Source organism: Miniopterus natalensis, chromosome 10 (genome assembly GCF_054644295.1).
Source record: "Miniopterus natalensis isolate mMinNat1 chromosome 10, mMinNat1.hap1, whole genome shotgun sequence".
Taxonomy (NCBI): Eukaryota; Metazoa; Chordata; class Mammalia; order Chiroptera; family Miniopteridae; genus Miniopterus; species Miniopterus natalensis.
The window spans coordinates 83,980,677-84,119,882 of NC_142090.1; the positions used below are offsets into that span (position 1 = coordinate 83,980,677).

The 139,206-nt window shown below is 59.5% G+C and overlaps 1 protein-coding gene across 1 annotated transcript; it reads left to right on the plus strand.

Moving 5' to 3' along the window:
- Positions 1-2,999: 2,999 nt before the first annotated feature.
- TNS3 (tensin 3) lies at positions 3,000-105,623 on the plus strand. Its single transcript, XM_087821275.1, has 31 exons — positions 3,000-3,077; positions 8,284-8,392; positions 14,486-14,523; positions 22,483-22,521; positions 40,128-40,180; positions 41,610-41,778; positions 43,384-43,434; positions 44,190-44,312; positions 44,640-44,704; positions 47,769-47,852; positions 48,829-48,941; positions 49,447-49,507; positions 50,240-50,315; positions 57,984-58,113; positions 58,401-58,466; positions 59,656-59,760; positions 68,821-70,074; positions 74,493-74,665; positions 75,424-75,550; positions 75,637-75,720; positions 89,242-89,389; positions 89,510-90,153; positions 90,714-90,800; positions 93,994-94,125; positions 94,737-94,832; positions 95,445-95,522; positions 95,770-95,847; positions 101,385-101,553; positions 101,965-102,033; positions 102,135-102,161; positions 103,291-105,623. The coding sequence occupies exons 1-31, from the start codon at positions 3,000-3,002 to the stop codon at positions 103,433-103,435; spliced, it is 4,671 nt and encodes a 1,556-aa protein (XP_087677401.1). The 3' UTR covers positions 103,436-105,623.
- The last annotated feature ends 33,583 nt before the right edge of the window (positions 105,624-139,206 follow it).

The following is a 139,206-nucleotide window of genomic DNA, read 5'->3' on the forward strand; positions in this document are numbered from 1 at the left end:
TGGTTCCTACTTTATCCGCTGGTTATAATCCAGTGTTGTCACTGTCACCGGCCCTCGTATGTGCTGGCGGCCCCAGCGTGCCCAGGTTCCCAGCCCCAGGCGAGTGACTTGGCCTGAGGCCCGAGGCCAGAGCTTGTCCTCAGTCTGGGCCCCGAGACCCCTGAAGTCCATCTCATGCAGGAAGCGCCTCGATTTGCTCCTGGGGACCCAGGAGCTGGGGGTAGGCGTCAGGTTAGCGAGAAGCGTGGAGCGTTTGGCCTTGGGAGTTGCGGGCAGCTCCTTGCAGAGGGAGTCCCACGAGGCCAGGGCTATTTGGAGGGGTCATCTCCATACCTGCCTTGGCTCCTCCGGGACCCCAGACTGAGCTGCCCCTGAGCCCTCAGGGGTGATCTGGGACGAGCTGTTAGTAACAGCCTTGGGCAGCGTGGACATAGAGCAAAGTAGACGTCTTCCTTCCTGCCCCAGCATTTATTGCCCCCGCTCTGTTTCATGTGTGGAAAACCCCAGACAAAGGTTAGGACTTGAAGACTGGAGGCAGGAGGCAGATGACCACACTCTAGGGCTGGGCCCCAGGTACGAGGTCGGAGGGGGCCAGGGGGTGGAGGCGGGTCTGCTGAGCTCAGAAAGGCACTGGTTTTCAGGCAGGAAGGAGGGCGGAGAACCTGAGCCCAGGCCAGCAGTCTTGGGGCGCAGAGCAGGAGCCTGGGTGTAAGCAGGGCTGGGGGGAATGGTGCCCAGGGTAGCGGGGAAGGGGCTGGCAAAGTGGGGAGTCCTGGTAGGGTTCCCAGTTTTGCACTTGGGGAGGTTCACTTTGCAGACTGCGGGGTCTGGCCTGGCCCAGAGACCTTGTCCTGACTGCCATTCTCACCTGCCCGTGTGAGGATCCCACCTGTCGTCACAGTCTGTGAGGTGTATCTCGGGCACGTGATTTATTATTAATAGTGTGGTGGGTTTTCTGAATGTTGTGCCTTTTAAATAAGTGGTAGAAGATCGGGGAGTCCTCCACTCTGGGAGGCTGGATTTGGGTGCCAGGGCTCCGCACAGCTGTTACCATGTTGGGGGTCACTCACCGTTGGCTGGAATCAGGGTCCTTTGCTGGATCCACTGACTCCGGGAAGGGTGTTTGCTCTCTGTGTCCCCAGACAGCAGAACAGAGTGCTCCTGCCTTAGCTTGTCCCTCTGCTCTGCACTGGTCTTTCGTTAGATGTTGGGGGATCAGACATGAATGCAACTCAGCTGTGCTCTCAGGGCTCCTGCCGTCCCGGGGGTGGGGCTGTCTGCAGAACAGGCCTGAAATGTCTGCAAAACTGACGTCTGAGTAGCTATGAAAAAAGTGAGCAATGATGAAGGATCTAGAAAATGAATGAATGAATGAATGAATGAATGAATGAATGAATGGAGCGATGAATTAAGGTCTCATTTGAGGGGTGCAGGAAACCAAGAGGAACGGGTGTCCGCTGGGTGAGGGGTCAGACCAACAGGGGGTGCTCCTAGTCGGTCTGTGGCTGGAGGTTGAGGAGCAGCTCGGCTGTTCCACCCAGAAACAGGAAGGCGGGTGCTCTGAGCCAGAGCCGGAGAGGTTAATGTAGCCCGAGCCCAGGACTGGAATTCGCACATGTGTTAACCATAAAGGCCTGGGCCTGGCCCACCCAGACTGCGCTCCAGAGCTCAGGCATTGGAGTTGCAAGCAGAGTAGACGATCTGAAGTTGGGGTGTGAGACCCACACAGGCCTGAGCTGTGGGCACCTCACAGGTTGTTAGAACTGCACACGGCTGGGCACTGAGGCAGGTCAGGTCCCGGGGCCACAGCACCCCACAGAAGGGACGGGGTGGCCTCAGCCGGTGCATACACGGTCTAGGCAGCCCTTCCTTCCTCCCGTCCGTCCCAGACGCCAGAGCCTCTCCTGGCGGGAAGCGAAGCTCACTGCTTGTGGCGGCGCCCACCCCGGTGCCCATGACCACAGCCCATGAGGACAGTCCGAGACAGTTCAGCCCTTCGGGTCTGACAGGCCGTGGACAGGAGCTGTGCTCTGGGTGGATCACGCCCGCCCTCCCCTGGGGCTGTCCTTCAGGCAAGGTGACCCTTCCACTTTCCAGGTGCCTGTGTTCCTTGTCATGGTCATGTGACGCCCCGTCCCCACCATGCTGGTCACCTTCACCTCCCAAACCCCAGGCTTTAAATTTCCTTCTAAAATTGCAGACCCAGAGAGGAAAACAGGACTGAAAGTGGGATGTGATTTTCGGGGAGCTGTGTGGCACTGAAGATGGGGAGGGTGGAGAGGGGGCTGGGGGTCCGAATCCCCCAAGTGGAAGGTCCCCTAATCCCTTGCTTTGAGCTTGCTGGAGCCCCCACCTGGTCCTCACCCCTGGGGAGCAAGACTGAGCTGAAGAGGTAGATTGGAAAGGAAGTCTTCCTGCCCGAGGGTGTCCTTCTTTCCCTGCAAACCCACAACTGGCTGGCGGTGTGGCTCGCTGGCAACACTGGCAACACTGGCCGTTGCCCACGCAGGGTGACTGGACGTACTGGAGATTTAAAATCCCCCAGCCTCCGAGCCTGCGGGTTTTGACTTTAAGCCCCGGGGCCTGCTTCTCGGAGAGTCTGCAGTCCCGCCGGGCTGCCCCGTCGCCCAGGCGCGGGAATCCGGGCGGCGCAGGGAGGCTCGCCCCGCGCCCCCCCGGGGGCGTTTCTGCACCGCGCTCCCTGGGTTTGGCTGCGAAGCCTCTGCGTCCTCGCGGCGCGGGTCCGGGCGGGGGAGGGAGGCTAATTCGTGTCAGATGGAGGCTCGCCAGGGGACCCTGCGCTCGCTCGCTCGCCTGGCTTTTGTTCCCTGCCTCTGACTCCCGCCTGCGGAGGGAAAGTGGCGGCGGCGGCCGCGTCCTTTCGGGCCCCCGGCGTCCAGCTCTCCCTGGGACACCCAGACGCGGCGGCCCGGGCGGCACCGCCTCGAGGCTCCGCGCGCCGAGGTCCCCGCGGGTCCCCGCCGGCGCCGGGAGCGGCCATGCGGCTGCGCGCCCTGACCCGGGGGCCGCCCGGAGGATGCGCGCGCGGGGCGCGGGCGCGCCGGCACCGGCGCCAAGTGAGTGGGTGCGGGGCGCCCCGGGGAGGTGCGGCGCGGGGTTCTCCGAGCTCTTTCGGGCTGGGGCGCGCGTCGGGCGCTCATGCCCTTCCCTGCGCGTCCCCGGGTGTCCAGGGGCGTGCGGGTGACCTTGTCTGTGCCCCGTGTGCGCGCGGAGAGGGCGAGAGGGGGAAGGGGGCCTTGCCTGGGGGGCCCCGTGTAGCGGGAGACAGTTAAGGCTTAAGTTTCTAATCCAGCGGCCTCTCGAACAGGCTTCCTTGGACTCTGTTCCCAGAAGGGAAGCAGGACACTGGCCACTGTGGACGCGCTGTGCAGCCGGTTCCTTGCAAAGGGCGCCCAGCTCTGCCCAGCCTATTACAGGGGCGCAAGTTCCCGGGGCCACTACACTCCCTGGCCCAGGGGACCGACCCCCCAGGGTTCACTGAACCCCAGCAGATGCCGAGGGGCTCCCCACGAGGCTGGCAGCCCTTTCTCTGAGTCTGCAGGCCTTTACGGCACCCATTTCTCCGAAACTTCTGTAGGTGCTGAGGAGTTAGGAGTCTTCCCAGCCTCAGCCACTTCCCCTCGCTCTGAGTCCCGCTCTGTTCTGAGGGTCAGTGGAACAGCCAAATGCCGTTGCTGCGAAGCTGGGGACAGTGTTTGGTGTGGGGAGGGTGCCCCTCCGCTCTGGGTCCTGGGGCTGCCCGTGGGTGGACGCGGCTCCAGGCGGGATCACCCCAGAGGCCCGGGGTCCGCTCTGCCCTGGGGGAAGTTTCGGGCCGTTTAACTCCCCGGTTGATTTTGCTCAGTGTCTGCCTCCCTGGAATGCTGCCGAGGTTTCCCAGGTGCCAAAACGCAGGCCTGGATCCCCCTTCCTGAGGGGAGCTTGGCTTGTGCTGACATAGCCTTTGTGTGGGTAACTGTTTTGTCACTTCATTGTTCGCTTGGGGAGCCCAGCATGGTCTGTGCCCCTGTCCGCAGAGCAGAGCAAAAGGCTGGGGCTCTGTACCCAGGTCCAGCGCTTCCTTGCTCAGATTTGCAGAGATTTTTTTTTCTTTCTAAAAAAACCTCACCATCAAGACCGGCGCTAATTACCATGCACCCCTCGGGGAGTCCTTGTGGAACCAGCAGCCTTGCTCTCCCCTTCCCGACTGTCTGCTCCAAGCAATTAAATGCCATTTAGATTCCTGAGCTGAGCCAGCTAAATGCTTCAGCATGGCGGCCTCCCCTCCCTCGCCCGCCGGCCCCACCTCTTTGGCAGAAATGAAAGCGGATCTCAGGTGAGAACAAAGGCGGCCTAATCCGGTCTCCGCTCCTCTCTGGTTGGAGGTGTTTTGTGGGGATGCCAGGAGCAGCTGTGACTGCACCGTCCTCACTCAGTGGGTCCTCAGGCATCCAGCCACGGCAGTGGGTCAGGCTCCCAACAGCAGCGCCCCTGTTTCCGTCCTGGCCCCCTAGCTGGGGCCCGTCGGCAGGAAAACCTCAGGAACACAGAAAACGTCTTTCTCCCTGCGTGGAATAAAAGTATTTGTAAAGGAATGAAAGGTCACAGTGTCCCGGCTTGGCCCACGGACTATGGCCAATTCATTTGGTCAACAAATATTAATTGAGGCTCACGGTTCACTGTCTGCAGGCGCCGTGCGGGGCCTTGGGGGACAGAGGGACAAGGGCCCCGTGTCCTGAGTCTGGGAAGTGGTGGTGCAGATGGGAGAGAAGGCGCAGAAACAAATGCCCGAAATCTGAGGGGAAACTCGTGTGCCAACCAGGGGACCGATTACGACAGCGGGCTGTGTGTTTGCCTGAATGTTGCCTCCTGTCTGAGCGTGAGACGGGTGGGGACGGGTCCGAGCCCGTACCCCTCACCCCTTGGCTGTGTCGTCTCGGTCTCCCACGCTGCCACTCTGTCTGTGGAACGGCGAGGGCCATCGTGGCGGCACAGGAGGGCCCTGCTGATGTCGGGAGCTTCGCACACGGTCATCCCTCTGTGGCAGGCACTGGATACAAGAGCCCATGCTCAGAACCTGTACCATGTCCTGAAGAAACCAGAAACACACGTATGAAGACGCACGTAAAGGCGGTGCCTTACGCGTGTGTAGAGTAGATCTTTCTAGTGTCGTGTGTTACCTCATGGTGGCTCTCAGTCCAGGCTATGTATTAGAATCACAGGGAGGAGCTTTGAAAAAATTCATTTCCAGCCCCACATCCGGAGAATCTGCTCTATTTAGTCCAGGATGTGGCTTAGGCGGAGCTGTTTTAAAATCTCTGCCCAACCGATTCCCATAGGCTGCCAGCGTTCACAGTTGGCACCTGGGTTAGCATTTGGTCGCTTACCGTGGCTCTGTTGATAGGCAGGAAGAGGAGGGTATCCTTTGTGACTTGCCCGGGGCCACAGACCTTGTACTGCAGGTGCCTGAAGCTGTGTGAAGGTTTCTACTTGGTGCAGGACGGTCTCCCTCACTTGACAGACTTGGCAAGATCAAAAAACACACCAGGAGATACGTGGTTAAGTGACAGCACTGCTGAGGAGCTTGGAGTACTCAGAAGGGACCTGAGGGATGGTGGGATTAGAAGTGGTCACGATGGCAATTACACGTCACCAACGGAGAGCGGGAACAGCAGGGGAAACGCAGGGATGGCCAGTGAGAGTGGGAAGGTTGGAGTGGCTGAAGCTTTTGTTTATCTTAAGAACTTTTGACTTCACTTCCGCGTTTGAATGATGTTTTGGCTGGGTACAGAATTCTAGATTGGCAGTTTCTCTCAGTACTTTATGCTGATCCGCTGTCTTCTCACTGCCTTTTTTTTAAAAAATTGAGAAACCTGCTCTTCTGCTAATGGTTGGTTCATGTACATAAACCCCTCTCTGGACACTTTTACCATTTTCTCTCTGTTACTGGGTTCGAGCAATTTGATGATCATGTGTCTTGGTGTAGTTTCCGTAACATTTCTTGTACTTACATGGGATTTGTTGAGTTTCTTGGCTCAATGGGTTTATAGTTTGGAAGAGTTTGGGCCATTATTTCTTCAAATGCTCCCCCTCCCCCCTTTTCAGAGGCTCCAGTTACACGTGTGTTAGGCCGCTTAAAGCTGTCCCACAGCTCTGTCCCGTTGCTGTTTGTTTGGCTATCTGCCCATTGATTTAGGTGATCTCTTCTTTCTGTGCTTTATTTTGGGAAGTTTGTACTGTGATGTCTTAGAGTTTGCTAATTTGTCTTCCATCATGTCTGATCTACCAATAATCCCAGGAATCCAGTGTATGTTCACCTCCGATTTTTACATTTTTTTCTATAGATGTTTGATTTGGATTTTTTCATACCTTCAGGGTCCCTATTTACCTTTTGAACTTACAGAATACAGTTATAATCCCCCCTTAATATCTTCTCTGCTAATTCTGTCAGCTTGGGGTCACTCTCCATTGATTCATTCTCATCACAGGCTGTGTTTACCTGTTGCTGATCATTTTTTATTGGCTGCCTGGTGATTTTTTTGGTTGGATACCAGATATTGTGAATTTTACCTCATCGGGGGCTAGATATTTTTTCCTTCTTGCAGATATTCTAGCTTTGTTCTGGAATGCAGCTAAGTTGCTTGGAGACAGTTCGATCGTTTTGGACACTGCTTTTTAGAGATGGTTGGCTGAACAGGAGCAGTGCTCCGTCTAGAGTTAATTACCCCTGCAGCTAGGACAAGACCCTTCTGTGTTTTCTCAGCAATCCTGTGTGAACCCTCAGGCCTGGCTGTGGGGACAGGCACCCTTCCCAGCTCTGTGCTCTGTGTGGGCGCTGAGCACCGCTTCCTCCAACCCTTGGTGCTGCTTCTTGCCCCAGCCTTGGGTGGCTCCCTCAGACACGCATGTGCACACGCATGCACACATGCACACACATGTGCTTGTCAGTACTCTGCTGGATGCTTCAGAGGGGCCTCTCTGCATCCCGGAGACTTTCTCGTTGCGGGAATCTGGGGCGATTGCAGAGCTCACCTCATTTAGTTTCTGCCTCCAAAGAACCGGATAGATCCAGTTGCCTGCCCATCAGCATCTTATAAATAGCACCACTGTCCACGTGCTCCGATATCTCTCATTCAGCATCATCACGCTGATGTTTGCCCACGATGCTCTGCGTGTTGGTGGTTTGCTCCTGTGTATGCTGGAACCGCGTTCCATTGCAGGCAGGTCCGTGGCTGGTCCAGCCAGGCTCCTTTGGATGGACGTTTGGGTTATGCTCCGTCAGGACCATTCTTGCACAAGTCTTTCGTGGACATTTGCATTTATTTTATTTTTAGTGTCTGGAGGAGTAGAATTGTGGCATCACATGGTTGGTGTGGACTTAAAGGTATTTATGAGAAATTGTCTAACAGTTTTCCAGAGTAGTTGTACTGTTTGTTTCACATCCTTGATAACCATTCTCAGTGAGTTTTGACTTCTCTGGGGGCGAGCGATGGCCTCGGAGAATCCACGTGGGTGTGAATTACTGACGACACGCCGTCGCGGGTCAGGGAACGGGCACAGGGATTGGTGTCTAAGGCCAGTGGACCTTGCATAAGACCATCCCACTGCTGCGACCTCGAGTCCACAGACGTGAGCGCGGTGGGTGTGGCAGTGCATGTGGCGGACCCGATGTGTCCCCTACAGAGGAGCCTCCTATCTTATGATTATCACTCTGGTCTCATGGCTGCCTCTCCTTCACTGAGGTCAGCTCAGAGAGGCCGGGGGGCAGCCCAGGGAAGCCCGTGACGGAGCCTCTTCTGCACATAGCTGTGCTGTCGGTTCGTCGTTTCCTCCGGAAGAAAGAGCACTGAGGCTCTGGGGAGGCGCGCGGATCACTCTGTCATGGGCGTAGGTGGTTGTGAGCCTCACGTCTGAAGCTCACACAGGATTCCCGTAAGCGATATGGATTCCTGTGGCCCTCCTGACGCACTTCACGGGGGATTTGCCGGCCAGGCAAGTGTGCGCGTTCGCCAGGAAGCCGGCATCGAGAATGCCCACAGGGCACCCGAGGCCCCCCGGGGAGCCCAGTGTTGGCGGGGTGACCCCTTGTCTCCCTCTGTTTGCCCTGTGAAGTGGGGAGCCCGGCGTTGGTGGGGTGGCTTCTTGTCCCCCTGATTTTGCCTGGCGAAGCTCCTGTCCTAGCTCCTCCCAGTTCTGCTGGATTTATAATCCCCTGAAAGGGAGATGGAAAAGCAAACACGCTGGGCATTGAGGGGCTGACCGTCTCTCCCTTCGCTCTTTCAGCCGGAAGAATCAACGGGCCTGCACAGTTTTAAGAGCAAGGTCTTCAGAACAGCCAGAGTCTGTGGGGTCTGCAAGCAGGTTATCGACGGCCCGGGGGTCTCATGCCGAGGTGAGTCCCTGTTTATAGTTCTCTTGCCGACTGAACGAAAGCAGAGCAGGCAACAAACGCAACGCAGAAGGCAAACCTCTCGGGAGTTTCCAGAAGCTAAACCCTGGAATTCCCCTCCGCGGCCTGTCTGCCCCTCACCCTTGCGGGGCAGGGACCGGCCATATTTACACAGATACGAGTGCAAAAGGAATTTCCCAGAAGGAGCGACGCTGCCGCGGGGGAGGCGGGACAGCGGGCGGTGTCGTCTCGTGGTCTCAGGAACTCGGGGCTCCTTCTTACCAGCTGGTCTTTCCCCAGCGTTTACAAACGAAATGTGTCTGTTCATCGCTTCAGGGCGTAGGGCCCTTCGGGCCTTTTGTCAGCCTTTCTCCTGTCACCAAACAAAGCCACCGGCGTCACTAGACACCAGGTGATCCGAGGGACTTGCTATTTTTTTTTAAATATGCTTTTATTGATTTTTAGAGAGAGAGGAAGGGAGAGGGAGAGAGAGATGGAAACATCAGTGATGAGAGAGTCGTTGATCGGCTGCCCCCTGCCTGGGCCCTGACCTGGGAACTGAACTGCGACCTCCTGGTTCATAGGTCGACGCTCAACCACTGAGCCACGCCGGCCGGGCATGGACTTGCTATTTTTTACACTTGCACGTTAATATATGAGAGACAATGACGTCTCTTTTTCCCCTGTGGACCCTAGAATTGGGGCGGGGGCTGGGGTCTGCGTCACAGAGCAGAGGCCTGGGAGCAGGGTCCTGGAGACGCGTGGGGCTGTTCTGCGGCATCCTGTTCTTGACGGGTCTGGGATTTCCCAGCCAGAATGTTCGTAGGGTCTTGCTGGTGGACTTCTGCTGTGTTGGGACGGCCTCTCGACTCCCCTTTCTCCCCGTGGACCCTGGGCAGACGTCCCAGTGGCTGCTTTGAGGTTGGGTGGCCACTGGGGAAGATGCAGCATTGTCAGATGTCTGTGGGGTGACAGTGTGACCCGGGGCCTCTCGGGCTCTCTCAGAGGCCCATCAGTTCTCGCCATGTCACCCCCAGCGGCTGCCTCCTGGGAGCTGTGCGCCGTCTCCTCCCCACTTGAACCCCCAGGTGTCTCTATTGGAATTGATGCTTCTTGGGGCTTTCACCTGCTTCTCAGAGCACGTGGGCCCCTCTTACCCTCTCCCTGGAGGCAGCCTGTGTGAGGGAGCCTGGGGCTCCCCTTCACCTAGAATTGTCACCCTGTCCCCAGAGAGGTCACCCCGGTGGTGGCCTCTGGCAGCGATTTCTCTCCGTGGAAAAGCAGCCCCGAGCTGCGGGGAAGCAGGTGACACTGCTTGGCCACAGAGAATGAACCCAGGGCTCGAAGGACAGTGCGTCCGTGTCGTCCAGGCTGCGGGCTCAGAGCAGAGCATTGCTTCACGAGGGGACACGGGAGCAGTGAGGAGTGAACATGAGGGGACACGGGAGCGGTGAGGAGTGAACATGAGGGGACACGGGAGCGGTGAGGAGTGAGCAAGGAGTGTCTCGGACCTGCTAGTGTGCACACGTGTGCAAAGTGAGCTTGAGGCAAGAGCCTCTGCTGGACATGCTGTCCTCCCAGGGCTGGTGACCAGTGCACTCGGGGCCACTCGTCCCCTGGGGGAGCTGAACTAACCTCTCTGAAGGGCTGGCACCTTGCGGGTGACCCCGTGCACCAGCGGAGAATCAGGATGAGCCCAACTCCCGACCTCGTCCTGCTTCCAGTGTCCCTCCAGCCAACCAGCCATCACAGCCAAGCGTGGGGACATCACGCAGGGTGGGCGTCTCAGTGCCCCGTGGTCGCCCGCCTTCCTCTGAGCGAGGTGGGAACGCGTCCCCCACGGGAGAAATGAGACGTGGTGTTGAGATAGCTTGAGGGGGGTCCCTTGTGGAATAGCAGTGAGTGAATGATTGCCTCCAGGGGAAACAGCTGGGCACAAGGTTACCTGTTGGGGCTGGGACATGTTTCACGACGAGATGAGAGGGGTCTGGAGAGGCGGGTGGTGGGCAGAGAGGACCCCAGATCCTGCTACACCGGCCGCCGCTCCCGGCTTTGGTGCACCCCCCAGGAGCACACCCTAGTCCTAGGGCCGCAGTGGGCAACACGGCACATGGCGGGGTCCTGAGATGTCCCTGCCTTCTGGAGTCGGACCCCAGAGAGTTGTCTCAGAACATGGGGAGACACTGACCCCCACCTGTGCTCCCAACGGGAAGCCAGGAAACCTCACACTTCTGTCCGGTCAAAACCACAGTCTGTGGCCCGCACCCTTGCTGGATTACCCTTGGTGACACCTGGGGACACCCGCAGCAAGGTTAGCAGTGGGCATCGCCTGCGCCTTGAGCACTTGGAGCCAGTTCCTGGGCACACAGGGGAGCGGCAACCTTGGGAGTCAGAGGGAGAAGCGGAGGTGCCACCCAGGGCTCATCTCTCACTCGGTAACTATGTGCAGAGTGTTGAATAAAGGCTGTGGGATGGGGGCCGGGGTTCCCAGGGCTCCCGGGGACACAAAGAATAGAAGTTCCAGGACAACATGTAAAAATGTTGGCCGTGCCAGCGCCAGATGCCCCGGGCGTGGCGCCGGGATCCTTACCCACGACCGCAGAGCCCCGGTCGGAGCTGGGAGCCTCCATGTGCGGGGCAGTTGCTCAGCTGGGGGGTGAAAGGGGCGGGGGAGGCGCAGGCCCCTGGGGGGGTGCCCTTTGCAGCGGAGCCTGGACTGGCTCGGCAAATGCCACCCGCGCGCTCTCGACGCTGCCCAGCTCTTCACTTCTGCCAGGCGGTGGGGAGAAGTGGCCCCTCTGCTCTCCTGGCGTCCTCCTGGCTGTGATGGAGACTGAGCATCTAAAGGGCCGGGAAAGACGCCAGTGGTTTTTATCTGGTAAACTAGCCTTTCACACCCTCACTCGTTTAAAATACCAGATTTTTTCCTCTTGGATTTCCCAGAATTTGTTATATTATAAATATTAAACCTCTGCCTGGCCCGCGTGGCTCCGTGGTTGATCCAGGAGGTCAGGTTCGATTCCCGCTCAGGGCACAGGCCCGGGTTTCAGGCTGGATCCCCAGCAGGAGGCAGCCCGTCCGTGACTCTCATCGCTGACGTTTCTCTTTCTCTCCCCCTCTCCTGTCCTCTCTCTGAAATCAATAAAAACATATAAAAAAATTTAAAAAATATATTAAACTTCTGATGTGTTATCTTAGGCAGGGCCTGTGCCCATGTCCATGGATTTGGCCTCCGGGGGTCTCGTGTCTCGCCGCCCGCCGCCCCCGCCGTGAGCGGTGGGCAGCTGCTCATCTGACTCTGCTGGTGGGGGTCCGTCCCGGGACAGCTGTAAGGCTGGGTGGTTCCGACCCGCCCGGCCTTTCGCTGAATTTCCGTTCTGTGTCTTATCTGAGAACGCCTTCCCTCCTCCGCGTCCTCAGGATGCCCCATGCTGTTTTATGCCAACGTTTGGTTCTGCTTTTCCGGTTCCGACCCGGTTTCGTGGCGGATTCCCTGGGAATTCGGGTGGTTTCGGTTGCTTCTCGCGAGGGCGCTGGTCCTCCCGCCTGCCTTCCCGTGTGGCCCGTCCTTTCTCCCTTCAGTTCGCCTCAGCGCCGTGCCAGGCAGGGAAGCAGAACCGCCAGGGTGCACAGAAGGAAAGAGGCGCGTTCTCCGGAGTCTGCGCCCACGGGTGACGGAGGCTGAGCCGGCCCACACCTGCCGCCCGCAGGAGGAGCCCAGGGGGCCGCTGTGTAGCCCCAGCCCCGGTGCAGGCACAGGAAGAGCCCGATGGCCCAGCTTGAGCACAGCCAGGCCCAGAGAAGTTCTCTGTTCCTCCGCCTTTTGTTGTTAATTCTTACGCGAGGATATTTGTGTCCACTGATTTCTAGACTGAGTGGGGGGGGCAGCGAGAGAGACAGACACTGATGTGAGACGCGTCCATGGGTTGCCTCATGCACGTGCCCCAGCTGGGGGCGGGGATGGAACCCGCAACCCAGGTACATGCCTTTGCCTGGAAATTGAACCCGTGACCCTTTCCGCCTGTGGGCCGACGCTCTAACCGCTGAGCCTCCGGCCAGGACGCCCTCTGCCTGTGATGCTGTTCGGGCCCAGAGTGGCTCGGATGAGGCCACCTTCCTGGGGGGGGCGGACGGTCTCCCGCCGCCCACAGATGTAGATGTTAATCTGTGGGAGGTGACGGAGGCGTTAATTAACTCGATTGTGGTGGGCATCTGACAGCGTCTACATGTATCAAATCATCACGTTGTGCGCGTTAAACACACACGGTTTTGTTTGTCAATTACACCTCCGCGAGGCCGGGAGGAAACGCCGAGCGCGTGGAGCTGGGGTTGGCTTTGGGAAGGGGGGGTTGGAGGCTGACGGTCAGGGTCAGCGTGTTCGTCTCGTCCTCTGGGCCTGCGCGGTGCGGGGATGCAGGTTTTGGGGGGAAGTTCTGGTGCTGTGACGGCCTCCCTCCTTCTCAGGGACTGCGCTGTGCTGCGGGGCGGTCAGGGAAGGAGGCCCCTCGGTTTGCAGCCCCACTGGGCACCGGCTTCTGACAGCAGACCCGGAGAGGTGAGGGTCGGCTGCTTCGCGTCTGTGTCTCTTTATTGTATTTTAAATATTTTTATTGATTTTAGAGAGAGGAAGGACAGAGAGGGAGAGAGAAACATTGACGTGAGAGGGAAACACTGACCGGCCATGTCCTGCGCGCCCCCGACTGGGGATCGAGCCCACAACCCAGGCATGTGCCCTGACCGGGAATCGAACCTTCGACCTTTTGGTGCAGGGACCGAACCCACTGGGCCACCCGGCCAGGGGCTCGTCTGTGTCTTCAATCCGGCGTGAAGCCCCCTCACTCCAGCGACAAGCCCGTCTCAATTACAGGCTCTCTCATCACCTTTGTGGGGTGCGCCCCTTAGGAGTTACAGAATCAGTTAATTTCCCGAACCTCAGAGGCTCAGAGAGACAAGTCAGAAAGTAGATCCTGTGGAGGTGACCTGGCCATGCTCCCTCCGAGGTCGGGAGCCGCCGGCCCCTGGCCCAGTCACACCAGCGGCGTGAGGCCAGCGTTTCTGTGCTCAGCTCGCAGGGAGGAGAGGGGAGGTGGCAGATGAAAAGCTTGGGCCTGGACACGCCGAGCAGATTGGGGGCGCGTGTCTTGACCCCTGAGGCCTTGTCTTTCCAGGACCCCACGTGCTTCCTGTCATTTCAAAGCAGGTCCCATGAATGGTTCCCTTGTGTCATTGAAGTGACCCTGGGGGAGGAAACGGGCCCAGAGAGGTCACTGGCCCTGCCCAGGGCAGCCCAGCGGGAGGGGGCTGGGATGCTCCTGCTCACGTGTCCCCACACCCAGGGCCCTGTCCCACATCCCGTGGCTGCACCCAGGGGCTCATCTGGGGCTTGAGGGGTGCCGTGGAGTCCGTGTGGATCCTGCGATGGGCTGTGATGCATTTGCCTGCTTCCTCAGTGCGTCTCTGCTGGAGACGTTGGGGGTGGGGCAGACGTTGGGGGGGGGGTCAGCACAGCTGCAGCCCCGGAGGGCGGGGCTGTGAAATCACATTGGTTCTGGCTGGAAATCCGCACGGTCGGGGCCTCAGAGCTAACACCTGCCGCTCCGGGCTCGCACAGTGGCCCCGGGGAAGGGTCCCCCGTAGGAATTCAGACGTGGATTTAGTCTGACAGCCAGTTCTCAGTTGTCCGGAAGGGGCAGGAGCGTGGGACTCCCAACGTGTGGCTTTCTCACTAAGTTAAGGCGCCAGGCCCGATTCTCCGGGGCATTTCCAAGCCTCTCCCCCTCCTTCCGGGAGAGCTGTGACTTCCAGGCAAACATAGTGCTTTTTGCTGCTCAGACTCCCCCGCGCTGTGCGTCAGGGCTCTGGGTTGGCCGCACGCACCCCTGGACCGCCTGTGACTGTCCCCGGAATCCCCAGCGAGCCGTCTGAACGTGGCTGTGGCACAGAGGCGGTGGGTCCTGGTGCACGTGAGACCCAGTGCTGCCTCATGGGCGGAAACCTCCCCCGATTTGGCTTTTCCGGGGACTGAGAGGGTTTGGAGACGCAGAAGGTGTTGGTGCCGAGACACTGAGCGCACATATCCTCTCTCCTCTCTTCCAGCCTGCAAGTACTCCTGCCACAGGCAATGTGAAGCCAAGGTAAGCGGGGCGCCTCCCCTGGGCTGCCGCAAATGATACGCCTGGGAGGGGCCGGCCTGGACCTCGGCCACAGGAGGAGACTTCAGAAAGGGTCCTGGGTGCTTTCCGACGGGGTGTATCTGTTTCACCTCGAGAATTAACCGTAGAGCCATGGAATCCATGTGTTGAGTTATAGAAAATAGCTCTGAAGAATCTGGTTTCAGATGAGAGTTTTGTCCATAACACACAATCCCTTTTCTAGTTATGCCGACACCCTGCCTCTCAGGGCAGAAAGGGGTGGGATAGGGTCTCAGGCCCACTCCAGGCCTTGAGGAGTTGCTGGCTTCTTTTTAGGGTAGTTGTTAATAGATTGATTGGGGTTTTCAGGCTGTCACAGAAGTGAGGGGCCCTGAATTGGGGGAGTTGTCCTGCTTTTGCGCGTTCCCTGGAGGGTTAAGGTGCTGCTGGCCCTTGGGAAGCTCTGGGGCCTGGTGAGCGTGGGTGGGTCAGGACTCTGATTAGTGGGGAAATGGCGTGTGGGAAGTTGCCGGCCCTCCTGGATGGAGCCCTGGTTTTCTACCCAGTCTTTGTGTCTGCACCTCGCACATTTTCCAGACACACTGTTACCCACAGCAGGGCCCCGCTTTTGTGGGGCCATCAGATGTCTTTCAGGCTGCCCGGGCTGGAGGTCCAGGGAGGTGGGGTCTGGAGGGTCTTGGGACCTGGCTGAGTGGGAGGAACACATGCGGGAGGTGGCTTCATGTGCTGTGAGCTGGCTTCACAGGGTGCATCCTGCATGTGAGGACCTGGGACCTGGTTTCCTCTGCTTTCCCCACCACACATGCAGTTCACATTCACATGTTCACACATGCACAAACACAATGTATACACATGCATGCCTGCACACGCACACAATTCAGACTCACACACACATGCAGGCATGCACACATGCACAAACATATAATATATACACATGCAGGCACTTGCACACACAGGTGGATACATGCAGACACACACTTCCCACATGCACACACATGTACACATGTCACTTGAACACGTGCAGGTGTCACTTGCACACATTCACATGGTTGCATGCACATGTCACTTGCACACAAGCACACATGCATACATGTCACTTGCACACACATGCACCTGTGTCACTTGCACACATGCACACACATGTACATGTGTCCGTTGCACACACACAAAGTTGAAAGAACTACAAGCCAGTCCAGCACTATATTTTCCTTTCAGGAAAGAGGTTAAATGACTTCTTTTTAAACTTTTCGCTGTGGAGAATTGGGGACACATGGAAAGTAGAGAGAATAGTACAAACCTCTGCTGTACTGTTACCCACCCCCCAGCCGCAGCCCCTCCTGTCCTCTCTGGACCCATCCGGCCTCCTCTGAAATGCCACGTGATTTGTGTTTGGAGCTGTTTCCAGCACAGGCGTCTGTGGGGGCTTTGGACATTTCTGCTGTCACCTCCAATCTCGCTCTGGGGAAGGCTGGCCCTCTCCGCAGGGGCCAGGAGGTTCCTGCTCACACTCGTGGGCAGGACGGATGTCTGCCCAGCCTGGTTAGGTCTCTGTGCCCACACGAATGCTCCTCCGGTGTGTGCTCTGCACTTGTACCCTGCAGCTGGGTGGGGCAGAGGTTCTGCTTGTAGTGGGGCATGGGTGGGGTAAAATGCCACCTCGGGGACTGGTTTTGGATTTCACAGAGGGTTTTCCTAACCCTGTGAGGATTTAGATGAGCCCCCTGACTCCTGAGGGTCTTCTTCACAGGGAGCCTTGCCCGGCACAGCTTGTGACCCGTCACCACAGGGTGGGGGAGCCACCCAGAGGGGCTGTCTGTCCTGTGTCATTCCTGCATGTGTGCGTGAGTGTACCTCCTAGTGTGTGTGTGCACATGTGTGTGTGCATGTAGGTGTGCATGTGTGTGGGTGTGCATACATGTGAGTGTGCATACGTGTGAGTGTGCACACCTATGACAGTACTGCTGGCCCGCCCACCCTGACCTGCAGCTGCAGACCTGAGCCGCGGCCGTTGTCCCCTTTTCTTAAAGGCGGCCCGGCCAGCTACCTAGGGGATTGAATTCTTTGGTTCAAAGAATATTCCAGAAGTCTTAACTATCACTGATTGTGGCATTTCTTGCCGCAGAAGTTGGCAGTTGGCTGAGATAGATAAGCTTTTACTCTTATTATATCTCGGGGGGAACGTGTCGTATTCATTTTTTTCGATAACGCAGCTTTGAGCAGCGAGAGAGAAGGCCACCAGCAGTAACAAAGCCCCTTCTTATTCCCAAACCCTAACGCCATCTCAGGGGGAACAGAGGGCCATAGATTCCCAGCCGCGCCTGGAGACAGGCAGGGGTGCAGCCGGGTGCTCGGGGAGCTGAGACGTGGCTCTTCCCGACAGTGGGGCCATGGTTACCCCCTGTGCAGACTCCCTGGATGCAGGCACCTCAGATTTCTGGGGAGACAGCGAAGCTTTAGTTGAGAGCACAGGGAGAGGTCTTGGCCCCACATCTGACGTGGTCTGGCCCCTGCTGGCTTGGGCCCGCGTGGGCCTTGGGTCTCCTCTGATGGTCCACAGGCCGGGTGGGAACATCGAAGGAAAATGGGCCCGGGGTGAGCCAGCTCCCCAGCACGTGCTAGCATCAGTGACACGCTCCTGTCATCACCCTGTTGGCCCAGGGCCGGGATGCCCCCGGAGCATGAGTTTGGGGACAGTCATGCCACCTGGGTCAGAGGGCCAGCACTGAGGTCTGGACGGTGCCTGCATGCCCGGCCACTGCAGTGTGTGTCCGGAGTGTTTCACTGGAGTCTGTGTGGGCGGCTTCCTGTCTCCTCCTGAAACGCTCCCTGGGTCACAGCTAGCACGTTTGGGGTCAAGTTCCTGGTGTCATTCGAGGGTGGCTGCTTCTGAGGCCACACTGCACATCACATAGCCACTTCTCCCTCCGGCTGCATCTTCAGCAGTAGGTGAGCCCTGTTACCTGAGCGTCTGAGCCCCACCCCAGGTTTAATGTGTGAGGCGAGGCTTCGCTTGGACCTGTGCTCTGCTCTCTCTCCAGGGAAGCTGTTTCCTTTGAGCAGGAATTCAGGGACCACTGCCCCCCAGGCTCCTTCATGCACCGAAACTGCTCAGGGGGTGCCCTCCTGCTCCCCCCTCTCTGGGAGCCCCCACTCAGCTCGTCCGTGTGCGTTTCTGCCCATTCACTCCTAATTCCCGTAGAAACTCCCAGAGCCCCAAGCGCCCGCTGTTCTTAGCAGAGCCCATGCAGACTGTGGCCGGGAGCCTCCTGGCCCCGCCGAGACGTCTTCATGATGATAAACAGCCTGCGAGCGTCACTCCTGCTGCCTCTCAAAGTCCCCGTGGCCCTTGTCCACGTGACCCGCGTCATCGTGTGTGTGGCATCAGGTGTCAGTTTTTACACGGCTTCGTCCGCAGTAGGACTTAATAAGAAAAGACGACCACAAAAGCTGAGTTTGTCGGTAGGTGGTCAAGTCATCCCCCTAAACCACAGTTTCACTTTCTGAGGTTTCATTTCCCCTTGGTCAGCCGTGGTCCAAACATAATGAATAGAAAATTCCAGAAATAAACAATCCATAAGTTTTAAATTGCATGCTGCTCTGAGGAGCGTGATGAACTCTCTTGCTGTCCCACTGCATCCGCCCGGGCTGTGACTCGTCCGTTTGTCCAGTATCTCCAACACTGTAACACTCCCTCCCACTTGTGACTCAGTAGCCGTCTCAGGTGTCAGACCGACTGTCCCTGCATCACAGGGCTTGTGTCCGGTCACCCTGGTTTACTCCGCGATGCCCAGAGCATGAGCTCAGTGGAGCCGGCGCCGGGACTCCCCCCTCAAGTCAGAGGTTATGTCTGTTCAGGGGAAAAGTACCATATCCAGGGGTCGGTCCTCTCCGCAGTTTTAGGCATCCACTGGGATCCGGGAACGGGTCCGCCGTGGGAAAGGGGGCGACCATGGTAATAAAAAGAAGCCTCTTCTGTGGCGCCCGTGGAGCCTGAGCCGTGCTCTCTCCCCCAGGACTTGCCTCTCAGAAGGAAACGGGGCCGGGTCAGGCTGTGAGAGGCCATCTCGCTCCCGGTGAAAGAGCCGCACCCCAAAAACCCAGGTCAGCCCGGGGGTGTCTCCTGGGCAGTGAGGTGCAGGGCTGGGCACACATACACTCAGCGCATAGAGACACAGCCTACACGCACGCTCATAGCTCAGACTTGCAAGCTCACACAAGCTCGGCCCCATGGACACACAGGTGCACACACACGCGCGCACGCCCTCCCATTCCCGGGCACAGTCACTCCGGGGTGCAAGGCCCCCCTGTCCTGCCCCGTCCTGGCCGCCTGTCCACCTGCTCGTTTGGGGACAGGTTGCTGATACCAGTGGCAGCAGGTGCCACGTCGGCAGGTGCAGCTGGGTGCAGCCTGTTTGTTTATGTTCCTCCTTGGAAACGGTGACAGGGCCCCACATGGAGCCACGATAAAACCATAAAGTGGTTCCCACCAGGCCTCTCGGGCCTCGGGGCCTTTCCTGGTCCCTGCTGGGCCCTGCCTCTGCCTCCCTGCCTCTTCCCCTTCATCACCCCTCCTCACCCCTCTCCCGGGGCTCCTTCTGCAGAGGGGGAGCCGCTCCTATCAGGGGAGGTGCGTGGAGTTTGGACCCAGCAGAGTTCCCTCTCCTTCCTGGATCTGCCTGCGCGGTGGGTCCCTGTGGGACGCGGTGGTGGCTCTGTGGAGGTGACTGCGTGGTGGTCTTCAGCTCTGTCAGGAGCGGGACGAGCGCCTGCAGACCCCAAGTGCTGAAGGAGCATTGCTCATTCCTGCCTGGGAGGAAGGCTGAGCAGCCTGGACCTGACCCAGGGCACAGTGTTTCCTCTTGACCACTGAAGGCAGCAGATGACCAGGGGCGCTCTGAGCCTGTGAGCAGAGCCGGCTGGAGGAGAGAGAGCAGGTGAGCATGCTCCGCCGTTCCTGACCTGGCCTCACCCTAGACGCCACGCTCAGGGAATCACCTGGCGTCTCCTCACTGAAGAGGTGCCACTCCCAGGGGTGGGGCCGCAGTCTGAGGGGCAGCTGCATGGCCGGGGCAGAGATCTTGGGCCCACGTGGGTGCCAGCTGAGGCTAGGGTGTCCGCAGAAGCTGTGCATCTGCCCCTCAGATCAGCAGAGGGACACTGAACACCAGGACCTGCAGCTGGAGTCCCGGTGCCTGGCCGCCCATGTTCCTAATGGGCAGGGTGGCCCAGTGACAACGTGCATGTGTTCTGACCAACCATGGTTCCATCGCACTGCGGCAGCTGCCTTCCTCTTTCGAAGGGCAGAGACCGAACATGAAAACCTGACTATTCTCACGTGGTCCCTGTCCTGGGACTGGGTCGAGCCACGTGGAGGGAACACAGGCAGGTGTGTGCATTTGCTGGAGATCTTTACCAGTTAATCAGGTGTTTGCAGCTCTGGATGTAAGCATGGGTTTTCTTGTGGCTGGCAGGTGGCTTGTCCCCCAGACTGTCCCCTTCTCTCTGGGTGGCTCTTGTGTGTTTTCATGGGAAATCAGTTCTAAGCGGAGGTCTCTCCTCAGACATCAGTGCCTGTGTTTCATCATAGCGGGTATGGGGACAGACAGGACGACTGTCATCAAGTTTCTGGACAAGGATTTGCAGTCGCTGAGCTGGGGACCCGTGACCCACCCCAGGCCCTGCTCACTCTCTGATGAACCACAAGGTCCCTGCAGTTGGTGGTAGTGACTGTCCTTCCCTGAGCACACATGTGTTTTGTTTATCACTGTGAGGAACAGGGTGCCTGGCCAGGAGCGTGCTCAGCGTACACGTGTGGGCAGGTGAGGGGGTGGCCCAGGTTGGCATGAGGTGGTCAGCTCTGCTGGGATGTTGGCATGAATGGGACTGGTGATGACCAGGTGCCATGTGATTCTTGGCCCCACGGAGCACTCTTGTTCTTTGGGGTGCATCCTGGGGCCAGGCTGGGTGGGTGGTGTCATTACACCCTGCCTGGTCCCAGGGGGACATGTGGGGGGGGGTGTGCCGGACACATCTAGCTTCTGGCTGCACTCCTAGTGGCTGTGGTTTGTGTGACTCAAGTCCTGATATTTCATAAGGTTTCCATTTGTTCTCTCAACAAACGTGTTTCCAGACAATGAACTGAAAACATAACTGGTAGACTTTACTTTTAGGACAGTTTCAGGGTTACAGAAAAACCGAGCAGATAGCCCGGGGAGTCTCAGTGCCACGGCCCCCACAGTCAGCCTCACGTAATCGTGAGTGGGAGCGCTCCCCTCATTACGTTGTTGTGAGCCAGGATCGATACATTGTTACTAACCAGAGCCCATGGTCTGCTTTAGGGTTAGTCTTTGTGTTGTGTATTGTTTTTTAATTTTTACAGTTTTTAAGTTGGTTGATTTCACAGAGAGAGAGGAAGGGGGAGAGAGAGAGGGAGAGAGAAACATCGTTTGCTGTTCCACGTACTTATGCATCCATTGGTTGCTGCTTGTATGAGCCCTGACTGGATGTCGAATTTGCAATCTTGGCGTATGGGGATGACGCTCTAACCAGCTGAGCTACCTGGCCAGGGCTTTGGTGTTGTGCAGGCTGTTGATACCTTGTTATTAACAGAGCCCGTGGTTTACTTCAGCTTAGTCTTGGTGCTGTGCATCCTGTGTGTTTGGACAACTGTGTAATGACACCTACCCACCATTGTAGCATCGTGCGGTTCTTTCACTGCCCTGAAACCCCCCCGTGCTCACCTGTCACCCCCTCTAATCCCTGGTCCCCAGATCTTTTCTGTCTCCATAGTTCTGTCTTTTCCAAAACGTCATGTAGTTGGGACCATACGGTGCTCCGTTAACCACGGTGTCCCTGTCCACTGCCCTGTGTTTCCAAAGCCGTTTGTGGGTTTTTTTCAGTTTGTTTTGTTTTCGGTTTTTCATTCATTTGCCCACTTATTCTCTCACCAAATTTTACCATCCATGTGGATCTGAGGACACAGATGAGGAGGAGATGCCCTGCTCTCCGGGACATCTCAGTGGGGGGAGCAGCTGAAGCCAGTGGTTCTGGAGAGGGGGAGGGGCTGCGGTGTGCATGTGTGTGTGCATGTGTGTACATGTGTGTGCCTCTGTGTGTGTGTGTGTGTGCACGTGCACGTGTGCATGTGGGTGTGTTGGTGGAGAGGACGGGGTGCCAGCAGAGAGTGCCCCTGCCCCAGACGAGATCATGAGTCAGGATCCTGGAGCAGTAATAATAGGTCTCAGACAAATGAATGACCATGTGTCATGCTCCTTGAGGAACTTAGAAAAATAAGCGAGAGTTATAAATAGTCACTGCGGCCACAACCAAGGTCATGCTGCCACCCGCTGCAGCCCACAGGACGGTTAGTCGGCCCCCGGGGGTTTCCGTCCTGGGCACGCTGCGGAAAGCTCCGAGGATGGACCTGCAGGCGTCGTGGGAGGAGACCAGAGGGCCATGGTGGAGCCCGAGGGACCGCTTCCCACTGTCCCCCGCACAGAGCTCGGCCTGGAATAAAGGGACCACACTCACGTGGCCACATTGAGCCTCCGCCTCAGGCCCACGTGTGGAAGTAGCTCTGGAAGAGATGGTCCGTTGTGCGGAGAACGGAAGCCCGGGTGTGGCTGTGCGGCGGGTGGGGACCCCGGCAGGGCCCTTGCCTCCTCCGAGGGTGCAGTGGGAGGGGCCTGCCCTGGCTCCCACGGCCAAACTGGGTCCCCTGGTTCTTGGAAACCGAAGATGCCCTGAGTATGAGGGGCGGGCACTTCCCTCGAAGGCGGGGCCCCACGGTTTCATTACATTGTCTGAAGAGACGGGGACTTCACATGCTGATCCTTTGCAACCGTGACCGTGGTCAGGCTCAGTCTCGGCTTTGGGAGCCTCGCTCCCCCATGACGCCGAGTTTCCCTTGACCCCCTGCTGACCGCGTTTCTCTCCCCCCAGGTGGTGCTGCCCCGCTGCGCCCAAGTCCACCTGGAGCAGGTAAGTCCCGGCTTCTCCTTGGGCCGGCGCTCTCTGTGCTGTGCCCGCCTCGGGGAGCACCCAGCGCCCTCCGGGGTCTGTCCCCGTTTGTAGGGCCGCCTGTGGGTCAGTCCCCTTCAGGAACCCAGTCACTTGCGCCCAAGCTTCCTTCTCTGTGAAGAGGCCACACGCCCATTTTCTGAGTGATAAAAAGGCAACTGTGGGGAACACGCGGTGGCTTTGGAACAGGAAGCCGGACAAATGCCACCTTCCTATCAGGCTATAGGTGAACTCGGCGACCCCACTTTCTGTTTGGCTTGTTGGCTTTTTAAATAGAAATGTCATTTGAATGTCATGGGTCCCTCCAGGTGTTTTCTTTGCCGCCCCACCTGGAGATGACAGTTCAGCCTCAGGTTAGTGGCTTATTAGTGGCTGGGAGGACACCTGCTGGCTCAGCGCACTTTGGGGACAGCAGGACACCGATGGTCATCTTTTCCAGTTGTGGTGGGAAGTGACTCACTGTGGGTGTGTGTGCCCTTCCCTGCTCCGCCTGCGTGGGGAGGAAACGGGTGTGCCCGGCACCCCTTCCAGGGCATCTGCCAGGTGTGTCCCCACTTCCCAGAGTGACGAGGCGCCTGCCCTTGGCCCCGGTTTTGCTGTGCACAGAATCTAGGGTCTGGTGGGCATTTGCTGCCATCCTGCATCCCGTCTCTGTTGGCTGAGCCGTGGTGGCTGGGTGCTCCCTGCAGACGCCGTGGGTGCCTCCTGGGGCCTGGCTGCGTGGCATCTGTCCTGAGCCAGGGCTCTGCTGCCTCCCTTCTGGCTGCTGGAGGAATGAACAGTAGGACGAATGTGGGCAGCCAGCGGCGTCCCCTCCCCTCCTGGGGCTGCACCCCCTGTGCCCCAGGGAGCTTTGGTCCCAGGCCCCCCCACCCCCTCTCAGGGCAGAAAGCACAGGCCTGTTTCTCTCTGGGCCCTGCATCTGCCGAGAACCTGTCAGCACCCTGGGCCTAGCATGCTGGACACATGACACCCACGCTCCAGGTGTGACCTGGGCCTCACCGGTTTGGGTGGGTCTCGGCCAGGCCACCTGCGATCCCATTTCTGTCTTCCTTTGTTATCATCAGGGAACACCTGCTCTGTCAGACACTTGTTAGACATTTGCCCAGAAGGTCACCTTCGCTCATGCAGCTGAGACAAGAGGAGCCCGGGCTGAGACAGCCAGGTGACTCCCCGTCACCAGGCTCTGTGGCCGCAATAGGAGACGGCTTTGGTGGTGGTGCCTCTTGGGTTTCATTTGCCAAGTTTTAAAGTCAAGGGTCACCTGTGAGGACAGACCCTCTGGTTTGGTCCACAGAGCCGGAGAGGAAATTCGTGGGTATTTAGTGCCCGGTGTCCGGACCCCAGGTTGGTGTTCCTGGGCCTTGGTGCCTCGTTTATCCTGAGAACATCTTCATGAGGCGGCCAGCAGGGACACCTTCCCCAAGGTGGTGTTGCTCCTAGAGTGAGAAATGACCAGGGGATTCGTATTTCAGGTGTCCCTCGGCCCCCGCCCTGGCCCCAGCGCTGCCTGACCTGCACACACTGTCCGTCTGTCTGTCCTGCTCCCTCCCTTCCACTCTGCCCTTGTGCTATCCGTGGTCATGGGGACTCGTTTGCCTTCCAAGTTTGGGAGCAGGTGGCCTGCGTCTTTGCCCACCTGAGGCTGTGGGGGGGGCGCTCAGGGGGATGCCAGCACTTCCAAGTCCCGCCCTCTGACCCGAAGCTGCTCTGCTCGGTCCTGCAAGGGGACGCGTCCTCCACGTGGCGCTCACCTGCCCTGCCGATGTCACCGGAGAGCCGTGGGCCCTTCCAGCAGTTCCAGGGTGGCTCATCTCCCCCTCTAACCCAGAGCTGCGGGTCTGCCTGGATTCCTGGGGCGGCACTGTCTGCAGGCCAGGGCACCTTCATGCCCCTGGTGTGATGGGCGCCCCCAAGGGAAGGGCAGCTTTGTGTGGTGGCCGAGCGCCGAACCCCTGGCTGTGCCCGTGGTGCCGTTTCCTATGACTTTTCTGCAGCGGAACCGTTGTTTGCTTGTTGTGGTGACAAAACAGGGGTTGTGAGGTTTGATGAACCCACAGACTGAAGTGCCCCCGGAGGAGACAGCCGGCGGAAGGTGTGCCAGTGGGAAGCTGTGCGGGGTTGTGCGGCTGGGGACGGTGCTGAACCAAGCCCGTGCCCGTGGGGAGCCCCGCGGTTGTGTCCAGGGACTCAGACCTGAGCCCCAGTGTAGCCACATCTGGGCTTGTGGCTTCCTGTGGCTGTGGCGTGGATGCCGCGGTTAGAAAGTCGGGCCGGCTGGTGGCCAATCTCTTGTCTGTCACTCGTACAGCTCCTGTGGACCGTGGTCTGGGTGGCAGAGCGGCTACATCAGTGCTTCTAGGTGACTGATCTTTGGAGATAAGAAAGGTGGTCAGGCTCCTATGACTGAGTCACACGTGTTCCAGCCGTCTGTACACTTACATGTATGTGCATCACCCGTGTGTGCTCACACGCCATCTGGGGTGGGAGAACCGTCTGAGAAATTTTCAGAGGGGCTCCATCCGTGAAGGAGGCCGTGCCCCGGACTTCTGGGGGCCCCGGGCGGGAGTGGGCAGCTCTCGCCACCCAGCCTAAGGTGCGGGTGCCAGGCCTCACCCGGCGGCCGGCGCTCACGCTGGCTTTCCTGGGCCACTGTGGTTTCTCCCGCTGGAGGAGAGGTTGTCTAAGAATCGTTCCTGAAATGTGAGTCAGTGTTTCCTACACTCATGTGGCTTCACTCCTGTTGTTTAATGAGAGTGAGGACAATGGTGGTTTCTGTGAAAGGTGACACCAGGGCTCAGGTTACAGGGCCCACAGCCGGGGTGTCCCGACCGAGCTCTATGAGCTACACCTTTGTATTCGTGTACATGCATGGTGTGTGCATGTAGGCACAGTGTATGTACATGTATGCACCATGTGTGCATTTGTACACACATGTGGTGTATACCTGTATGCACAGTGTGTGCACATATGCATGGTGTGTGTCCATGTATGCACGGTGTGTGCACATATGCATGGTGTGTGTCCATGTATGCACAGTGTGTGCACATATGCATGGTGTGTGTACATGTATGCACAGTGTGTGCCTTTGTACACACGTGTGGTGTGTACATGTATGCATGGCTGGGTGGGTGTGTGGGTGTGTGTGCAGGTGCGCAGGTGCCCCATGGCCAGGATCCCCTGGAAGACCCTGCTTGAGGGGGACACGTGCTAAGGCTCGGTGGGGACGGGGCAGTGTAGAGAGCACACTGAGATACAGGAAGCAGGGACACACCAAAGGTCACACAGCTGGAAAGGTGGACGGGTGTGAGGCCAGAGCGGTGGTGCCAGCCCCACTGGAGAGCCTGCCTGCAAGCCCGTGGAGTCCCTGGAGGTCTGTTTGCTTGGGGACAGCCTCAGGCCCTGTTCCCCAGCTGCCGTGACCCAGTGGGCACTCATGCTGGCTGGTTGTGTGTCTTCTCAGCAAGTGTTTCCTGACACACGTGTCCTGGCTTCATATAGGGGGAAGGGGGGGCATTTAAGAAAAGCCGAGGGTTAGTAAAGATGTGGATGGGGCCCGCTGTTCCCAAGGTTCCCTCACACCGCAGTCAGAGCCCCTCGGGCCCCAAGGGCGCTCGAGCAGGCTGCACCCCCGCTGGGGAGACGGGCTTCGTTGCTTAGCTCCATTTCTCAACTTCTCGTTTGCTGTATTTTCGCCGGCTCCGAAGGATGGAGATCCCAGTGGAGTCACGGGTCCTGTGGAGGAGGAAACGTTAAGCCACATCCTGAACAAGCTCCGGCCTCTGAGTCCCACCCTCTGATTCCTCTTCTCGGTGTCCCTGCACCGTGACTTCCTCTCAAACGGGGCCGAGCGAGTGTGGAGGAAGGACAGGGGCTCGGCCACTTCCTCAGACTCACAGTTGGCCTCTCAGGTGAGAAAACGATGCTCACTGAGGAGGAACTGGGACGTGGGCGCAGGTCCGAGCCCCTCTCCTCACTGACCCCGCAGGTGCCCCAGCACATGGGTGGGGCTCCAAAGACCACACGGCTGTGACAGACCTGTGAACACGTGAGGACACGGGACAGTATTCTTGGGAAGTAGAAGAGCCTCTGGGAGTGAACCGGCAGGTGGACGGGGCAGGGCAGTGAGGGGCGGGGCAGTGAGGACTCCCTGGCCCCCGAGGAGAGGCCTGCAGAGCCCTCGGCGCCCACAGACAGGCCCTGGACTGGTGTGAGGTTAGGAACCCCCTCCCATTCCTCTAGGAATGAGCTGGACTCAGGCTGGACCCTGGTCAGAGCCCAGGCCGGTTCCCGGAGATGGCTGCTGGTTCCCGGGCTCCAGGAAGCGCCCCTGACCTTGGCCCCCAGCTGAGCCCAGGTTTCCCAGGAAATGGGGCACCTGCCCGCCCTTTCTAACTGCCAGCCAGGCCTCGGGCGCAGCCTGCTTGACTCCCCTCCCCCTCCCACACCTAAAACAACATCCGGCCTGGCCTTTGTCAGCATCGGTAGTAAAAGGCTAGTGAAAGGCGCCAGGATTCCTGGGAAAGGCGGCCGTTCAGAAGGCGCTGGCAGTGTTTGGTGTCCCTCCTCGGGAACTCTGGGTAGACTTCCCTCGCGTCTGATCTACCGAGAAGGGGAAAACCCTCCCCAGGTGGAGAGGAAAACCTCACCCTCACCGGGTCAAGCCGCCCACACCAGCCACCTCTCTGCAGCCTGCAGGTGGAGGGACACAAGGGGACACACTAGCCTGGTGTCGGCTGGTGCCAGGGGAGCTCGGAGCCTGGCTAATGGTTAACCTCAGGGCTGCAGGTGCTCGCCCGGCTAAATGGCTGCTCTGTTCCCGTCCTTGAGTCAGAGCTCGGTCTCCGGCACATCCATGGAGTAGAGTTCCCGCCGCCCCAGCCACGATCCTTGAGTGGCCTTGGGGCTGCTCTGGTCCCTGGCAGCCCTGGTCCCAGGGCCCCCATGCCCAGCCCTCTGTGGTGACCCAGGGTCAGCTTGTCTCCCAGGGAGGGGCCTTAGGAAGTGTTTTCCAGTGAGGGACTGTCCCAGGTTGCAGGTGGCAGTCTGAAGTGGTGCAGTGTGTGGCCCTGGGAGGCCACGGTCCCCTGTGCTCGGTAATGGAGACAGCAGTGAGTACTGATGGGGTGTCGAGGGCTTATTATTGATGCCCTGATCCGAGTGAAGTTGGGACAGGCCTCAGATCCACATGGCCTTCAAATTATGAGTGCCTTTTACCCACAACAGGAGCACTGGTTAAAAATGCTCACAGCAGCATGTCCCCCCACCAAAATATAAGTCTGCTGGTGAGGGTGGCGTGGGCAGGGGAGCCCAGGCTCTGGAATCGGATCCCTTCCAGGCTCCTCCTTGGTCTCAAACTGTCCGTGTTCTGATCTCTGAACGTGGATGTGGGCCAGTGTGAGGCCTGCGGTGTCCTAGCCTTGCTGGGGAAAGTCTGTGTTTCGAGAAGCGGGGGCCGAGGCTGTCGTTACATCTTGTTTACCCTCCTGGGCTTTTATAACAGGATCACCTATGACACTTACTTTCCTTAGAGCATGAGGAAACGGTTCCGTAAAAAAAAAGAGAGGAAGCTTTGGCCTTGGCGGGAACTGTGTCCCATTCGGGACTCAGCTGGACAGAAAGACAAGGATGGTTGTGTGGTTCCGGGCCTCGCGCGTTTCTGCCGGAGGCGTCTCCGCCCCACTGCCCGGTGCCCGGGTTGGGAGCAGGCTGGCCTGGCCCCTCCCTGGGTCCGGGGCCGAGCCTCGGAGGGTAGACATGGCCTGAATCTGGGCAGCAGCAGCAGCTTTGTGACTTTGGGCCGAGACGCCCTTTTCTGATCTAGACAACAGACTTTAAAAAGTACTTGAAAACAACAGCAAAACTTCCAGAGTCCCCTTTGGGGGGTGCCGGGAACCGGGTCGCTCTGGGAACTGGTGAGCAAAGAGAGGTAATCGAGCATTTAACCTTCTCTTGTACCCCGTGTCCCTCGGGGTTAAACATTGATGGGGGAGGTTTGCTGTAACGGGCTCCCGCCGACTAATGCTGAGAAAGTGACAGAGTGAGGACATGCCAAGTTTCGGATCCCTCTCGGCCGTGACCCTCTTTCCCCTCTGTGGTCACAAAAGGAAGCTGGCAGGGTCACGGGGGCCTCACGGGAGGGACCGGCTGCCCCTCGGCCGAGCCCGTGCCAGAGTCGGTGGAGGGCCCAAGCCCAGCCCCATCCACGGCTTACGGGAAACACGGGCCCAGAGTGGCCCGAAACTATTCCGAGGCTCAGCAGATTCCAGAAGTGGGGGCGGGCGGGGGGGGGGGGGGACTTCGGCTGGGCCAAAAGCGCCGTCGTTTTCAAATAAATGGCAAGAGTAGGAGGAGGAACCTGTCCTGTTAATGAACTGAAGAGACGTATTAAGTAAACACTATGACTTTATTTGGGTCCTGATTCAGATAATCGGACTGTAAGAAAACCAAACCAAAACAAAGCGTAGACGGGCCGAGGTCCGCCGTGGTCTCCCACGGCTCGGGCTCCAGGCTCGCCGAGTGCGGCTGCCAGACTGTTGACATCTGGGATGAAGTGATTCAGGAAAACCTGCTGAGCTCATCAGCACGGGAAGCAGACGTGATACATTGTTTTCTAAAACGGCAACATTTGCTTTAAAACAATCCTGAAAGCGTTGTTTCAAGCCGGCCAAGTACATTCCTACTGTCTTCCTTGGGAAACTCCTCCACTGTCCTCGCGGGCGGATTAACTTTAATATGATGGATTGCTCATGGGGAGGAATCCGGCCAAGGAGCCCACGTCTAGTGAGCGCAGATTTTATTCATTGTAACCAAGAACTTTGAAAAATTAGGAGCTAAAAATGGACTCGGATGTGTAGGAGTTGAAAAGTTAGGACCTAAACATGGACATCGATGTGTATTAGGTAGCGAGCTCCCCGTCCTGGGGGCTATTCGAGTAGAGGCTGACGTCGTCGCTGCAGTGGTGCTTCTGAAGGTGCCTGGGAGATTGGGGGGCTGAGGGAAACCGACAGCCTGGGCTGCTTCAATGGGGTTGCCGTCTGACGCGCTGGTAACGGGTTTCTAGTTCAAACCCAGCAGAGCACAAATAGTTTGGGTCAGTGGTTTTCAAAGTGTGGTCCTGGGCCAGCAGCCTTGGCCGTAAACTTTGGGAGTTGGAAACACGAATTCCCTGTCCCCACCCCAGACCTGCAGAATCAGAAATTCGGGAAGGGGGTCGGACCTCCCTTTTTATAAGCCTCCTGGGTGACTGATGCCAGCTGAAGTGTGGGCGCCCTGTTCTCGAAGGAGGTGTCCTGCAGGGTGGGGCCTCTGTGCCATCCTGGCGGTTGGTGGAGCCAGGCATGGGGACACTGCAGCCTCGTGGGTTTGGGGCGCTTCCCTCAGATCAGCTTCCTCTCGGAACAGCCTCTCATTTCCTGATTCCCCCCCCCCCCCCAGGAGGACTGACTGCATGGTCCTCTCGTCCCCGCCCCACAGTGCGGCCCCCGCCCCAGAGGAGTGTGGCCCCCGCCCCACAGTGCGGCCCCCGCTCCATGGTGAGTTTCTCATCCGGAATCTGTCCAGAAGACAGTCCTTGCTATCAGTGCCGGGCGCGGGCCGGTCGAGGGAATGGCGGGTGGAAACGCGTCTGTGGGGGACACGGCGTCCTTAGGAGGAGGTGGCACTGCCATCTCGGTTCCCGGGAGCCTAGCAGCCAGGCATCCTCGGTGTGAAGCGACGGAGCCGCGTGCTCCCTGGGAGGACCCACGAGGCTGGGGGGCCCTTCTTTCCGTGATGTCAGCTCAGAGCTTTACGTGGGGGCGTGAGAACCGGGAAATGTGGGTATTTCTCAGGTGAAGCGAAGATCGATCGGATGACCAGCTGACCTGTGCCGATCACGCACCAGCCGATTCTCTTGAGGGTGGATTTGTGTCCTCAGGTTTGCCGACTTGCCACAGCGTATCGGCGACGCCAGTCAGCACGCGCGCCCTTCGCGGCCCCTCGCGGGCATCGCCGGGCCGCGGCTGAGGCGGACAGGGAAGCTCTGCATCCCCGGGTCAGCTCTCGGACTAACCGGGGGCCCGCGTCCTTGGTGAGGTGTGTTTAGTGTGTTACTTTTGTGGTTTGGTCGGTGATGTCACTGTTGAAAATGCCCGACTGCAGTGTGGAGCCCAGTGTGCTGCTCGTAAGCACAAGACACTGTCCTGTCACAGGACTGATCAGAACAGGGTGACTATGGTTGATTAGGACTTGATTAGGTGTTGATGGATTAGGGATTGATTAGGGGTTGATGGATTAAGGATTGCTTAGGTGTTGATTGGTTAAGGATTGACTTGGTGTTGATTAGGCATTGATTAGGGATTGATTAGGGATTGATTGACTGATTGATTGATTGATTAATTAGGTGTTGATTAGGGATCTTCAGACCGCCCCATTGTTACCACCTAAAAACGGTCCTTCTCCCTGACCTGTCTGTCACCGAGGACAGACCCAGCCCACTTTCTGACCGTCTCCCTGAGGCTGGCAGTTCTTGCCCAAGCTCAAGGGTCAGGGCGCAGGCGAGGCCCAGCTGGGAGGGTCCTGGCTGCGGCTGACCGGTCCTGGCTCCTGGGCAGGAGAGGAGTTGGGGCATTGACAGGTCACGTGGTTGGGTAGGACCTCGGGTCCTGAGTCCCAGACCCGCCGCTCACCAGCTGTGTAATGTTGGGCACGTGGCCTCACCTTGCCAGGCCTGGGCCTCAGCTCCATTTTGGCAAAGTGGGGGTGGCGAGGGGCCCTGGCTCTGGCTGCTGCGAGACCCATGAGAGAGTGCGGGGAACACTCAGCGTTGCTGTGGCCATAGCGGCAGCGGGTGCATGTCATTCTTACGGTGACAACAGTGATGAGGGTGCTGGCTGCCTGCCTGTCACAGCCCCCTATTTGCTTTCACAGGCCGTCAAGCCTGACACGTAAACGATCAGAATTGGGAGCTGGTTATTGAACCGGAGTATCTGTTAACTCGCAGGATCCTAAAACACGCCTCTCACATGTGTGTGAAAGCAGACAGCAGCCACCGTCTGCCCGTGAGGCACCCCCGCCCTGAGTTCAGTCCAGGGTCTGGGGTTCCCCTGCCCAATTTTTGCATAACCGACACCCACACAAACCCTCTAGAATTCCCCGCCTGGGCTTCCTCAGGCTGTTAAGAAAGCTTAAGGAGGTTTACGAGATAATCTGGCCACATCCATCGTCTGGGTTCGCCCCGAACCCTGCCGTTGTCTCGGACCCTGATCTAGCCCAGAGCCCGGACGTGCGCTCCCGGGGCTCGGGTGCGGGGTCGGCGCTCGCAGCAACAATGCAGCTCTTTCTTTCCGGGCTCCCGCCTCGCGGGCCTGCACAGCGTCTCGGGCTCTGGCAGCAGCCGGCGCATCTGGCGTAAGCGGGTTCGGGAGGGACGCGGCTCCTGTCGACTCCCGGTGAAGGAGGAAGCCGGGGAGGCTGGTGGAGCGTGTCCGCGGCTCCCTGGAGGCTCCCAGGGCCCAGTGGGCCGAGCAGCAGCCCTGTTTTCCAGAACAAATGCTCTGACCAGCGAGGGGGGCCTGTCGGGCAGTTTCCCTGAGACCTTGTTTATTTGGTGAGAACCAAGGGCAGGACGGAGCTGAACCCCAGGCAGCATCGGTAAGGACTGGAGCTGTCACCCTTCCGTCGGCTTGTGTCCCTCTGTCTTTGAATGTGACCTTGCATTGGGCTGAATTCACGGCCACACTTGCTGTTCTTGCTCTCCCCCTCCCTATCTCTCTTCTGTCTCTGTCTCCCTCTGTCTCTGTCTCTCTGTGTGTCTCTGTCTCTCTCTGTCTCTGTCTCTCTGTGTGTCTCTGTCTCTCTCTCCCTCTCTGTCTGTTTCTGTCTCTCTGTGTGTCTCTGTCTCTCTGTGTGTCTCTGTCTCTCTCTGTCTCTGTCTCTCTGTGTGTCTCTGTCTCTGTCTCTGTCTCTCTGTGTGTCTCTGTCTCTCTCTGTCTCTCTGTGTGTCTCTGTCTCTCTCTGTCTCTGTCTCTCTGTGTGTCTCTGTCTCTCTCTCCCTCTCTGTCTGTTTCTGTCTCTCTGTCTCTCTCTCTCCCTCTCTGTCTCTCTGTCTCTCTGTCTCTCCCTCTGTCTTTGTGTCTCTCTCTCATTGCAAGTTTCCCAAATGTGAGAAATAGGCTTTTACAGCCACAGTGGGTCTGTGCTGGGGAAACAGCCGTCAAAGTTGATTGTCCAGTATGTCCGCTCCCTCAGGGAGGCCTCTGCAGACTCTGGTCTGGTCTGTAGATGGCACAACACCCCGGTTTATCCTGAGACGCCCTGTCCCCCGTCTCGTTCAGAGTCAGCCCTCGATCCCCTCAGTGGGACTGGAACTAGCCTGACGCAGGAGCTGCGCAGAGAGGTCAGATGTCCTGTGTCAGAAAGGACAGCCGACTTCTCACCTGGGGGCCCTTCTGCTCTGCACCCGGGAGCCTCCCCGCTGCGCCCCAGCTGCACAGCCAGCCCGTCCTCCCTGCAGGGAGAGAGCGGGGCCGGTGGGTGAGCACCTGTCTGCAGCAGGCACCCCGAGGCCTCTGGGGCAGGTGCGGGAAGACGTGTGGGGGTGGGGGCTGTGGTTTCTTTTTGTGGCTTTCACGTTTGGGTACATATTCTGTGCTGTCATTGGTCCAGCACGGCCCAGGGAGGGATGGGGGTGTAGGCAGAGATGAGGCACAGCCTCGCTCCCTGTCCCCACTCCTTGGGACATTGGTCCCATGGCCACCCACACCCTCAAATTCCGCTCTGACTTTGCCCAGACTATGCCTTCTTGGGGAAGGGGCTCAGACACCCTCATATGGGGGGCCCAGGAATCTCCCCGCCCTCGGGACCTCCCTCCAGCCTGAGCTCTGAGGTTCGGGGTCAGAAACGACGGACTCTTCTTCCTGAGAGGCGGGTGCGGGGGATCCTGGTGATGGGAATCCTGAAGCAGGCGACACGGGTCGGTGTTCCTCCCGAGGCAGCCCCTGAGGGTGCTGGCACCTGAGGAGCGTTCAGGTCCAGGGGAGATGGTGCCCCTGCTGGCCCCGGGCAGAGCCGTGCTGCTTAGAGTTAGTTTGTGAGGTGGACGTGCAGGGCCGGTCTGCTAAGTGAGTGTGTGCGGGACAGAGTCGGGAGAGGCCCCTCCCGTGTGGCGGGCGGTGGGTGTCCTGGGGTGAGGGAGGTGTGGGTGTGTGAGTCCATCTTCTTTCTGTGTGTCTCCACTTTCTAAATTTTCTACAATAAAATAATGTGCTGGTCTGCACTCGGCCAGATTGCGCTTGTGAAATTCAGGAGCTGGGCGGGAACCTTCGGTCCAGACGGGGCTGGTGGGGTGAAGGCTGCCGGCTCCGAGCAGGGCCCCTTGGCGAGCCTTGGGGCGGGTGCCTCCCATCCTCACAACTGTGGGGCTGCCACAGTCGGCCACTGCCCAGAGGCGAGCAGTGATGCTCAGAGGGATTTAAATGTCCTGTTTGGGCTCTCAGGCTGACATGACCATGACCTTGCGCCCCCTGGCCTGGTGGGAGCTGAGGGGGGACAGGGCTGGTTCTGGCGGCCCCTCCCGGCTGCTGTCCTTTCTCTCTTAGCTTGACCTCTGAGTGTCCAGTGACCGGTTTGCACAGCCTCACACAGGTGGGGGCACTGTGCAGCCACCGTTGTCCCCACAATCTGACAAGTGTCCAGCCGGCATCCCCCTTTCATTTTGGGCTCCGGGGTCTGGGAGCTGGAGAGCGCGTGGTTTGGGAGAGAGCAGAGGTTGGACGCCGGTCCCTGGTCCAGTCCTGCCCACTGTCCTTGGGTTTGTGTTTGTTTCCTGGTATTGGGCCAATTTAAAAGGACAGGAGGGAGGCGGGCAGGTGAGCGCCAGTTACCTGCCAGGCTTGGGGTACAGGCTGAGCACCTGCTTTCCTGGGAACCCAGCAGGTCCCTGTCCCAGGGGGATGGAGGACTCGGGGAGACCAGGAGCCCCCGTGCGTGCCCCCATCTCTGCACCTCGGGGAGGGCGGGCTTGGCAGGCAGGAAGACACAGCCGCTCAGCCCTGCCCTGCGCAGCCTTCCCGGTGTCCCAGCGCCTGCCTCCACCCTGGCGACTGTCCCTGCCTGCCCGCCTGCGGGCATGCGTGCTGTGTGTGGGCCAGCGCTCTGCTCCGAGACCTCCCCATGCGGGGCGGGGGCTCCCACCTGCTGCCCAGCTCCTCGGCCACGTCAGGCCAGTGCAGGGAGGGGGCGCTGGACCCAAGGCAGGGGCGGTGCCAGGTGGCAGGAGGCAGCTGCTTCGGAAGGACAAGCCCTCCACCCCGCGGCCCCTTCCTCCCTGGCACAGTGAGTTCCGCCCCCGGGATCGGAGGCCGCAGGCACCACGTGCACTTGGCCCTGGGTCCGTGGCGGCCGCCCTGCCTCGCGTGCTCCTGTCCTCGCTCTGCTGAAGGGGCCGTAAAAGTTCCACCGAGCACAGCCGGGCGCTGTCCCCTCCACCTGCGTCCTGGGGGCGGCTGCCGCCCCGCCAGCCTCTCCGGGGCGTAGACTTGAGAGCTCTGGGGACACGTCCCTCTGTCCCGGTTTGTTTGCTGTCTCAGCCTCCCTCCCACATGGCTCAGAATCTCCAGATTTGGGTGACAGATCGTCGCAGATACCATCTCAGTCTGAGCAAACCTGGCTTCCGGGTGAGCCTGGGGCAGGGTGACATCGACTCGGGTTCCTGACCTCAGTGGGAGTTTTCCTGGCGCTCACAGGCCCGTCGGTCGCAGTTGCTTTGAGAGCAGTTCAGGCGGGCGGGCCTGACGAGCAGCTTGTTACTGGCATTGTCGTTTGGGGAGGGAGAGACGTACTGGCCCGACGGCCTTGGGAAAGTGACCCTCCCTGCCCGTCTTCCTGCTCCGGCCGTGGGACGAGCCCCCTCGGCGGCTCACGCGTCCAGTAGGGGCTGTGGGGAAGTTCAAGTCCAGAGCCCATCCCCGCCTGGCACCCACATACAGTGATTCAATTCACAGCTGGTGTTTGTTTAGCGCTCGGGACTGGCCAGATGACGCTCTGAGCCCCGTGCACGGGCCTCCTTATTTAATCCCTGGACGGCCCCACTTCCCAGGTGGAGAAACTGAGTCACGGGGAGGTCATGTGAACCCCCAGAGTCAGACAGCTCGGAAAGGGGTGGCGGTGGCTTCGATCCCCGGCGCTGGGATTCCAGAGCTCGTGCTCGCGGTGCCCGCGCCACCGACGGGTGGGGGAGAGCCAGCGAACGAGTGGAGGAGCGAGCGAAGGCCTTGGGGTTGTCAGCTGACCGTGGCCGGCTGTCACCTTGGGGAAGCGTTTCGCATTCGTTTCCGCTGCACTGGCCTGGGGGCAGTCAGAGTGCGCGGAGGAATCTCGGCAGATCTGCCCCGAGTGCGCAGCCCGGCCCAGTGCCGCGGGCGGCCGGCTTCCTGGTCCGTCCGGCTCCGGTTACGCAACATCCCCTTTGTTTCTTCCCATGGAGCCGTTCACACCGCGGCCGGCGAGCCGGTCTGCACGCCGAGAGGGGCACGCGGCCTGGCGGCTCCGGAATGCTGGGGTCCTCGCCCCGGGCCCGGGCCCTGCCCCGGCGCCCTGCGTGGCATCTGCCAAAGGCCTTTTCTTGCTGCTTACCCAAAAGCTGGAGAGGGCGAGGGACGGCGGGTGGCAGGGGCCAGCCTTCCGTCTCCCCAGCCCAGGGACCCGGCACTGCCCTTCCCCAGGTGAGCGGGAGCGAGGGGGGCCTGGCAGGGATTGGGGGTGGCCACAGCTCCTTGGCAGAGGCCGGCTGTGCGCCTGGGGCTGCCCGGCTCCAGGTGCCCGTCTTTGGGAGGTGGGGACCCTAGGAGACAGTATTGCCGGAGCGTGTGGTGCCGTAGCCAGGACCCCGGGAGGCTCGGCTCAGCCGCTGAGCCCCACGCAGTCAGCGAGCGGGCTCCAGATGTCACGGGTGGGAGCCAGGCCGGGGCGGGGGAGCCGGGCCAGGGCGGGGGAGCCAGGCCGGGGCGGGGGAGCCAGGCCGGGGCGGGGGAGCCAGGCCGGGGCGGGGGAGCCAGGCCGGGGTGGCGTCCCCCGAGCTGTCGGCACTGATGCTGAGCACGTGGCTGCTTCGTGGACAGTTCTTCCTAAGTAAGCTCCTGTCCCCCCATCGCACGGATCCCACGTCCTACAGCCTCGGTTTTCATTCTGCTCCTGTGAGGCGACAAGTCTGCGTAAGCCATTCGGGCAGGTTTTTGTCATCCCCACGGCAGAGCTAACGAGGTATTTATTGCTGAAATGTACACACAGTGTCCCTGTGCCTTTTTTTTTTTTAAATCCTCACCTGAGTATATTTTTTCCATTGCTTTTCAGAGAGAGTGGAAGGGAGAGAGGGGGAGAGAGACACATCGATCGGTTGCCTCCCTCGCCCACCCCCACTGGGGCTGGGGATTGACCCTGCAACCGAGGTACGTGCCCTTGACTGGGATTTGAACCCGCGACCCTGGGGCGTGCGGGCCGAGGCTCTAACCACTGAGCGACACCAGCCAGGGTGCCACCCAGGTGCTCGTTTGTCACCCTAAAAGTAAAGCTGACGAGGTTACCTTTTACTGAAATGTATGAACAGCATCCCTGCGCCTCTTAAAACGGCCGGACCACCCGCCCACAGTGGGCGTCAGGGCTGGGTGGCTCCTGCCTTCGCCCTGCAGACCGCGTTCTGTGAGACACTGCCCGTGGGAGCCGGGCAGGCGGCGCCCTCCCGGGGAAGGCAGGGCGTGGACAGGAGCCCACACAGCCGGTCATGCCTGCGTCTGAAGGGGACCGTGGTGGGGGACGTGCAAACAGGGCGGAGTCAGGGTCCCTTCGCCGGGGAGGTGCTGCCGGAGCTGAGAGGCTGAGGATCTGTAGGAGTCAACCAGGTGAGGCTTGCCCGGGGGGGCATCCAGGCCCTGTGTGAACTGTGCAAAGACCCTGCGGTCGGGCCGGGGGAGCTAAAGGAGGGCTGTGGGCAGGGGCTGGCTCGCCCGGGCCTCGTGGGCCGGGCCGGGCCCCTGCGCTCACCCCGTCACGGCGGGCGTGGGCACACTGCCAGAGCATCGACTCCCGCACAGGCCCCGTTTGCTGCCTGTGACTGTGCTCTCCAGACTCCCTCTGCTGCAGGACGCACACGCATGCCAGGCCCGCTGTGCTTGTGTGTGCGTGCGTGTACGTGCCTGTGTACATGCATGTGAGTGTGTGCATGTGCGCGCACGTGTGCATGTTGTGTGGCGGCTGCAGGGCAGGACACCCCCAAGATCCCCAGGTGAACGGCAGCCCTCCCTGCCCGCCCTGTGTGGTCCCTAACCCCCGGTGATGTGGGGACTGTGACCCGGCCCTGGACAGACGAGGGCCCCGGAGTGCGGAGTGACCAAGTCTGGGTTGGGACCAGACGGTCTGAGGAGGAACCCGGTCTGAGGGCGAAGAGCTGAGCCAGGTTCCCTGAGCCATCCCGCCCCGCCCTGCTCTGTGGGTGGCGCCCTAGGAAGCGGGCGCTGGGCTCCGACTCTGTCCATGAAAGTGGTTTGTGTGGGACGCAGACCTCAAGGGTTCAGTGTCCTCTGTTGAAATGTGGCCACGTGGGCTTATAATCACAGCTGCAAAACAGCACTTAAGAAATCAAATGCAATAGAACATTCTGGAAGCAAACGGGCCCGTGGCCTGCAGCCCGTCAGGCGCCATCCAGATGTGGGCGTGTGCCCGTGAGCGCCTGTGTGGCCACATGCTCCTCTTGTGCCCACTTGCCCATCCCCAGTGCACAGCCACGCAGGTTCCTACGCACACCTTTACTGAACGCGATCAGGTGTGTGGCTGAGCTCTCGGCTGCTATTTTTGCTGTTATTAAATCACACAGTACAGCCCCGGCCGGTGTGGCTCAGTGCTTAGAGCGTCAGCCCTGGTACCGAAGGGTCAGGGGTTCAATTCCCTATCAAGGGCACGTACCCGGGGTTACGGTTTCGGCCCCTGCCCCAAGTCAGCACGTGTGGGAGGCAACCAGTTAATGTGTCTCTCTCACATCGATGTTTCTCTCTCTGAAAATTCAATGGAAAAATATCCTCGGGGGAGGGTTGGGAAAGAAAATCACAGAGAGCTCCTGTCCGTGTAGATTTGGGCACTTTCCTGGCGATCCCCTCAGGACACATTCCCGGCGTGGCTCAGGCACGCGTCAGACCTTCTCAGTGCCCTGCATTCGTACCGACCAGCTGCCCCCTGAACTGTCGAATCCTTCACTTCACCAGTACTGACAAAAGAACCTGTGTACGTTGTAATCTTTGCTCGCTGTTCGGAGTTGGTCTAGTCTGAACTGTTCAGGTTTGGGGGCAGGGCCTCGGGACACGTGGCCGGGTCGCTGTGGAGCCCCGGGCAACGGCACAGGCCTGGGCATGGAGCCTGTGGCTGCAGGGAGGGTGGTCTCTGTCGTCAGAGGGCGAGTGCTGGGCCCTGGGCTGTCCGGCTGGCAGAGAGCATGTCCTGTGTGGTCAGGGCTCCGGCCACCGATGGAATCACCTCACTCGGCTCCCGGACACCGAGCAGAGAGGACTTGAGGCAGCGTCTCGGGCAGGGAGGCCAGCTGGCCGACTCGGACGACCAGGGCCGGTGGGGAGGGTGCTGTTCAGGTCCTGCCTCGGTTCGGGGCTGGGACCAGACCCCTGTGGTTTGGAGCTGGCTTAGCAGCTGTGTTATCAAGATTTCAGGGAAATCTCGTGTCTTCTGGTCCCTGAAATAGCCTTGATGTTCATTCTCCGTCCCTCTGTGGGAGCCAAGGTGCCCCAGGCTCCCGAGGGGGACCCCAGGGGACGTTGGGGTCAGGTCCTGCCTGGGCCAGGGGCTCTGTCCACTGTGGCAGGCTCCGAGCATCCTGTTCACACGACCCAGTGTCACCCATCGGCTAGTCCACAGAGCAGGGCCCGGAGACGCAGCACCCACGGGTGGGAGGGATGCTCTTTGGGAGGCAGGAGAGAAAGGCGCTGAGAATCGCGAAGGGCATTCGGGGCAACTGGGGGGGCCTCTTCCCAGCTCTGCCGTCCTTGGCAGCACCACCCACCTCTCTGCCGTGGTTTCCCCGTGGGGGTAGCTCCCGAAAGTGTCGTGTAGCCTTAGCGTTAACATGCGTGCGCACACGCACGCGTGGGGCCGGGCTGCATAACCGGAAGTTGTCCTCCTGTCCAGCAGGCTCTAAAGAAGAAGTAGTTTAGGATTCTGTCCACGGTTTTTCAGGGAAATGCTAACGTAACAGTGTAATAACTGCTGAGCTCGACTGAAGCTCCATCCTCTGTGCAGAGTCGAGTGTTTGCTGTGCCGGGGGCCGGGCCCCGCTGGGGCTTTGCCCCCTGTCCCCACGTGGAGCCGGTCCCGCAGCCGGTTCATGGCATTGCGACACTTGTCCTAGGGCCAAGATGCCCCGAGAGCCGGGCCAGCCTCCCGGGCGATAGGATGAGCTGGCGGTTCCCGGGTGGGACTGTCTTTGATGAGTAAACGGAGGGGCCGCCAGCCCCCCTCCTTCCGCCTCTGGGGTTTGCGACGTGACGGACAGGACGGGAGGCCTTGGAGTGACCTCGTTTTGTCATTTGTAGGCTCCGGGGCGTGACTCGCTGTCCGCATCTCTCTGCTGCGACCGACCGTCCAGGTGAGTGTCCGTCTCGGTCCTCGGCAAGCGTCTCTGGTCGTGGGTCAGGCACCACGGGCGAGGCCTGGGCACGGTGCTCGTCTGCTCTGTGGTCACTTTTGTTTCTTTTCTGATTTTTGTTGTTAATTCTCACCTGAGGATATTTTTTCATTGATTTTTTTTTTTAAAAAATATGTCTTATTGATTTCAGAGAGAGGAAGGGAGAGGGAGAGAGAGATAGAAGCATCAATGATGAGAGTCATTAATCGGCTGCCTCCTGCACGCCCCCGACTGGGGATCGAGCCCGCAACCCGGGCCTGTGCCCTGACCGGGAATCGAACCCCGAGCGCCTGGGTCCTGGGTCGACGCTCAACCACTGAGCCACGCCAGCCGGGCTTTTTTCATTGATTTTTAGAGACAGTGGAAGGGAGGGGGAGAGACAGAGAGAAATATTGATGAGAGAGACACATCTATGGGTTGCCTCCCACAGGCGCCCCGACCGGGGGTTGAACCTTGACAGGGAGTCGACCCCGAGACCCCCTCAGGACTTGGGCCAGCGCTCTGACCCCTGAGAAACGCCAGCTGGGGCCCATTCTGTATGTTTTTTAGTTTTTCCAAAACCAAGAGAGAAACACAGATCACCAGCGTAGTAAACTCACCAACAGTAGCCGCGGTCCCCCAGCGCTGCCGGCAGTGGTCCTGACAGATCAGAACCGCCGTCCCCCGATGTCCCGCACCCCCGTGGCTGCGCTGTGGGCTGTCACCATCTGGGGGTGACCTCGCTACCTCCCTCTGGGTGCTTCCTCTCATCCCGGACACCCCTGCAGACCATGGTCCCCAAGCACAGTCCCCACGCGGGGGGTCCCGCCCTGCCCGCCCGCAGAGCCAGCCCTCACCCGCTGCCCGGAGGTGCCCGGCGTGCCCGTCCCTCCTCCACTCCCTGTCCCCTCACACCTGTGCCCTCGTCTCAGGTGACAGCCAGCCGCCAGCCTTCCCGCCTCCCGGGGCCAGCGTCCCCTCCACACGCGGCTGCTGAGAGTCCTTCCCAGCCTCCCTCAGCTGGGGGGGGCAGCGGGCCTCCTCCCTGCCTGGGGGCCCCCCATCCCCAGGGTGCCGCCTGCAGGCCCCCCAGCCTTGGCCTCTGCCCCGATGCCCCTGCCTGATTCGCTCGTTCTCAGCTGCCTTGAGACAGCGAGGACCCTGGTCCCGCAGGGCGAGGCTCCCTGGCCCACCAGGCCCCGTGCCCAGGGGTTCGCTGTGCGCAGCTTGCGGTCCCGGCCAAGCCTGGGAAGGACACTCAGGTAGCGCGTCTGTGACCAGGCCCCGCTCAGGATGCAGACGCAGAGGGTCCCCAGGCGCCCGCCCTGGGATCCGTGGGAGCCCCGAGCCACGTCCCCCCCACGTGGCTGCTCCCGCCCCCTGCCTGGTGCCAACCAGCCCTCTCTGCCAGGCCAGCGCTGAGCCCCACCATGGAGGACGGGCGGGAGCTGGACCTCACCTACGTCACCGAGCGCATCATCGCCGTGTCCTTCCCCGCGGGCTGCTCCGAGGAGTCCTACCTGCACAGCCTGCAGGAGGTGACTCGCATGCTGAGGTCCAAACACGGGGACAACTACCTGGTGAGCCAAGGGGCACAGGGGCAGTGAGGAAGCACTGAGCGAGGGGCGGCCAGGGTGCAGTGTGCCGGGACGGACGCGCCAGCGTCGGGGGCTTGTGCGCCGGGGTGAGCGGGCCGTCTGCCCGCAGGTCATGGCGGCCAGACCCCGGCTGCCAGGAGGAGGCGCCCGGAAGCGGGGACGGTGGCGCAGTGCCGCTTGTCCTGGCTGCACCCCTGGGTGCTGGAGAGGGTCCTGGTCTCCACAGGGGAACGGCCGCTGCCCCTGTGCCCCGAGGGTGGACGCTGGGATGGGGAGGGGTGTTCCCAGCTCGGGGATGGGCTGCCCTGGTCGCAAAAGCTTCTTCCCCTCTTGAAACTCACGAGGCAGGTCCGCCCGGATCACATGGCTTGTTTCAGCCGTGTCCTCGGCGAGCCCTCCTGTGCGGTGCTGCTCCAAGTCCCCGGGGTGACGCTGCTGAGTGCAGCCCCACCGCACCCCTCCCCCCGTAGGGCCTCCTTGTCGGCAGCCAAGCTGATCATCACCCTAAACAAGGCGCCGCTGTGGTCCCCATTAGCCTCCTCAGATGACGAAGCCGCTGAGCCCAGCCGGGAGGTGACCCCCTGACTCCAGCAGCTACAGCTGCAGTGAAGAAGGGCTCCCCCTGGCTCCCGGTCCCCCAGGACCCACAGCTGTCCCCCAGTTGTGGGCAGGGAGAGCTGTGTGGACGCCCCTGGGACCATCACACCCCCATCCTTGGTGTCTCGGGGTGTCTTCCTTTCTTGTAGGGCCCGTGGGCAGCTCTCCCAGGGAGGCCTGGGGCCTGGACTGCAGGGTCGGGTCTGGGTGGGGCTTCGCCACTGGGTCCAGGGATACTCCGCTCCCCTTCCCCCCAGCAGAGTGGCTGAGGTGCGGGTCCCTCCCTTTTTTGGGACAAAGGCCTTTTTGAAAAATCTAAGGAAAGACACATGTGTCACGTAAAATCCTGAGAACCTGGGAGCCTGTCACTTTCCCCTCGACATCTGAGTGGTGTCCGATGACAGCTCCACGTGGGGACAGAGCAGCTCCAGGACCCACAGACCACGCCCGAGGCTGTCTGGTGGGACGTGACCTGTCCAGGGCCCAGGAGGCAGCCTGTTCCGGGTGGAGGCACCCACCGTGGGTCGGAGCAGGCCCCCACCCCAGCAGGCAGGCCCTTTGCTCAGCTCCTCTGGTCTCTGTCCACTCCCTGTCCCCGCTGCTCCCCCAGCATTGTCATTTTCTGCCCGGGAGGCGAGGTCAGGGTCCACAGCCCTGCTTCCCTGTGACGCAGCGAGACTCCCGACTGATCCTGAATGATGGGACTTTTGGCGGGTCCTGGCCTGGCCTCGAGCCCGTGGCAGGGACGCCCTCCTGCACCCCCTACCCCCCGAGGAAGCCCGCGCTTCCTGGGGGCCAGGGCAGGCCCGCGGGGTTGTGTGCGCCAGCCTTTTATGTCTGTTTTATTTTGGTTTTATTTCGTGACAACGACCTGTCTGCACACTCCGTCCTTCGTAATCCACTTGATGCAAACTGTGAGTGAAAGGCTGTGGCTCCTCCCCCTCACCCAGGACAGCGACGCATCTGACAGCTTCTCATCTCCCCCTGCAGGTGTTAAACCTTTCGGAGAAGAGATACGACCTCGCAAAGCTGAACCCAAAGGTACACCCTCCGCCCCCCGCATTCCGAGTTTATAAAGCGTCCCAGGGGTGCTTCCCGCTGTTACCAGGCCGTCTGAACTCTTTCCTGCCGTGACTCGGTGGCAGGTGGCAGGATATGTCCGTGGGTTGCTTTTTAAAATTAAATTTATTTTATTTGAAACAATTACAGATACACAGGAAATTGCAGAGTAATGCAGAGCGATCCCCTCTGATCCTCTCTCTGCCCTCAGAGCATCTTGCATAATGAACAGTGAACTATCAGCCCCAGGAAACCGATGTTAGCACAGCCCACAGATATAGGCAGCTTCCAGCGGAGTTTGCACGCAGCCATGTGTGTGCTCACGTGTGTTTTCACATGTGTGCCTGTGTCCCTGAAGGCACCCCGGCCTCTCCCTGAGACATCTGTGTGTTGGTTCTGGGGGAGATGCTCGCCGCAGTTTCCCAGACGTGACTTCCGCTGGATGGAGGAACTGGGGCGGCCGTGGGGCCCAGAACCCGGGTCTCCGGCCTTGCTGGCTGCCCCTCCCCAGGGCTCACACCCTGGCGGCTCCTGGGAGCCCCTTCAGAATCTGCCACCAACGCAGGGGAGCAGATAAGACCCGGGAACAGGAGTCTCCTGGGGCAGAGTAGTCTGTTTTTTCTTTCCCGGCCCAGGCAGCCGGTTCTTTACCCTCGGGCGGAACGTGTCACGGGAGCAGCCTCCCTGGGGCAGCTCCGAGGGCCCTGACGGAGACTGAGGAAGCCCTGTCTTTGCAGATCCTGGACGTGGGCTGGCCCGAGCTGCACGCCCCACCCCTGGACAAGGTGTGCACCATCTGCAAGGCCCAGGAGTCCTGGCTCAACAGCGACCCGCAGCACGTGGTTGTCATCCACTGCAGGGTGAGCCTTTCCCTGGGCCAGCAGTTGCCCAGGGCCCTGGGGTGGGTGCTCCAAACCTGCCCTTCACAAAATGCCCCGCCGGGCCTCCCATCCGTTATGACCGAGGCCCCTGACTGTGGAGCAGGACGTTCTGAAACTAGCGGAGGGTTCGGTGAGCAAGTGCCCTTTCGTTTTTCATGCATCTCTGTGTCCCAAGAGAGCCCCTTTTTCAAACAGAGAAGGGCCCCCCGAGTGTGGTCATTGACTAAACATGGGCAGGATGCCGCTGTCCTGGCCTCAAGCCCTCTCAGCCCCGGGGGACACCAGCTCCTCTTTTGTCTCCTGCAGGGCGGAAAAGGGCGCATCGGAGTGGTGATCTCGTCCTACATGCACTTCACGAACGTCTCGGCCAGGTAGCGGGCATCGTGCTGACCGGGGCGGGGTGGGAGCTGGGCTGACCTGTGCCCTCTGAGACCCAGGCCGAGGAACCCAGCTCCGGGGAGGCTGTGCTCTTGGACAGACGGCGTCCGCGCGTGTGTGTGTGTGTGTGCACGCGTGTGACGCTCACCGATGGCCTCTGCGGGGCCTCAGGGACACCGCGAGCACACTGGCACCCTCACAGACTGCAGGGGACAGCGCCACCTGCAGTTAAAAGTGCAAGAGGCGCCGTCTCAGGGCAAACCCAGTGCCTCAGGGAGAGAAGTGGCCACAGGCTGGGCTGTGCACGCCCCGGGCAGGGCACCGAGAGGCACTTCGCTTCCTGTTCTCTTGTCCCTCAGTCCCCTGAGTCACAGGAAGTGATGGTCGGGGCTCCCGCTTCACAGATGAAACTGAAACTGGGCGGAGGTAGGCGGCTGGCTCGTGCTCTCGTGGTCCAGGGGTGGGAGCCTGGTCGGGCCCAGTGCCCGGGACATGGAAGAGCCCCTGGGACGAGCTGGCATCGTGGACTGTGGGTGCCACTGTGCACAGACACAAGGAAAGCGGACAGCGAGTCCGGGCCACGGGCCAGGCCCCCTGCTCTGAGCCAGCGTGCGGGGCCCCCGGAGACCCCCCCAGAGCCCACGCCGCTCGCCCAGAGCCCAGATGAGAAGCACCGTCCCCGAGGCCCGGCCCTCGCGGTGTCCGCTCGTCTCAATGGCCGCTTTGTGCTGCTCCATCTGAGGAAACACAAGCCCGTTCATGTGGCCGACAGACCCTTTCCTCACCAGCTCGGAGCACGAAACCCGACTTCCCGAGTGTTTTCTCTGGAAACGAACTGGGGAGCTGGCGCCTGCCAGGGAGGAAACCCAACCCCCCGGCGAGAGCCAGGCCCCTCGCGCTCGAGGATAATGAATCCTGTGTGCGCCGGGGTCCCGGCCACGGCGAGCCCCTCAGCCAGGCCAGAGGCATTTGGACAGGGACCAGGTTCCCGGCGGATTCTGGACAGAGCCCCCGTGTTCCTGAGCTGGTGCCGCCACAGCGTGGCCCTGTCTGGACCCTCGCCCGTGCTCGGGGGCCGGCCGGGGGGTGGCGGATGGGGAGCTCTCTCCCCCTCGTCACCAGCACTCGTGCTGAAAGTCAAGGCTCACATCTCGGCCGCACGGTCACGCGGTTCCCACGAACCCCCGGGGCGCCTCGTCTGCCCGCGACGTGGGTGCTGGCTGTGCTCGTGGGGGGTTGTGACGGTCGCTGTGCCGTTGGACGTGGGCACCTAGGATGGCACCAGAACTCGGGTCCCCGTGGGAGCAGCGTGACTGGGTGCCTCTCTGTGGACAAGGACCTCTCCGTGCGTTAGGGGTCTGCTCTTCTTTTTTTCTTTTAATTCTCACCTGATATATATATATTTTTTAGACTGAGTGGAAAGGAGGGGGCCGGACGAGAGAGAGGGAGAGAGAGAAACATGGATGTGAGAGAGACGCGTCGATTGGCTGCCTCCTGAATGCACCCGACTGGCTGGGGATCGAACCTGCAACCCAGGTGTGTGCCCTTGACCGGGAGTCAAACCCGCGACACTTCACGGGCCGACGCTCTGACCCCCGAGTCACACCGGCCGGGGCTGTGACCTGCATTCCCAGGTCAACGCTCCCTCCTCGCCGTCCCCGACGTCACGTGGTGGCTGCGCCGCTCTGTCCGTCCCACGAGCAGAGGCTGGCGTTTCAGCGTTTTCGGGGCTGCCCATCCAGGTGGCGCCCAGGTTTCCTCTAGAACGTCAGATGCTCCCCCGGATCCCTGCGCGGAGGTATCCTCGCCCACAACGGGCTGTGACAGCCTGTGATTGTTTTACGACTGTGCCCTCGGACGTCCCTCCCCGTGGCCCCTGGACCAGTGTTCCTCGGGCCTCGGTCACGAACTCCAGGATCACAGCAGAAAGGTCAAGTCCCGCGTAGGAAGCACATTCCTGCGCCGGCGCCGGGAAGATAAGCGTGGGAAAGATCGCGTCCCGCCAATAGTGCTGATGCTGATAAAGCGCCACCCCAAGCGTGAGCGCCCGCAGCGGCTTTACTGAAACGAGCGAATTCCAGACAAAGGAATGTGGCGGATGTGGAACTGTTTCTGCTTGAAAACGTGCCCCCAGCACCTTCAAGCCCTCGCTTCCCGTCGGCGCCCCGCAGCCCAGCCCCCCACGCAGACCCCGCAGGCTGGGCCGATTTCCTTTGTCCGGCCGTCCTGTGCTTTATTTCCCGCCTGGATGGTGCCCTCAGCCCATTTCTGCCATGTTTCTGGAGCGGCGACCACACATCTCTGCGGAGAGGCCCACACTTGGACTGATTGTCAGGGACGCTTTGGGCTGAGGTGACCCTCAGTGACGACGTATGACACTCACGTCCCGTGGGCTGAGCTGAAGTTGGATCCGGAAAACCCACCTGTGCCCTGTGAGGGATTTTCCGAGGACCCTGCTGAGCACAAACGATGGAGCCAGAGTTTAATGTCAGACAGGCTGTTGGAAAGTAGGTGACAGTCATGTCACAAACAATTGTGTCAGCTCTGCACCCGCTGGCCGTAGTGCTCTGACCCCTCTGAGTCTGGCCATAGACGCGACTCCCCTTGGCGGCACTCAGGCCGTCCCCCGTGAGTCCCAAATGCTCTTTTTGGGACTTGTTTGGGTGCCCACTGACTGCGGCTTCTGGGCGTGTCCCTTCCCCTGTGATGCTGACACTTGGGTCTGCCCGCTGGTCTTGCCCAGAGCCTCTGAGACCCACCCCCTCTGTTGGCAGTGGGACGTTTGGGGGGCCAGGCCGGTGACACCCGGGAGCCGCATATATGGACAGCTGAGGGCCACAGCCTCGGGTGGGTGGAGGCTGCTGTTTCCTACAGGATTTGGACCTGCTGCCTGGCATCCGCTGTGGCCTCAGCTGTATCTGTGGGGAGCCGGGGTCCAGGAAGAGACGCTAAAGCGGGTTGCACACGTGTAGCAAAAGATGGGGCCCAGCACCGCCACGGGACTTGCCGCCCTCGGCGTCCACGGAGTTGTAACGCTCTGTCTCTCTGCTCCCCCAGCGCCGACCAGGCCCTCGACAGGTTTGCGATGAAGAAGTATTATGACGATAAAGTGTCGGCACTGATGCAGCCGTCCCAGAAGCGGTACGTATGCCCTCGGGTCAGAGGGGAAGGCGAGTGAGGTTTTCCAGACAGATGGCCCCTGAACTGCAAGAACAGGAGAGGAGGGCTCCTTGGTGCAGCAACGAGCCCCTGCCCCGTATGGGAGGCAGGGCTGCCCCCGCTGGGCACCTGGGCACCTGGGGACCAATGGCACAGTGTAGCCAGTGGATGAGGGGAGGCGTGTGGAGCCCCCTGGCGGCCGGGCTGGGCTGCAGCTGCCGGCCGGCCTCCCTGGTTCCCACCAGGCCTCGGCCACCTTGGGGAGCTTCCTCCGTCTGTTCTGAAAGAGCAGAGGGGCCGCTTGCCGCCCGGACGGTGGACACACTAGGAGAGGGGCCTCCGTGGAAGCCCGTGTTCTTTGCAGCGTTTTCCTATAGAGGGTGGACTAAAAGTAGGGTTTTTAAACTCTGTTTTTAGTGTTTACCAGAAATATCTGGCTGTTCCGTTTGCTTTGTACACACATTCAGCAGCTTGTGTGAACTGCAGGCTTAAATTAGAGACTTTTTAAAATACAAGTGAGGCTGAGCCTGCTGGTAGTTCAGTCCAAGGGCAGCCCGGCCTTGGCCGGGGGCGTGGCCTGAGGCACAGTCACGGGGTTCAGTAAGCGCCGCCCCGTCCTGCTTCTGCTCCTCCCACTTAGGCCCTTGGAGACAAGGCCTCGGACACCCAGATATTGTGGGGGTTTCCTTTTGCTTGGAGTCAGGCTCCCCCGGAGGAGGGAGAGCACGAGAGAGCCCGATGGGCTGCGCCCCGTCTCCGGCCCTGCCGCCACCTCGTGCCCCAGGACCCAGCGAGGAGACGTCCCACTTAGAGCCTTCCCCCTGAGGGCCACGGCCGCGGGCAGGGCATCACCGGGACGCACGAGGCTGCCTGCGTCCGGGCTCATCCCCTTCTCGGCCCCCGCGGGCGTGGGCAGCGAGGGTCCGACCCAGAGCGTTCAGGTGCCTGTTCTCTGCAGGTACGTCCAGTTCCTCAGCGGGCTGCTGTCGGGGACGGTGAAGATGAACGCCTCGCCCCTGTTCCTGCATTTTGTCATCCTGCATGGCACCCCCAACTTTGACACAGGCGGGGGTGAGTGTCCCACAGGGCGGGGCTGAGATTCCCTGCCCCTGCCCTGGGCGGGTGTCCTGTCCATCCTGAGAGGCCCAGGCCCTCCTGGTCACTGACTGGACAAAGCCACCTGTGTGTGGTGAGACCACTTATCAGGGGAAGGACACACAGCCAGGGAGGCGACCCCAGTGTCCCTCACGCTGCTGCCTGACTCCGGCATTGTGTCCCCAACCTAGAAGGCAGCATGTGGGCTCCTGTCTCACGCACCTTTCTCTCTCTCTCTCACCCTCCACACGGTTCCATGTGGTTCCACGTGGTTTCTGTGTGGTCCCACGTGGTTCTGCGTGGCTCCACAGGGTTCCACGTGGTTCTGTGTGGTTCCACAGGTTCCACATGGTTCTGTGTGGTCCCACAGGGTTCCACGTGGTTTCTGTGTGGTTCCACGTGGTTCCACAGGGTCCACGTGGTTCCGTGTGGTTCCACGTGGTTCCCCACACTCACAGACCATTCGACCTCTCTCTCTCAGTGTGCCGGCCCTTCCTGAAGCTCTACCAGGCCATGCAGCCCGTCTACACATCAGGGATCTAGTAAGTGTGTCTGCTTCATGGACTCGAGCTGGGAAGTGGTGCAGCCTGGGCGGCTCTCCCGTGGGAGCGGCGAGGGGCCAAGCAGAGGATGCCCGTGGCCGGTGCTCCTCGGTGGCTCGTGCCTGCGTCCCAGCCCAGCTTTGCTGCCGCCACACCTGACTGGCCGTCACACTGTCACGGGAGCATGGACGCTGGGGCCCAGAGGGCGGGGCGCCACGTGCTGTCGGGAAGGGAGCAGGACAGTCCTTTCTGGTCGGGCTTTCTCTGCCTTTTGCATTTGAGAGAAGGGTAGATACATGTTCTTAGAACTTGTACGAGTTCCTGAGCTTTCTCGGGGCTGGGCTAGTAAGCATTTTATGAACATTAATGGGAAATGAGTAGAGGTAAGAAGTGTGCTCACCACTCAGAACTAGCCGCTGTCACGTTTCCAGACTCACGGTGGACGCACACGGTGGCATTGCCCCTCCGCTAATCGCAGAGGCTGGGGCACGCTCGCCCCGTATCCCTGCCCCATGGCCCCCAGCAGCCCCGGGTGGCCCTCAGCCCCTGCCTGGCCGGCAGCTTTCCACTCCTTCTGACTCCTTTCCACGAAGATTTTCAGGAGCTGGATCCAGGCCCCTCAGGATATTTTGTGCAACTTCCGAGTTTTCAGTTGTCTAGTTGCTTTTCTCAAATGCGCTCTTCCCGTGAAGTCCCGATGACCTAACGATCCGTCTCCTGTGTGTCCCACAGCAACGTCGGCCCCGAAAACCAGAGCCGGATCTACATCGCCATAGAGCCGGCCCAGCTCCTGAAAGGGGACATCATGGTGAGTGTTCCCCTCGTCCCTGCACCAGCCACCCCTCCACAGGGGAATGTCACCTTAAAACAGTGACATCAACCCCTTGCCCCCAAAACCTGTACAATGGGGGGGGGAGTAGCCTTTATTTTAAGGTCGTTGATTCATCTGAGGGAAGCTACTTTCACAAAAGGGGCAGAGCGCGCCACGGCCACTCGATGTGTGTCAGCCACTGCTCCCGGTGGGCCACGTCACTGCCACTTAGTCCATGTCAGCCACTGCGCTCGCCCTGGGCCACGTTCACAGCCATTCGACGCATGTCAGCTGCTCTGCTCCCAGGGGTCACATTCCCTGTCCCTGAGGTGAAGCCTCTAGTGACCAGAGACCTTTCCGGGAAGGTGTGGATGTAAAACGTGTACTGTCATTAGCAGCCGAGTGTGAAGCGCAGAGGTGTCGCTGCAGGCTGGCTGGTGACCAGATGCTGATTTCTCGAGAGAGTTCTGGTTCCTGGGCGCTGGTACCCGGGTGAGGTTAGCTGCACTGTCTTTGCCTTTTATGTCTCTTGACTGTAGAAAACTTCATATATTTACGGTAATTCTAGGAGACGTGTGCATAGCTTAACTTTCGTGGAGCCTTTGCGTGGCCCAGGACACGCTGTGGCAGGAAGGTGACACCCACACCCTGGGCACACCCACACCCTGGGCACATCCACACTCTGGGCACACTCACACAGTTGGCTTTTCATTTTATTACAAATGGTTCATTCAAAGTTTTTGAGGATTTTAAATAATTTCCCTAAAAATTTGGGTTTTAAAAACCTTTCCTAGCAGTTAGTGAACTCCCATCTCATCCCACCTGAATCCTCACGAAATCAAGTCAGTGGGGTTTAGGAAGACACAGATCTCTGGGCACACTGGGCACACCCACACCCTGGGCACACCCACACCCTGGGCACACTCACACTTTGGGGACACTGACACCTTGGGCACACCCACAGCCTGGGCACACCCACACCTTGGGCACACCTACACCCTGGGCACACGTATGCCCTGGGCATACCCATATGCTGAGCACACCCTGAGCACACACCCCGCAGGCACACCCACACCCTGGGCACAGTTGTTCAGGGAGCAGCCCTCCAGCTGCTCCCAGGGCCTTGGGTCTGTGTCCAGCCTCCCTGTCGCTGGGGGAGGGTCTGCAGGTCCCGAGGGTGCACAGGGAGAACGAGAGGCGGTGAGAGCAGCGAGGGGGTCCTGACCTTCTCAAGGCCTCACACTGAGCCCTCCCCATCCTCCCAACCGCCCTCCACAACAGCTCTGATGCCCCGTTTCACAGGTGGGACTCCTGAGGGGTGGTCCCATCTTCATAAACCCAGGTTCTCAGCCACCCACGGAGCGGGGACGGGAGGCGAGGCTGCTCGTGGCTGGTTTTCTTAGGAGCAGCCTGTGGGCCTTGTCCCCTTGGTCGTGGGGGGGGGATGGGCTCGTCCACCTGCCGCGTGCAGCCCGGGCCAGTCTCCCAGGGAGCCCCGGGATTGCTGGGCACCGGGCCCTGCGTTAACTGGGTACCTGCTGTGTTCCGGGCACCGACCAGACTGCATGTGGCGAGTCCAGCTCTAATCTGCCACCAGCCCCGTGCTGGCTCTGTGACTCCAGCTTTAAAAGGAGGCGAGGCCCGGAGAGGCTGGTGCAGCTGCTGTTTAGGACAGGGGTGCCGAGTGCCCCTCGCCTGGTCACCTGCAGGGAGAGGGCTTCCAGTCGGCCCCTCCGGACTGGGTGCCACAGTTAGCGGCACGTAGTTGTGGCAAAGACGTGGAGTGGACAATCACCCTGGTGTGTGCGGCTGGTGACTGCAGGGTCTTCGCAAGGTGGGGGGGTGTTCAGTCCACAGGTCGGGGCGCTTTGTCTGCCCCTCCACAGTCCCCTCCCTCCCTCTCTCCCGCCTTCCTCTCCTGTCACTTTATTTAACCAGTGGCCCTTGTGTGAATCTGTCAAGCGTCCGTAGTCTCTGTGAGGAGCTGGTAGGAAAGGGGGCCTTTATGGGAGGGGATCCCGGAGCTCTGAGCAGCCTCGTGGGTGGGTGGGTGGGTGGGTGAAGCCGGCAGGTCCAAGGGCTCGGGAGGAAGTGGCCTCTGAGTGGGGCAGGGCTCTGGGGCTGAGCAGCAGCTGTGCCCAGGCCCTGAGCCGCCACAGGGTTGGTGCCTATGAGGACAGGCTGGTGGGGATCTGTGTCCCAGAGGGGAGCCAGGTCCGAGGGCTCAGGCCTCTGCAGATTCTCCCGGGGACTGTGGCGTCACTGAGACTCTTTTCAGTGTCCTCCAAAGGCACCGAGAGACCCTGAGGGGAATCGAGACTGGCAGGAGGAAGGACTAGGCCTCCCGGGGGCAGGAAGGAAGCCCCACAGGTAGGCACAAGTGTCAGCAAGTCGGACCACAGTGCCAGGGTGTCACGCAGTCCTGACTGGCTCCCGGTCCCGCGTCTAGGCTCCGGCCGGGACTTACGGCTTAAAGGCCTGGGTGGCCTCAGACAGGCCCTTCTCCGTGGGAAGCCCCTCCGAGGACCCTGCGCGGGGTTTGGGGGATGAGAAGGGGGCAGTAGCCTCAGGTGCAGGCCCCGGCGATGGGAGCATGGGCAGGAACCCACGGGCGGCTCTGATCGGCCCTCCTGGGCGCTCGTCCCCCCGCCTCTGCTCCCGGGTCCAAGCTGCGTGTACCCGCCTCTGCCGCCCGCGCTCGGGCCCTAGGCACACGCAGTCCGGTGTCCCCAGACCCCCAGCACCCATCGGCTGGTTTCCAGCCCCCCCACAGCTCACGGGTCCCCACGGGGTGGCTTAGGGTGACATCACGACCCGGTTTCTGCTTCTGGTGGTGGCCGCTCGCTCTGCACAGAAATGATGACCCAAGAGGTTAGTTGTCTGTCTCTAAGGAGCCTGAACGTACTTCTAACCTTGTGTTAGTTCCCAGGGCTGACGTAACACAAACTCCGGTCAGCGTAAGACACACTCAGACCCGTGAAGAACTTACGTGAGTTTATTTGAGCCAAACTGTCAACAGTCGCTGGGAAGCAGAATCTCTAGGGATAGGGCTGGTGCTCCCGAGAGGGGCAGTTTCTATAGCTCACGGTCATAAGTGGGTTACAGGAAACCCACTGGTGACAGGTTAGGGAGGCGGGAGGAAGCCGAGCGGGAAACCTCTGGGATTGGATAAAAGGGGAAATGATGGAGACACGTCTTTTTTTTAGGTGGGGGCAGGACAGTTAACAGTCCGCAATTAACGTGATAAAACAATGAGAGGACTTACGGTCTCCGCCCTGGTGCATCGGTTGTGTCCTGAGGGGTCTGGGAAAAGGGGAGTTACCCTGACATTACAAGTTTATCTTAGATGCAGAAAAGACAATAGGTTCGGTGCAGGTAAAGACTGACCTTTGTCAGGGACCATACCTGCCTAGGACAGGACTAGTCACCATAACCTGCTTTTAGGTAAAAAAGTGTTTTCATTTCAGACCATTCTGTGTGGTTTCTTCAGGTCTCCGAGTTTGCGAGGCCGCCCGGCAGGCCGCCCCTGAGCTCCTCAGGTGAGCCCGTGGCCCCCTTTTGTCCACAGACAGGGCCTCCCGGGCGTGGAGGCGGGGTGTCCGGGGCCAGGTGTCACGGGCTGGTTCCTCCCGCGGCCGCTCTCCTGGGCAGGTAGACAGCCCCCTGCTGCAGGTCCTCGCCCGGTCCTCCCTCGGTGTGTCGGTGTCTCTTTCTGTGAGGACACCGGTCACATCGGATCAGGGTCCCCTGGTGACTTCATCACCACAGTCACCTCTTGAAAGACACTGACTCTAAGCAGAGTCACGTTCTCAGACACGGGGGTCACACTCCAGCATCTGAATTTGGGGACACAGTCAGCCTGTTAACCCTGGGCTCATCCGATAGACCCGTTCTGAAAGGTGCACAGTGAGGTCGGGCGCCCTCGGGCACCCGCATTGTGGCCGTGAGTCCTCACCAGGGTTTGCTGGGCGTGTGCTCACCAGGCAGCTGGGCCCCATGCAGACCCCGCTCCCGGGAGCTCAGATTCCAGTAGTTCGAGAAGTGGGGGGGTCTCCGGGGCAGGGGAACCTGGTATATTCCCCAGACCAATGAGCTGCAGGTTCCTGGGGGGCGGGGGGCCCGGGTGTTGCCCGGCAGTAACCCCTGGGATCCAGCAAGGCTGTGGTTCCCACTGAAAATGACCTGGGGGATCAACACCGGGAAGAAAAAATGCCAGGAATGCTCTTTGATGTTGGTGGATCTTCCCTGGAGAGTGGGGGGCGTGTCCCCTCGGAGGGGCCGGCCGGTTTGCCGAGTCTCTGAGAGAGAGCATGTGCCCAGTCCCCCCTCCGGCCTCTCCTGGTCCCTGCCCCGCAGCTCGGCGGCCGCCTGGCCCGCCTCCAGGAACCGGTGGGCGTTCTGCCGTGGAGAGGGCGGCCCGTGCGGTGAGGTTCGGGCCCTTCTCTGTGTAAAGGTTCAAATATGCAGCCTGTCATTTCTCATCGAGAACTTGGCAGCGGCCGTGCCTTGGACAGGATCCCGGGCTGCAGGGAAGGCTTCTCCGGCTGCGCCCGCCAGCTGCAGGGCTCCGTGGCCCTCCGCCTGGCGCTGGCCCAGGCGCCTCGCTCGGGAGGCAGGGGGGTGGCTCCCGGGGCTGTCCGCCATCCTCGGTCTCCCTCCCGCCCGGCCTCTTGTCCTCTGCGACGTCCCCTCCGTGATTCTGGTAAGTGTCCGCCTTGTGCGCAGATGTTTGCCTCTCCTGACGTCGGACTGCGGGCCGAGGTCACCGAGGTGCAACCCAGTCCACTGCAGCGGGGTGGGGGGAGTTACTGGGGAGAGTGGCGCTGTGCTTGTGGGTCCTTCAACCCGGGGGCCGTGGCGGAGCTGTGACTGGTGAGGCAAAGGGGATATCTGCCCACCGTGCCTACCGGATAAACTCGGGGCCCCCCCCACCCCCTGCACACGGGACCCGCCGTCTCCCGCGAGCCGCACTGAGGGTCAGCCTGGGGTCCACCCTTGGGAGGGGCAGGGCTCCGGTGCTCCGTAAACACGCCGGGTGTTATGTAACCTGGTGAGGAATGCGTGGGGCAGGCCCGTCGGAGCCTGGCGGGCATCCAGAGCCCGCTCGCCCGGTAAACACGTCCCATCCTGCGTGCCCGGTCCTGCCGCCTCTGCCGGGAGAGCCCGGTGGCCACTGCAGCTTGTGTGCAAGGTTGCGGGGCTCTGGGACCCCCGCCGCCTCCCCCGGGAGCCTCCGCAAACAAACAGCCCCATTGTGCATTGTCTCCTCGAGGGCCCTGAGAGATCCGGGAAGAGGGCGTCCTGTCTTTCGCTCGCACTTGGCTCCAAGGCAGGTTGTTAAGGGGCCTCCGCTGCTCCGCCGCCCCCGGCCAGAGCTGCTCTGCGCCTTGCTGTGCGTGTGGCCTTTTCCCTTCCTGTCCCCAGCGTCGTCCGAACCCGCCGGGTCTCCATCCCTGCTGGGCTCTCAGCACAGCGGACTCAGGTGTTTTCAGGGCAGCCAGCACCGTGAATTACGGGCGAGACCCTCTGAGTCATCTCCCCCGAGGGTGGGATCGTGGCTGCTGTGGGCCGCGTGAGGACCAGCCAGCTTCGTGCGGTGGGAGCTCTTTCCTGGAAGACACATTCCTGAAGCCTGTCTAGACAGCCACGGGGCCACCAGCTCAGTGAAATGGCTGCCTCTTCCTGCAGGGGGCGCACCGAGGGTCCCCCACTTTTGCCATCTGTGTGGCCTACTTGGAAGCTGAGAGGATTCCGGGGGTGCATCTGGGGCAGCTGGCCTTAGGGGGAGCAGAGCCGGGCTGACCTTGACCCGGGGCAGGTGCTCCAGGCTGGTCCTCACACGCTGACCCCTGGGCCCGAGTGCTTCACTGTCGTTGGTGCGGCCTGGGGATGAAGCAGGGCTGTTAGCAAGCCGGCCCCTCCAAACACCGGATCAGTACCCTGCGAGGCAGAATTCGGGCGCAAAGGGAAGTGCCAGCCGGAGGTGCCTGTTCACTGCGGGGAAACCGAGGCGCAGGTGGCACTCAGTCGGGCACCAGCCCCTCAGAGTTCACCCCGGGGCACGGGCAGGTTTCCTGTGGCTGTCGGGGTGTGTACCACCGACCGGGAGACCCGCATCTCCCCACAGCCACCGAGACCTAGAGGCTTCTCACCCCTCAAATGTGCGTGAATCTCAGACCGAGTGTCGGGGGGGTTACTCCCTGTGTTAACATACAGTCGGGTCCGGTCCCCGTAACTAAGCTGAGGTCGGAGGAAGCCACGCAGGCTGAGCGTGTCTCTCCCCAGACCTGAGGGTCCCCGAGGCTGCTGTGGCCACAGCCTGTGGCAGGCGTGTGTCACCGAGGCAGCCTCCCCGCTTCCTGGCTCATTTCCTGCACCAGTAGTGAGACCGTCCGAGTTGTTTCAAATGCAGATGTTCCCCAACCTGATAAAGGGGCCGACACTAGAGGGGTGGAGGGAGCTCATGGAAGGGGATCTGGAGTCATTACTTTATATCTTAAAGGGGGACCTGGCCCCTCTTGCCCAAAACGTGGCTGTTCTGTGGTGTCAGGAGCAGGGCTCAGGTCTTGTCCCGAGGCCGGCAGGCACGTGGCCAGCGTGAGCAGGGCTGCCCTGCGCAGGGCCCGGGGGCTCCTGCTGGCCAGTGAGTCTCGTCTCCTGGGAGCCGCAGGCAGACCAAGGGCAGGGGAGGAGCCTGGGCTTCGGGCCTGTAGGAGACAGGCTGTCACTGTGAGCCGGTCAGGAGGGTGGCGCCATGGCCAGTGGGGGCAGAAGCTGAGCTGAAACGCAGGAGGCGGCAGGCGGGGAGCTTCAGGTCCCAGCCAGCGTGGTTGCCTGGACCCCATGGAACCGACCCCTAGGAGCCGGCGTGGAGGGCGGTGGCCGGGTGACTGGCTAGGTCACTTGTCTGTCCGTTCTGAGCCCTGACTGTCCAAACCCTGGTCCTGTGAAACTCTGGGCATCTTCAAACACTAGAGCCACACTCGGCCTGGGGAGGGCGATCCCCACCTCTTGCCACCAGGCCCCTCCCGTTCCTACCAGGGAGGGAGCACCCACCGTGGACCCTGGGGACTGCAAAGGAGCCTGAGCTCAGGTCACATCCCTGGTGGTTCTGAGGCCGGTCTCAGGTGACCACTCCAGGAAGTGGGACCTCCCGGCCGGCCTCTCTGTCTCTCTGCCCCCCTCCCGTCTCCTGTCTTCCTCTCTCCCTGTGTCTCTGTCTCTCTCTGTCTCCCCCCCCAAATTACTGTGCACCCATAATTGTTCAGCGTATTACAGACGGTAATGACCACCTGCTGCTTTTGTGGAAACAGAAAGGCTTTAAGCTGAAACATGGAGAGTTTAGATGACAGAAAAACTCCCTCACAATCAATTGTTAAAATTTAGGAGAGAGAGGCCACGGATCTATCTCACTTGCCAGGTGTCCTCCACGGAGACCAGTTCTGTGGGGTCAGTGTGGCCGTCTGAGGACTGTGGCACTGCGCACTGTGGTTCCACTGGGGGACACCGGGCCCACAGTGACCTGTCCCGCCCGCCCGGCCCGGCCCTGCTCCTGGCACACAATCCCTGCCCTCCCTTCTCGGGGACCCGTCCCGTGCACACCCCTCGGCGGCGTCCTCAGAGGTGCTGTCTCCGCAGCCACCACGGTTTTTTTCTTGCCACCAGGTGAAGTGTTACCACAAGAAGTACCGTTCGGCCACCCGGGATGTCATTTTCCGCCTGCAGTTCCACACAGGGTCCGTGCAGGGCTGCGGCCTCGTGTTCGGCAAGGAGGACCTGGACAGCGCCTGCAAGGGTGAGGGCCCGCCCCCACGGACGGGGCCCCCCAGACGGCTGTGCGTTCCCCTGGTCTCCGTGCCCCCTCCCGCTGAAATCAGGACAAAATCATGACCGGTCTCAGGAAGGGCTGACAGTTGATCCCGCAGAGAGAACATTCTAGAGAAACTGAACCCCGACCCTGCTCTGCGGTGGGTGCCCAGGGGCGGGGCTCGGGCTCTGCTGTCCTGGTCGGCCCGGGACACAGCCGTCCGAGCTGGCCTGGCGCCCCTGCCCCTCGCTTGCTGAAATACGTCTCTGTTTCAGATGACCGCTTCCCTGCCCACGGGAAGGTCGAGCTAGTGTTCTCGGCCACCCCCGAGAGGATCCCAGGTGAGCGAGGGCAGGCGCTGGCCGGGCGGGCGGGTGGCTGCTGTGTCGGGGTCCCTGCGCTGGCTCCCACCTCTGCCCGGGCTTGGAAATGTCCATAGTATAGGGTTTTGTGTGTGTGCGTGTGTGTGTGTGAATCTTCACTCAAGGATATTTTTCCATTGATTTTCAGAGAGGGTGGAAGGGACAGAGTGGACAACCTAACCACTGAGCCACGCCAGCCGGGGCCATTATATAGTTTTTAACCGAGGATATTAGACAGCGAGAGGATGGGGCCCAGCCTTGTCCTTCCCAGGGAGATTATGCCGAATATTTACTCTCCTTAAAGAACAACCAGATATTTCTGGAGGAGAGTAGAAGTCCTGTAGTCGGCAAATATTAGGTTTAACGTAGATTCCCTTTCTTCTAAAAATGCATTGAAAGAGGCACCAGCCCCTTTATCACCAGGCTCACGATTCATTTCAATCCCCAAGATCCCCGTGTGCAAAATAATCCTCCCACCTCCTGTGCTCACCACCGACGAGGCGTGAGCTCAGTGCCAGGCTCCTGGGCTCCGAGTCCGCTGGGCGCCCTCAGCGCGACCGAAGGACGAGCGCTGGCCTGAGCCCTGAGCCAGGCGACACCTGCCTCTGTCCGTCGGCCCTGAGGCTGGTCCTGACCTGGGAGGGGCTCCGGGCGACCCTGTTGTGAGACGTCGCCCTCCGAGCCAGGGCCCCAAGTGCAGTGGGTGGAGGGAGGGCCGGTGTCCGCCTTTCCTTTCTGCCGAGCGGTTTTAACAACTGTTCAGTTTTTTGTTTTTGTGAATCCTCATTGAAGGATATTTTTTCCATTGATTTTTAAAGAGAGTGGAAGGGAGAAGGGGAAGCGAGAGAGAAACGTCGAGGTGAGAGAGACACGTCGATTGGTTGCCTCCTGCACGTGCCCCGACCGGGGCTGGGGATCGAACCTGCAACCCAGGTGTGTGCCCTTTACCAGGCATTGAACCCCTGACCCTTCAGTCTGAGGGCCGATGCTCTAACCACTGAGCCACACGGGCCAGGGCTATGACTGTTCAGTTTTCTGAGACAGTGCCTGCTTGCCTGGTGATGCCAGGTCTGGGGGCAGGGCTGACCCAGGTGCCCGCCCCATCGTCGGGCACGAGCAGGAGCTGCTGGCTGGGCTGGGCTGACCCGTGTCCCTGTCTCCCGCACAGGCTGTGAGCATCTGCGTAACGACCACGGGGTGAGCGTGGACTTCAACACAGCAGACCCACTGATCCGCTGGGACTCGTACGAGAACCTGAGTGCCGACGGGGAAGGTGCGTCTGGTTGTCTTGCGTCCGTTACGCGTTTGGGTCAGAACTGTCCCCCGGGTGCCGGGAGGTTGGGAATCCCGCCGTCCTTGTGGAGGGCCAGCACCCACGCCCTTGTGAGTTTGTGGGCACTGGTGAGGTCAGGCTTGGGGACTCAGGTCAGGCTCTTGGCAGAGCTGTCGTGGGCGGTGGCCGGTCGGTAACGTTACCGTCTAGGAGCTTCCCTGCCCGGCCTCATAGTTGCAGGTCTCCAGGGACAGGCTCCCACCTCTCCGGCCCCTTCCCATCGCGTACAGGGAGCCAGGGCTCTGATCAGGGCCCCCCGGGCTGCAGACGTTTGGCTTTATTTCTGTCCGCTCGACACCCTGCTCCTGGCCGAGCTCATGGCTGCGTCAGCGTCTGTGTTTGTGAGTCCCTCTCACCCAAACCTGCTCTCTGGTAGCTTCACACACATGAGAAGCCGCCAGAAGCCTGTATCTTGGGGAAAATGGCCCCGCCCGCCTCTGCAGGTCATGAGGTTGTGGGGGCCGGGAGGGGACGTCTGTGGCCTGAACTGGGGTCCCCGAGCCTGTGTTCCAGGTGGTACGTGGCTCCCTGTCCCTCTGGGCTTCTGGCAGACCTGTGTCAGGACAGAGCACTCATCCCGGGCACCTCGGGCACCTGGGTACCGTGTCCCAGCTTTTCCCTTTGACCCCCAAGCGAGCACCTGCCTGCCTCTTAGGTGGCAGATTCACTGCTCGCACCCCGTTCCATCGGAGGGTCCCCCCGTTCTGCATTCTCACTGTTACAACAAAACCTCCTTCATGGCCCTGCCTCCCACGCCCTGTGGTCCCCCAGCTTTGCTAATCTCTGGGCAGCCACCCTCCGGAAGGCTCACCCAGTGTCCCTCAATGGGAGACTCCTCCGCCCTGAACCCCCTCCGACTCCCCACACGCCCCGGCGCCTCTCGGGCATGAGGCTCCCCTGCTTGGTGAAGGCATTCCTGATGTCAGTGGCTGTCGCTGGGGCCAGCCGTCCGGTTCGGGTTCCTACACGGCACAGGGGCACCCTGCTCCCGGGAAGCCAGGCCCGGCAGGCAGGAAGCAGGCAGGGTCCTGGCTTCGTTGCCCAGGGCAGACGCTGTCGTTAGGTCCAGAACGTGACTTGTGGCTGCCCCTGTCCACCTCCACCTCCCCTCAGTCCCTACCAGCAAATAAAACCCAAGCGCCTGCACCCGAGGCTCACGTCTCTCCTGAGAGTCCTGCCATCCGGGCGGAGCCCTGCAGCTGCCTCAGTCAGGCCCCCGCCCTCTCCTCTCCCCCCGCAGGGACGCTGGCTGGGGACGCTGGCTGGGGACACTGGCTGGGGACACTGGCTGAGCTTCCTGTCGTCCTGAGGGTCCCCACGGGAGGCAGGCTGTGGGCTTCTCACCACAGGTGAACTTCCACCTGCCCGGCCTCAGGCGTCCTGACCATGTCACCAGCACAGGATAGAGCACAGACTTTCTTTTTTTATATATATATTTTTATTGATTTTAGAGACAGAGGAAGGGAGAGGGAGAGATAGAAACGTCAGTGATGAGAGTCATTGATCGGCTGCCTCCTGCCCGCCCCCTACTGGGGATGGAGCCTGCAGTCCCCCGCATGTGCCCCGATCGGGACTCGAACCTGTGACCTCTTGGTGCTTGGGATGACCTTCAACCACTGAGCAACACCCGCTGGGCAAACAGCACCAACTTTAAATATTTGATAGAACCAGGAGCCTGAGAGAGAAGGCCCGGGGTGCACAAGCTTGTGTGCCCTCCCCTCCCCCCCACATGGGTTCAAGGTCACCTGCCCCCCCCCCCTCGTCCCAGCAATGGTCTGGGGCCTCTCCTATCACCCGGAACCACCTTTATTCCTCACTCCTTCCTCTGAAGGTGGGCAGAGCAGAGCAGACCCGGGGCCCCTCCGGAGGAAAAGTCGCCCCGAGTTAAGGGGAAAGGAAGGTGGAAGGAAATTGTGCAAGAAATGCCAGGGGCAGTTCACCCCAATGACAGCCTCAGCCACGGGGATCTTGCAGGGCCCAGGAGCCGGAGCAAGCGGCAGAGTCCCGGCTGACGCTCTGAGAACACAGTGGGCGCAGAAGCCCCGGCCTGTGGACCCAGCAGGTTGGCTGGCGCTGGCTCCCAGGGCCGAGCGAGCGGGACGCCGGCCTGCCCAGCCTCCCGGCCGCCTGGCCCCGCCTCCTGGGCCTCCAGGGTTCAAATTTCGCCAAACCTGATTGCACTAAACCCCACCCTCGTGTTTACATTGCCTGGCCTTTTTGGTGGAATCAAAGTCCCCTGCTCAGCCAACAAGATCCTCCACCTTCGGCTACTGGGGAGGGAGGCCGGCCCGTCGAGGGGAGGCACGCCCAGCCCGGGATGCTGCTCCGGGCCGCAGCTCTCCTCCCGGAAAAGGGGGTCCCGCAGCCCTAGACTGAAGGAGCTGCTGGGCGGTGTGGGAGGAAGGTAAGCAGGAGCGCGCCTGTGTGTGTGTGTGTGGCTTCCGCAGGGCCACAAAGACCTGTGACACTGTGACAGCCCACCTGCCTGAGGCTGCACAGCAGACGGATGGGGGTGGGGGCCTGGAGGGAGGCTGGGCAGTGAGCCATCCGCACAACCTCAGTGTCCACGGCCAGGAGGGACGTGCGGGCCTCGGGGCGACTGTTGGTTCTCGGGTCAGAGGAATGCTGCTGCGGCTTCCCCAGGGCTGGAATGTTTGAGCTGGGCGTGTCCGAAAGGGACCCGGCTGCACCCCGAGGCTGCCAGGACGGTGCCCTAGGCATGTCAGGCGAGCTGGGGTGCAGGAGAGGAGCCGTGCTAGCCGCGGTCACGTTCGTGCGGGCTGTCTGGGCGCTCGCCCCATCCAGGACATGCCAGCCACAGCCCACTCTGAGTCTCTGCCGCATTCCCAAGCCGCACCCGGGCCGCCAGGAGCTGGGTCCCACGGCGGGCGCGTCCCTTCCCCGGGGAGGCATTGCTTCTGCTTGGAATGCCTCACTCCTCCGCTTGCTGTTGTTTTTTTCCCCCCTAATCTGTTTCTGCAAGAATGTAGGGCCTGCTCGTTTCTAGAAAACATTTGCAGAGCTCAGCTTGGCTCCAAAGACAGCAGTTCTCAGGGGCCCCCTTGGCAGGCACGGTGTCCTGGTGGCACTGCCCCAGGGGCCTCCCGCCTGGCAGCTGGGGGCGGGGGCTCTGAGTTGGGGGGCTGGGCGGGCGGGCGCCCGGGGGCAGAGAAGCTGTGTGCTGCGGGAGGCACGGCTGGAGCTCCGCCGGGAGAGCGGTGGAGTTTGTCCGGAGGTGCAGGCCACACTCCGCGCCCTTGGGGACTCGGCGGGCCATCACCATCTTTGGCTTTTCCTATTGAAAAAAAAAAAAAGAGGCGAAGGGCAGTTTCCGCTAACCCTGTACCGTGCCGGTCACCCCGGGATATTCTCAAAAGCCCGCGTGCTGGCAGCTGTGAGCCCTGGGTTTTCTCTGCAACGGGAAGTAATTCGACACAAATGCAGGGGAGTCTTTAATTAGCTCCGGGGCGGACTCAATAAAGTAAAAGCAGACCTGGTAGCGGCCGTGGAGCTGCAGCTGCAGACGGACGTGCAAGTGGCTAGGACAGACAGAGACTGCACGTTGCCTTGGGCCTCAGCGGTTTTGAGTCATGCCGATGACTAAAAAAAATCCGTTCCTCCGAGTATTCCCCAAGAATAAGGTCCGCTGTGTACTCAGTTAGTTGGACACGAGGGGACACTCCTGTTCTGCAGCCCCTGTGTCCCTGGATGGACACAGTGATCCCAGCCAGCCCTCAGGGAACAGTCCCTGGCCAGGCAACTTCTCTACAGATAAAGAACGTCAGGCACAGAGAGGTCCGGTAACTCAGCCAAGGTCACACAGCTGTGATGGTCAAGCCAGGATTCAAGCCCAGATGGATTACGCCAGAAAGTCTAGCAGGGGGGTGAAGACACGCAGCTAAATCACTAATGGAAAAGGCCAGCAAAGTTATGCCACAGGGAGGCGCAAGGGACCGAGCCAGGCATCCTGAGGAGGCAGGACCAGAGCTACGGGGCTGCCCATGGAGTGTGGGAAGGACCTGGAAGAAGAGGGGGGGGTGGAGGCGGCCCAGGCCGGGGGGCTTGTTCTGCTGTGAGTCTCATTTCTGTCTTGATACCAGGATCATTTTTAAATCCAGGTGGATTTACATGCCGTAAAATTCACTCCATTTAGTGCACAGTCCTCGGCGTTTGGCTCTCTGTCCTGAACCCACCAGGTCTAAGGTAGACCCCTTCCTTCTGCACATTTTATTCCCTGTGGGTTCCTGACCCCGCTCCCCCAGTGTCAGGTGGAGTTGGGGGCTGTGGAGCTGTGTCCACGCGGCACTGGACGCAGAGGCAGATACGGAGTCGTTTTTCTGTCCCGGACACTTCTGCTGGGAGGGCTGAGGCTGTGGGAACCCTCCATGGCCATGGGGACTTGTGGAGACCGTTACCGCCCGTTGCCTCCACATGTGGGGACATCTCGACGCACTGAATGGTTTAGCTTGGTGGCCAAGTGAGTGAGTCGCCTGGAGGGCCTGCTGGAGAGTGTCCACGTGGGGCAGCAGTGACCGGCAGTGGTCGGTGGGTCATGTCCAGAGGGGTGGCCTGTCCCATGGTGGGGCCTTCCCTCAGGGAGCTCCTATCCCCGGGCTGTGGGCACTAGAGGTGTAAGCTGAGCAGTGCGCAGGGAACGGGCCGGGGTGAGCTAGTAACGAGGCAGAAATGCACAGCCCAGGGCCCCTGCTTCAGCCCAGGGAAGGGACGTAAAACTGCCACCATCCACCCAGCAGCCACAAAGCACAGGACTCTGTCTGGGGCAAGGAGCCACCGAGCAAGGGAGGAAAACCAGGCGCTGAGTCGTCTCTAAGAAACGGCCCGTGTGTTTGTGTGTGTGCCTGTGAATTGCAGAGAAAACATTCAGGCAAATTCCTTTCCGAAATTCATGTCTAATTTCACGTAAAAGTGGTGGGTCGGGTTTGGAATTCCTGCCTTTTAAAGGAATGGAGAGCAGGGCCTGCATGTGGGGCGAGGCAGGTTCGAATTCCTGATGGTGTTTTCAGCCGCCTCTCCGTCCGGGACGCCGCTCCCTGCCCGGCTCTCATCTGTGACCCGGCTTCCCAATCCCTGCATCTCAGCGTCGCCGGGGAACTCTGTGGGACCCACCCGGGCGGCCCGGTGCCCTGGCTCCTGGGCGGTGCTGGGGCGGGGCCGCGGTCTCTAGAATGTTGGCCCGGTGGCAGGAGAGGGCATTTCAGACTTTCTCCCTCGGACTTGGAAACGCAGTGGAACCTCGGTTCTTGAACTTAATTCTTCCTGGAAGGCCGTGCGAGAAGCGATTTGTGCAAAAACGGAATCATTTCTTGCCCCCTTAGAAATAATATAAATTGAATTCATTCGTTCCAGACCCTGAAGGATTCTGTTTTAACCTTTCCTACTTACAGTGCACGTCTAATGTTGTTTAGTCTATAAGCAAACACTCCTTTTCCTAAATTTGTTGAGTCGTGTCCCCCCCCCCCCAGCCTTAAAGGAATCACTTTCAGCACTTGTCCCAGGGGTGTCTTTCACCTCTCACTGCCTCGGAAATGCTAACGGCTCTTCCCTTATCACACCTACCTCCTCAACTGCCTGTGGTCATTGTTTCCTTCACACCCTTAGCAACATTAGCACTCTTGATGGCCTCTTTATGTTTTAAAACTGTGCTAATCATCCATTTCCCCAGCAACAACAAAAAATATTCGCAGCACAATTCCCCGATGTGTTCACCAGGGGAGGGTTAGCTGGAAGCTGACTCACTCGCGAATTCTCTCCTTTGTTTGTGGCCTGAGAGACACTTTTTGTCCCGTTGATGTGTCAGCTGGAAAGGGTTGTCTGGTAGAGAATCTGGACATTTTTTCCACAAACAACTTGGTCGAGAACCGAGGTTTGACTGACTCACCTGAGAGCAGCCTTACCTGGCCACACCCCCCTCATCTTCTCCCTCTTTCTGCCTCTGATCCCCCGATGCCCTGGAAGTGCACAGGCCTCCCCTCCCTCTGCTCCCGTCCCTGCCCCCTGCCAGCTGCCCCACCTGGGAGGACTCCGTGAGAGCCCCCGGTCCACCTCTGTCCACCTCTGTCCACCTCTGTCCGCCTCTGTCGTCACCGGCAGCCCTGGCTGGTGCTGAGTAACCCTGGTGCCGGCTCCTGGAGGCGAGGTTTCCGTTTTCTCCATGGGAGGTTTGCAGGGAGTGCCGCCAGCTCCTTCAAAACAAAAAGTTGCTCTTTAAGCAAACCTGTCAACCAGCAGAACATAAGATCCCTAGAGGCGATGCACAGAGAAAAGATCCCTCGACACCTTTTCAGTAGCCCGGGGCTTGGCACTTGGAAGGAGTGCCTCTCTTTGGCTGGTCCTTAACACACCTGTGAGCACACATCTGGCTACACAACTGTGTGTGTATTCCTGAGCACACACCTGGGAACACACCTGTGTGCACCACCTGGGAACACACCTGAGTGCACAGGTGGGCATTGGTTACTTGGTGATCAGCCATGATGGACAGGAATATATTCATCTTTTGGGGGGGTCTTCCCCATTTTCTTATATTACTCTGGAAATATTTTCTGAGCCTCTTTCCTTCCTGCGAGCAAGCGCTTTTCAGAAGCCGGGTGGGTGGGGCCTGTCTCTGCCGCCAGCGCCCCTTGATGAGGCTGGACCGCCCTTTGATGAGGCTGGACTGTTCACTGCACTTCCTTCCTCCCAGTTCTTCCCCGCGTGTCGTGGGTGGGAGGGCCAGGCGTGTTTGGGTGTGATGGTCAACTAGGCCATGGCTCAGGGAAATCATTGCCAGATGGGCTGGGTCCTTTGAGAGGCCCTGTTCTTGCGCTGGGGCGGCCAGCGGGAAGGGAAAGGGCCACAGAGGGACTGCAGAGCTCTCGTCCTGCGTCACCTCCATAGCGTTCAAGTGCAAACTGCCCCCCAGACGTGAGTCACTGGGTCGAGACTAAAGACACTGTTGCTATGAAATGAGGGTGTGGTGGGCCTTGAAGTTGAGGGCCATCTTTCTGGGCGTCCTGGTGTTAACTCCCCAAGCTCTGTGCACCAGGCCTTTCTACAGCGCTGGTTCTGCCGGGCCCAGGGCCACACTGGTCCCGTTCAGAGCACAGTGACAATGCCACCCGGCTCGGGCAGGTCGCTGGCACAGACCTGGGCTGGGTGCGTCCTGGGCTCTCCCAGCAGGTGGACCGTGGGCAGCACGTAGGCTCTGAGCGTCCCAGCAGCTGCCTGACCTCGGGGAGTTACTGGTTGTCCCGGAGCCTCGGGCGTTTTCATCAGTAAAAAAGAGTAACAGCTAGTCACCAGGTAGGCACGCTGGGGAGGTCAGAGAAAATTGCCAGGTGCCTGCCCGTCTAGGTGCTCAGTAAACACTCTGTCGCCCTGAGGGCCTCCCAGGGCCGGAGCCGGCCCCTGCCCGGCACGGAGCAGCTCGTCCCTGGCTGCCTCTCCGGAGGTGTCTGTGTGCCATTTCCCCAGACCCTCCTTTAGGGTGGGCGTGGGGAGCTGTGGCTGACCCGTCCCCCGTGATTCTGTCCCCCATTGCTTCCCCTGCCACTTCCTGAGGCACGTTTCAAAATACTCACCTGAGGATATTTTTTCCATTGATTTTTAGAGAGAGTGGAAGGGAGAGACATCGACACGAGAGAGACATTTGATTGCCTCGATTGGTTGCCTCCCACACGTGCCCCAACCAGGGCCTGGCATCAAACCTGCAACCCAGGTATGTGCCCTTGACTGGGCCGGCGCTCTGACCACTGAGCAACTCCGGTGAGGGCAACCTGAGGCACATTTGAAATAGGGAAGCCCTGGGCCACGGGTGCTCTTGGCACAGCACCCAGACACCCTACAGGCCTCTGTGCTTCCAAATAAAGGTGAAAGCCGCTGACCGTGGCCATGCACCCAGCACACCAGGGCCGGAGCCAGGTGCCCAGGACAGGTCCCTGCGGAGTGGCTCTCCACCCAGGCTCTGCTGGGACGCACCCACAGCAGCCCCAGCGAGGTTGCCTGCAGTCCCCTGGGGAAGACGAGGGCAGGGAGGCGCTGGCAGCCAGCTCCCTGCACCATTGGGTGCCTCTCCCAGCTTTCAGGGACCCAGGCAGGAGCAGTTTGAGGCCCAGAGGCACTGAATTAATAACAGTGGCAGAGGGGTCCGCTCTTCCCCCCTGCACCCAAGACCTTGTTTTTCTCTCCTGACCATCGTATGGAGATCGGGGCTCTGAGATCGGCTTCCCTGTCTGAGTCCTGCCCCACCTGCCGCCATCGGGCCCCTTCCTGGCCAGAGACACTGCAGTAGCGGGAAGACCCGAGGCCAGTCCTGCCCTTTCTCTTTCCATCGGGTGACATAGTTAGATTTGAGCGGGTCTCAGAGTGTTGTTCTGCCTGTTCAGAGTCTGCCGCCCGGCTCCGTGGATGCTGACAGGTGTGGGGAGGGAAGCCTGCCCTGGTCTTACGGGCACTGTTCATTCTTGATCTTGGGGATTTACGAGCTGAGCTGAACTGAGTTCAACATTCCAACTGATGATGAAATTAACAGTGAGCCCTCCAGGCAGGTGACTTTGAACGACCATCTCTCCATAAAAGGTAGTTCCTGGCCAGTGTGGCTCAGTGGTTGGGTGTCAACCCATAAACCAAGAGGTCACGGGTTCGATTCCCGGTCAGGGCACATGCCTGGGTTTCGGGCTCGATCCCCAGTAGGGGGCTTGCAGGAGGCAGCCGATGGATGATGTTTCTATCTCTCCTTCTCCCTTCCTCTCGAAAAATAAATATATATATATATATTTAAAATTAAAAGGGGGGGGCCTGAAGCTGATCACTCGAGTTGCTTTTTGGTGGCATCCGGGCACACAGAGTTAGAGGGTCCTAGAGGAGCATTTGTCCCTGGTTACTGTGAGTCGTCTATTAGGAACTTATTTATTAATTTGTTTGGACACACGTCCACACCATTCCAGGGGCCCTCACCCCTCACCCTTGACTGACCGCCCTCTCCCGTTCTCTCCCCACCAGTGCTGCACACGCAGGGCCCCGTGGACGGCAGTCTCTACGCCAAGGTGAGGAAAAAAAGTGCCTCGGATCCCGGTGTCCCGGGAGGGGCCCCAGCTGTCCCCGCCACCAGCAGCCCAGACCACGGCGACCACACCCTGTCGGTCAGCAGCGACTCGGGCCACTCCACGGCCTCGGTGAGGACAGACAGGACCGAGGAGCACCTGGCTCCGGGATCCAAGAGGGGCCTGAGCCCCCAGGAGAAGGCTGAGTTGGATCAGCTGCTCAGTGGCTTTGGCCTAGAAGATTCCGGAAGCCCCCTCAAGGATATGACTGATGCCTGCAGCAAGTTTAGTGGGACGCGCCACGTCGTGCCGGCCCAGGTCCACGTGAACGGAGACGCCACGCCCAAGGACCGGGAGACGGACATCCTGGACGATGAGATGCCCAGCCACGACCTGCACAGCGTGGACAGCATCGGGACCCTGTCCTCCTCCGAGGGGCACCCGCCCGCCCACCTGGGCCCCTTCGCCTGCCACCAGAGCAGCCACAACTCGCTCCTGTCCGACGGGTTTGGGAGCAGCGCCGGGGACGACCAGCACGGCGCCCTCGTCCCCGACCTGGGCCTGGGCGTAGAGCCGCTGTATGAGCGGGAGGCTTTCGGGAGCCGGGAGCCTCCACAGCCGCAGCCCGAGCTTGGGGCGCCCTGCGTGTCCGCCCAGGCCCAGGCCTACGGGCAGAGCGGCTACTCCACGCAGACCTGGGTGCGCCAGCAGCAGATGGTGGCTGCCCGGCAGTACAGCTTCGCCTCGGACGGGGAGGCCCGGCTCGTGGGCCGCGGCCCAGCAGACGGTTCCTGCGCGGTGCAGGCCCAGCCCCGGGGCCCAGTCACCCCCGCCCGGGGGGCCAACAGCAGAGTGGCCGTGCAGAGGGGCGTCGGCCCCGGGCCACATCCCCCTGACACCCAGCGGCCCCCTCCCGGCAAAGGGTTCAAAGCCAGGTTCCCAGACAGCAACATCATGAACGGGACAGGCCCGGAGCCCAGCCCGGACCCCTCCCCGGGCTCGCCCACCCTGGACATCGACCAGTCCATTGAGCAGCTCAACAGGCTGATCTTGGAGCTGGACCCCACCTTCGAGCCCCTCCCCACCCACATGAACAAGCTGGGCAGCCCAGCCAACGGCCCCACTGCCCTGGATGGCATGGGGAACGGGCCCCGGGGCAGCGGCCGCCTGCAGGACAGAGGAGAGGACCCCAGCCGAGCCCCCGTGCAGCAAGGTGAGCTGGCGTTTCAGGGGTGCGCAGTTACTGCGTCCGTGTCGTGTGGCACAGCCTTACGGGGAGTGCGGTCCTCACTGGCCCGGTGGAGGAGTGGGGAGCACGGCCTGTGTCAGGGAGGCCACTGCACGGTCCTGGTGTGAGAGGCCCCTGAGCTGGCCACGCAGGGAGCCGTTGCTGAGCGTGGGGCAGACGGTCTTGCCAGCGGGTGGAGGGTGAGGAGTGTGGAGGCCGTGAGGCTCCAGGCCCAGCACGGGAGAGGTGCAGCCCGGTGGGTGCCTCGCGGACTCGGAGGCGGCCTGCGCGGGCCCGTGTCCCTGGGATGTGGTGGTGGGAGGACCGGTCGGGCCTCCTGCCCACCTGCCCGTCGTGGGAAGGGCGAGGTGGCTGTGGTGGGCAGGCAGTGACTTCCAGCCGTGGGACAGGTGGTGGTGACCTCGGGGTGTAGGGTGGCGTGAGTGTGGGGCGCGTGTTGGGATCGGGTCTGTGACATGCTCTGTCTCTGGGAGCCATGAGGCTGTGGGGCCTGGGGAGCTGGCCGGGTGGCCCTGGGCTGCTGTCCCGTGGGCAGCGGGTGCTGTGACGGGGCCTGCGGGGCAGGGGACGGTGTGTGAAGGCCGCAGGAAGAATGTGCTCCTGGAAGGTCCCACCCAGGGAGGCCGGGGCCAGGCCAGGTGTCCAGGCTGCTGAGGTCTGTGGCTGTGGAGCCCTTGTGCCTGATCAGTCAGGGACGGTACCAGGGGCCACCCTGGGGCTGAGAGTGTGGGGACGTTGGAGGCCAGCCCCCCCTTCGCCCCCCGCGTCGGTCTGAGCCTGTGTCCGGGCACAGCTGGCTCCCGGCTGCGTGAGCCCAAACACAGCCAGGAAATTAGGTGTTAAAAGAGGTTTCAATGGGAGCAAAACTCTCCTAGCACGTGGCCCGCGCACCTCACCAAGCCGACCTCAGAGAAACTGCTTGTAAACGTTACGATCGGCAGTGTTTCTGCTGGATGAGTTTGGGGGCAGTTGGAGGTGTCTGAGTGGATGTGAGGGGAAGGAGCTCAGGGCCCGGGGACCATCTGGTGGCTTCAGGTTTGTGTGTAGTCGGCTGATGGAGCTCGGTCCCTAGTGATTCCTAATTCTTGTGATAACAGACGGAGAGGTGCTGTAAGGCCACGTCCTGTGCTGCCCCCTCCAGGGATCGTGATTAAATTGTTTGGGAAACTCACAGCTTTAGTTTCTGGAATTTTTTTAAAGATTTTTTTTTTTAATTATTGATTTTTAGAAAGAGGAGGGGGCGGGGGGGAGAGAAACATTGATGTGAGAGAGAAACACTGATCGGCTGCCTCCTGCATGTGCCCCAACCAGGGATCGAACCCGAAACTCAGGCATGTGCCCTGACTGGGAATCGAACCTGCCACCGTTTGGTGCACAAGACAGTGCCCAACCAACTGGGCCACCTGCCAGGGCAGATACTGTAATTTTTTATTTTGCTTTGAGATGCTCTCCAGTTCCTTTTATCATGAAGGTAATTCAGTGGCATCTTGAAGTGAAAGGACTTGAATTTCGGCGGTGAACCGGCGTAGCTCACTGGTGGTTGTCATCCTGCAACTTAAAGTGCCTTTTAGTCCGTTGCTTTCATCTTTGGCAGGAACCTCAGGCCTTCGGTGGGGTTTTCCACGCTTTTAGAACCATAGTGATGTCAGCAGGTTCCGTGTTAGCAAAGTGGATACGAATCTTCAGAGACCCTTGTGAAATCTGGAGATGACCTTCTGGCCAGAAGCTGGTGCCACAGCTGACCCCAAGCGGCAAAAGGCTGGAAGGAAAAGCGTGGCTCTCGGCCTCGGTGTGGGCAGAGCCGGCCAGGTCTAAATCTGTCACTGGGCAGCGTGTGTGTTTTTTTTAAATATGCTTTTATTGATTTTAGAGAAAGAGGAAGAGAGAGGGAGAGAGAGAAACATCAACAGGAGAGACATCATTGACCGGCTGCCTCCTGCACGCCCCCTACTTGGGATCAAGCCGGCAACCCGGGCATGTGCCCTGACCGGGAATCAAACCGGCGACCTCTTGGTTCCCGGGACGATACTTAACCACGCTGGCTGGGCCGAGCGTCATGTTTTCCAGGCTTTCCCGCATCGTCTCATGTCAGAGCCTTGTGCTTGTTTAGGGCTGAGTAATATTCCACCGTGTGAATAGGCCACATTGAGGGGGTTGTCCGCTCCTTGTTGGCGGACAGTCGAGTTGTTTCCGTCTCCTGGTGACGGAATCGTGCTGCTGTGGACACTGGTGCACACTGTTTGTTTGGACACATGTTTTCAATGCTTTGGAGCGTAGACCCAGGAGCAGGGCTGCTGGGCCCCACAGCAGGTCTTTGTTAAAGTGGCCCAGGGCCCCCCCCGCCCCGGATGTGTGAGACTCTGCTTTGAGGACGCAGCCTCTGTGTGGGTGGCCTGTTTCCAGAAGCCATGTCCGGGGTGGACACCGGCTGGTCCGCACAGAGGAGCTCCTTTAGGGACCGTCGGGGGGCACTGCTCACTCATCTAATCGGGGGTGGGCAGTGGGCAGTGGGCAGTGGGCAGTGGGCAGTGGGCAGAGGTCAGGACAAGGGCGGCAGGGACAGGCCCGGGAACCACGACTCCCGGCTTCCATCCGAAAGCTGTGTGCACCCGCCTGCGTCACATGGGCCTGCGTGGCGGGTTCTGGAAACTCCCTCGCGTTCCTAGGCATGGAAACAAGCAGGAGGTGGCCCCAAAGGTGGACAGTCCTGGGGGCCATCCTGAGTCGCTTTGTGGAAACGCTGTAGTTCCTCAGAGATGACGTGTTCGAGGAGAAGGCCAGGAAGATCCAGTGATGGGGGTGCCAGGGGGTAATAATAAAAAGGAAAGACATTCAGAACCGGGAACCAGGCACCCGCCCCTGCCAGCGGTGTCCCAGCGGGAGTCACCTGTGTGGTTTTGTACGTCTACGCTCTGAATTACGGTTAATTTTGAGTAGAATTGGAGCATTGCTAAAACTTCTGCTGGGAGGCCAGACCGACCCCCTGGCCTTTCAGACCCATCCTGCCCCCACCACCTAGCGAAGCCCTTCGGTGTTTCTCGGGGAAGGAAGCTCTGTTTTGTGATCCAAGAGGTAGGCGTCCTCACCTGGGCTTTCCCCATCATGGTCCCGGACGCTGGGGTCAGGGACCGGGAGGCCCGGCTGCCACACACTGTCCCCTGAGGCCTTGGGTGTAGGTCGGCACTCGGATTAAGATTTTTTTTACGAAAGCCCCCCAGGTCTTGGAGAACACGGCCCGCAGGTGGGGGGGACAGAGATCCATCGTTTTGGAGGGAGAAGTGACTCTTAACTCGTCCTGGGAACACTGAGCCGGGAGAGCGGGCTGGTCACGTCCCTCTGGACTCCCCCCGTCTCCACTCTCTTTGGAGAAACGTGCGTTGGTCTGAATGTGCTGAGGTCAGGAGGCCTGGGGATCGGTGTGGAATAAACACTGTGGTGGTTTTTGCTGTGATTAGATTAAGCTCTTTACCTCCGGAACTTCTCCTTGTTAAGATGGAAGCTGTCGCTCGTAGTCCGTAACCTGGCCTGGGGCCTGGGCTGGGGTGACCGTCGGAGCCCCTGTCCCTGGGGTGACCGTCAGAGCCCCTGTCCCTGACCGGGGTGCCCAGGTCCTCGCACACAGCCCTGGGGCTCACGGTCCCTGGGGCTCCGCTGTGTCCGCCGCACCCGGGGCTGTGGACAGGGGCTGGCTGGGGGTGCGGCTGGTCTCCAGGTGGCTGCCCGGGCTCCCCACGAGTCCGAGGACGCCCCGGGCTCCCCGTCCCTCCGCGGCAGCCTCGCGTGTGCCCTGAGCGGCCAGCGCCCACCAGGGCTGACATAAGCAGCATCTCGGGCGCTGTGCGGTCAGCAGGTCTGCGTGGCCAGGAACCGGAGCGACCGGGCAGATTGGAAATCGGTGGGGGCGGCGGGATCAGGGCGGTGCAGTGAGAGGGGTGCAGAGGAAGGGCCCCTCGGTGTGGGGGCCGCTGTGTGCGTGGAGGCGTCTGGTGTCAGGAGGCGCGACTTCCTTGTGGTCAGAAAGCGGAACACAAGCCTCCGACCCCCACGTGGCCCCTGACGCCCTGATGGGAAAGGGGGCGACGGGCCTCCGAGCGTCGAGTCCCGGGCGCTTGCTCCCTCAGGGCAGCCCTGGCCTCTTTCCCGTGTGACCACCAGGAGTCTTTCCTGCCGCCTCGGTGGGAGGACCAGGGTCCACTGGGTCGCTGCCCCTTCTCCTCGGGTTTCCTGAGCACCTACTGTGTGCAGGCTGCATGGCCGACTCGGGGGGGGGCAGACGGACAGGCCCCTCCCGGCGCCGCCGGGGGAACAGGAGGCGACTGGAAATCGGGGGTGTCGGCCCCACTGTGAAGACAGCGCCTGCAGCCCCGTGTCTCTCCTCGCAGGCTCCTCGGGGGGTGAGCCGCTGGGCAGAAGGTTCCGGAAGCTGAGCGTCGGTCAGTACGACAGTGACGCCGGGGGGCAGCCGGCCTTCTCCAAGTGCGGGTGGGGGAAGCCCGCGGGTGCGGAGCAGGCTCCGAGCCTGGCGCCTTTCCTGGCTCCCGCAGACGCCAAAGAGGTACAGACACCGCCCCGCCCGGAGCCCCGGCCTGACCGCAGGTCCCCCCTTACCCGCCTGTCCCCCAGGCAGGGCTCCTCCTGAGTGTCAGGTGTGCAGAGGGGAGCCGGGGGGCCGGGCGTGCTGGCTGCCCGGGCGGGGGAGACTCCGGCCCCTCGGCCTCTGCTCTGGCCGCATGTGGGGCTGAGGAGTGACGCTGTGGACGGGCTGTGAGCTTGGGGGTCACCAGGAGGAGGTCAGTGGGTGGCTGGCAGCAGCGAAGGTGGACAGACTCCCCCGAAGTCATCGAGTGGCCCAGACCCCCTCCCCTGGTCTTCAGGAGCCACGGAGGGAAGCAGGACACAGGCGTCCACGTGGACGCAGGACCCGAGGGGTATCACAGAGCGCCTGCCGAGAGGCGTGGTTACGGATTTTAACCGGAGCAGAAGGAAGACAGGTCGTCAAAGCCCCAAACCAGTAACCCTTCAAACCAGGGTTTGACTTCTCGAGGTGGGGAAGGTGGGGCCCAGAATAGATCAGAAAGGAGTCACGTAGTCGTAACACGCCAGCTCCCCCGAGGCGAGCGTTGGGGTGCGCCCCCCGCCTTCTCTGCCCGTCTGAGTGGCGGGGCGGTTTTACCCACTTCTCACTGCAGCCTGCCGCGCCCACCGCGGGTCCCGTGCTGTGGGTGGGGAGCCCGGCCTTCCCATCCCCACGCTCAGCTGCGGCCGACCCCGGGGCGGCTGACCCCTGACCCCGCCCCGCCGTGTCGCTTCCAGACGGTGATTGCCGCGTATCCCCCAAACCTCGACGGGGTTGACGGCAGGGTCTTCTCTCCGAGTAAGAACGGCAGCGAGTCCGGGCCGCCCACGCCCTCCTTCCCCGTGTCTCCGCCGACGCCGTATGGTAAGGACGCAGCGAAGCTCGCCCCGCACGCCCCCGTCCCGCCTCCGGGGGACACGGGGGTAGCCGCTCGCTCTGCTCTTTTCCAGCGACCACGCCTCCGCATTACCCCGCGTTCAGCCCGACCGGGCCGCAGAGGAGCGGCGCCAGCCGTCTGTACAAAGCATCGCACGGTAAGGAACCCGCCCCCTCTCTGCTCCGGGCGCCGTCCTCGCCTGAGTCGCGTGTCCAGCCGCGGAAATGAGGGTGGCTGTGGCCGGGGAGGTGAGGGACGGCCGTGCAGCCCGCGGGGTTGGCATCGGCACAGCGTCTCCGCCTGCGTCGGGTGCGGCCGTGTGTCCCCCGAGCGAGCGTTCCTGGGAAGGCCCCCGTGGCCTCTGCCGGTGACTGTGAGTCATGGGCAGCCCTGGCCCCCAGCCTGGTCACCTGACCTGTCCTGGCTCCTCGTGTGCTGGACGCTGACCACTGTCCTGGAGCTTCCCCGGGGCCTGGCAACTTCTGCGGTGGGTCGGCCCTGGCAGTTTCTATCGGGCCCCGAGCCTGCGATGCCCGAGACCTGGGAGCCAGCCAGGTGCCCTGCAGCGGGCGGGTAGTTAAACGCAGACGGAGGCCCCGGGGATCCTACCAGACGCGTAGAGAGGAATCAACACGAGGTCTGCGCGGTCCCTCCCAGAAAACAGAGGAGGTCACAGCGCAGTCCGTTTTGTGAAGCTGATGTTTTCTTGAGTTCAAAACCAGACCCTCGGAGCTGCTTTCCAAGGTCAAAAACGGGCAGTGTCTGCCAGAGGGAGGACGCCAAGGAGAGAGCCCAGGGCGCCTCCTCGAGGGGGAGGGATCACCGTGAGGCGATGCTTTGTTTTGTTTATTTTTTTCCAGAGTTGTCACGCTCGGAAGCCTGACACGTGAACGTGTTTCTGCCAGGCCTCCACTTTCCTCCCTGAGCCCGACTCGCTTTTCTTTTGGAAGTTTTTGAACGTTAATGAGAATGTTGGCGACAGGAACAGAGGCCTGTGCGGGACGTGGCACGTGGTGTGGCATTTAGACGCCTTCGGTGGCTCTGCATTTGCAGAAGCTGAGGGGCAAGTCCACGTGGGTCACGTCACAGCGTGGGGCTTGTGTTCAGTCCACGTGTGTCCCTGGCGTGCGCGGGATGTTTGTGCCCGTGGCCCGCGTGCTGCTCTACCCCTGGGCTGTGCGCGAGAAAGCACGTGAGTGAGGGGGACCCCGAGCGGCTGGTGTCTGTTGCACCCCCTCCAGGTTAAACATGAGAAAGGAAAGTTGGCCGCTTGAAACTGTAGGTAAAATGAGCGGCAGGGGTGGGCGGGCGGGTCAGCGGGAGGCCTGGGTCCCTGCGTGTGTGGTCAGGCATCGGGGTGCGCGGATGCAGCTCAGAACGTCCAAGGGGGTGAGCGACGGCACGTGGCCTGAGGCCTCAGCCACAGCAGCCACACCTGGCCACGCCCGCACGCGAGTGGCCATTTCCTAGCGTGGCGAGGGCCGTCTTTTGTTTGCTTGCTCTTGGCTTATTAGAGGAATCTTTGCTCCTCTGAGTTTATTTACCAGCTTGTCTCGCCCCCTCTGGTGGACTGTTCTGGGATCTCAGCACCTGACCGTCCCTCGGACGGGCGGCCAGCGGGTGTCTGCTCTCGGCCCGGGAGGCAGCGTGCCCAGGGCCCTGGGTGACAGGCGCCCGTGGGCCTGGAGCTCTGGGGTCCTGCTCGTGTTGCGGAAGCTGCTGAGACGTCCTGTGACCTTGAGCCTAAGAGATCCCGGCTGTGCTCGCTCTGCTAGGGGCCAGCCTCAGAAGCGAAGGGAGACTTCTGCTTGGGCACCTGAAACGGGAGATTAGCTTTTGATTTCAGGGTCCCATCCTCAGGGAAGCAGTTCAGAGCCACATCATTTGTCAAAGTCACGCTCTCTCCTTGATCGGAGGAGTGGTTGGTCTGGGCCCCAGCATAGGTCCGGCCACGGGGGATCCGGGACCCACAGCCCAGGCCTCCGCTGTCTCTCTGGAGAGGAAGGTGGCAGTCAGGCTGCCTCTGGGAACTGGTACGATCTGAGGCTATGCCGGTGGCCCTGGCACGTACAATTGGGGGTGTTTCCCTTCGGGAGTTTTTCTTACCTTCCAAAGCCCTATGAGTCGTGGCCCCCGCGGACGGCACCTTCCCAGCCTGGCGGGAGGACAGTGACAGGTGACCTGTCCCCGTGGGCTGCATTCTTGGCCATGAAACGCCAGACTCTGCTGGACTCACCTGGGGAGAGCTTGGATGGCGAGACCTGAGGAGAGTCAGCTGCCCCAAGTCACTGAGGGACGGGATTTAAACCTGTCGCCTGGCTCTCGCCCTTTGTGACCGGCCGTGGCCCAGCCCCTTCAGAGCCTTCGGGGGTGTTCACAGTGGAACCTGATGGCCCCAGGTTAGGGTGCCTCCTTCAGAGAGGCCCTGACCAGGCATCCTGATTGCAGCTTCGTGTTTGGGTTAAATCCTGTTGCGTTTCGGTTCGTTCTGAGACATAGGGCGGCACATGCGTGTGTACCGTGTGTGTGTGTGTTCACACGGCTGTGCCTGGTCGAGGTATCTGTGGCTTTCCCCTCCCTGTCCCTGACCCCGCCCCCCGGCACACACGGGAGAGGCCCCTGGTTTTCTCCAGCTCGCACTGCGAGGCCTCCCAGCCCCCAGCCCCCATCACCCAGTAAGTGCTGAGAATACCCTGCAATGCCCCCCTGGTTTGGGATAACCTGGGTCCCCCTTCACGGACTGGCACCAGGCGGGCAGGGCGTGGAGAGGTGACAGGACACAGGTCCTCCAGGACCCCATAGGCCTGTGGACCCGCCAGGGGCAGAGAGGATGTCAGACTGTCCAGCTGGTGCCTTAGGATAGCTGAGCCAGGAGGGGGCACCCAGGGGACACTCCATGCCCCTTCCATGCACCCTCCCTGGGCATCTTAGCCAACAAGTCTGCCTCCTCGATCCTGCCCCCCCCCCCGACGAAGGCTCCCCACCCTCTCACACCCCAGACCACAGGCCTCCCTGAGGTCTCTTCCTAACCAGAAACTTACCTCTCCCCCTCGTCTCTCCTCTCTCCTTCCATCTTCCCTCCTCCCCCCGTTCCCCTCATGGCCGCGCAGCCCAGGCCTCAGCTCGGGCCCCAGGTTGCCTGTCCATCGGTGAGAGGGTCCCAGGTTGTCCCTGGAACAGCCCTCGGGCTCCCACCTGCAGTGGCTGTGCCCTTGGGTGGCAGGGGCCTGGGCCAGGGCCGTCCCCCTCTGTTGTCTGGACACTGTCGTCCGTCTGTTTCACTTTTCCTAAGGCCCCAGCGTCCCTGTGGAGAAGGCAGTGGGTAAAGTGTGTTTCATTTTCCAACAAGTCAGCAAGCGAGTGAGAGACGGGGAGAGATCCTGTGCCTCGAAGGGAGGCCGGTGCGGGGCCCCGCCCGAGGCAGGGTCCCTGCGGGAGGCATGCCTGGGAAGGGCTGGCCCGCCGGGCGCAGGCTGTGTCTGCTTGTCCGTGGCTACCACCCTGCCAGGGCCCAGCAAGGTGGGCACCCTGGGCGTCCGCCTCCTGCGACGCCCCTGGGCCGGGTGGGCCGTGCGTCTAGGGTGAGCTTCCTGAGGATGATTTTCACCAGCAAAAGCGCTGCCCCCCGGAGCACACCCAGGAAGTCACCTCCCCCTCTGGCTGCCGCCCAGCCGAGGGGAGACAGGACCCGCCCCAGGGAGTGCCATCCGTCTGTCTGCCCCAGCCCTTCCTGAGCCTGTCCATCTGTCTGTCCAGCCCTTCCTGGGCCTGGCTGCCCTGCGCGCGCCTTCCTCCCTGCTAAGGGCGAGGGGCCACGGGAAAGGCTGGGCTGCCCTCCGCTGAGCCTGCATTTCCGACCGAGCCTCTCCGCTCGGCTCTGAAGACACAGGGACGTAAACAACGCAGAGGAAGTGCCCTGCCGACCTTGGGAGGGCCCCGGGGGTCCTCCTGGCCCATAGCCTAGAGGGGGCCGAGGGTCCCAGGCTCCCCATGTCTCCTGTGAGGGGCACGAACCTCTCGGCCGAGCCCCGGTTGACGAGGGGGTCAGGGCTGCATGGGGGCTCCGCCTGTGCTTGCGCCCGGTCCCATGTTGAATGTAGTGGAGGTGGTGCTGCCTGTGAGCACGAGAGGGACATCCCAGCCCTGGCCGGCTTGGCTCAGTGGTTAGAGTGTCGGCCCGTGGACTGAAGGGTCCCGGGTTCGATTCCAGCCAAGGGCATGCACCTCAGTTGCAGGCTCGATCCGTGGCCCTGGTTGAGGCTCGTGCAGGAAGAACCATCAATGTTTCTCTGTCTCTCTCCCTTCCTCTCTATCTGAAAAACACTGGAAACAATATCCTTGGGTGAGGATTTAAAAAATAAAAAAGAAGGGACATCCCGGGAGGGACAGATGTGGGACCTTGTCCTGCAGGACACTAGGGGAAGTAGAGTCAGTGCTAGGAGCTGGTGGTCGAATAGGACTGTGCCCAACCCATGGGGCAAGAGAGGCGAGGGGTGGGTGCCCACACCATGCTGGGCTTGGACACGTGTGTCTCCTCAGGGAGCTTCCACTGGGAAGCCGCCCCCCACACACACACACAACAGCCCCTCTTCTCTGCTCCACAGACTTGTTCCTGTCGGATTTCAGGCCACAGAAATGGAGCACATACTTCTCTCTGACTGAGGGAGATCGTGTCCCAAGTCCTATTAAAATGTGGAGTCATTTGAAATGGGTTTTGATGAGTGTATAGGAGTTCTTCACCAGTTGGTTTGGGGAGGGTGGGCCTTTCAGTTAGAGGGAAGAAGGAAGAAAGCGGCTGAGTGTGTTTAGACCTGCCAGCAGCCTGTTGGTAGGAGGGGGTACCAGCCAGGAGCCCCCGCTAAGTGTTTGGAGATGAGAGTCTGCAGCCAGGGTCTGGGCAGGGTGTCAGGGCCCAGAGGAGCCTGCAGGGTTGAGCAGGGGAGTGACGAAGGTCTCCAGCACCTGAGGGCAGGGCTGGAGTGAGGGGCCTCGAGGCCGGTAGCTGGGGCCAGATGAGGGGAGATGCCCCACCCAGGGGCAGGGACGGGGTGTGGACCCAGCGGGCTCTGTGCAGAGCTGACCAGGGATTCTGGTGGTTGCTGGAAGCTTCTCTGCTGTGAGCATGGGATCCCAGGGAATCGGCCTGACTTTGGGGGAGGTGGTGGCTCTTGAGGGGCAGGTCCCAGGATGGGGGTCCTCTCTAGGCTGCTTTGGGTGTCCTCCCAGGGGTGGCCACCTCCCCTGTGCCAACTGCTTGTCCCTCGGCCGACGCCAGCCCTGGGACTGAAACAGCCGTCGGAGGGTTTCGGCTGGGAGTTTAAGGGAGAGGAAAAGGGGGAAAGAATCCAAAAGGAAGCGACCAGGCGGCGGAGCAGGCGGAGCCAGTGCGGCCGGAGGCACTGACTGGGCAGGCCCGCCCACCACAGCCCCAGGCGGCCGCGATCCGGGCTCCCTCCTCCTACCAGACCAGTTCTCCCCGCTGCCCTCTGAATGGGCCTCCTGGGAGGTGGCCGCCCAGTGTCCCGCCCCAGCTTCCCCGGGACACCGGAATCCAGAGTGGCCCTGCCCGAGTGGGTGTGGGACACCACGCACCGCACAGGGCCGCAGGGACAAGCCCTCAGAGCGCCTCCGCCCGGCCCCCGACTTCCCAGGCCCTTCCACGGACAGACCCGAGCCCGGGGTACCCAGGTGAGCAGCCCGCAGCCCCAGACCGGCACCTCGGGCCTTGTCCGGTTGCTGATACTGAAACCTGAGCTCCGCCGGTGGGGGAGGGGACCGGGGAGCGACTAGGTGGGCTGCGGGGTCTAGGAGCCCGGAAGCTGGGAGACCAACCAGATTGGGAGGATGGTGGCTCTTCCCAGCGTCCCTGTCACTTGGCGACAGCCCTGTGGTCCCTGAGACTCTGGAGCCAAACGCCCCAGCCCCGGAGCATGGGACTGGCTCCAGAAGAAAAGCCATGCTTTGTCTGCTGTGGCTCGTGGGCCGGGAGAGCCTGGTTTACAGATGTGCGGCTTTCCGGAGCTGCTGCTTCCCAGCACAGCACATTCTTTCGCTGAAACTGAGAAAATGCAGAAAAATGCGCCAGCCCCATTCAGGGGCCGAGCTGTCCACCCGGGGGAGCCGCCCCAGGACGGGGGCTGAGGCTGCCCCAGTGGAGAAGCCGTGTTTTCACCTGATGCTAAACCAGGCGCCAGGAGCCGAGCTGGGGTTTCAGAACGAGAGTTACTGCCGTCAGGTCCACTGGCGGAGCAGAGGGAGGGCTCCCAACAGGTCCCCGGCCAGCACTCAAGACCCACAGCCACCAGAATATCCTGACGTGGGTCGGCTGAGGTTCTGCTGGGAAGCGTGTCTGGGTCCTTCCCTGCCCCTCGCCTCTCATATCTCCTAGGGGAGCCCCCGCCCCGCCGGCAGGGCGCCCAGCTCTGAGGGTGGCCTGGGCAGGGCAAGTGCACGTGACGGTGGCCGCTCTGGGGCCCCTGTGTCCTTAGGTTCCACAGTCTTATCTGCAACCCGCTGACCCTGCGCCGACACAGCATGTGCATGATTTTGCTGGAAGGATTGGGGACAAATAATGGGGAGAGAGGGAGCCCCAAACACTGCACCGTGGAAAAGCAATGTGGACGCCCAGCGGCCCCCTTCTCGCTACGTCCGGCCCGAGTCTGTGTGCTCCCCTGCGGGCCGAGGGATTTCTCTGCGGTTGAGTGGAGATAATGTCTGTTCACGTTTTCCTGTGGTTTTAATGCCTTTTACGTGCAGCGGTAGTTTTCCGTGGATCCCACACATGTGGTTGTTATGTTAGAAATTGTCTGCTCAGGATGAAGATGTTTTTCTGACTCCAAAATGCGATTAAGAGGATTTGGGTTGGTTTACGTGAAGAGGGAGGTCATTCTCTGCCTCGTGGGCACGTGGCGATGGTTGTGGCCAGTGGGGGGGTCCAGGGCCTGAGCTGGTAGAGCTGCCTTTGGAGGTTCTGGGCGTTTTCTGAGCGGGAGCCACAGGCCCAGTGGCGATGATGCCCAGGGCACCCTCCCCATCCTGTCTCCAGTGGGTGGCAGGTTGGAGATGCGGGAGAGGGCAGTCCCTTCAGAGCAGGCCCCTGACCGTCAGATCCCCGATAGCGGCAGGGCCGTCTCGTGGGGAGAGTGTAGCTTCCCAAGTTGTAGGGGTGAGCGGCTCCGTGGAGCAGGGTTCATAACCGCCCCTTTCAGAGTAGGGGTCCCTGTGGGCACACGGACGCCTTCTGATGAGGATGATGCCAGGCGAGGCCTGCGTGTGGCTTGGTGCAATGCGGGGCACGGCCTGGGCACACAGCCAGAGGCAGCGGTTTCCCTAATTCTCATTATTCTCGTATAAAGTGGGCGCCTGTAACGGAACCAGGGCTTTCACCCACATGAGAGCCACCTGGGACTTCACGCCGCGACGCTGAGATCTGCCCCCTCCCCCCCACCGCGGAGCTGGGCCGAGAGCGTGAGGGCCGTGGGCCGTGGGCGGAGTGTGGGCGTGATGATGGGGTCATTCTGGATCCGCGGTCACATGTGAAGGGCCGTTTATGGACACTTCGCCTTCTCTGTTTACTGCCCTCAGTTTCTCCCTGTGTTTTAAGAAAACAGTAAGATGACAGTCGAAGGTGTGAAGCTGCCTGTGGCTTCGGAGCCAGGATGGGTGGGGTGCACTGTGGCTGAGGGTGTTGGTGCCGTGGGGAATCGGGCCGTGGCTGTCAGTGGCCCACCTGGAATCGACCCCACGTCCTAGGTCAGCTGTATTAATAGGACTTAAGTCCAAATACGAACAGGCTTTCTTTGCGTAACTGGATTAGTTGAATAAAGAATTTGAGCCCGACCGGGCGTGGCTCAGCGGTTGAGCGTCGACCTAGGATCCAGGCGATCGGGGTTCGATTCCCGGTCAGGGCACATGCCCGGGTTGCGGGCTCGGTCAGTGACTCTCTCGTCATTGATGTTTCTATCTCTCTCTCCCTCTCCTTTCCTCTCTCTGAAATCAATAAAGATATATTAAAAAAAAAAAAAAAAAAAAAAAGAATTTGAATAGTGAAGGACGGGGAACAGCCGGGATTCACCTGAGGCCACGCAGTCGCAGGTGTGGGCGGGACAGAGGCCGTGGTCCGTGGACACCGCACACGTGGACTTCCGGTGCAAGACCAGGGGGTGTGGGCAGCGGGGAAAGGGGCAGGAAGACTCCCCCGAGGACCCTTTGTGCCCCGTGCCGACCCCGGGTCTTGGTGGGTCAGGACCGGCCGTGGCACAGTCTGGGGGTGGCGTGGACGCACCCTTCTGATGCTCATTTCTGGCTCTTGCCTTTCACTTTTCTTGTCTCACTTTACTTACCTGGGTCGGGTAAGCGTTTCAGGAGCCTCCCTGGGGTGCTGGGGATGCGTCGCTGACTGGCCTGCGTGGCCATGGAGTGGGCGCTGCCCAAGAGGACAGTCGGGGTCCGGGGTTAGCAGGACCCTCCGTGGAACTAGCCCACCAGGTGGAAACAGTGTGGAGCCCCCAGGACAGGGTGTGGCAGAGGGTCCCCTCCTGGGGCTCTGCTCAGCCTTGTCGGGGACGAGACGACGCTGTGGGGACACAGGGAGGAGGTGATGTCTGCGCCGAGGGGAAAGGCCTCGGGGGGACCAGCTCTGCCCACACCTGGATCTCGGGTGCCCAGCCTCCAGGACATGAGAAGTTGAATGTCCGTCGTTTAAGCCCCACCTGTTTTCTGGGGCAGCTTAGCTGACCGAGGCCCCTAGTACTTGGGACCCAGCCTGCTGACCAAGGGGGCTGGACACAGAGCGAGCGGGACTGAGGTTCTGCTGGAGCCGGAGCCGGAGGCAGGGCTGCGCTGGAACCGTTCGGGCGCCAGGGAGAGCCCGGCGCCGTTTGTTAGCTTCCCGGCGGGTGTCGGCCGGGACACACACGCCTGACCGGGAGCCTCGCGGGTGGTAATGACTCGTGTGGACAGTTCACCACGAAAGCTTGTGAACTTTCCTGACAAAATGTATTCTGAGTCTCTGGGCTCCCGCTGGGATCGCAGCAGCCGCTGGTGGACGGCACCCAGGTGTCCATCCAGGGGTGAAGGGCGGACGGAGCGTGGTCCCTCCTCAAGTGGGGCATCACCAGCCTCAGAAAGGAAGGAAGTTCTGACTCGTGCCACAGCCGGATGGACCTCGAGGGCAGGGCGGATGGACCTTGGGGACAGGGCGGCCACCACAGGACAGATTCTGCTCGGTCCGGGACAGAGTCAGGTCACAGACAGACAGCAGGCGGTGGCCCAGGGGCAGGGGAAGGGTGGGGAGTGAGCGGGTGACGGGGACAGAAGCTCAGCTTTGCAGGGCGACAGGCTCTGTGCATGGACCTGGTGACCGCGCTCAGCCACCTGACGGTGGGCAACACCGCCGGGCTGTGCGGCCGAAGCGGCTCCCATGGGGTCTGTGTCGTGCGCATTTGACCACAGTTCGGAAGGAAATAGACACTCAGGTGAGCGCGGAGGGTGGGTCTGGACCACGTTTGGTGCCACGAGGCCTCTCCCCACCCGCAGCGCCCCAGCTCCGTGGGCGGCCCGTCCTCTGGGCACCCTCAGGGCCTCCAGCCCCTCCTGGTTCTTAACGTGCGGCAGGAAGGGAGCGTGTCTTCCCGGGAGCGCCCGCCGACGTGGCGCATGTGGGCCGCCGGCTCTCGCAGCTGCTGGGGCTTGGTCGCCGCCGGGAGGCTCGGCTCCCTCGGTGCATCTTCCTGTGGCCGGGAGGGAGGGGCCGTTTCCCTGGGTCCACATTAGAATTCCCCACACGGAGCCGTTCCGTGGGACGCGTGTTCTCCGTCCAGCACGTGTGAGTCCGACAGAGACACCGGACGTCTCCGGACAGGGTCCCGGCGCCACGAGCTGGCCTCTGGCTATTCTGTCGTTGGGGGAAAGGGAAATGGGGCCGTAGGTTTTCAAAGGGGGTTGATCGCAGTCGGCACGGGGACCTCACAGGAGGGACCCCGGGGCCTGCGCTGGCTCCACGCCCAGCCCTTCGGGGGGGTAGGGGCGTCAGGGTTGTGGGGGCATCGGGGGCGTCCAGAAGTAAGAGCTTTCCTGGTGCTCCCGGGAAATGGCCACCTCGGGCCATTGAAGACGTTCACGTATGTGTCCTGACGTGAGGGTTTATAGAAGAAAACGCACGACCAAGAAAGCCCGTGTTCATTCACCCGTCAGCCGCCCATCACGCCCTCTGCACTTGGGGGCATCGGCGGCTGGACTTCGGTTTTCATCAGAAGAGCAGGCGGGTGGCGTTTGCTCTCCCGTCTCCTGGGGTTTGGCTGATTAATTCTCGCTCTGCCTGGCCGCCAGCCCGTCGTCCCTCGCGCCCCACGAGGCTGGTTAAATGGCCCGTTGTCCGTGGACAGTTAACAGGGGAATTACAGAACGAGGGCTCCCTTTAAAAAAACTCTGCTCTGGAACCGCCGTGCACGGCCTCGCTTTTTAAAAAAAAAAAACGCTTTTTAATTTAGACTGAACGGCAGGAAAAGGACTGTTTTATCTGCGGAATGCTTTGTGTAAACCTCGTGGTAACCGTCAGGCAGAAATCGAGAGCAGAGAGAAACAGGAGAAAAGGAGGCAGCTCAAGTCGCCGTGGAAACCCGCGACTCAGGGGACGGGGACGGGGACGGGGGACGGGGGACGGGGGCGAAACAGAGAAGCTCCGAGCTGAGCGGGCCCTGGAGTCACCCCGAGCTACTCCGTGGGGACCCGTCGAAGAACATCCTGAAAGCCCCAGAGGTCGAGGCCGCGCCCTGCGTCCAGGGCTGTGGCGGAGCCCAGACCAGGACCTGAGACCGGAGCTCTCCCTCCCAGAGCCCCAGGCTCACCCCTAAAATACAGTGAAAGGAAGAGAGAACCGGCTCCATGTTCCAAGCTGCAGAGAAAGGACACTAGTGAGCTACACAGTCCTGGGTGTGGGCAGGAGGGAGGGGTGCGGGTCAGATAGTTGGGCCACGTGATGGATCGGTGATCGATCGATCGATGGGAGGGAGGGAGAGTCTTACTCCTTCAGGTTTATTGTGACCGTGCCTGTTGATTATGGATCAAAGGTCGACGCTGGCTTTTTAGGTAAATAACAAACCTGCAGAGCAAGTATCGTCTTGACCTCAGTTAAATTCATCTTATTTTTAATTAAAGGTCACAGGAGACATTTGATGGTCATCTGTAATTATTAACAGTGATCGATATGTGAGCAATTTTAATAGGGTTTGTAAGGTTCTTTATGTCACCGGGAAGATAAGGAAATTTTTATTTTTTTTAATGTCTCGCACCCTGACTTTTGTTAGTAAGTTGTGGGTCCTGCACCCAGGATATGAGCCGTGCCTGGGATAAACCTGATGTTGGGGTCCCTCCCCCCTCATTTTTTACTGTAGGGCTGGTCCCTCCTCATGGGTCTCGGGCCTCTGGTGGGGCAGCAGGCTCCGGGGGACAGCAGGCTCGGGGGACAGCAGGCTCTGGGGACAGCAGGCTCTGGGGGACAGCAGGCTCTGGGGGACAGCAGGCTCGGGGGACAGCAGGCTCTGGGGGACAGCAGGCTCTGGGGGACAGCAGGCTCGGGGGACAGCAGGCTCGGGGGACAGCAGGCTCTGGGGGACAGCAGGCTCGGGGGACAGCAGGCTCTGGGGGACAGCAGGCTCGGGGGACAGCAGGCTCGGGGGACAGCAGGCTCTGGCAGACATCGAGCTAGTGGTCCCTTCTTCCTGTTAACTTACACGTGATGTAAACAGTGGACGGCAGGGAGCCGGGTCATCCGGCCTCCCACGGACCTCCTCCAGCAAGAGCATAAAAATAGGCCCGTGACCCTCCCTCACCCTCCCTCCGGGTAAAGGAAGTGCAGGAAGGGGAAGGCAGGGGGGCGGCCACACCCCAGGCCGAGGGAGAGGGTGCCCCTGTCCCCAGGCCGGGACACCCGCTGGCACCGGGGACAACCAGGAAGTGATGGTCAGAGTCCCAAACACCGAGGGACCCAGCAGCCTCCTGGGTGTGGGCAGGGAAGGGAGACGGGCCTTTCGGGAGAGATGCAGGGACCTAAGGAGGCGTGTTGGGGCCCAGATCCGGTGGGGCACTGATGTGCAGGGCCCGTGGGGCACTTCGGGGGCTGGTCCCCATGGGGCCTCGCCTAGGAAGCTTGTGGCTGCCCCAGAGCCCCTCGCGGACCTGGTGAAGGACCCGTGTGTCCACAGTGGCGTCTGGAGCGGAGACGGGCGGCCTTGCACAGGTTCACGCAGAAGGCAGCTTCCGCGAGTGTCACCTCAAGACCCCCTTGCGGACAGGACACCCCATCTGCTGTGATCACCCCAGGCCTCCCGCCACTGGGTCGGAGCAGACAGTCGTCTGTTTAGAGATTCCGCCCGTAGTTTGACTGTGAACAGCAAGTGTGCAAGGCAGGCGCCCGCATCCTGCCTGCTCTGAGGCGGGCGCGTGTCAAGAAGCAGGTGGACCCACCGCAGGGCGTGTGGCCTGCAGGTCTAACCCATGGAACTGGGCATCTGTCCGTCCTTCTCTGGCCCGTGGGGGTCCAACCCCAGCTCCTCTTCTGGCCCCTCAGCAGCCCTCCTCCTGGTCACCCTCCTGGCTGCCCGTGTTTGGCTCTGCCCCTGAGCTTGGGAGTCGGGACGCCCGGCGGGAGACTGTGCCCCGAGTGCCCCTCTGCCCTCCGCAGCCCCCTCCTCTGAGCTCTTGGCCTGCACGTCCTGGCTGCTTCGGCAGCCCCGAGCCCCAACTTTATCTCCCCAGAACCTCAGGACCGCCACAGCCCCGACCATGGGCCTCTGCTCGGCCTCCCTCCCGCACGCTCGGAGTGGAACAGTCCGAGGCTGTGGGGGTCGGACTCGCCTCTGTGCCATCCCGTCTGGGCGCTGAGTTCCCTGAGTGACGTGACGTTTTCTCACTGTCGCTGCTCTGTCCCCAGTCCTTCCTGTTTCAGAGCAGAAAACAAAATGACTGCGTGTCCTTTGCTATTATTTTGCTGACCGTGGTAGGTTTGTCCGGGACTGAAAGCTTACTTAAAAAAAACAAAAGGCAAGGTTTTGCCCAGAAGTGACGGAGCCGGGCCACAGGTAGAAGAGCATCTCGTCGGTGGAGTGTGTGAGATTCCGTGGCGTGTGTGGGCTTGGTGTTCAGGGCTCTCAGCTTCTCATCTCTTGCCTGATGGGGGCTGGGCAGGGTGGGCTGCACCTCTTGGGGTGAGGACACTGCGGGGGGGACAGTGTTGGAGGCGGGAGGTGTGCCTGAAAACCTCGGGCCTGGGGGATGAGCTGAGTTTCTAGCCCCGGGGACCCTTGGGGGCCGTGTGCCCTCAGCCACGGCTGCACTTGATGAAACGTGGTCTTTCGCAGAGGGAAGGTCTCGCCTCCTCCAAAGTGAGAAATGTCCTGATGGCCACCACGGTCCATGAGCCTCTCAGGGTAAACTGGCCCTCGGGTGGTGACACTGGGCCCCCCCGGCTCGCACAGTGAGGACGGCAGCTCACGCTTCCCTGATGGAAGCTTCGAGCAAGGGCAGGTGCCAGGCGACCTGCGCGTGGGCCGAGCCAGCAGGCGTCACCCACCCCGGGTGGAGCCGGCACCTGCTTCAGCAGCAGGAAGCTCCGGAAGGGACACCGCTCCTCACAGACACAAGCAGTAACCAGGCCCCTCTGCTCTGTGTCCTGCTGCAGAACCTCGAGGCTGCCCCGAGGTCCTCGGTCACTCCGTGGGGATGTCAGAGAGCCCCGTGGGACCCAAACCCTCTGCACCGTCCTTCCCTCGGGCCTTTGGGTCCTCCTGCGCCATCGCCAGCAGCAGCCCCGGCTCTCGGAGGGACAGGTCAGCGGGGGGCCGCTCGCGGGCGGGGCCGTGGTGGGCGGGGCCGTGGTGGGTGGGGCTGCCCGTGGCTTAGCCCTGTGCTGTCTCGGATCCCCTCTGACCCGTGTGCCTCCTGAACAGCCCCTCGTCCGCCGAGCACCAGTGGGTGGACGCCAGCCCCAAACCCACGCAGGCCCTGCTGGGGAGCAGCCGGCCCCCAGGAAGCCTCCCCAGCACCAGCGAGTTCCCGGGCCCTGGCAAGGACAGCCCCAGCCCCGGGCGGCCGCATCTCCCGCCTGCCGAGCTCCAGGCCTCTTTCCACAGCCACGTGCTGTCGCTGGCGGAGCCACCGGAAGCTCTGGGCCCCCCGAGCAGCCAGGCCTTCCTGGGCTTTGGCACAGCCCCTGTGGGAAGCGGCCTGACCCCTGGAGAGGACCCCGGGGCCCTGCTGGCCGGTTCCCACGCGGCGTCCCAGCCCCTCGGCACCCCGCGGACAGCTGCAGCAGCTGTCGACAATGGCTTCCTGCCGCACAGCTTTCTCACGGTGGCTCCCGGCCACGGCGGCCACCACAGCCCCGTCCTGCAGGGGCCGGGCCTGTCGCTGCCCGGGCAGCCGCCCCTCCCCGAGAAGAAGCGGGCCTCGGAGGGGGACCACTCCCTGGGCTCAGTGTCGCCTTCCTCCAGCGGCTTCTCCAGCCCGCACAGCGGGAGCACCATGAGCATCCCTTTCCCCAACGTCCTGCCGGACTTTTCCAAGCCTCCCGAGGCAGCAGCTCCTTCTCCGGGTACGTGTGTCCCTCCAGTGGGCGGCACTCGGGAAGCACCCCTGGGTTCGCAGGGGGCCTGGGAGCCAGCATAACCTCTCGTACTGGGCTGGGCGCCTCAGAGGCACATCGGGGCGTCCAGGGCATTTCCCATCTTCTGGCCCAAGATGCCGTGGTCCCTCTAATTCCCCTCTGCCCCTGCGTCTGTCCACGTGGGTCCATCCCCGCAGCTGACGTGCAGGTGTCTGCCGTGGTTCCGTTTCTCTGTTCACCCCAAACCAGTGTCCTTGAGGGATCACTCTGTTTTTTAAATTAAACGAACGCCTCTGAAGTTAATCACGAACTACTGTGCATTGTAAGGTCCTGGCCCCGTTGTGCGTGACCGGCCTTGCCCTGCGCCCGTCCTTCTAACCACGCGCAGTCGGGTGTTTGCGGAGCCCAACCTCGGGGTCGCGCCGTCTGTCGCATCCCCCTGGAGTAGCCGCCCGCCCGTGCCCAGGGCGGGGCTGACCCTCAGTTCCCCGGGAGGTGAGAGCTTCAGTACTGCCCTTCACAGTTACCGCTTCAATTCTGTTTTGCAGACAACGCAGGCGAAAAGCAGATGTCGGTGAGCTTCGTGCAGGACACCTCCAAGTTCTGGTACAAGGCGGACATCTCCAGGGAGCAAGGTGCGTGGTGGAAGGGCGGGGTCAGCATCCCTCGGGAGGGGGGCCGGGGGGCACGTGCCCAGGACGGAGGGGTCAGAGCAGCAGTGACGGGAGACGAGGGTCAGGAGGAGGAACAGGTGTCTCTCCAGGGCGGCTGCACGTCACCTGCGTTTCCCCGCGTGGCAGAGCCGAGCGCTGAGTGACAGGTGGCCGGTGGGCTGCACAGACCGCCTCGCACACGCGCCACCTGGTCTGGCGCAGCTTCGGCAGCTCGGGACCTGAGGTCATCTGCAGTTCCGAGCAGCTCGGTCATGGGTCACTCTTTGCCGGAGCCTGAGTAGACGAGGTGTCCGCCTTGGAGCCGGGCGGGTCCCTCTGGGTGAACAGCAGTCGTTTCCTCAGGACTCATGGTCCCCGCGGCATGCTGGCCTCCACTCACCACGGGGCCTGAGTCCCCGGTAGAGGCCGTGACCCGGCCACCTGGGGGCGCTACTCCCAGGGCATCACTCAGAGAGGACGGTATGTGACCCGCCCAGGAGCCCGGGAGACGCCACCAAGGCTCTGGAAATGAAGGTCCCCGGGGGCTTCCTGGTGACGCTGAGAAGGGGGTGTCAGGCTTAGCCCGGGAAGGGGGGCACACAGGCCGGCTGCCCTGTGCTGCGGGCTCAGCCTCGGGGTTTCCCAGAGATGCCTGGACGAAGAATTAAGTGGCTGCAAACCACTGTCCAGCTTCCTCTCTGAATTCTCTGCTCAGTTCAGCAGATAGCCACAGTGTGAGAATGGGCTTTTCTTCACGAGCTCAATGACACTATTGTCCCTTAACATGGGGGAGCCGAGGCACAGAGACTCCTCACCCCCCGAATTGGCCTTTGTGGCCCAGCTGGGCACCAAGCACAGGTCAGGGCTCCATTCCCATCCCCATGATTGTGGCCGTCAGCTCCAGCGCCTCGGCCCTTGGCGAACTGGACAGACTGACCAGTGCTGGTCAAGCACCATGTTCTAGCATATTCCATGTGGACCTGGTCTTCCCATCAGAGCAGCCCTGTAGGCCAGGGGCTGGGCTGGGCTGGCCGGGCTGCCCTCCCCTGACCCGACAGCCGGGGTCTAGCAGGTGGGTGTGGCTGCAGGTGACAGAGCCTGCCTGGGGGAGTCTAATCTTAGCCACATGTTTAAAAGGTTCCCTTGGGTGGAGCTCATCTCAAAATAGCTGCCACATGCCCTGGGCAGGGATGTTAGAGCTGAGCTCTGAAATGTAACTTCTAGGCATTTTATAAGGACGACAACCTCACCAAGGAGTGTCCCGTGGGTGTGCCAGGTTCCCCACGTGGCGGAGCTGCCAGGGGCTTTGTTTGGTTTTAACTGTCGGATGTGCCTGCCTTTTATCAAAGCCACAGTGAAATTTCCAAAAGAAAATCCCGCCAGCCTGTTTTGGAGCCTCATGGGTCCCCTGTTGCTGTGGGGACATTAATTCCCTGGGGTGTTTCTGAGGCGAACATAAAAATACCTCAGGAGGGAACCAGCTGCAGCAAAAGGGGATTGGACACAGCTGTCCCGGCCGCAGTCTCTGGGACTTTGCCTCTCCCTGTCCCTGGAGGCGCTGGTTGCTGGGAGAGGGGGGCCGAGGATGGCTTGTCCTCTTCCACAGGACAGGGAGAGACCCAGGCCCGTGGCCCTCGGGACGGGACACGCTCAGTCCTACACCCTCAGCGGCTGGGCTCGCCGGCTCATTCCTGTTTCAGTGCAGAGCCTGACGTCCCCAAGCTCCCTCCCCAGGCAGAGCGGGCGGCCTTGCTTTCGGGCGGACGCCTCCCCTGTGCTGCTCCCAAGCCCAGGCCCCGGGAGGAGCACCTCTCTCCACCAAAGTGGAATAAAGTTGTGACTTAACGCCCTGGCGATGTGCGTCACAATGCAAAAACATAATTAACGTGAGTGATCTTTTCACTACTTTAAAAAGTAATGCCCGTGCAGCCCCCACATTTAGAAAATATGCTAGAGGTGTGCGACTGGCCCACGGCCCTGCCTGGCCTCCCCGCCGTTGTCACACTGGGTAGGTGGGGGCAGCGGGGGTGAGGCTGGCCGCCCCCCAGGGTCTGGCCTGTGCCCTCGTGGGGCCACGCCAAACCAGCTCCCCTTGGAGAGTGCGTGTTTTCTGTCCCTCTGTCCTGCCAGCTCCTGCCTAGTGGCCTTGTCCTGCCAGGGGCAGGGGCAGGGCCAGCCTCCAGCTGGAGTAGGGGCCTCAGACAGGACGCTGACGTCACTGAGCGTGACACAGTTCCTGCCGCTCACTGGTTTACTTCCTTGGGTCTCACAGAATGATGACGTTTTCAGGGCTGGGATTCTGTTTTACTTTATGTTTGAAATCCCAAGTTTTCTCTTTTTTTTCTTATAAACATATAAGTCTATGAGAGAAATTATGAGATGTGTCAGTTTACCAGACGAGCTTCTGGCCGACGTCTGGGCAGCATGAACCCTGAGGTTGCCGTCACCCCAATGCACCCCTCTTCCTCTCTTGTGAGCAGAGGACCCTGGGTGCCAGATTCCCAGCAGGGAGGGGAGGGTATTTTTTTAGGGAACAGTTATGAGCTAGATGACCCCAGGGCCACCTAGGAAAAACAGCATAGATACGCCAGGCTCAGCGGTCAGCCCTGCGCCATTGATGATGGTCATGTGGAGAAAGACTCCCCGGCCCCGTCAGACTGGGCACAGCTGGCCGCAGTGGCCACGGAGCCATGGGACGATAGCCTACAGCCACTTTTTTGCCATCCCCTTGGGCAGATCTTGGAATTTGTATGAAATACTGAATTTTGAGCAACTTTGGGGGGCATCTCTTTATGTGATTGGAAACTTCTTTCCTTCTATTGAAAGTTGGCAGCCTCTGCCCCACGTCCCACCCGCCACACTGTGTGTACTGGGACCTGGGCTGTCAGGTGGGGTCTGCATTTGGGCTTCATGGGTGCTGCGGGATTAGTGGGGTCGTGTGACCCAGTGGGAGGTGCCACCCTGTGTGTCTAAATCCTCACCAGGCTCCCACAAAAAAACATCTCATTGCAAAGCCCTCCCTGAGGGCCCGAGTGCATGTGTTCCTCCCAAGAGGGGACCCTGGCCCACTCCCACTGGCCCAGTTTGCAAAAGGAGGGGCAGAGAGCCTTCTCGGGGCATCATGGTGGAAACACGTGTGCCCAGCAGACCCTCATGTCTCTCTGCCCCCCTCTAGCCATCGCCATGCTGAAGGACAAGGAGCCTGGGTCCTTCATCGTCCGGGACAGCCACTCCTTCCGAGGCGCCTACGGCCTGGCCATGAAGGTGGCCACACCCCCGCCTTCTGTCCTGCAGCTGAACAAGAAAGGTGGGTGCCCCAGGACCGACCCCTCCTTTCCCTCTCTCTCATTCTGTGTCTGCTCATGAGACGTAGGTGACTTAGACCGGCGCCCACAGGTGTTCTCCTTAGTATTTTTTTTTCGGGTGCATTTTGTTAAGCACGATTTTTGTTCAGAAAAGGTTAATTATTTGTAAATTTCGTTTCTTTATTGCTTTGAATGGGTGATCCTCCCATTGTCCAGAGGTGGGCGCAGCAGTCCAAGGCCTCTGCCAGGTGTCACGCTCTCCCCTCGGTCCCCGCGGTGACTGTCCCCTCCTGCAGGTGGCGCTCACCCCCATTTTCTTATATAAAGGACACACTGTGTGCATGATGCTGTCCCAGCACCAGGGTTACGTGAGCCTGGAGGGCTGCTGTCCTTACGTTGTCCCTCCTCACAGCAGGGACAGCACCTCCCTCCCGTCTGGCTCTGCGCACCCTGCCCAGGGGACCGAGACCAGCGGGTCGTGTGTGGATGTGTCGGATCTGTCACAGGCGGCCTCTCTGGGCAGCCCTCCCTGTGACTGCTGTGCCCGCTCCCGCCTTCCCACGCTCTCGGTTTCTGAAAACTCTGTTTCTTTCTGTTACACCTCCTACCACAGCTGGAGACCTGGCCAACGAGCTGGTTCGGCACTTTTTGATCGAGTGCACCTCGAAGGGGGTGCGGTTGAAAGGCTGCTCGAATGAGCCCTACTTTGGTAAGTGGCTGGAGCGGCTGGAACACGGGGCCCCGAGAGCTGGCCGTCGCTCTGGTGAGCGTCACTCACAGCGTTTCCTTAAGCCCCGGTTCTGAGGTTCCTCTCACCTACTACCACCTGTAAGATAAACCGGGTAGTAATTGTTCTGGAACGTTTCTCGGCACCCAGAAGACAACAAGCAGGGGCTGGGGCTGGGAGAGCCGGCGGGGCAGGGAGTGTGGCCGAGCTTGGAGCCTGAGCACGGCCCATCCCACGGTTGCAGGAGAGACGCGGGCCTTCCTCTCCGAGAGGTGAAGCCGCCCACCCGCAGGCTTGTGGGAAAGGCCCTGAGCGGCCGGGGGAGGCCTGGGTGCACTCACCCAGAGCCCTGGGAGCCCCGTCCAGAGACGGGGAGAGGTTGCCACCATCTGACTCACAGGCTGCCGTTTATTCTTACAAATTGGCGACGATGTGCTTCTGCCAGGAATCTTTGTGAAGTTTTTGCATAAAGTCCCTCCAATGCAGTGTGTTAGCTGCTGAAATTCCCGGGCGCTCCTTCTGCAGCGGGGAGATCTGCTGGTGAGTGAAGCCCTCTCAGGATCCTGTTAATGCTCCTCTGCTCTCCGTTCGCAGGGAGCCTGACAGCCTTGGTGTGTCAGCACTCCATCACCCCCTTGGCACTGCCCTGCAAGCTGCTCATCCCAGACCGAGGTACGTGGCCGGGCCCTGCCCTGGCGCTCCGAGAGGCGTCACCTGGGACCCGGCAGCCACCCGGGTGTCGGAATCCGCGAAGGTCCAGTGGGAAAGACGGGCCAGGCGGCTTTTCCTCACTGTGCTCCGTGGGTGAACCCTACGGATGCTGAGTGGTTGACCCAGGTCAAGGACAGGAGAGGTGGCCTCGCTGCACCCACATCTCAGCTGTGCTGTTCACCCGGGCTTTTCTTGTTCCTTCCCGCAGATCCACTGGAGGAAATAGCAGAAAGTTCTCCCCAAACGGCAGCCAACTCCGCGGCCGAGCTGCTGAAGCAGGGGGCAGGTCAGTCTCGCGGGTCCCTGTCCTCGCCCTGGTCACTGGGGCAGCGGGATTCAGGGTCACAGCCTCCGCCCTCGCCCTGGTCTCTGGGTTTCCTGTCCTTCTGTGTGTTCGAAGGTTCCTTTCCCATTACGGCCAGAATATCCCTCTGACTGGAGCACGGTTAGATTCAGTGGGATTAGTGCCATGTCCCACGTTTAGTGTGGGGGAGACGTTTTGAGATAGGACGGGGTGAACTGCCCCTCCAGCTGTCATCCGAAGGAGCCAACGGTGCTGCCCACCACCCAGGATGACACAACCCCCCCTCTGGCAGCCTCCCCAGGGCACCTTTTTTTTTTCTTCTATTAATAGACTTTATTTTTTTAGAGCATTTTTAGGTTTACAGCAAAATGGGGCGGAAATTACTGAGAGTTGCCTGTATCACCCTGCCCCACGTGCGCACTTGTAAACACCCCCCACCAGGTGGGACAGGTGTCACAGCTGATGCACCTGCATTGACACGTCACCACCCAGAGCCCCCGGTTTCCTTCAGGGGTCACTCTTGGTGTGCGTTCTAGGGGCCTGGACGAATGTATAGTGACAGGTAACCCACCGTTGTAGTATCAGACAGTCGTTTCTCTGCTCTGCCTGTTCATCCCTCCCCTCCACCCGAGGCAGCCCCTGAGCTTTTCCTGTCCCCATAGCTTTGCCTTTTCCAGAGTGTCATATGGTTGGAATCACACATTATGTAGCCTTTTCAAACGGTTTCTTTCACTTAATCCTACGCATTTAAAGCTCCTCCATGTCATTCTGGCTTCATAGCTCATCTCTTTTTATTTTATTTTTTAATTTTTTTATTTTTATTTTTTTAATATATCTTTATTGATTTCAGAGAGAGGAAAGGAGAGGGAGAGAGAGAGACAGAAACATCAATGATGAGAGAGTCATTGATCGAGCCCGCAACCAGGGCATCTGCCCTGACCGGGAATCGAACCCCAGTCTCCTGGATCCCAGGTTGACGTTCAACCGCTGAGCCACGCCCAGCTGGGCAGCTCATCTCTTTTTAGTGCTAAATGATATTCTGTTGTCTGGATGGACCACAGTTTGCTCACCCATCACCTACTGCAGGGCATCTCGGTTGCTTTCTAGTTTTGGCAACTATGAATAAAGCTGCTGTAAACATCGTCCCTGTGAACGCTTTGTGTGAACACAAGTTTTCAGCTCATTTGGGTAAATACCAGGGAGCGAGACTGCTGGATCTCATGGCAAAAGTATGTTTAATTTTGTAAGAAACCACCAGACTGTCTTCCATAGTGGCTGCGCCACCTGCGTCCCCACCAGCAGCGGGTGAGACCCCTGCCGCTCCTTGTCCTCCCGGCATCAGAAGTTGTCAGTGCTCAGGGCCTGGCCGCTCTGACGTGTGCTTAGCAGTGTCTGGTTGTTGTTTGGATCTGCATTTTCTCAGTGCGTGTGATACTGAACATCTTGTCATAAACTTATTCACTTTCTGTCTTCTGCGGTGAGATGTCTATTAAGGTCGTTGGGCCATTTTTTTAAGAATGAGGTGATTGCCTGGCTGTTAAGTTTTAAGATTCTTTGCATGTTCTGGATCACGGTCCTTTATCACTTTCTCAATCTCCTGACAGCACCTCTTACAGAGCAGAAATCTTTAATTTCAATGAAATCCAGTTTACCGATTCTTTCTTTGGTGTTGTATCTAAAAAGTTATCACTAAGCCCGGCTGGTGTGGCTCAGCGGTTGAGCATTGACCTAGGATCCAGGAGATCGTAGTTCAATTCCCGATTGGGGCACATACCCGGGTTGCAGGCTCAATCCTCAGTAGGGAGCATGCAGGAGGCAGCCGATCAATGACTCTCTCATTATTGATGTTTCTCTCTCCCCGCTCACTCTCTCTGAAATCAATAAAGACATATTTTTTTTAAAAAAAAGTTATCGCTAAGCCCAGGGTCCTCTAGGTTTTCTCCTATGTTATCTTTTAGGAGTTTTATAGTGTTGCATTTTATATGTAAATCTGTGATCCATTTTGAGCTAATTTTGGGGAAGGGTGTGAAATCTGTGTGTAGATTCATTGTTTTAAATAGATAGATGATAGATAGATGTCCAGTTGTTCCAGCATCATTTGCTGAAAAGCGTGTCTTCGCTTCAGTTGCCTGTAGTCCTTTGTGAAAGATCAGTTGACTATATTTGTGGGGCCTGGTTCTGGGCTCTCTTTTGCCCCATTGACCTGTGTGTCTGTTCTCTCATTGAGACCACACGGCCTCGATCACTGTAGCTTTGTAGTCGGTCTTGAAGTTGGATAGTGTCTGTCCTCCATCTTCTGCTTCCACACAGTGTCGGCTGTCCTGGGTCGCCTGCCTCCATATAAACTTTAGAATCAGTTTGTCGACGTCTATAAAATAACCTGCTGGGATTTTTATGGGGATTGCGCTGAATCTGCAAATCCAGTTGGGAAAAAATGACCATATTGAGTCACCCTGTCCATGAACATGGGTTACCTCCCCATGTATTCACGTCTTTGATATTTTTATCAGACTTTGTAGTTTCCCTCATATAAATCGTGTACATATTTTATTAGATTTATACCTAGGTATTTTGGGGGGTGTTGGTGTAAATGTTGTTGTGTTTTTAACTTCAAATACCACCTGCTCTCTATTGATATGTAGGAAAGCCAGGGACGAGCTCACTGTCCCCGTGTTCCTGTCAGGTGGTCCCTGGAATCACCAGGGCTTGTAGTAGCTTTTATTTTAATTTTTTTAAATGTGTTTTTTTATTGATTTCAGAAAGAGAGAGAGAGAGAGAGAGAAACATCAATGATGAGAGTCATTAATCGGCTGCCTCCTGCATGCCCCCTACTGGGGATCGAGCCTGCAACCTGGGCATGTGCCCTGACCGAGAATTGAACCATGACCTTCTGGTTCATAGGTTGACATTCAACTACTGAGAAACGCTGGCCCGGCAGTAGCCTTTATCTTTAGATACTAAAGTTTTTGGTTCTATTCTGTCTTATAATTTTTAAGTCTGTTTACCATCTTTTTGAATAATATGTAGCACATATCAATACCTTTAAATGTTTTGTTTTCTTACAAAGTTGGCCTTTCAGGGGACAAGATTTCAGTCAGACCCTGAGGTCTTATTTAATTACCTGAGTTGGGCATTTACAGAGGGGGGTTAGCTTATGACTGTCACGTTTGTGTCCTTTTAAAATCTCTTGGCTCTAAAACACATCAAGAGGCACCAGTTTCTGTCCAGGTGCCTTCATGGCTGACCAGACAGGTAATCAAATCAGGACGCAGAGCAGCCGCACCTGTCCCCTGGGAGGCCCAAGAGGTGGCTCAGACAGGTGCAGAGCGACCCCGGTAGGGAGGTGTTCCGTGGTCCGACCTCTGATGGCCGCAGGAAATGGAGTGGGGCTTTTTCTTAAACTGAATTTCATCTGTTGTCCTAATTCACATAGAATCCTCAACTCCTGGACTCGCAGCGGCCCTCTGGGATTATCTCGTGCAGTTTCCTCACTGTAAGAATCAGCGGGGCTGGGCGGCTCGTAGCACGGGGCATAAACTTTCAAATCTCTTCAGCTTAACCCTTTTTGTTGGACACCGAGTGCGAGTCTGTTCCATCTCTGAGATATTTCTGTTTACATTTGTAGCCTTGGTTCTTAATTGGTTTGTGTCGAAGCATCGGAATGTAGTCTAAGCCTGGAGAGGCATTTTACCAGACTCCTGGCACACTTCCCATGAGCCTCAGGGTTGTGATTTTAACTCAGTGGACTGTAAAGTATGTTTTCTGTATGAAGTAATATGTGTTCTTTAAGCTAAAAAGGGAAGGTGCAGAAAAGAAAGGAGACTGAGTTATTCCTGGGCCCATTACCCACACACAGACCCTGGACGTGCCCCCTCTCGTTAGCATGGCAAGCTCTCCCGTGGTTTTGCAGACACGTGGTGGGTCCCCTTGTTAGTGGCTGGGTAGCAGTCGGTCATGTGGCCCAGCTCCCTGTGGTCGCTCATTTGGCTGTTTCTAGCGTCTCGGGACCTCGGGCGCTGCGTGAAAGGCCACATTTCCTGCATTACCTCTTTTCTCTGCATTGCTGCCTTAGGACCCACGTTCCCAGGTCGCAGGGCTGGGCGAGAGCCTGTGCACAGGTTGTCAAATCGCATTCAGAGCAACCCAGCCATTCGCACAGAGTACTCCACACTGGGCTGTGGCTCTTTGTCCGGTGTCACACTGGGCATCGCAGCTCTGCTTCCCTGGACAAGGGCACTTGCCACATGGAGCTGGATGTCGTGGCCAGGCCCATGGGACAGACACAGCCTGGCTCTGCAGGCCCACCTGTCCGGGGCAGGAGAGGAGGGGCTCAGGCTGCCCGGATGCTCACCGGAGGCCAAGCTCCATCTCTGCTCCAGTGGTCACACGTGGCCCCACCTGTGGGGAGAGAGGCCCCCAAATGCAGTCTCCTTCTGCTGCGTATCAGAGGCCACGGGCGCCTCTGCCAGGGAGCTGGGGTTTGGGCAGCCCCGCCTGTGGCTGCCAGTGTGCCCCCGATTCGGGTTGTGCTAACTCCGTGGGATCTCATTGTCGTTAGACTAGAATTTTCTTTTTTCTTGTCTCACTGCCGGGTTAGCGTTACAGGGGCCGTAATGAAATCAAGGGCAGAATATCCACTCTCCTGAAAGCAAACCGCCCTCAGCGTTCCCGGCAGCCTTCCAGCCCCGTCCACCCGCACACATGCTTCTCATTTCCCAGCTCCCTCGGCACAGAGACGCTTTCATTCTGCTTCTCCCGTTAACCACCAATGCTTTCCACGCCGCCCGTTTCCATGGTGACCGTTTGCTGGTTGCTGGGTGTTCCACTGAGGGGGAATTTAACCACCCCCCTCGTTTCTAACGTTTCCCTCTACAATGCAGCGTGGCCAGGTGTCCACACCTCCAGGTTGGCTGCCTCACGGGCCACAGATGTGTCCTTTGTCTCCTATCGGAAGTGAGACCTCTAGGTGACCCATCGGGGGCGGGTGGTTCTTTTGATCCGATAAATGTGGCCAAGTCATTGTCCAGATTGGCCTCCCTGTTTGATTCAGATTTTCCAAAATCACCCACATTGTCGCAGCTCTGCAGGCAGCGAGCTTGGGGCAGCTCCCGGCAACCGAGTCACGGCCATCGGCCGTCCCTGCACAGCTGCTCCCAGGCGCCCGCCTCACACGGAGCTCCCCACAGGGCCGTGATTGGGGGTCCAGGCTGCACATCCCCCTCTCGGATGTGTCCTTCACTCCCACTGTGGTCAGGCTCCTGTCCCACCCGGGCCACAGTGACGCTGAGGAGGTGCCCCAGCCTCACGGGGACACCAGGCACAAATAGTGTGGCGGGAGCGTCCCTGTGGCCCCCGTGATGTGTTTCATCTCTGTGTCCCTGGGCCCCTCACTCTCTGCACCTCGGAATCAGGGGCAGAGGGCGTCTGCCTTGGGTGCACCTGGCAGAGGCCACGGGTCGAGTTGTCCATGAGCCCAGGGCACCGTCCCTGGTGCACTGACACTCTGCCCCATCCTGTAGCCTGCAATGTGTGGTACCTGAACTCTGTGGAGATGGAGTCGCTCACAGGCCACCAGGCCATCCAGAAGGCCCTGAGCATCACCCTGGTCCAGCAGCCGCCACCCCTGTCCACGGTCGTGCACTTCAAGGTGTCGGCCCAGGGCATCACGCTGACCGACAACCAGAGGAAGTGAGTGCAGACGGGCTGTGGGGCAGGGCTGCGGGGCGGGGGCGCTGCTCACACCTGGATGTGTCCAGGGTCATCGCCATACAAGGTCGTCCCAGCAACGCTCAGCGTCAGCAGGACTCCCGGGGAATCCAGTGCGAACAGCCCTTTAGAGTTTACAACACGCCGTGGGATCCGTCATGTCTGACGGGACCCGTCTGGGGAGTGGTGGGCAGTTCCTGGGGACATTTTCTGTCTCGTGCCACCTCTCCTGCACGCCCCCCCCCCGCCTGTGTCACACACCTGCCAACCCCGATGAGCACAGGCTCTGCCCTTCCCCACCCCCCGGCCCCCGGGGAAGCCTGAACTGAGCTCCTGCCCCATGTCCCCGTGGGGCCTGCACGGTGCGTCACCATCCCTCCCGTGTCCCCGCAGGCTCTTCTTCCGGAGGCACTACCCCGTGAGCAGCGTCATCTTCTGCGCGCTGGACCCGCAGGACAGGAAGTAAGGACCGTGTGTGCCCAGTGTGGGGCCCCCCCCCCCCCCCGCCTGTTCAGGTTCAGCCCTTAGAGAAACTGACGTAACTCTGTTCTCTAACTCTCCAGGTGGATCACCGATGGCCTAGAGTCCAGGTGAGCTGCCAGCCTGACTGCACCTGTCCCAGGCTTCCCTCAGAGAGGGTCCTCGGGCAGAAGTGACGGACAGATGCCAGTGGGCATGGGTTTGCATTCAGGGCAGGTGTGCAGCCCTCGAGGTCGGGCGTGAGCAGGCAGAGCCGGGCATGACCGGGAGACACGGGGCTCAGTGTCAGCAGGTGCAGAGGGACCAGAGTTCATGCCCGCGCCCTGGGGCGGGGTGGCCTGGGGATATGTTTCTCCTTCCCCCCCCCCCCCCCCCCCCCCCCGTCACCTGAGGTTGATTTCAGCAAGATCCAACCACAGGTGTCCTTCCTTGGGTTCCTGTTTCACGGTCCCCCTTTGTTTCGGGGTCTGACAAAGTCCCCAGAGGCCTGCCCGGGTCCCCGGTGGGGCCGAGCCCCAGCTCTGGCCACAAGGCTGGCTGCGCTCCCAGCCCCGTGGAATGCACGACCCCATCGGGTGACTTGAGTGCCCTCGGCTGATGCCTCCCATGGTGTGGGGGCTGCTGAACTTAAACAAAAAGCCCTTCATTCCTCTAAGGAGGAGGGCAACTGCCAGGGGCCAGGCCACGGACAATGGCGCCGTTGTGTTGGGTCCGAGCCCCTGGAAGCTGCTCAGACCGTGGCTTTGCTCCTTCTGAGAAATCTCTACCCCGCTGCCTTCTGGTTCCTTAGTGGGGGGGCTGGTGCAGGCATGCGGACCCAAGGAGGAGCCCTGGCCGTGGGTGGGGGTCAGCGTGTAGGTGGCTGGCGTGCCCCTCATGATCTCAGGAACCATCGCTGGGGTGTTAGCACCCACGTGGCCTATGCTCCCATCAATGTAACTGCCCAAGGACAGTGGGGACATGGCTCAGGAACCCGCCCTGACAAGTGGAGAAGCCACTGTGATTCAGGTCTCAGACCCGGGCTGGGCAGCCCTCACCTGCAAAGGTGGAGCAGTGGCATCCTGCCGCAGGGTTTGCAAAGGTGCAAAGGGTGGGCGGGTGCCTGGCAGGGTGGCAGGTGTCCACTGGGCCCTGGCTGGTTTCTGAGGAGGGAGGTGGAGGAGGTGAGGAAGCAGAGGTTTTCTCCCGCTCAGCTTTGCGGGACGGGACATGACGCTCTGGCCTTGCCTCTCTTTTCAGGGTCTTTGGTTTTGTGGCCCGGAAGCAGGGCAGTGCCACGGACAACATATGCCACCTCTTTGCAGAGCACGACCCTGAGCAGCCTGCCAGCGCCATCGTCAACTTCGTGTCAAAGGTCATGATTGGCTCCCCTAAGAAAATCTGAGCCCCTCAGGCTGAGATGCCAGAAGGGCCAGGGCCGCCCTGCCGTGTCCCCATGGTGACCCAGACATTCTGGCTCCTCCAGCTTCCCAAGGACCAACACCCACACCCTTCCTGAGACGGACACGCCCATATGCCCCTTTCTGGGCAGAATTGGGCACCAGGCCACCCACCTAGCTCCGCACCCAGAACCCTGTGAGGAAATGCAGGGTCCCCGTCGCCTTGCCCGCCAGCATTTGTGGGAAGGGGACACCCAGCCTGCTCTGCCATGGCCTGAGTGGCCACTGCGTGTGGTCCCCACAATGGCAGAGGGCTGCTGTCCAACTGATGCCCTGGGGCCTCTGCCCCCCCAGGACAAGGCGCCATTAACCTCAGAAGGGGACATACCTGTGGTGAAGGTCGTGCAGGTCAGGCCCTTCCTGACACTGGGGGCACGAATGAGGGAACCACGTGATGGACTTTGAGGACAAGGGCGTCACCCTGGGCTGAGAGCCCCACCCCAGCCTGGTGATGGGCGGCTCCAGCCTTGTCACATCGGGTCAGAAGGTGCGCCAGGCCGTGAGAGGAGAAAGGGGGAAGACAGAAGTGAACGCCATTTCCATGTAACTTACAGTTTTTATGCCAAATTGTTGACCGCGGTTTGTTGCTGCTGGTCTGTGCCGGTGTCTCTGCTGCGCCTGCCACACCCGCCGTTTAAGAGGCACCAGGAGAGAGGCGACGTCCTTTCTGGGCGGGAGGTTCTAGGAGGGTGGGGCATGCTGAGCTCCGGAAGCTCCTGTCCATCCGTCTATGTGCCTGTGCCTCCTGGAGGGGGCGGAGGGGGACCTCAGTCTCACGAGTGTTTGGGGGTCTCCGCCCCCTCGCCTCAGCCACTGTGTCCATCCCATATGGTGACGTGATGTGGCCGTGCCGTGGCCTGTCACCTGATCTGTCAGTGGCCACGGGTTCAGGAGAAGCTGGTGGCCCTGCAGGTGCCGCTTCCTTCCTCAAGCCGCTGCTCTGTGGGCTCCGCCCTGAACTGCCCATTCTCTGCCCTGGAAACCAAGCACCAGCTCCTCCGTCCCCAGAATCACCAGCGAGGGTCCCCACCTGGGGCTGTGCCTTGTGGACTCTGTTTTAGTGGGTCAGAGGCTTGGGCGAGGAGCTGGGACCGTGGAGGGTGGAAGACCAGCTGCTCAGCTCCCACTGAAGCACCAAACACAAGTGCCTCATTTCTGTGCCAAATGTCCGCCTCAGTCCTCCAGGGCGGACCCTCCTTCCACGTGCCGTGTGGCTGCAGGGACTGCTGGCCTCTCCCAGCCCGAGGCCCTGGTCCCCAAGGAGGCATCTAGCTGTCCCTGTGGGAATCAGGGCTGATGCTGTTCCCAGGAGGCGCCTTGTCGCCAAATGGCTCACACCCAAGTCTGACCCAGATTGCGGGCCAGGCCCCTCACCTTTCGGACGGAGGAAGAGGGGCATGTACGAAAGAGCCAGACAGGTGTGGGGCTGAGACGCATAACCCACGGGAATCAGAGACCCAGGCCTCCCGCGTGGCACAGCCTGTTTCCAGGATGCCCGAGAAACTGGGCACCTCTGCTTTTCAAACTGACGGGCCAGTGGTGATGTGCCCTCCCAGTGGTCAAGGGCACCCGGAGGTTTGCTCCAAGCCATAGGCTCCTGAGGAACCCAAGGATGCCGGCCCCTGGTCTCTGATGAGCTGGTACGACAGGTCTCTTTACGTGTTACATGTGCATTAAACGGGACCAGATGCACCCATGACCTTGGCGTCAGGCCGTAGGTGAGCCCCACTGCCCGCTGGCTCAGCACGGGGAGGACCCTTCCCCCCCGGCTTCTGGTCTCTGGGCCACTGGTGGGCACAGGGCACTGCCCTGGGCACTCACCAGAAGTGTGTTCCCTCCAGCGTCACAGCCAGGGCCCCTCTAACCCTCCATTAACTGTGCGCTGTGTCCCTCAGTGTTAACCTGTAACCCAGTTAAGTCACCCGTGTAAGGGTCTCTTATGTTTCCTTGGCATCGAAGACCTCGTATGTCTCCTTCTCTGCCTTAACTCCTAGTGGGATTCTTCCTTTTCTCATATTGTAAAGAGTATATCCAGTGTGTAAATGAATGTTCTATAAGTCCTTTGTATAGTCGCATTCTCTGCTCTTAAATATCATCTCTATTCAGAGTATAATAAAATATTAACCTTGGTAAGCTGTGAGGCATCTGCTTCCTGTGTTGGGTGGAAGGGCCTGAGGGTGTGTGCAGGTGTGTGCAGGTGTAGGTGTGTACATGACATGTGCATGTGTGTGTATATGTCTGTGTGGGCCTGTGTGTGTTTCTTTGGGAGTGAGTAGGGGATTGCTTATGGGTTCAGGTATAAATTGATGGGTCATTGGCCTTCAGGAATAAATCTTTAAGATTTCTTCCCGGAGACTTTTGAACAGGTGTATCCAGGGTGTTAAGAATGTAATTCCATGCAGGTGGTGTGGGTGCCGGGAGGTTTGTGCTGTTCAGCCCCCGATGGGACTTGCCAGGTGTCACTGGTTGGGCCCTAACTGAATATGGAAAGTCGGGTACATCCCCCCCATTTTTTGGCAGGTGCTGGTGACAGGCGGTGTCCCTGTTTGCCAAGAGCATGCCAGCACCTGCCCCTGAGCTAAGCTTGAGATGCACGCAGTTCTTGGCTGCGGAGCCCAGGTCTCCCCAGCACCCGGTGGGCCTCGGTGGGGGGTGCCTCCTGCCACCTGGGCCAGGACACGCCCACGCGAGCCCCCCGATGGCACAGGTGGAGTCTGCAGACCATCAGCCTGCGCAGCGCCCTGGGAGCTGGCCCCGGTCGCCCTGAGCTGCAGCGGCAGCTCCTACAGTTCAGGGCGGACGCCGACGGGCGAGGCGACCTTAGCTGCTGGCACGTGGGCACCTGCGGCGGCGATGCGGGTGGCCCGTGCCCACTTCCTCAGAATGACCCTCCGGGACGCAGGCCTGGAAAACCACGAAAAATCAGTTCTTTACAGTTGCCCTCAGTTTGGTTTTAACATCTTTCCAGGTGGACAGTCCAGACCTGTGTCCCGGTGGCCCTGGAGGCCGGCCCTCCCTCCCCAGGGCTGCACTTTGCCCGGAGAGCGTCCAGGCCCCGGGCCGCGCGGTCCCGGCCGAGAGCGTGGGCAGCACCGCCCCCTGGCGGCCGGGCGGGCTTACTGCGCAGGGCGCCGAGCCGCGGACCGCGAGGGGCGCGGGGGCCGCGGCGCTGCTTCGATGCTTTAATGCGGGAGCCGGAGCCGCGTGGTGCGCGCTCCTGGGGCGCCCCACGTTACCCTGGCCGCACCCGCCCAGCTGTTCCCCGGGGTGGGGGGCTGGGGGGCGGTCCTGTCCCACCGGGTCCTCGCTCTGTCACTACGCGGAAGACAGACGCAGTGGAGGGAGACGAGAGAGGAACATGAAAAGGCAGCAAAGTGCAGCTTTCCCCGCAGGTCGGACTCGTCCCCTTCGCGAATTTTCAGAACCGGCCCCGACGCTAAGGCCGTTTGTCGAAGGACCGCCCCTAAGTCCGCCCGCCCGGCGGGAGTGCGCGCCGGGCCGCCAGGGGGCGCTCGGGGCGCGGGGACAACAGCCTGGGCGCAGCGGCCGCCGGAGCGAGCTGACCGCGGGCCCCCTGCCCCTCCCGCGTCCTCCGTGGAGCCCACAGGCCCGCGACCGGACCCACGGGGGGCACGGGGGGGGACCCCAGCTGCCCCGGTGGTCGCTGGAGGTACGACACGCCCCACGGGGACTTGTGCTGAGCTCCTAGCTGCCCCTGACCTATTCTGCCCCCAAGAGCCCAGCCGCTTGCCTAGGGTGTCACCCCCTCTGTGATTTTTGGTGTAAACATGCCGGCAACACCTGAGACCGTTCCTGTGGGACAATAAAGACGTCAATTGCGGTGACATCACGTCGGGGGGGCTGTTTTCCCCTCTGTTTGCTTTAGGCGTGTGCTCCCCGGATGGTCTGATCTCTGACCCCGGCTTTTCCAGGAACTCAGGAGAAATGCTGCGTCCCCTCCTTTTATTTTCATAGTTTTCAAAACAACTTCGTTCCTTAGACTCCTCGGAAGGAGACCAGGCCCGGCTTTGCTGGTTTGTCTCGCACCTTCCGGAGCCCGTCGGTCTTTAACTGGGGGGGGGGGTCCCAACCCTGCAGGGGGCTGCTCGACCTCCGCCGGGTGACCTTGAGCCCAGCATGTTGGAGGACAGGCTGCGAGAGCCAGGCGGCGGGCAGTGGGTGTCGCAGGGTCTCTCCTGGGAACCCAGCCTAAAGGAAGCACCGGGAACACAGGCCTGGGCGCCAGGTCTAGGAACAAAGAATTTGGCTCAAGCATTTGAAAAAGCGAACATTTGTCATCCTGTCCAGTAGCTCTTAGGAAAGCAGGCACATCCCTGTGATGAAATCATTCTCAAAAGATGTAACGGTCTTTTATATCTTAACCACTTTTAATATCCATGCTATAAAATTCAATTTAAATGTGTATTCAATGACTTAAATTTTTAAAATATGTTTTTATTGATTCTTAGAGAGAGGAAGGGAGATGGAGAGAATCATCTAGGAGAGAGAAACACGGATCGGCTGCCTCCTGCACGCCCCCTACTGGGGATGGAGCCTGCAACCCCAGCACATGCCCTGAATAGGAACCGAACCAGTGACCTCTTGGCTCCTGGGTTGATGCTCAACCCCTGAGCCCCACTGGCCAGGCCGCGTTCGATGACTTTTAATAAACTTACACTGTTGTGCAACCGTCACCATGACCCAGTTTGACAAGATCATCCTGGACTTGCCTCGAGACCCAGCTGTTCCAATCCCGGGTCTTTGCTCCAAGGAACCGAGCACAGGTGTCCAAACAAGCCCTGTCCCGTGGACGTTCGTAGCCGTGCTCACCACAGTTGCCAGAAGGTGGAAACAGCTCAACTGTCCATCAGCTGGTGAATGGATAAAAACGTCACGAGTTCATGCAGTGGAATATTATTTGGCCCTGAAAAGGAACCGCCCATGTGTGCTACAGTGTGGTGAGCTTCAAAAGCGTTGTTAGTAAAAGACATGAAGCATTTTGCCGGGTATCTCTTAGGCCATCATTAAAGAAACAATGCCAACAAAAATTAAACCCTGCTTTAAAAATATTGATGCTTTTCAAGGAATTCTCCTCTTTCTTTTCCACCCACGGCCTGTTTCCATCGAAGCCATGTACGTGTTCGCTCAGTAAGGAACTGGTGAGCCTCTGACCGCACCCCGGCTTCCACAGCCTTCGATGAATAACCGGATGCCCCTCGGCTCGATGCCAGGAGTTGCTGCTGAGGTCAGGTTCTCTGGCAGCGAGGACTTTCCGCCAGCTCAGGCTATGAAACAGCTTTGGGCGAGTCAGCCCGGCTTGGCGCCGCCTAGAGGGCGGGCGCTGCAACACGCCTTTCCCCACCCAAGGTGGCGAAGAGCTTGGTGAGTCCAAGGGAAGGGAAGGAAACCGGTCGACCAGAGCATTCTGGACAAAGGGGATCATTGCATCTCAAAAACCAATCGGCGAATGCGCAGCTCTGCGGCCGTTTCTCTGATCCTGTGACCCCCCAAGGACGGCCGCCGCAGAAAAGCCGCCAGCCAAAAAAGGTCAAAGGAAGTGACTGGTTACACAGCTGCAGCGAAGCAGGAAACCCACCTGTCAAAATACCCCGAACAGGTTTAAGCGGCAAATAATAAAATAAAATATTTGCAGCGTATGTGACTAAGAACTGCCACTTTGCTATATGAAAAAAAAAAAAAAAAAGCCAGACACAGAAGATCACGTCCTGTAGTATCCACTTATGTGACAGGAGCCGACGAGGCCCATCTTGGAGACCGGACTCGGGGGGGGGGGGGCTGGGGGAGGGTCTTAGGGGTGACTGCTTAGTGGGGACGGGATTTCCTTTCCCAGTGACGAAAGGCTCTGGAACCAGGGAGAGGTCCAGTCACACAGCACGGCGAATGTTAAGGTTGTTGATTGCAGGTGACGCATATTTCGCCGCAATATAAAAATCAGCTGATCAGGAGTGAGTGGGTCCGGGAGTCTTTTGGGAGGTAATGCGACCCTGTGGGCAGACCGCAGACTGCAGATGGGGGACAGTTTGACGGTTGTGCTACCACTTTCCTGCTCTGTGACCTTGGCCGAACCTCCCCTCACGGTTCTAGAGGCTGGACGTCCGAAACCAGGCTGGTTCCCGAGGCCTCTCTCCCGAGGGTGTAGACGAGGTCCCCCCCCCCATGTCCTCACGTGGTCAGTCGTTCCTGTGTGTCTGTGTCCTGTCTCCTCACAGGACACCAGTCCTGTTCGATCAGGGCCTTACCCTAGTGACCCCGCTTTACCTAATCACCTCTCTAAAGACCCATCTCCAAACACAGCCGCCCTGGAGGCTGACTTTGCCCTATGGATTCGGCTGGGCGGGCACAATCCCTCCATCACAGTTATCAAGCCACGGGGTGCCCGTCTTCGAGGAGGAGCGCGGGGCCCCCAGCTGACCCAGGGAGGTGACCTCAGGGAAGACCAGTGACCCTCAGTGGAAAGGAAGAGGGGCCATGGGCATTAGGGCTCAGGACCGGCCAGGGCTGCAGGACACAGCCTGGGCGAGAAGGTCCACCTGCGCAGCCTGGGACGCCCAGCCACGTGACCGGAGGAGACACTCGGTGGGTGCTGCCCCCAGGTCTCTCCAGGGCCTGACCCCCCCCGTGCTCCCTGCAGGCAGCACCCCGGCCATCTCGGGGCATCTCGGGAAACCCACCAGGGTCTTCACGGGGCACCGGGACCCCAACTCCGCTCCCATCGCCAACTGGAGGGGAGGCCTCGGTTCCTAGCAGCTTCTCCACGAAGTTACAAAACACTCTCCTTCCCTTTTTTGTAAACAAAGAAACTGCCAGCGCGGAGCCTCTCTCCCCCCGTCCTTCCTCGGAGGGTGATAACAGGACCCATCCATCACTTTTATTTCCGCGCGGTCCCCGCAGGGCGGGCGCTTCTCCCCGCGCCCCATGCACTCTTGTCCCCACCGACCATTGGGCCTGGCAGCTCCTGATGTTTATTCCAGCTTCGTAATTAAAGGCGAATGTTGAGTGTGCAGCTCAGCTCCCTCCAAAGGCCAGGAAGGTCTGGAACAGGGTGACCCCTTGAGAAAACCCCAGGAAGGGAAAAAAACACGTGTACAAATAACAAGCTTGGAAATAACAGCTCGTTTTAGTTTGGGACACGCGCAACTTTCCTAGACTGTTCTATTTTTTAATTTTTTTTTAATGAAGATTCTCTGAAAAATCAACAAAAATAGGTCGATTGTCATAACAACTTCAGGACAACCGTTGGAAACCAAACAAAGGCGAGCGTTGGGGACAGCGAGGAGGACTGACTGTCTGTCCTGGGATTTCCTGAAAGCGATGACACAGCAGCGGCCGTGCGGCCCCCCCGCCCCCCTCCCACCTGGCCGTCAGGGTGCCAGCGTGGTGCCCGCTGGAGGCCGGACGCTGCTGTGAGGGGACGTCTCGCTGAGCCACAGCGTGGAGGGCGAAGTGTGTGCCCTGAAGGTTCTCCGGGCAGTTCAGCCTCTCACAGCTCCATCAAAAAACCAAAGCAGCTTTTCCTTAAATGAAAGTCAAGTTTTCTAAAACCTTCACCCGAGGATATTTTTTTTTATTGCTTTTCAGAGAGTGGAAGGGGGGGAGGGAGAGAAAGAGAGAGAGACACATCGAGGTGAGAGAGGCACATGGGGTGGTTGCCTCCCGCACATGCCCTCACTGGGGCCGGAGATACAACCTGCAACCCGGGTACATGCCCTTGACTGGGAATCGAACCCCAGGCCCTTTGGTGCTCAGGCCGATGGTCGTTCTAACCACTGAACCACACCCGCCAGGCTGAGAGTCAAGTTTTAACAAGCAGAGGGGATCCTGGTCGGCCTGGGCCTGCTGGTGGCCAGTGCCCACAGTGCCCCTCCCCTGCAGCTGATGCTCGTGGAGGGTTCCCATGGGGACAAAGCCCAGCACCCCCTGCACCCCAGGCAGCTCCCCCTCTTCTGTTTCAGGGCTGGAGGCGGGAGGAGCTGCCCACTCGGCCGCCCTGCTCCGTGGGCGCCCGGGGCTCAGTCTGGGCCATCAGGTGTAGAGAAAGCTCCAGGTGGGGCCTCCCGTGGCCTTGACCCACCTGCCCCTCCACCTGAATGCTGTAAATTTCCCCGTAAGCACTGCTTTAGTCACACACGGCATTTATATGTTGTATTTTTATTTTCATTCAATTCAAATTGTTTCCCTGCAGACTTCTGATTTGACCCATGTGTGGTTCAGAAGAAGGATTTCATTTCATTTCTAAATATTTGGGGATTTTCCACGTGTGTCTTTGTTTTCTGTTTCTGGGCTAATTCCATCTTTGTTAGAGATGCAGTTTGTTATTGGGCTGCCTGTGTTCTGTCTCAGTGAAATAAATTGTCCTGCGAATGCCAATTAAATCAGTTGTTCACAGTGTCGTCCAAACCTCTTATCCCCTCGCTGATTTGCTGTCTCCTTTTTTATGGGTAACTGAGTGGAGCGCTGACTCCTCCAAGTATAATCGTGGATTCTTCTCAGAATGTGGCCCGAGAACCAGTGGCACCGGCATCTCCTGGGAGCTTGTGAGAGGCGAGCGGTCAGGCCTGGGCGCCCGACGCCGGACGAGCTGGGTCAGGAGCTCCCCGGCCGCGGCTCCCCGGGGGATTCGCCTGCGCAGCACGCGTGGGGATCTCGGCCTCCTGCGGCTGCCGCGGGTGCTGAACGAGACGGCGTGGGCGAAGCCCCAGCAGCACCCGGCACCTTTGCTCAGCTCACGGCCGGAAGGCAAAGCACAGGCACTTCCCTCCTTGTGTCTCCCCCGTGAGCAGATTCACATCCGTGTCACCAGGACTCTCAGTTCTTTTTTTTTTTTTTTAATGTATTTTTATTGATTTCAGAAAGAGGAAGGGAGAGGGAGAGAGAGAGAAACATCAATGATGAGAGTCATTGATCGGCTGCCTCCTGCACGCCCCCGACTGGAGATGAGTCTGCAACCCCGGGCACGTGCCCTGACCGGGACTCGAACCTGTGACCTCCCGGATCCTAGGTCAACACTCAACCGCTGAGCCACGCCGGCCGGGCTGGGACACTCAGTTCTTGTTTGTGGGTCGTCGCCCCCAGTTACAAGTGTATCTGAAAAATGATAAAGGGCCTCCCAGGGAATGTCCGCCCCCAGCCTGTGGCTGACCTCACATGCGCAGGTGTGTCCCCGAGCGGGCGTGGCACCCAAACACCCCTCGTGCGCCCAAGGTCACCCCGACTCTGAGGAACAGGCCGGGACCTGCTCCGAGTTCCCTGTTTCTCAAGAGCTGGCACTTGCTGTTCTGCAGGGAAATGCGACAAATATAGCTTCTTGTGAAATTTCGACTCCTCGGGTCACAGAATCCCTCGGTTTGTGGAAAAGCGAAGTCTTCCAGTTCCCTTGACGGCTCTTGGCTTCATTCCTGGGACCCCGAGAGGAGCAGGCGAGCAGGGAGCAAGGTCACATGACCACGCTGTTCTTTCCCGGGGCCCGGGGTCCCGGCCGGCACAGCGGGTGTGACCTCCTGAGAGGGGGCACGCGGGCTCTCGCGGCCGCCGTGGGGTCCCCGCTCGCCCTGGAGTGTGGGTTCTAGCAATTTCTCGTTCCCTCGACGGGCCGCTCCTCAGAACGTCGTTGTTTCCCCCCCCGGAGCCGTCTCCAGGGGTCACATGGGGTGTCTGGGCTCATCGATGTAAATACTGTGGGGAAACAAAACCATACATTTATCAAGTGTCGCAGCCGAGGGAAAGGGGAAGGTTTTGCAGAGAGTTGCAGAGCTCGCTCGTTCCGGGTGAGTGGGGGCCAGACAGGGTTTCCGGCTCTGAGTCAGGCTCAGAGCTTCAGATACTTTGTATCGTAGGCCTGGCTGGGGGGACACAGCGGTCGGGGCATCGGCCTGCTCCCCGCAGGGCCTGGCGTTTGACTCCCAGTCAAGGGCACGTAGCTCGGTACCTCGGTGGCAGGTTCGCTCCCGCCCCGGTCAGGGCAAGTGCAGGAGGCAAACAGTCGGTGTTTCTCTCTCTCTCCCTCCCTCCCTTCTACTCTCTCTGAAAAGCAATGGAAAAAATATCCTCGAGTGAGGATTTTAAAAAAAAAAGTTAATTTGTATCTTAACCCTCCGCCTCCTCTCTCCCACCTCCTGTGACCTGCAGCAACAAGCAGCGATTGGACGGTAATTGCTGTGAATCCACGTGCCGCCTTCCGTGACCTTCCACGACCTTCCACGACCTTCCACGTGCAGGTATTTCCCGGTCTTTGCCCAGGTCAGGTTTAACATCAGACAGATGTCGCCCGGCAGGTGTGGCTCCGTGGTCATCCCAGGCACCGAGAGGTCCCCAGTTTAATTCCCAGTCAGGGCACATGCCCGGGTTTCGGGTTCGATCCCCAGCCGGGGGCATGCAGGGGGCAGCCCATCACTGACTCTCATTATTGATGTTTCTATCTCTCTTCCTCTCTCTCTCTGAAAAAAACAATAAAAATATACTTTTTAAGAAACATCAGACAGATGTCAGCATTACGTGATCCATGTCATCTAGGAAATTTATTGCTTGATTTATTTATTCAACATGTTTACTAATCACCTGGCGCCGGGTTCTCTGCTCGTGGCGTCCCTCGTGATGTCCACAAATGTCATTCTTGGAATCAAGACCGAGGATCCTAGAAACCCGGGGCCGGGGGTGGGCTTCCTTCTTGCTGTGAAAACCACGCACTGTAGCTGCCGGGGGTCAAGCTGCCCTTGGAAGTCAGGGCTGGGCGGGGGGCCGAGGGCAAGGGGCCCCAGCCTCGTCCTGGCTGCGCACTGTCACCTGGGGACCGCGGCGGGCTCTGCGACGGCAGGCTGGGTGGGCAGCGGGCTGGAACTGGGTCAGGCGTGGCGCTGGGCCTGCTGGGATGTTGGCAACACAGGGAACGGGGAACAGAGTGGGAGGAGGCAGGAGACTGACCTACTTAGAGAGGGGGTCCCGGGAGACGGGGCCGAGACGGAGACAACACCGGCGCTCGCTCTCTCCCTCCTAAATTCTATTTTATTGTAAGAACACTCGCTGGGAGGCCCCCGCCCTCCGTGTCCATGTGCAAAGCGCACGCTGTTGGCCGTGGCTCGGCGCCGCTGTGCAGCAGGTCTTGGCTGCTCGTCTTGTTTGACAAGCTCTATGCCTGATGGTTAACCGGCCCCATTTCCCTCCCCAGCCCCCGGTCCCCCCGGCCACCAGCACCCCACTCTCTGATCCTGAGTCTGACCATTTGAGACCCTCATGGGAGAGGGTCATCCTGCATTCGTGTCCCTGTGACCAGCTTATCTCAGCGAAACGTGCTCAGGGTCCCCCACGTGGTCACAGATGACAGGGCTGGCTTCTGCTGAAGGCTGAAGGGATCCCTGTGTGCACAGACCAGGTCTTCTTTTTCCCAAACCGTCTCCCTTTTGAAATTGGTGGCGGGATGAGGGGCTGCCTTGTGAAGATTCGGGGCTGGACACTGTCCACGGGCAGCCCCACGGCTGGAAACCACGGGACACAGGTTACTGTGAGTATATGGTGGGGACACTGAGGCCCAGAGAGGCTAATGAGGCAACACACCAGGGAGGGGAGGAGGGGTGTCTGTCCAGGCATCTGTCCCCAGGCGTCTGCCCCAGAGCGGAAGGGAGGCCACCTTCGCTGGACCACGCGCCTCCACCAGGTAGGTCCTGGGGATTTCTGCGTTTTCCTGATCCACGTGGCTCCCCCACTCCCCTCCCACCAGTGGAGTAGAAAAGTGGAATCGTGGAAATCAATGATAAAAAGGAAGAATAGTTAAAATAACACAATTAAAATCAGGATCAGCTAAATAAACATCCCACGAAAGCAAGGGAAGGCGACCGCAGCTACCAAAATGGAAACTTGACCAAAAACCCAATCACGAAAGAGGAGAATTTGGAGACGAGAAAAACCTCCGTGGAGCCGAAAAAGAGCTAACTGAATATAAGATAATTAGGGACAAAAGTCCAGCAGGTACGACTAGGTAATGGACAGAAGTGGAAACAGGAGCTGGAAGGGGGGGGGGGGAGGCGGCATGAATCAGAAGCCCGGGAGAGAGAACGCAGGGCGGAGTTAAAGGGTTAAGTGTTTTGAAAACAAAATAAATATATCCTCAAAGATTGTGAAACAAAAACACACTGAAGCAAAAAACCCCAGAGTTGAGAGCCAGCAAGTGGAGCGAGTCCTCAGGGGCCTCTGAGCGGGGACAGCTGGCCGGAGCCTGGAGCGGGGCCAGGGCCGGGCCGGTCTGACGGGGTCTCCAGGCCTCACCTGGCACCGGGGGCTGCGCTGATATGCCAGGCGGTGCCCGCATTTGTCGGGGGGAGGCTGCCTGGAGTAGAAAACCCCTTTTAACCCCAATTGCTCTGTCCTCTGAGCACAGGGACCATGATGTTGAACTTCTGTGTCGGCCTGGGCAGCCCCCGGTGCCCAGTTGTTTGTGCCAACTCCCCTCTCGATGATGCTGTGGTGTCTTTCAGGGCGAGCCTCATCTAATCAGGTGAAACACCTTCAGAGCAGAGAGGGATGGGTGTGTCCCCAAGAAGCATCTGGGCCTCCAGGCTGCAGGGCAAGCGCCTGCCTTCCCTTCCCACCTGCCCCACAGACTTCAGACTCGATACCAAAACCTCAGCTCTTCCCTGAGTTTCCAGCCTGCCACCTGCCCTGCAGATTTCAGGCTTGCCAGGTCCCCCAGCCGCATGGGCCAGTTCCCCAAAATACACCTCCCTCTCTATTTATATATATACACCCCATTGGTTCTATGTCTCCACAGAGCCCGACTAACATAAGGGTTATTCTCTGCATTTATGTGTAAAGAAAGTGAGTCTCGGAGAACTCCAGGGGTATTGGGGCCCATTGTCATGTGGGTGCGGGCGGCCTGTGGGTCCCGGTGTCGGGGCTGAGGGCCCCTCGTAGGGCTGTGAGACCTGGGCGGTGGGGAAGCCCCTGGGGTTCCTGGACCAGCCGCTCTTTTCCCGTCTGCAGATTGGGAAGGGACACATTTCTGGCTTCAAGGCAGCCGCAAAGACTCCAGCCGCCGTGCCTGACAAATGTGTTCACAGAAGGCCCTCGAGGAAAGACGCTCCGTCTCATCAGTTTGCGTCTTTTCCAACACCCGGTGAGGCGGTGAGGTGGTGCAGAGTAAGGGTGCAAACCATGGGTCTCTGCGCAGAGCCAGAGGAGTCTGGAGGCTGGAACCCGGGGCCCACACCACGTGGCAACCTCTCCCATGGAACGTGCTAATGTTCTTATTTAACAGCCTGGCTGCTAAATCAATGTGAGGGGGGGGTCAAGGAGTAAAATGAAAAAATAATAAAAAGAGGCATTACTAGGCAACAACAAAAAAAAAAACAAAAAAGACCAGAGATTTATGAGGGCGACAAAAATATAGATAAATAGAAAAAAATGAATTAAGTAAAAATATGCCTTTTCTTCCAAGTGAATATTAAGTGAAGGCCGCTCTCCAGCCCCAATGACTAAATTGCAAAATAGACAAGAAGCAGAATTTGTTCAGAAACCAAAACCACAAATTAAAGTGAGGCAGGAAGACGTGTTGGAGAAACGCTGGACCCACAGTGCAGGCCTGTCAGCGTGGCCCAGCCCAACGAGGCCCGCCCTCCTCCGGGCTGCTCTGAGCTGGCTCAGCTCCCTCGCATCCCGCCCACTGACTAGATAATTGAGACCCACTGTTCATATTCTCTATTTTTTTAAAAAATATATTTTTATAGATTTAAGAGAGGGAGAGAGAGAGAGAGAAACATCAATGATGAGAATCATTGATTGGCTGCCCCCTGCTCGCCCCCTGCTGGGGACCAAGGAGCCTGCACCCCAGGCCTGTGCCCCGACCGGGAATCGAACCGCGATCTCCTGGATCCTAGGTCGATGCTCAACCCCTGAGCAACACCAGCCAGGCCCATCCCCTCTTTATGGAATAAACTCCTTGAAACAACAATGGGGACACGTCTTATTCTGCTCCTAGCTGGTTTTTCCCTTTGCCTCTTGGACATGCACACGTCCCCACCATGGGCCACACTCTGTCCCTTACTTATTTAAAATATGTTTTTATTGATTTCAGAGACAGGGAAGGAGAGGGAGAGAGAGAGAGAAACATCAATGATGAGAGAGAGCCATCGGCCGGCTGTCGCCCGCACCTGGGGCAGGTGACCTTCTTGTTGCACAGGGAGGAGGCTGCCAGTCATCAGACTCGATGACACTTCAAAGACAGAATTTTTTGCCAAATCAAAGTGCTACATACACAGTGAAAATAACTCGATGCCTTCAAAAGCAGGACAAAAGTTCGGTGTTGTTTCTCGCTCACCCACTTCTATCTGGTGGGGTGATGTGAACTATGTCCTATTTCCAGCAGGAGTCCAGAGGACACAATGGGAAGGGACTTTCCACCAAGCGGAAGCCTGGGGGTCCTGGGGGGAAGCAAAGAAGCAGGAAAATGCACTTACTGGCCCCACAGGGTGGCACTGTGGGGACCTGGAGCCTGAGCCCCAGCTCAGATCGTAAGTCTCAGGGTCACCACTCAGTGCCTCGGTGAAGCCACCACACTCCACGGGGAGCTGGTGGGAGATAAGCGTTGATCTGGACAACTTACACCCCTCACACCAGAGTTTTCCAGGCTCTTATCTCATCACGCAGGATGGCCTTGGTGTTTTCAGTTCCCACCTACTGGCCCTCAGCTCTGCAGAGATGGTACCGGCCCTGAGGACAAGGCCAGACCCGCCTGCAGTCTATGTCACCCACCAGGCCTTGGCCCTCTGTCTCAGTATAGTCCTCTGGTTTTAACACCATGAGCCACGTGGAGCTCGGGGCACCTGTGTCCCCAGGAGCCAGACGCCTGTGGACACACTGCTGGTCCAGGCCCAGTGGCCCTCAGAGCCCTCACTGCCCGAGCTCGCTTCCAACGTGAGTGTCCAGATCTTAACATGTCCACTGTGAAGGAAATCACGCCCAAGGGAGCAGAGAGGCACATGTCTCCCCAGGGTTAGAAATAACTAGGTCTGCTCCTCGCACCTCAGACGACCTACAACCACCTTCAAAATTCCACAGCAGAGTCTTCCTGCCACTTTTAATAAACAGGTGGTGCAGTCAGGGGGAGGCAAGGTCTGCTCCAGCCATGGCCGCAACCAACAGAGAAAGCTCTGGTTCTGTCTTTTGTTGGCCTTCGTGATGGGGTCTCCGAGCCCCCCTCAGATCCATTAATACGGTGCAAGCAGGAGACACAGAGCACCCCTCCCCCGCCTCCCACCCTCCAGCCCCGTCCCACGTCCCACGTTCTGCTCACATCCTCTCAGTGCTCTGGGGGCTGGGAGGTGTAGCAAACAAGGGCCTGTCCTTTAGGGGGTGTGGAGTTAGATCCCCCCAAACTGTCCCCTCTGTCCACAGACACTGACACCCTTCCAGGCGGGACGCCTGTGGTTGTGGTTGAAGACACTGCCGGCATCATCTCTGAGTCCCCAGTTCCCCCTCGGAGAAGTTCTGGTGGACTCAGAGCAGCCTGGGGTGAGGGTGGGAGATAGAGAGAGACAGAGAGAGACAGAGAGAGACAGAGACAGAGAGACAGAGAGAGACAGAGACAGAGAGAGACAGAGACAGAGACAGAGACAGGCAGAGACAGAGACAGACAGAGACAGACAGAGACAGAGACAGGCAGAGACAGAGACAGGCAGAGACAGAGACAGAGAGAGACAGAGACAGAGACAGAGACAGACAGAGACAGACAGAGACAGACAGAGACAGGCAGAGACAGACAGAGAGAGACAGAGAGAACCCACTGACCTGTGTTTTGTCTCAGAAAGTACCTGGCAAGTGGCAGGCGGCCGGGGCCAGTATCTGAAGCTATGAATAGGGGCGTGTAGAGAGGCTCCCGTGAGTCACAGACACGGTGCTGGGCGAGCTGTGGGGAGAGGACACCAAGCTGCTCCCGGGGCAGGTGCCGGGGCGGAGAGCTCTCCGGGGAAGAGGGCTCAGGTGAACAGCCAGGTCGGATGTGTGGTGGTTTGCGCGTGTGGTTCAGCCTCTCTGAGCCTTAGTCTCCTCGTGGTCCCGTGAGGAGACGTAACCCGAGGGAGAGCTGATGTGGGGGGAGCGAGGGCCTCACCGACCCGTCCCCGCAGTGCAGGTGATGCCAGCGCCGTCGCCGTCAACGCCAAGGCCACATCTCTCTGCAGCAACGGAACCTACCGCCCAGGACAGAGACGGAGAGACAGAGAGACCGTCACCTCCCAAACACTGACATCCACACGACAAACTACAGCCAGAGAGAAGGTCCCACCTTCATGTTCCTGTCGTGTTTGTTCCGTGAGTCCCACACAGTCACCCGGACACGCGTGCGGTCCCTCCCCCATGAACCGCTGTCGGGTGTGACATAGCGTGGGTGCCCCCCATCGCTGGAGAGGGCTTTCTTGGGGGGGGGATGCCAGGAAAGCAATGTCACTGCATCAGCTGCCACTCAGGGGCCACAAGGACCTTCCACAGACCTTGCGAACGTCTTGGGTGGAGGCCGGCTGCTGAGGGGACAGCAGGCAGGGGACAGGCCATCCCCCAGCATCTGGTTCCTCCCAGTGCAAATGCTGAGGGGAAACGGGGGAGGCGTCTGGAGAGGGGCCCTTGGCGTGAACAGCGTGAGGGGGACGGGCCGGAGGAGCCCACGTGTCCCACTGAGGGGACGGAAGGCAGAGGGTCATGGGATTGGGTCTCGCCCTTGTCTTGGGGGGTCCAGCTCGTCCAAGTCCTGGAGCAGGGGCTGGAGTCCCGGGGGCACCGAGCCCGCAGCCCCTGTCCCGTCACGACCCCTCTGTCTTGGGCCCCAGCAGCCCCCTAAAGGGACCGTCCGGGGGGGGGGTGTCTTTGGTCTAACGCTGGGCTCGCGGTTGGGCTTGTGGTGAAGGCGGCATCCCCACAGCAGCCACGGGCGGCTCTGGCGCTTTCTATGCTCTCTGCTGGCACCAGGTAGCGGCCGAGCCTCAGCCGTCAGTCTGTCCAACCCTCCTCAAGGCCTGTCTGTGATGTTTTCTGCTGCGAATTCTTAGAATTCAAATCAAAGCGGAGAGAAAAGGAAGCGCCGGCCTCCATCCCGCCCTCCGTCCAGCAGGTGGCGGTGTCTGGCCAGGAATGTCCTGGGCCGGCCCTGAGCCGGCTCCCCTGCGGACACAGGGCTTTTCCGCAGGACGCCCTCTGCGTGGTCTTTCCTGAGGACGCCGTGTCTCGTGAAGAGGAAATGCCTTCTCTCGCGCGGCCGACTGTGGGCTTCTCCGTTTCTGCAAAACGAACACCCTGCTGTGAGGTCAAATCCCTCCCGTTCTCTTTGCTGTGCCTCCGGCTCAGGGCTCATGTCCCTGCTGGCAGTGACCTTGGGGAAATTTTACTCAAGGTCATCTAAGTCATGGCCTCCCCTCGTTCGCCCCGATTTTTATCTTTTTCTCCTTAGAAAGTGACACGGGCCTGTGTCTGGTGGGGCGGCTCTGACCGGGTCCAGGTGGGGGACGGGTCCGGCTACTACCCAGAGAGGAAACAAAGACCTCTGAGCACGTCGGGGTGACAGCCGCGAGGACAGACGCCTGGCTGCGGACGGTCCCGTTCCCGCTCTTTCCTGTTCTGTGTCATAGACATCGGGCAGTTGAAAAATGTCTCTATTTAGACTCTGAAAATACAACCTAGGAATTGTATCTCATCAGTAAAGTGCTTGTAAATACCCGTTACTATCAGCGTTGCCAGTTTCCCTGCATGATCTCACTTCTGAGAGGTTTGCTAAGGACACTCTGTGCGAATGTGCGAATTTGAACATGGAAAATTGTTCTGGGTATCGCCGAGAATAGCATCAAACTGGATCCAACCTCAATATCTAGCAAAGAGGATTCTTCAAATAACACATGGCACAGCCAGACAGTAAGACAATGCACAGCTGAACATCATTTTTTATAGAAATCTCTCTGCTTTAGCTCAGCGGCTGAGCCTCGATCCAGGATCCAGAAGATCGCAGGTTAGACTCGGGGTCGGGGCACCTGCCGGGGTTTCAGGCTCCATCCCCAGTCGGGGGCGTGCGGGAGGCAGCCGACAGGCTGTGCTTCTCTCTCATAGACGTTTCTCTCTCTCATCCCTCTCAATAAAATCAATAAAAACATATATATATGAAAGAGAAAGTTCTCTGCTTTCTGTCCTCTCCTGCCTTTTTCTTGTGCATCAACCAGCAACTGCACCGCCATCGACAGTGAGACGTGCGTTTCCGGGCTGCGGGGATCCTGAGTCATTTTAATGCGTTTATTACGTCACAGAAATGAACCTGGAGCAGCTCTCGCCCGACACAGGGCTGCCCGAACCCTGATGTCGGCTCCTGACTCCGAGGAATCAATGCCCCGTTCATGAGCCCCCCGGTCTGTGGTCTTTCATTGCAGATGCCCAGACGGACTACATTCTCGCAGCCTCTCTCTCGACGTCAGCTGCTACTTTCATCTCATAACAAGCAAATGCTCGTCGGTCGCCCACATGCTCTGGGAGCAGCAGGTGAGAGGCTTCACCTGCCCACAGGACAGGGCACAGTTGTCCCACCACAGCTCCACGTGGGCTGTCGAGTCTCGTCAGGGGGTCCCCGTCCTGAGGGTCCGTCCTGCTGCAAACACCCCTCTCCTCACTCAGCACAACCTTCCCTCCGCCTCCCCACCTCATTGCCAACTCTGCCACGGCTCCTGTTTCATCCGCATCTGGTCATCACCACCCGCTCTTTCTAACCCCCGTCTCCTTTCAGCTGCTTTCTCCCAAAGCCTGGGACCTGGTCTTTCTGCCGGTCGGATGCTCCCGCCTCAGGCCAGGAGCTCAGCTGCTGCGTGTCAGCTGCCCAGGTATCGCTCATCACGCCCCATCTCGTAGGCTGACTCAGCTGCGGGTCATGAGGCCTGACTCAGCTTCGGTCACGTGGCCTGACTCAGCTGCGGGTCATGAGGCCTGACTCAGCTTCGGGTCATGAGGCCTGATGTCTGCGGGTTGTGTGCGGTGGAAATGGGCCGATCCGAGCACCCCTCCCTCGCCCGCAGTGCCAACCCTGTCTGGGCAGCTCGGCCTCCCCTTCCCACGGCCACGTCCTCCCCGACCTGAATGGCATTTCCCGTTTCCTCCCCCTGCTCGCTCTGGTCCAGTTCTAGTTCAGTTCACCCTTTGTGACCTCACATTGTCAGCCAAGGACCAGACACGCTGGGACCGGGCGGGGTCTGCGTCCGTTTCACACATTGATCCAGGACGTTTGGAAATTCCTGGAATCGCAAAACTACTTTCTTAAGGGAAACTATCCCGTGATACCTTTCAGCTGCTCGTGCGGGGGAGCAGGAAACACCACCGGAGAACACGGAAACTGCAGGCAAGTCCGCGAGGAGGTGAGGCCTGAGGGCCACTAATGAGCCTCAACGCGACCACGTGAAACAAAGTATCCCGGGGGATACCGGGAGTGTGAAGCACGGTCATGGGGTTACTGTTGCCAATAGAATTCTACACAGAAATGATTAGACACAATGTTTCTAAGAGTTTCCAGACGGCGACTCAGGTTTAAAAGAACTCTCAGAGCCCTGGCCGGTGCGGCCCAGTGGTTAGAGCGTCGGCCTGCAGACTGAAGGTTCTCGGGTTCGATTCTGGCCAAGGGCACTTACCTCGGTTGCAGGCTCCGATCCCCGGCCCGGCCAGGGTGCGTGCAGGAGGCAACCCATCGATGTGTCTCTCTCACATCGACGTTTCTCACTTTTCCTCCCTTCCCCTCTCTCCGAAAAGCAATGGGAAAAATATCCTTGGATGAGCATAAAAATAAATAACTCGCAGAATCAGGCAAAGGGGAATAAAAGAGAAGCTTATCATCCCCAAACAGATGGAAAACCAGCAAATTCGTAAGAACAGTGAGCTGAACCCAGAGCAGAGCCGTCTGCTGAGTCTGAGTGAGGCGTAGAAATTGGGGCTGGGCGGCCAGAGCAGTTCCGAGAGCACCGGCCTGTGGCCCCGGCGCCTGCGTCTCCGGGAGGCTCGGGCCCTCTCCCCAGGGCCCTGCTGCTTGCACCACATATAATTTTAATCAGTGGCTTTAATAGGGCCAATGGCTGGATGCTGAAGGGACAGTAAGTACAGGGAAAGATGTTACGCAGTGTATCCGCCTGTTAGGGCTGCCGTCTGTTAAAGTACCACAGACTGGGCGGCTTAGACGGCAGAAACCTACCTTCTCCCGGTTCTAGAGGCTGGACGGCCAAGATCCTGCGTCACTGGGCTGGTTCCTCTCGAGGCCTCTCTCCTGGGCCCGAAGCCAGCCGTCGGCTCCCTGTGTCCTCACCGGGCCATCCCTCTGTGTGTCTGTGTCTCCATCTCCTTTTCCCATAAGAACATCAGTCATGTTAGACCTTATCTCACCTGACCACCTCTTTAAGGACCCTGTGCCCGCCCTGGCCAGTTTGGCTCAGTGGTTAGAGCGTCCGCTCTCGGACTGAAGGATCCCGGGTTTGATTCCACCCAAGGGCAAGCACCTCGGTTGCAGGCTCGATTCCCGGCCCCGGTTGGGACTAGTGTGGGAGGCAACCGACCCATCCATGTTTCTCTCTCTCTCTCCCTTCCACTCTCTCTGAAAAAAAGCAAGAGCTGAAACACCCTCTGGTAAGGATTTAAAAATAAGTAAAGACCCTGTATCCAAACAAGGTCACGTTCTGAGGTGCCGGGTGTTAGGACTTGAACATTGAATTTGGGGGGGCGACACAATTCAACCCGCGGCAGCTGGAATAACGGGAAATCGAGCCATGCCTGTCCACAGCGAAGGGAGCCGCCGCCTTGTGAGTAGCGAGGCGAACTAACTGACCCCACCTGGATGCCCCCGCCGGCTGCCCACGCACCAGCCAGGCGCCGGGAGACGCTGCCCAGGTCAGAGGCCTTCAGTGCATCCACCTGTGGAGTGTGAGTGAGCGTCTGACACCCGGCAGCTGTGGGTTTTAGGTTCAAGTTCGGAGACAGCCCCGGGAGTGAAATGCTTTCGTGGAACATGAACGTCCCCGTCGGGAAGCACGAAGCAGCCCCCGCCGGTCCTCTCGGAGCCGTGAGAGGGGGCGTGACGAGGTCGGTCAGGCACGAGGCAACTGAAGAAGTGAAACGAAAGGAAACGTTCTTGCTGCCATTAATAACTGACACCTCCTAAGGACTTAACTGTCCCCGATCTTTTATGGACATTTCATGCAACGAAACGATTTACCACCAGCAATGACTCAGCACGCGCCGGTGGGAAAACGCTGGATCCGTTGCTTGCCCAGCATTGTGTGTGTGACTCCTTACAGAAACAAACAGGATTCGATTTGGAAAAAGGGGAGGATTTCTTTAAAACCCCAGAGACTGTGAAAACTTGCACGTATTTCATTTGTCTTTGCCTTGTTTCCGTGAGAAATCATTAGGTGCTTTTGACCTCTGCCTTTCACTATCGGCCTTTTGCATTTTTTTTTTTTTTCTTTAACACGGAGATTTTCGTGAAGACATTAAGATTCCATCTCTCAAATGCTTCTTGATAATTTTTTTCTGTTAAAGTCATTCTGTATTATTAGCCTTTGGCCTCCCGCTGGGGATAAATTATAATACTAATTTGAATACATTCTGAAACAAATGATTACAGATGTTATGATGCTCGATGGGAGACCACGCGTTGTGCGGCGGATGGAACCCAGACCTCGGGCAGATGTGGTCCTTTGTTAACCATCACGGCCGCTGTTTGCGTGTTTCCCCTTCCACCCCGGGCAGCCTGAAGGTAGCCGGCAAACAGCGGACGCACCCGTGTGAGAATAAACTGCTCGCGCGGTGGAATTCGTATGGGAGGAAGGGGAGTGAGCTGAGCTGTGCACAGTAGGAACGCGCCACAGCAAGTTTAAAGAGGTGACGTTCCCAGAGAACAACACTCTTCTTAAAAAGCTTCAGAACATATATTTTAGCTATAATACTATATGAATAAGAAATATGCATAAATTAAATAAAATAACATGAGAAGGACTGAATGATGCGCATGGAGGCTGCGGTGATGGTTAGTCCAGTGGAAAGGGGTGGAGGGGATGGAGAGATGCTCCTTTGACAAGGTCCTAGAATTTGTTTGGGGTGCTGGGTTTATAGGTACTTGTTGCACAGTTAATACTATCTTACTTCTACCTAACCAGCCAGCTAACTAACTATGGACCAATGATGGTCGTGTCAAATGAACCATGAATTTTGATCAATCCGTTAATTAATCTCTGCACCAACTGTTCACACAGTGAAGGGAGGCGGAGATGAGAGAGGAGACAGAGCACCGCTTTGTTGTGGACTCACAGGGAAGAGACCACGGGGGAGTAAACAGCGAAATCAGACCCAGCGAGACCCAATTTCTAGCCCCTCAGTGCTGTATGCGCGTGTGCGTGTGTGCATGTGTGTGCACCCGTGTGAATGCTGCGTGTGTGTGTGCTTCCATATGCATGCACATGCAGGTTTCTGAAATAATAAATAAAAATGGACTCTGAAGTCAGGTTCAACTTCTTTTAAAAATAGAGAACCCTTTATGATAGAGAGACATAATGGCATTTATTAACCTAAACATAAAAGGCCTTTCAAAGTGAGAGGCAACAAGCATGCATTTGTGATCAATAAGAACAGCGACTCTGGAAACACTGATTCAGGCAGGAGCCCAAATAATGTCCTGATTAGGAGTCAAAGGTGATGGGTATTTAGGAGAAGTGGAAGGGAAACAGCTCCATCCACCGCAGGAGGCGTTGCTGTTGGTGCAGAGAATGCAACAGTGACTGATTCTAAACAATGTTTCTAATTTTCAGCCCGGGAGTCAACAGATCTCTTTCTTGTTTTCCTTGCAAACAGTTCTTTAGGAAACAATGTTGCCTCAGGTGAAGGGCGAAGGTTGCTTTGCCCTGTTTGAACATCCAAAGGTTGGAGGCACCCACAGGGCAGGGCAGTTCCCCTGGGATGGCCTCCGGCTCCATCTCTGTCCCTGGTCACAGCAGGACCTGTGCACCTTCAGGCCTTTCCCCTGTAGGTCCGACAGTCACTGGGGTTTCCACCCGTCGGGGTGCAGCTCCAGAGTTGGCCATTCCCACGGAAACTTTGTCCAGCATCATTTATGGGACAAAGTTTCAGGAATTCCCATTTGTGACTGAGCCGTTTTCCATAAATATTACAAGCAACCCCTTGGTCTGTTTAATTTTCTAACAATAAATGCGTTATCACAGCCATGCTTTTCCTGGAAATGACCTGCCCGAGGTTTAGAAAATACACATTCAATTTAAAGGAGCCCAGTTTCCTTATATTCCCAAGTCTGTCCCTCAGTTTTCATTAAATGACTTTTAAGAGTGATAAAGTGAGCAGGTGGCCATGTGTTTGGCCCTTATGTGGCTTTGGCCTTGGAAAACCCCTAAAAGTCCCTAAACGAAACAAATTGCATTTTTAACCCAAAATCCAATGGGACAAAACAATTAGCGTTTATACACACAGTGAGCCCCACAAGCCAATTAAACTGCTGGTCGCCAGTCACTTTGTTTTTCTTTTTGCATTTGAGGCTAATGTAAACCGTGAAATGTCTTTGCTTTTCTGTCTGAATCTCATGGCTGCTGGTCCTTCACCCTCTGACCACCCTCACCCTCGCCTCGCCCGTCTGTCAGCATCTCCCTCCGCGCGCCCCTTCCTCCCGGATCCCCCCAGCCCCGCGAGTCCCGGCTCCTAAAAGTCATTCAATAAAAACTTGGGGAGCCCGGCCGGGCGTTGCTCAGCAGTTGAGCGTCAGCCTAGGATCCAGGCAATCGGGGTTCGATTCCCGGTCAGGGCACATGCCCAGGTTGCGGGCTCGATCAGTGACTCTCTCATCATTGATGTTTCTATCTCTCCCTCTCCTTTCCTCTCTCTGAAATCAATAAAGATATATTTAAAAAAAAAAAAAAAAACCTTGGGGAATAGGCCTGAGAATATAATGAAATGCGGCTCCTTTACATTGAATATGTACTTTCTAAACCCCAAGTAGATCATTTCCAGGGACCAAAGTCACCTTAAAATAAGCCTGGGATTGGGATACGCCTGCGTGTGGATCACGGGTGGACGGAGTCCCCGGAGAACAAACATTTTCATCTAACTTTTCATGTACGACGCAGCTGAAACCAACGAGGCCTGTGCAGGCGGAAAAGAATGCGGCCTGCAGACAAAAGACGCCGGAGAGAGAGAAAGTCAGGCCCGGACTGAGGTAAGGGGGCCCTAATACACCGACTTAGAAATAACTACACCAACGTGTCCAAGAAAATAAAAAGACAGAGACCAGTCACGGGAAGTTCCAGTGGACATTCTGAAGTTTAACAAATGTATCCAAAAATAAGAACCCAAACGGTGGGTTTGGCTACAAATTGGATACAGTTAGAGCAAAAGAGGGTACAAAGTAGAGAAAGAGCGGGGAGGGGAGGGGTGTGGGAGAGAGACCGAGACGCAGTGACGGGAAAGGGGGGGCTCCTAGAGGAACCTTCAAAACCCCCAGAGGAGGCTTTGCTGTGTCTGTGACAATACACTGGGAGGCCTTGACGAAATGGATAATTTATTGAGAAATCCAGTTTTCCAAAATCAATCCCTGCTGTGATGGAATTCTGTAACAGGCCCATTTCCACAGGAAAACCAGAGAAAGTCACCGAACAGTTCACGTGAAACCACCCGGCCGGAGAGTTCTCCAGGGGAATTTGAGGGCACAGCCCCCAGGGAGGCAAACTTGGCCGTTTCCCCGATTCACACGCCTTCACGCTTTGCCCCGGCAACCCCGGTCCTGGAAATTTACCCTAAAAACACCTCAGCTGATATGACACCACGTGCAAAAGATCATTCACGGCAGCATTGCTCGTCATTGCAAAATATTGGAAATTACCGAAATATCCAAGTATAGGAGGGTGATTTTTAAAAAATGTGATACACAAAAAGAGAAATATGTAGTTGTATGAAGCATAAAAAGGAATCATCTGTATGGATGCCTTTGGAGTGGTTTCTGAGAGGTGCTGTTCACTACCGAGGAAGAGTCCTTTCTGTGGTCAGAGAGTCTCCACAGCCATCCTGGAAATGACTTTATGTATGTTAATCTTCTAAGGACCTTTTTTCCGTTGCCTTTCAGAGAGAATGGAAGGGAGAGAGAGAGAAACACCGATTGGCTGCCTCCGGTAAACCCCCAACCGGGGCCGGGGATCGAGCCCTTGGCCGGAATCGAACCCGAGACCCTTCAGCCCAGGCCGACGCTCTAACCACTGAGCAAACCGGCCAGGGCAGGACTTTATATTTTGTTCTTAAGCTGCTTTTACCATAAAGAACTTGTCCTGTTAGGTGGTTTGCGTGTTTTCTCCATCGGCCAGAACCTGGTGCCCGGAGTCCCCACATCCCGGGGCTCCCCCCATCCCTGGGCTCCCCCCATCCCTGGGCTCCCCCCATCCCTGGGCTCCCCACATCCCCACGCCGCAGGGCGGAGGCCGAGCTGCAAAGCCAGGAGGGCGGCTCCCTCCTGGGTCCCCACTGACCCCCGCGGTCGCCACAGCTCCTACCACGTGGCCCCGTCGGCTCCGCAACAGGTGAGGTCCCACTTCTGCCAAACTTTGTCGGCAGCGGGCCTCCCCTTTTTGAGTGTTTTGTTAGTTTAGTTGGCCAACTGCATATAAATTGCTGATTTCTAAATTTTAAAAACTATCTTGCACGAAAGACAGTTTTTAAAATCCAGTGATTGCGCCTATCAAAGGAACTCAGTACATACCTACGTTTTCTGTATATCATCCCGAGATGTTTTTACGTCATGACCGGTAATTATTACATCGATTGTATTGTGGTCGTCCACATGTTTTAAATACAAAATGCAGGTTGGAAATGTGTGATTTGCTTGTGAGGTTTTAGGAAAACGTCATTTTCAAGACAGCTCGAAATAATAGGGAAACTTGATCTTGTTTTAAAGGCTCAGGCCGGCTGGAAATTCTGCAGTTTCTGCGGCTGATTCCCGGTGAGGAAACCAGCTCCAGCCCCGCCTGGGCTCCGGGTGCTGGGACGCCGGTGAACGTGCCTCGCTCTCCACCCCAAGCCCCTGGGCCTTTGCACGCACTCCCTCCTCGCCCCGCCCCCCTCCCTTCCTTTCTGCTTTTCTAGCCCCACGGCGTCCGCTGAGACTCGGCCCACGAGTCTAACTTGGGGCCCGTCCTGCCCAAGCCCCGAGGTTAGTCCCGCGAGCTCACCGTCTCCTCTGAAACGGCACCGTGGGCCGTGTTGTGTCCCCCGCTCTGAGAAGCAGCACCTGGGGCGAGGCACCGAGCCTCCAGCCGGGGACCCGGCGTCCCCAGGAGGGGGGACACGGCGAAGGCAGCTGACCGCGGGGACCGGCAGGTCGGACGAAAGGGCTCGTAAGGCAAGGTCCTGACCTCGTGCGGAGGGACGTTAGCTGCCCGGGCCAAGGGGAAACCCTGGACGCGGTTCACCCGAGTCACGGCGTGAGGTCCCCTCCGTGTGAGGAGATGATTCTGTTTCATTCTGGCACCAAAGGTTTTTTTGTTTGGTTTTGGTTTTGCTCAGAAAATGCCGCTCCCCTTCCAGCGATTTGGAAAGAGGGGGTGTCGTGGGAGGGCAGAGGCTCACCCCTCGCCCGGCCCGGCCGCCCGTGTTGGCAAACCAAATAAACAGGCCCGGACGCCTGTCTAGTGAGGCGACCCCCCGACCTCCCGTGGCACGTCCTACAGCGTTTGCTTATATTCCTCCCGATCTGTTTGGTCTGGAGCTCGGCCGATGGCTCCGGACTCCCAAGGGCTCTTCAGCCGGACGGCGGCTCTCACGTGACACGGGACACGGCCTGGAGCCACCGGCCGGCGTCCTGGCCGGGGCAGGGGGCACCGCTTCTCCTCGTGCGCCGAGGCTCCGTGGGATGGCGCCCGAGGAGGCGGGCAGGAACCCGGGCAGGTGCCCCCCTGCATCTCACCACGTGGGACAGAGCCCGACGTCGGCTCGGTTTTACCGCCGGGGCGTATCCCTCGTAGCCCACGGTGGGAACGCGCCGTCTGTCACCCACCCGCGGGCCTCGGCCTGGCCTGCGCTTCTTGGCTGTTGGACGTTGCTGTGGCCGCTGACGCGGGAGCTCCCGGGTGCGCGTGTTTTCGGGTCTCGGGATGGAGCAGACAAGCCAGTTCCCACGATAAACTTACGTTTAACGTTTTCAAAAACTTGCAAACTGTCTTCCAAAGTGACTGCAGCACTTTGCCCCTTGCAGCTGATCGGGGGATTTCCGGCCCCGCACAGTAAGCGGCAGGAAGTGCGCGGAGAACGGACGGGATGTGTGGACGCGGGCGAGTCCCGCCGAGCGGCGAGTCCTCGATTTCTCCTCGAAGGACTGAATCCGGCCCTTCTCAGCCTGCGGCTGAGCTGAATGCTATGAACATTCTTCTAAAACCCCCCAACCTGTTCGAGGGAACTGACAAAACCCTCTGGAAGCATAGTCACGGGGACAGGGAAGGAGCCCTCGGGATTCTCTCAAACGACCTGCGAAGCACTGTCCTCGGAACGAGCCCCCCGCGCCCGCCGCCCCACGGCCCAGGCGCCAGGCGCAGACACGTTGGGAATGTGCCCGAAGGCCCTGGACTGAGGGGCCCGGCGCCCGTGAGCACGGCCCCCCCAGACCACACCTGGCGCCGGTCCCTGCGAGACGGTCAGGAGCCGAGGGGCCGCGGCCACGACCAGGGCCAGCGAGGCTGCCTCACACGCCGGCCGTCGACCTTTGCTGTTTAGAGTTTATTCTAATGGTCAAAATATTTGCTTTTCCCCCAGATGCCGTCCAGGGGCACTAATCGCAGCCCGAAGCTCCCTGGGATTTCGAGCGGAACAAAGATTAGGGTCTTTTTTTGGTTAATTCTCACCTGAGGATATTTTTTCCATTGATTTTTTTTTTTTTAAGAGAGATTGGGAGGGAGGAGGGGGGGAGAGAAACTCCCATGTGAGAGACACATGGAGGGGTTGCCTCCCGCACGCGCCCCGACCAGGGCTGGGGATCGAACCCGCAACCCAGGTACCTGCCCTCGACCAGGCACCGAACCCAGGACCCTTCAGCGCGCAGGCCGGAGCTCCAACCACTGAGTCACACCGGCCGGGGCAAGATTGGGGTCCTTTCTGAAGCCACGGCTGCGGGGCCATCGCTGGAGGCCTGGCCGCAGAGGGGGACGTGGTCCTTGGAGGCCCCTGGACGGCGGGGCCCAGTCAGCAGGTGCCCCCGGGAGCCACCCCCGCGGGCTGCGTCGCTCCGCCCGCGCAGACTGGGTTCTTGTTAACGGGCCGTGGCCACAGGACGGTGGCCTCGGTCAGCATCCCCCCCGGTGGCCGCGGGTGGTGTCGTTGGCCCACCGGCTGGGCTCTGACGTGAAGGATGAACGGAAACCCCGCCCTTGAACCTTCCGACGGCGCGGAGCCCACGGGACGGAACCCGCGGCTCCCACCAAAAGGCACTAATGCCGACTGTTTCTTAAAATTAAAATTGTTGATAAATAGCTGGTTTCCCCGAGAGTCCCTTTGTTTTCTTTTTGGGAAGAGCTGAGGCCGCTCGGGGACCCGGCTCACCTGTCCCTCCTCCCGCCCAGCGGCGCTGACCCCGCCCGGCGCGGCTCCGCTCCGAGGTCCAGCCGCTGTCCGGCGGCCTCCTGGGCCACGGGCGCGGAGCTGGAAGGTCAGGGCCTCGCACCGCCCAGACCGAGGTCCTGTGGCCCTGCCCGGGCTGCTGGCCGCTTCCCCAGCCCGGCCGCTTGCCAGCGTCCCGCACGGGCCTGGTGGCCTTGCTCTGGGGACGCGGGACGGCCTCGCCCGCCACCAGCCCCCGGCAGCCTGTTCCCCCGGCAGCGAGAGGCCCCAACGGTCCCCGGACCTGGGCCCCTTTGGTCCATGGCGGTCATGGCGCCGAAAAGAATCACCTGAAGTTTCACTTTGCCGATTAGAGAGCGAAAAAGTTATGGGCCTTCGTCTGTGTCTTAAGCTAAGTTTCTAAAGTTTACAGTAAAATCAATGCTTTTTTCCCCCCATCTTTTTACATATTCTGGAGAAGTTTTAGTGGTTTCCAAAAATATGAATGAGTTGCCCGGCCGGGCGCGGCTCAGCGGCTGGGCGATGACCTGGGGACCTGGGGGTCAGGGTTCGATTCCCGGTCGGGGCACAGGCCCGGGCTGTGGGGTCGACCCCAGCAGGGGGCACACAGGAGGCGGCCGGTCGCTGACTCTCATCACTGATGTTCCTCCCTCCCTCTCCCCTCCCCTCCCCGAAATCAATAAAGACAGATTTTTAAGAGTCTGAGTGAGTGAAGCATCTTGAGCTCTCCGAGGCTGTTATTTTGGGAGCTCGGCGTCTCCTTGGGGAGCCCCTGAGCTTTGGGTGTCATTTGCCCTGACAGTTGGGGGGTCACCTAATTGCAGGTTGTAGGATATTCAGAGTAACAAGGAAGCGAGGGCGCGATTTACCCCCGCAGGGCACAGGGCCCGTGGCGCACAGCCCTCCCTCCAGGCAGGTGCCCGCCCAGGTGGTGAGGTCACAGGGTCACGAGGTCACGAGGTCGCTGGCCCGGTCGGCCCTGTCCCCGAACAGCAGAGGGAAGGACGGAGCCTGAACCTGCGCCTGCGGCCCCCACGCGTCCTGTGCGGGGCCTGCTGGGGAGGCTGTTTGTGTTCAGCGTTTCACCCCCTGGTTGTGAAAGGAAACGGCCCAGAGAACAGTACATTCCTGACCCCGGCGACGCTTCCTCAGGCCGCCGGCCACGCAGAATGTCCCCCCGTCCGTCCCGCGGGCAGCGCAGCCTCCAGGCGGAGCCCGTGGTTCCCGTGTGACCCCTCGGCCCCTGGCTGAGGGGGGCTGGTCTCAGCCGCCCCCCCCCCCCCCGGGTACTTGCTGTGTCTGGGGCTTCGGAACCAGCGGCCCGTTCCCCAGGCCCCAGGACGTCCCCCCAGGTCGGGAGCCCTGTCGGGCCTTCCCTGGGGTTCTTCTCGTTGGCGTTTTCTACCTTGTTCCCATTTTCACGTGTCGTAGGAAACCACTGAGGCCCAACAACGCCCACAGCCCTTCCCGCCTGGCCGGCGGGCCAAGAGTGAGCGGGAGGGCGAGGGGCCCGGGCACTGCCGTGGGTGCAGCTGGTATCCATGCCGATGGAAGGGGCCCCTCGGGGTCCCCACAGGGTCCCCCTGGCCCCATGCCGCCCAGCCCAGCACGCCAGGGACCCCGCGCATGGAAACATCTAACGTAGTCAAACCCACAGAGCAGGCCGTACGGGGGGGGGGGGGGGGCCGCGCCAGGCAGGGGGCGGGCGGTGTCCCCGTGTGAAGTCCGGGCGGGATGGGTGCGTCCTGGGGACCAGCTGGGCGCCGCAGCACCAGGCGCGAGCCACGCAGCATCTCCACGGTGACACGTCCGCAGGGCAGCCTCCAGCGGGTGCCCCCGTCACGCACAAAACCCGGGACACGGGCGGTCTCGGCGGCGAGGGCTGCTGTTTGCTTTGTGGAGACGGCATCGGGCGTGTTCTCACCGCCAAGCTCGTCGAAGTGCACGCGTTAAAAACGGGAGCTTTCAGCGTGTTAAGACGACCTCAGCGAAGGAGGAAAAGCAGAGAAACGTCCCGTCGCAGCGATTTTCGTGAATGAAAGTGCTAGAGGCCACTTCCCGTGGGCTTCGGACAGGACGCCCAAGGGAGGCGGAGGCCGGTGTCCCCGAGAACCGTCCCTCCCCGTGGGCTTGACGGCGTCAGGTTTCTCTGTGACCGGGGTCCAGCCGTTCTCCCCAGCAGGACGCCCTCGGGTCCCTCCACCCGTCACCGACGGTTCCCCGCCCGCCTCAGGCTGGGCGACGCTCCCTGTGTGTAGACACCGCCTGCCCTGCCTCCGTCCCTCCGTCCGTCCGTCCGTGGAGACCTGGGCTGGTTTCAGATCTCGGCTGCTGCGGACAGCGGGGTGACGGGCCCGGGCGCTCGGACGCCTCTTCCAGCTCCTGCTGTGGATCCTGTGGGATAAGCACCCGGGAGTGGGCTCGCGGGGCCTCAGGGCACGAACTGGAGGTCACGTGGCCTGGGGACCGGCCTTCGTTGGCTGCACTGCTCCGGCCGCAACCGTGGGGGGTCCTGTGGGGCCCTGGTGGCGCAGCACCTGGTGGCACCCAGCCTCCCGGGAGGAGGGGCGAGCGGGGCTGGGTGCTGTGGGGTGCTGCTCCTCCAGACCGACAACCACCCAAGTCCCTTGGCTCGAGGAGGCCCCTTTGGGAGGTCCCTGCAGCCCCCCCGTGGGGGCCGTGAGCCCCGCCCGCCCCTGCCCAGGGTAAACCAGACCAGAGGGGCCCAGGCTGGGCATCCACAGCCCCCCCACTTGTGCAGCTCGGGCTCCAGGGCCTGAGCCAGTCTCCTCAGGTCAAAAATGACCGGTTTGCGCACCGAACGGAACCACCGCGCGGCCTCGTGGTGTTTTCAAAGCCTCACAGTGTTGTTTCTTCCGTAGGAAGTTCCTGCGATTCTTCAGCTTCAGGGACCAGTGGTTCCTTCAGGTTATTTTGCTGGTTGTGTCCTGGATACGGCTCCCCCAGGGTGTGAGCTCGGGGCCCCGGGGCCTCCCCGAGGGAGCGGGGTCTCCCCACCCGGCAGCGGGCAGGGCGCCACGGGCTGGGGGGGGCATTTTCAGGTGTGTCTGGGGAGGGGAATTATGTCTCATGCAGCTTTCTTGTTTCACAGACAATCCAGAAAAAACAAAACATTTTAACATGTATATTTTTACAGTTACTGCTTTTGCTAGAACGTCAGGCGTAAAAGCAGATTCTCGTGGTACAGTCGGCGTGTCTGTGGCTCCATGTCTCTCAGGCACCAGCTGTTCCATCATCTACACTGTGCTCGAGCTCACACACCCACTATGTCCACAGCACAGGTACACGCGTGTCCTCAATGATATAAAAGGCAAGCCATACGCGCACATGCATGCATGTAACATGGATGCCGTCACTCTGTGCACACACATGTATGTAACATGGATGATGTCACTCTGCGTGCACACGCACGCATGTGTGTAACATGTGTGCCGTCACTCTGTGCACACACGCATGCATGTGTGTAACATGGATGCCGTCACTCTGTGCACACACACGCGTGTCTAATCTGTTTATCTACGTATCCGTCTCTATGGCTGGATTTTAAACATTCTGCAAAATGTTAAAAGTGGTTGTGTTCAGGGAAAGGTTTACGTGGGATTGTTCTTCTGTTATAGATTTTTTCCCTAAATTTGTGCTGCTGTGAACATACTTTCTTTGTTTAAACAAAAGCAGTGCAGTTTCTCCAAATGCACTTCACTATGTCACAGTTACGACCGTCAAGGGTTTGTGGAAGCTGGGCTGCAATTTAAACAGAAACAGCGGCAGCCAAGACAATGGGCCCCCACCCCCACCCGGCCGCCCCCCAACGTGTGTGCACTTGACACGCCGCCCGGAACATTCCGAGTGAACTAACAGCAGGAAACACGCTCGGGCTGAGGCTATTTTAGCTCAGATGACAATTTGTTCTAACTTTCAAAAGCTAACCCAGCAAGTAGGCCTTGGCCACAGGATAGCATATTAAAGAATCATTTTGACCTAAATCTTCCAGCGTTGAGCCTGCATGTGACCCAAATGTCTGCACTGTGTGTTTGCTGTCACAGGACGTCCCTCCCGGCCGAGGGCCCAGCACCGCCCAGCACCCTGTAGGGGGCTTCGTGCCCATTTCTCATAACATCACCCCCACAACACGGTGCTGTTTCTACCTCCCTCCCAGAGAAGAGGAAACTGAGGTAGAGAGATGCCAGGTGACTTCCCAGAGGTCGTGACGAACGGGGGCACCGCCCGGGCACAGTGCCCAGCTCAGCACTGGCACAGCAAGGGTTTCACAAGTGTCACTGGTACAGTGAGACAGGGCAGCAGGCAACAGATGAAAGCCAAGAGCTTGTGATCTTTAGAAAGCAAACCTCCATCCGGAACACGACAGGTCAAAGCTGCTGTTTAAAAGCCGGTTCTCGGCTGCAGGTGGGAGCTCGGCCCTTGTCATCCCAGAGTCTCTGTGGCACCCGGGCCGGGGGGGGCTGTGATCTCAGCTGACCGGGGGGAGGAGGCGGGGTGCTCGATGCCGCACTCTGAGCCGTGACCCACCTCAGTCCACGTGAGGCTCTCTTTGTCCCACACGTGGTCCCGATTTCACGGAGCGGCACACCCTGCGCCAAGATTCACCCGAACACCTGGCACCCAGTTTGCGACCAAACCGGAGAGGCTTGACGGCCGTGACTCGTTCCTTCTTAGGTTTTGCTTTTTTTAAAATAAATCTTTATTGATTTCAGAGAGAGGAAGGGAGAGGGAGAGAGGGAGAAACATCAATGATGAGAGTCATTGATCGGCTGCCTCTTCGTCGCCCCCGACTGGGGATCGAGCCCGCAGCCCGGGCCTGCGCCCCGACCGGGAATTGGACCTCGATCTCCTGGATCCCAGGTCGATGCTCAGCCGCTGAGCCACGCCGGCCGGGCCCTTCTTAGGTTTTTATGGTTAATACTTCATGCCTCTGATGCGATGACCCTTCAGAGCTCGGGGGATGGTTCCCCTGTGTCTCCTTCCAGGCGCCCTGTGCCCCCCTCGGTGCAAAGCTCACAGCTGCACGCTGGGCACATTCTTTCGCGATGCTTCATCCTGGACGGACTCCAGGGGAACCGGGCCAGAGAAAGCGACTCCTCTCCCTTGGAACTGAAAACGCTGGCACGCGAGCAGGACTCGCAGGTGTCGTGTCCAGGGTCCAGCGCCAGGTACCCCTTCATCGGTTCCAGATATTCACCATTCCTCTTGGGGGACACTTCCAAGAAACAACTTCGCAGTTGTGAAAAAGACAAGCTTTGTCATCTCGATGTTTTTATAGGGCTCCCAAGGGGCAGAGGTCGAGCGCCTGGAAGCGCCCCACGTTCCCCATCTGTAAATGTTCTGGGGAACGATTCACTGCTCCCATCCCACGGTCTCCCTCTGCGTCCCGCTGGGAAGGCCCCTCTTCCTGGGCACCGGTGAGCCCGGGATCGTAACCACGCGCCAGACGCCCTGACCAGGCCGAGCTCACGGGGCGGAGCCTCGGGCTCACGTATTTGGCAACTTCTGAAAAATCACCTGAGGTTTTATGTCGCTTTGCAAACACTGTCTCACTTCACATTCCTGAAGCTGCAGCAAAGGCTCTGGAATCTGACTTGCTTACTAAGTATCGTATTTAGAAACATTTTATCTCATAGAACACACTTGTCTTAGAGGCCACTCTTTTCCGTAGGTCGTACCGTGCAAGGCCCAGCTGTGCTGGACTGAGATGCTGTACGTGCCTGAGTCAGTGAATACAGAGGAACGTCCGTGTGTCCCGTGTGTCCCGTGTCCTGTATGTCCTGTGTGTCCCGTATGTCCCATGTCCTGTATGTCCCATGTCCTGTATGTCCATGTGTCCCATGTCCCATGTGTCCTGTGTGGCCCATGTCCTGTATGTCCCATGTGCCCTGTATGTCCCATGTCCTGTATGTCCCGTGTGCCCTGTATGTCCCATGTCCTATATGTCCCGTGTGTCCCATATGTCCCATGTCCTGTGTGTCCCATATGCCCCATGTCCTATATGTCCCATGTGCCCTGTATGTCCCATGTCCTGTATGTCCCGTGTGTCCCATATGTCCCATGTCCTGTATGTCCCGTGTGTCTTGTGGAGTCTGCATGAGCTCGCTGGGGCCCCTCCTCCTGGGAACTAAGCGAGTAACAAAGTATCTTTTCAGTGGCACGTCTCCTGGCCTGTGGCCTCCTGCACCTCAAATGCTCTGTGAATACTGTCTGCTTGGAAACGCTCTGCGGGGGCCGAGATACACAGTAGCGTCGGCCCGGCCGTCCTCCGGGCCTCCCTCTCACCTGTCACCTCCCTGAGCACCGTGCCCGTCCCTTCCCGGAAGTCGGGCTCTCTCCACCTCTCGCCCCCGAGGCCCCGTCACCTGTGGCCGTGGCCGTGGTTTCCAGGCTTATGGAAGTCAGACCATGCCCTGCGTGCGTGTGGCCCCAGGAGCCTCCGAATGTCCCCGTGATGCAGGAACGTATGGGGACACCCCACAGCCATCCCTCTGCCTCTTGGAGGCACCCGGACTGGGAGCCGAACGAGGGGTGACAGAGGAGAGGATCCTATCGTTAGGTCGTGTGAAGCCAGCCGGCCCGAGGAAGTTTCACTTTCCTGGGTCTTGGTTCCCATCAGAATATGTCCCGGAGTTTTCTAACAAGCACAGTGAGCCTTAGGTCAGTGGGGAAGGTCGCGGGCTGGTTGGACTGCCCCCCACGACCCCAGCACCAGCTGAAAGCTTTCCTGTTGTGTTTACTTGGGATTAGCAGGCAGGCCTCAGGGCACAAGCACCACGGCGTCTATTCCTGGAAGCTGGGCCCAGCATGAACTACGTGCGTCTTTCTAGTCTCCAACCACCTTTCAACAGAGAAGAGCAACGTTTAAATCTTCGGCTCACTGTTACCCATCTGAGGGCTGAATCACAGAATCATGAAATGTCACAGCTTCCAGAAGGGCCGTCCGGGTCCCCAGGCCCAAGTCTCATTATGTGGCGACAACAGCCAAGCAGCCTGGGGCGGCCAAGTGACCGCTCACATCGACGAGCACCGGGCTGTGTGTGGACAGAGACCCGACCTCTGCATAAAAACTCTAATTAAACCAGTGAATTATTTTCCC

Coding starts and splice junctions, on each gene's coding strand:
- TNS3 (XM_087821275.1), top strand. CDS start 3,000: ATGCGGCTGCGCGCCCTGACCCGGGGGCCGCCCGGAGGATGCGCGCGC. Junction 89,390..89,509: donor CCCGGCTCTCGGAGGGACAG/GTCAGCGGGGGG, acceptor CCTCCTGAACAG/CCCCTCGTCCGCCGAGCACC. Junction 90,154..90,713: donor GGCAGCAGCTCCTTCTCCGG/GTACGTGTGTCC, acceptor TCTGTTTTGCAG/ACAACGCAGGCGAAAAGCAG.